A 144,179-nucleotide genomic window follows, 5' to 3' on the forward strand; every position below is an offset into this window, starting at 1 on the left:
AGGGTACAGAGAGTTATGCCTTCTAGTTTCATCCATCTCATGCTCATCAAAAGGAATCCACTAACAAGGTTGATCAAGTCTTGTTAACGAACTCATTCCGAATAACATGGAACCGGAGAAATTTCGAATAACACTATGTTACCTCAACGAGGTATGCACATCCCCAATAATAAGAATATCATATTTCTTTTTGAAAGTAGGTAGAGGAAATTCAAAACCTCCAATAATAATCGATGGAATTTTTCCGATAGAGTTGATACTATGAACTTGAGGTTGTTTCCTCGGAAAGTGTACCGTATGCTCATTACCATTGACATGAAAAGTGACATTGCCTTTGTTGTAATCAATAACAGCCCCTACAATATTCAAAAAGGGTCTTCCAAGGATAATAGACATACTATCATCCTCGGGAATATCAAGAATAACAAAGTTCGTTAAAATAGTAACGTTTGCAACTATGATGTCTACTACACAAGCTTCTTCTTGTAGATGTTGTTGGGCCTCCAAGTGCAGAGCTTTGTAGGACAGTAGCAAATTTCCCTCAAGTGGATGACCTAAGGTTTATCAATCCGTAGGAGGCGTAGGATGAAGATGGTCTCTCTCAAGCAACCCTGCAACCAAATAACAAAGAGTCTCTTGTGTCCCCAACACACCCAATACAATGGTAAATTGTATAGGTGCACTAGTTCGGTGAAGAGATGGTGATACAAGTGGTATATGGATGGTAGATAAAGGTTTTTGTAATCTGAAAATATAAAAACAGCAAGGTAACTAATGATAAAAGTGAGCACAAACGGTATTGCAATGCTAGGAAACAAGGCCTAGGGTTCATACTTTCACTAGTGCAAGTTCTCTCAACAATAATATCATAATTGGATCACATAACTAGCCCTCAACATGCAACAAAGAGTCACTCCAAAGTCACTAATAGCAGAGAACAAACGAAGAGATTATGGTAGGGTACGAAACCACCTCAAAGTTATTCTTTCCAATCAATATGTTGGGCTATTCCTATAAGTGTCACAAACATCCCTAGAGTTCGTACTAGAATAACACCTTAAGAAACAAATCAACCAAAACCCTAATGTCACCTAGATACTCCAATGTCACCTCAAGTATCCGTGGGTATGATTATGCGATATGCATCACACAATCTCAGATTCATCTATTCAACCAACACATAAAACCTCAAAGAGTGCCCCAAAGTTTCTACCAGAGAATCAAGATGAAAACGTGTACCAACCCCTATGCATAGGTTCATGGGCGGAACCCGCAAGTTGATCACCAAAACATACATCAAGTGAATCAATAGAATAACCCATTGTCACCACGGTTATCCCACGCAAGACATACATCAAGTGTTCTCAAATCCTTAAAGACTAAATCCGATAAGATAACTTCAAAGGGAAAACTCAATCCATTACAAGAGAGTAGAGGGGGATAACAATCATAAGATCCAACTATAATAGCAAAGCTCGCGATACATCAAGATCGTACCACCTCAAGAACACGAGAGAGAGAGAGATCAAACACATAGCTACTCGTACATACCCTTAGCCCCGAGGGTGGACTACTCCCTCCTCGTCATGGAGAGCGCTGGGATGATGAAGATGGCCGCCGAAGAGGGCCCCCTCCGGCAGGGTGCCGAAATGGGTCTAGATTGGTTTTTGGTGGTCACGGAGGCTTCTGGCGGCGGAACTCCCGATCTATCACTACAAAAATAATACACTTCCGTGATGATACGTGTTTGTCACAGTAGGTCGCGTTTTTTGTCTTGCATGTACATCCATGACAAATTTATGACAGAATCAAGATAGTCATACCTGTGCTGTCGTAGAAGTGTTCCATGACATTACCAAAATTATCATCACGGAAGTGTCCACTTCCATGACGATAAATCGCGCGTCACAGAATTGCTTTCATCAAGGGTGACCGACACGTGGCATCCACCATAATGGAACACCGTTAAGCTATCGGTTCGGATTTTGGATCCGATAACCCGTTAACAGCCCCGACCAATGGGGTTTTCCACGTGTAAAATCATCATTGGTTGGAGGAGACACATGTCAGGTCCACGTTGGCATAGGTGTCACTCATCCAATGGGCGAGACGCGCCTATGATATGTTGACACGTGGACCGACCCATCATTTAAATGGGCCGGCCCAACTGAAGGCCCACAAGATTTTGCAGAACCTAATGGGCCGGCCCAGCTAAAGGCCCACGAGATTTTGCGGATCATAATGGGCTGGCCCAGCTAAAGGCCCACAAGATTTTTCGGGCCATAACGGGTCGGCCCAGGTAAAGGCCCACAAGATTCTTGCGGATCATAATGGGCCGGCCCAGCTAAAGGCACACGGGATTTCACCGGCATTAATGGGCCGGCCCAGCTGTAGGCCCACAAGATTTTGAGGACCCTAGTAGGCCGGCCCATTAACTGGCTGCCATGTTTTGGGCCAAATGCCGGCCCATATTTAATCCAGTCCATCAATGGTCTGCTACGCTCCGGGCCTAATAGTGGCCCATATGAGATCCGGCCCATTAAAATCCTACCATGTTCTGGGCCAAGTTACGGCCCAGATAAGGTCCGGCCCTTTTACAGGCTTTGGGCTCAATTATGGCCCATATCAGATTCGGCCCGTCAACTCGACACTATGCTTTTGGGCCCACTTGCTAAAGGCCCACTTGGTAATTTGGCCTGATATTAGTTTTGGCCTGTTAAGGGCCCGTTTAACATTTCGGCCCTATATTAATTTTGGCATGTTAAAAGCCCGTCATATAGTTGGGCCTAACTACGGCCCGGTTTGCATCCGGCCTACTCGCAGCGGATATCTGATTGGGCCAAACAAGGACCGGGACAATTTCGGCCTGTTAAAAGGCCGTGATTTGATTCGCACAATCATGGGACGGGGTTCATTTCGGGCTGCTGCCGGCCCGTGAGCTGTTCGGCACGTTTCAAGCCCAACCTACACCGTGATTGCATTACGGCCTGATTATGTACCGTAATTTTACGGTTTGGCCTGTTTACTGCAAAGACAGGATATATATACAGTAAAATAACCACAGCATCATGAATAAGAAAAAACCTAGACTATACAATAAAGAAATTACGGCATATTACATCCAATGGGCATCAAAGTTCGCCACTATGATAATAAAGCACAAGCAGACAGCAGATTACATACACTGGGCATCAAAGATCGCCACCAGTGCAAATAAGCACGCCGACAAAATAATATACAAAACCGACAGCACTTCTATAGAGTTTAAGAAAGGTTAGCCCTGCTGGGGAGCTGCAGCGCAAGCAGCTGAGCAAGATGATGAGACTGCGCTTGTTCAACACTTATATCTTCCTCACTCTGAAAGATAAACAAGCAGACAGATGACAGGTTTTGCACATAAAAGTATCAGTGCTAACAATTCATCACATTTCTTACTGACGAATAAAGTGACATAGTTTCAAATTGCATTAACACAATATGGTATTGTTCAGGTCAAGACATGGCAGGAAATGACGTTGTGAAGGAGTTGGCAGCTTCACGACACCACTGGATTACAGATCAAGAACTCATAAGTATCAATGGTTAGTGTGCTGTCAATTTATACCATTTCAGATTGGCAAAGAAAGAGACGGTTTAAATAATAGTAGAATGATATGACATTGTTCATAGTTAAGACATTGCAGAATATGACATTGTGCTGTAGTGGGTAGGTTCACCACACCACTGGATTATGGATGAAGAATAGAAGCATACATGCAGTGCAAAAGAAGATCACTTGCTCTGTATAGTTTAATTTACATGGTATGAAGAAGGAACTTGGTTGTACAACTGAAAACTTAAATTGAGAAAGGACAAATTTTTGTTTATGAACTACATAATAAACTTTAAACAAGCAATTTGATGCAAACACCAAAAATAAACAGATGTTGCAGTCATGCCTAACCTAATATATACAACAAAGTTTGAAGGCTTGAGATGGACAAACTTACATTATTGGTGAAGACAGGCTCTATAAAGGCCTTGTCCCTGCTGATGGGGGGGGGGCAATTCAAGAAGTTTACCACAGAATCTTCTTCAAAAGCATTGCCTTTATTCTACATTTTGTTAAGAGTAAATATAAATGTGATAATATACGAAAAAATGGAGAATATTTAAGATAAGATGAAGAGTGATGCTACCTAACCAAGTAGCTATAAATGTAAGTGCAGCGATACAGGCAAAAGGTACAGCCAAGAGCAATGCACATCTAAACTTCTTCAGTACCAACCTTATGGTAAGAGTAAATATAGATCTGATGTGTAGAAAATGGAGGGCAAAGGAAAATAAGCTGCAGAGTGATGGTACATGAACAACTACCTATCATTATAAGTACACTGATAAAGGACAGCATGTACTTACAAGGACAATGCAGAGCTAAAAAAACATTGGCATTGGATATATTCTACACTAATGTAACCATTCATACAGATCAGATAATTTGGAGCGAACAATTGATAAGCAAGCTATCATGCATACTACTATCACATAATGAACCAGGTATGTATGCAAGTACAGTGACCAAAGCAGCGGGCAGCATATTTGTGATATCATGTCGTTCTTGTCAAACCAGAATTCTTCTTCGAGCAGATTTCCTGCAAAAAAGATCCGTAAGGCACATGCGGAAAAGTAGAAGTTCAAATTGTCATGTGATTTCATAGACAGTACCTCATCCTGGGAACGAGACTAGTGCATAACAAGGTTTTTCCATTCAATGTCTTCTAAATTTAGCACAGGAGACTTCACCAGAAATTCGTTTATAGACTTGCCATCAAAGTGTGATTTCCTCAGGTAACACCGATACTACTGCAATGCTTCCTTGAAAAGCACAAGCAAGCTTTGCTCGTCATGACTATCCAGATTGACCCTTGCCTAGTTACAATAATGTAATGTAAATCATTGATGTGTTCAATCAGCAGAAAACAGGAAAATAATAACCATGAATAATAGTGCTTACACGTAAGTTGGACAGGAAGATGTGAAAATGGTGTTTGTCTTCACAATAATCTTCCGATGATGGGAATATATGCACTAGTCCCTAACAACATTGAAAGCATTGTCTTTTAAACTGGGAATAAATGGAATGGGTCCAATCTGCAGGAATTGGCCGTCTCAGCAGTTGGGATAGGTCTTCGGCCGGTGGACTTGCTGTACTTTTTTCTGGAGTGGGATTTTTCTGTGGTACAACTGGTGCTATGGCAAATGAAATCGGTATACCTTTTGCTGGAGTGCAGGTCCTGTGTGGTGGGGCTAGTGGCATGGTCAGTGAAGTATGGGTACAGTCTGATGGAGTCGGTCCAACATTTTGTGTCACTGGTTGTACAACCAATATAAGTGGGGTTGAGGGAGTCCTGGATTAGGGGGTCTCCGGACAGCCGGACTATATCCTTTGGCCGGACTCTTGGACTATGAAGATACAAGATTGAAGACTTCGTCCCGTGTCCAGATGGGACTCTACTTGGCGTGGAAGGCAAGCTAGGTAGTACGGATATGGATATCTCCTCCTTTGTAACCGACTTGGTGTAACCCTAGCCCCCTCCGGTGTCTATATAAACCGGAGAGTTTTAGTCCGTAGGACAACATACAATCATACCATAGGCTAGCTTCTAGGGTTTAGCCTCTCCGATCTCGTGGTAGATCAACTCTTGTAATACCCATATCATCAAGAATAAATCGAGCAGGACGTAGGGTTTTACCTCCATCAAGAGGGCCCGAACCTGGGCAAAACATCATGTCCCCTGCCTCCTGTTACCATCCGCCTTAGACGCACAGTTCGGGACCCCCTACCCAAGATCCGCCGGTTTTGACACCGACATTGGTGCTTTCATTGAGAGTTCCTCTGTGTCATCGCCGTTAGGCTTGATGGCTCCTTCTATCATCAATAGCGATGCAGTACAGGGTGAGACTTTTCTCCCCGGACAGATTTTTGTGTTCGGCGGCTTCGCATTGCGGGCCAACTCGCTTGGCCATCTGGAGTAGATCGAAAGCTACGCCCCTGGCCATCAGGTCAGGTTTGGAAGCTTAAATTACACGGCCGATATCCGCGGAGACTTGATCTTCGATGGATTCGAGCCCCTGCCTTGTGCGCCACGCGGTCACGATGAGTACGATTTAGCTCTACCATCGGACCGTATTCAGGAGATCGCACCCGCAGCCGCTCCGAGCCTCAAGTCGGAGCCAGTTGCGCCATCCATGGACGGGTGGATAGACCCCGTCACGGAGGCCGTATCCTCAGCGGCGATCGAGCCGAATATCGACCTTACCCTTCACGGGAGCCGTGTTGTCAAACTGTTGGATCCTTCCCCGGCCAATGACTCCGAACCGCCTGCGCCCGTGCCTATCAAATCCGACTGGCGCCAATCATGGAGTTCACCTCCACGGATATCTTTCAGCACTCGCCCTTCTGTGACATACTAAATTCATTGAAGTCTCTCTCCTTGTCAAGAGTGTCCTGGCCGAACTATGTCCGGCAGGATTGGGATGCGGATGACGAAGAAATTCGCCACCCACCCACCACCCACTTAGTAGCCACTGTCGATGACTTAACCGACATGCTCGACTTCGACTCCGAAGACATCGACGGTATGGATGACGATGGTGGAGACGAACAGGAATCACTGCCCACAGGGTACTGGACGCCCACTTCATCACATGACGTATACATGGTGGACACACCAAAAGAAAACGACGACGAGGAACGAAAGGACGCAACGAAGGGTTGTCCCCTCGACAAGCAGTCAAAGCGGAGGCGTAAGCGCTGCTCCAAATCCCACCTCGGCAGAAACAACGATCATATAGACCCAGCGTTAGAGCAGGGTGAACCATCGTCGGACCATAGCAACACGGAGAATCAAACCGAACAACCAGACTCTATCAAAGATAATAGTCCGGACGACATCACACCGGACAGACACCTGGAGCAACAGAATGCCCGTCAAAGGCTTGTTGCCACCGCGAGGAGTCTAAATAAGCAGAAGCAAAGGCTCAAGGCTGCGCAAGACACACTCAGAATCAGATGGAGTAAAGTACTCAACACAGTAGCGAAGTACGGCGGTAATCGCCCCACCAAGAGCTACCCGATGCAGAAGTTGCTACCTGAATTCAATGAGGAGGCCTTAGATCCCCCGCAACCAAAAATTAAAACGGCCATCTGGCCGGATAGACGACCTCACGACCAACATAGAGCGGCAAACAACGCCGCACATAAGCCAATACGCGATCCACGCGAGGGCTCGCATCAAAAGGACGGCGCGACCAGATCCATCTATGGACCACGCAAGCGCGCTCCAGCATACGATGCAACACAACAAACATCCGAACAACGTGGTACACCTAGATACAGGGGTGCCGCACACCCCCTATGTTTCACCGACGAGGTGCCGGGCCATGAATTTCCAGAGGGATTCAAACCCGTAAACAGAGAGGCATACGATGGAACAACAGACCCTGGGGTCTGGATTGAGGACTATATCCTCCATATCCATATGGCTCGAGGATATGATCTCCACGCCATTAAGTATTTACCCTTCAAACTCAAAGGGCCAGCTCGGCACTGGCTTAAAAGCCTCCCCAAAAGCTCCATTGGAAGCTGGGAAGATCTCGAAGACGCTTTTCGGGCAAATTTTCAAGGGACTTATGCCCGACCTCCAGATGCGGATGATTTAAGTCATATAACTCAACAGCCCGGGGAGTCAGCCCGAAAGCTTTGGAACATGTTTCTTACCAAAAAGAACCAAATAGTCGACTGTCCGGACGCCGAAGCCTTGGCAGCTTTTAAACACAGCGTCCGAGAAGAATGGCTTGCCAGACACCTCGGCCAAGAAAAGCCGAGAACATTGGCAGCATTAACAAGCCTCATGACCCACTTTTGCGCGGGCGAGGACAGCTGGCTAGCCTGATGCAACACCAGCGACCCAAGTACATCTGAAGTTAGAGATGGAAATGGGAAATCACAACGCAGCAAAAATAATAAGCGCTGGAATAAAGAAGACAGAACGAAGAGCACGGCGGTAAACACCGGATTCAGAAGCTCTCGGCCAAGTCAGCAAAAGCCGCCCTCTAAAGGCGCCAGAGATGAACTATCCAGCCTAAACAAAATTCTAGACCAAATATGTCAGATCCATAGCACCCCTGATAAACCTGCCAATCATACCCACAGAGAATGTTGGGTCTTCAAGCAGACCGGCAAGCTCAACGCCGAACATAAGGGGCGGGATACACCAAGCGAAGACGAGGATGAGCCTCGCAAGCAAAGCACTGGGGAACAGAAGAAATTTCCATCAGAAGTCAAAACAGTAAACGTGTTACACATGATAAAGGGGAGAAACAAAGCGGCACTCCTAGATAAATATGCCCAAGGCCTATCACCGCGGAGTTCTGCCACTGGCCGTCTCAACCGATCACCTTCGACCATCAGGATTACTCGGCAAGTATCCGGCGCGCAGGATGGGCTGCCTTGGTATTAGATCCAATAATTGACGAATACCACTTCACACGAGTCCTGATGGACGGCGGCAGCAGTCTAAACCTGATATATCAGGACACAATCCACAAAATGGAGATAGACCCAACGAAAATTTGCCACAGCAATACTACCTTTAAAGGAGTAACACCAGGCCTAGGGGCTCATTGCACGGGCTCCCTGCAACTAGAGGTTATATTCGGCTTCCCCGATAACTTCCGTAGAGAAAATTTAACCTTCCACATTGCTCCGTTCCAAAGTGGCTATCAAGCACTACTTGGACGCGAAGCTTTCGCTCGCTTTAATGCAATACCGCATTATGCTTCCCTCATGCTTAAGATGCCCGGTCCACGTGGCATCATTACAGTAAGTGGAAATATTGAGCGATCCCAGCGCACTGAAGAGAGTGCGGCGGCCTTGGCAGCCGCACACTAAAACGGCCTCACCAACTAAAGCATTCGATAGGTTGTCAAGACCACGGACACGGTTAGATGAGTTCGGCGCAGCTATATGTAATTCATACAGGTTTGATGGCCACACCCCTATTACAAATACAAGGGGCTCAACGCGCGTAGACAAGTGGCAATTTTTGCTCATCTTGAATTGTACATGGTTTCTTTAAACCTACCTTTTTGCACAACAACTTTTCACCTAAGTTCCTCTCTTTTACAGATGACCATCATGCTACACCCGTCCAGAATACGGCACAACGGAGACACAAGCGCAGACATGCAGCAGGGACCCATTCCAAGGATTCTTTTTAGATTAAGACCCTTCGTAAACCTTTCTTACTGTCTCTTGTTGATACACATCCCTCGGATTCTCAGTACTATTGAGAAGGATGCTGGCGTCTTGGCATGTGGCCACGTCAGAATAATGCACGTACCTGAACACCAGGGGCTTCTTACAAAGGGCACTGTTTAGGCCCGGTTTATACCATAAAGACCGAATACCTTAGGGAGTGTTCGGCGTCACGAGTGTGGCCTTATATGCATCAGCTCCGAATCATGTCGTTGGTCAAATGTTCGGTTTGCCAGGCTCCTGTGTTTTGTTGCCTTATGTTCCGCTCTATCGACTAAGGCAGCACCAGGAGAACTACTACGATTGTGCCCCTGTTCATCCGGACGAGCACCTCAGTAGAGAAAGCCGAAAACTGACTGTCATGATATAGCGTGAGACTAGTCAACCACTCGATGACCTATCAGAATGTTAGAATTCCTCCGCCTTAACGAAGGGCCATTTCCCGGCCAGGCATGTACACACCCCGAATTCGGGAGAGTGTGGAGCCACCAGGGGCTATATAGTAGCCCCACCATCAAACTCCTATGGCTAAGTGAAAGTGTTAAAGCATTATAGTCCGGTTACCTCGTTCGCTGCGCTATCACCTCCTTAATAGGACCAAGACGTTGGATTAAGTGTGAACACATGTCTTCTGCGAACACCTCCGCATTATATGTGTGGGGGTTGAAGCCGACGACTGCAATCTTTCAGGTTATATACATATATACATAAACGGCCGCACATGAGGCATCATATTACTTTCAGGCAAAAGTATAAATACAACCTTAATAAATTTCATAAACATTGTTTTTACAATGGGAATACATGTCACTCAAACATAATATTCTTCGAGCACTGGGCCTCTATCAAACAAGCACCCTCGAGAACTTCTTAGAAATAGTGCTCGGCAGCCACTCGGCCTATGGCCAAACCCTGTGCCGCAACAGTAGCGGCATCCATCTCCGCCCAGTATGCTTTGACACGGGCAAGGGCCATCCGCGAGCCTTCTATGCACACCGACCTCTTCATCGCATTAATACGCGGCACCGCACCAAGGAACTGCTGCACCAAGCTGAAATAGCTGTTCGGCTTCGGCCTTTCCGGCCACAGATAATCTACGACGGACCGCATGGCGAGTCCGGACAATCTATTGAGTTCGGCCCATTTGGCAAGCTGATCAGTCAATGAGAGCGGACGCTCTGGAACGTTGAATTGCGACCAGAGCAGCTTGTCCACTTCATGATCCGTCTAATCTCGGAAGTATTCGGCCGCATCGACAACGCTCGCCGCCAAGTCCAGATATGCGTCTGCCGAACTCCACAGCCGATCCAGAGGGGCATACCGCGGATCTCCGAACTTCCTCCGTAGCATAAAAGTCTTTCCAGCCACAATATTCCCGGCTTCACGCAGCTCTTCCTTCCTCGCTCTCATGGCAGAGCGGGTGTCTTTGGTTGCCATCATGGCCTTTTCAAGGTCCGTCGCCTTCGCCTGGTTTTCTTCTTCAAGGAAATGGCAACGGTCGGCCGTGTCTTTTAAATTTACATCCATTTCGGCCATCTTCTCTTTGGTCTCTCCATGCGTGACCTTCTCGGCTATTAAGTCATCGGCCGCCTTTAAAGCGGCAGCATTACTAATTCTTGCTTGTTCCTTGGCTCGGGCAACTTCCGCCCGAAGGGTCTCCATGGTGGCAGCTCCATCTGCAGTCACAACATATTAAAGATACTGGCGTTACGCTGCTCTTACTATGTGACATTCACCAGAAAATATCACTTACCATGTGCCTCGTCAAGCTGCTTATTAACAAGCTCGATGTCGGCATCCGCCGCATCCAATTGCCGCTTTAGTTTGGCAATCTCATGAGTCCGGCCAGCCACCGGAGCTCCAGCCACCTGTACATAAAGGCGGTTTGGTTATTACCTGGGACTACGATCCTCTGTTTGCCACCGTTCTCGACGACAACCAGAGTCTCAGGGGCTACTATCTACACAGGGCACACCTAAAAATGTGCGGTACTATCAAAAAGTATATCATTTCACATACCTCAAAGCCCGTCAGTAGACTCATAAAGGCCTCATGCAATCCGCTTAAGGCGGATGAAATTCTTTCCATCACTGTACCCATCAACATACGGTGTTCTTCTGAGATGGCCGCTCGCTCCAACAGCTCCCTCAGTACGTCCGACCGCATACCAGACGGTGCCGGACTCTTCTGTTTGCTCTCTTCAAGAGCCGGATACTGGGGACTTCGGGTGACCATAGGATTATCTTCTGGCCTCACCAGATCCGGCGAGGCCCTCCGAGACGACACTTCAAGGTCGCTCGCTTCTTGAGCCGAGGAGTCCGGGGGAGGCGTTTCGCTCTCCATCATCTCTGGAAGAAGATCCCCCGAAGAGTAGCTTTGCTGAGAAGGGCTGAGATCCGAACTGCAAGATAAATGCTTCGGTTATTTTCCTTGGAAGAAAGGTAGAATATCTTTACTATCAAGTATTTTTCGATAACTTACAGCTTGTTAGAGGGCTGATCTCCACATGGACTTTGTGTGACAAGAGCACCCTCCGGGGCCGGACCCTCTGGTGGAGATTTCTTCTCCCGTTTGGAAGCCTTGGCTTTCGGATCTTCAGAGGCGGTCCTCTTCCTTCCCCAGGGCAAGAGAATGTCGGGTTCTTCCCCTTTGTTATCCTCCCTCGCGGAGGCTCTCATTCCCTCGGTTGGAATTGGTAGCGGTGGGGGCCCGCTTTCGCCCTCATTATTCCCCCCTTTATCTTCCTTTGAGGGATCCAGGCAAGGTGCTAGCTCGAGCATCTTTTCCAGTACCGGATTTTCCAAACCCTCAGGAAGGGGGGCCGAACACCGAATCATCTTCGCCTTTGTTAGCCAGTCCTGGTCAAAGAGCAATTTCTCAGAATGACGTCATGATAAATGAAATACGGTGTGTTCGGCTAGAGGATTACTTACTTGGTCGGCGGTGCAGTTGCTGCTCAGGCCCACGTCCTCGGTAGTATCCGGAATCTCTATTTGGGGTCCAAAGAATGATTTATATATCTCCTCATGCGTTAGGCCGAGGAAATTCTGAATAGTGCGCGATCCTTCTGGACTGAACTCCCACATGCGGAGGGGCCGGCGTTTGCAAGGCTGGACACGACGAACCAGCATGACTTGCACCACTGTAACCAGACTGAAATCTCCTTCGAAGAGATCTTGAATGCGGCGCTGCAGTATAGGCATGTCCTTGGCTGGACCCCAGCTCAACCCTCTGCCAATCCATGACATCAGTTGTGGTGGAGGGCTCGAGCGGAAAGCAGGGGCAGCCACCCACTTGGCACTTCTGGGAGCTGTGATGTAAAACCACTCCCATTGCCATAATCCGGACACCTCTAGAAAGGAACCCTTTGGCCATGGAGCTCCATCAATCTTGCTTATTAATGCGCCTCTGCACGCTGCATGCTGCCCCTCGACCATCTTCGGATTGACGTCAAAGGACTTGAGCCACAGGCCGAAGTGAGGGGTAATGCAGAGGAAGGCCTCACATACGACAATAAATGCCGAGATGTGGAGAAAGGAATCCGGGGCTAGATCGTGGAAATCTAGCCCGTAATAGAACATCAAAACCCTAACGAAGGGATCCAGAGTGAGGCCTAGACCTCGGAGGAAGTGGGAGATGAACACAACGTTCTCGTTGGGTTCAGGAGTAGGGACGACCTGCCCTCGGACAGGCAGCCGATGCGAAACCTCGGCGGTCAGGTATCTGGCCTCCCTCAACTTCTTGATATCCTCTTTCGTAACAGAGGAGGGCACCCACCGGCCTTGAAGGCTAGATCCGGACATGATTGAAGGTCCGAAGCACCTGACTTGGGCTTTGGGTGTTAGAACTCGAGGCGGGGGAAGGATTCGATTGAGCACGGGAGGGAAAAAAGTAAAATCCTTGTCCCTTTATAAAGAGGATGAATATCAAGCGTCCTCCTAGTGGGCGTTTGGGACTTCCCTAAAATCTAGGAGTCCTAGGCACGGTTGGGTTACCAACGACCGTATTGATGAGAATCCCGTAATTAGGGGAACACGATCTCTGCTTTGACAAGACGTGCCAAGAAACCGCCTCGTGTTATGTCTGGAGCTGGTTGAAGAAAAACGGTTCGAATAATCACGAAGCCATGGCCTGATGTCATGTTGCCAAAGCGTGTCAGCAGATTAAGATTTGTGGAAATATTATTCTCTCTACGGTGGTATGTGGAATTTATTTTGCAGGGTCGGACACTATCCTGGTATTCAAACTCTTCTGTGATGTGTTCGGAGGAGGAACCGGCCTTGCAATGTCGAAGACAACAATGCGCGCCGGACTCATCGTCATTGAAGCCTGGTTCAGGGGCTACTGAGGGAGTCCTGGATTAGGGGGTCTCCGGACAGCCGGACTATATCCTTTGGCCAGACTCTTGGACTATGAAGATACAAGATTGAAGACTTCGTCCCGTGTCCGGATGGGACTCTACTTGGTGTGGAAGGCAAGCTAGGCTGTACGGATATGGATATCTCCTCCTTTGTAACCGACATGGTGTAACCCTAGCCCCCTCCGGTGTCTATATAAACCAGAAGGTTTTAGTCCGTAGGACAACATACAATCATACCATAGGCTAGCTTCTAGGGTTTAGCCTCTCCGATCTCGTGGTAGATCAACTCTTGTAATACCCATATCATCAAAAATAAATCAAGCAGGACGTAGGGTTTTACCTCCATCAAGAGGGCCCGAACTTGGGTAAAACATCGTGTCCCCTGCCTCTTGTTACCATCCGCCTTTGACGCACAGTTCGGGACCCCTACCCGTGATCCGCCGGTTTTGACACCGATAGGGGTGCTGTCTGATTTCTCCGGCACCACCACGTTTTTCAAGGACTTTGCTGGTGCTCCTTCAGGTTCAGCAATCACCCTCTTCCTTTTTGATGCCTGATGCACAAGAACAGCATTTGAGTGGAAAAACATGGTATGATGACAGATGGAATATGTATTGATAATGGATGGGCATGGCATCTCAACATATATGATGAGTAAACTAAGCAGATGGAGGTGCAACAAAGTAGAAGAAATGCAAGACAACATATGCAAGATACCCACAATCAATAAAACATTGCCAAATTAGAACAGGCACCTTGATGGGTGAACAGGACAGGCCATCTGCCTTTGACTCCTCGAGGTTAGAATAGTCATTAGGATCATATTCTGAACAAGAATCAACAGGTGGGGAGCGTATGAGTTTCATTGCATCCAGAATGGCACTCAATGCCTTGGTGCCAATTTTGTAAGTCATTGCAGTGTTTAGCTTCAAGAGTGGACTGCTGCTAGTGCGACACAAAGCAACTACACAGATCATAGTGTAGATATAACGGGAAAACATTAAGCATCAGAGTAAAACCAGCATAGTGGAACTTGCTGGAATATATGTGCTAGTATTGCCGGTACGGCTAGAAAGGCTTCGGATACCAACTCTCTTCAAGTGAAGGTGCGGTACTGTTAATATCAGTGTAACTCTCGAAGGCGACACAGCTCCTCGCATTTCCTTGCTATTCTTATAGGATTCAAGTGGGCAGGCCACTACAAATCCTATTCCTATGTTTACAAGATCCTACGAATCAAAGAGGCTCAAAGTGTCCATCACAACCGACCGTATAGACCTCTATGCTGCAAATGTCCCTGCTCATCTTCAGTACAAGGAACATACTGTACTACTATCATACTCCCTCCATTCCAAAATATAAGTCTTGGTAGAGATTTCCACTATGGATCACATACAGATGTATCCAGATACATTTTAGAGTGTAGATTCACTCATTTTTCTCCATATGTAGTCCATGGTGGAATATATACAAAGACTTGTATTTAGGAATGGAGAGAGTACATATTAAAGAAGAACGGAAGAGGAACATGGTAAAGAAGAGCAAGCAGATTTTGGATAATAAAATGTTGGTTGCGCAGTGCCCACACATGATGAACCGGAGCGCATTAAGAATGCAACTCCCAGCTATCTCTCGACCATTTCAGGCAATTGAATGAAGATCCTACGTCCCCTAACCCTTCTTCTTCCTCGTCTCTGATTCTTCCCATATAGAACACCACACGGGCCGCCGGCCGGACCACCGGCCCCCACTGCCTGTGTTCCTCCACCACCCCCACCCCCACCCGCGTCGAGTTTTCTTCGTTCGGCAAGGCCCCACAACCACCCGAGCCCCTTCGATCGCACCGGTGAACTCTGGCGAGCTCTGAAAAATCTACTGACCCAATTTTGAAATTTAGTCTATTGTGATTTAACTAGTGTGGAATATAAAAGGGGAAAACCATAAGCATTGGGAGTATAGTGTTGAGCGTGCCATGGCGGATCTAAAGGTGCAAACCGGACAAAGGCAACTTCGCAACCAAGACAAAAATCAGAGTAAAGCAGTGGCGATCTATTTTCTTGCTGCGATAAATAAGTTGAGCAGATACGAAAGAGTACCGCCTCTGGTGCGGTGCCATGTACGCATCTGCTGAGAATTTGACGGTGCTGCGGTAGCGATGGCTGTCGGCGGCGTGGAAGCAAATCTAGGAGGGTAGACGGTGGCGGCAGGGCGCGGTGGATGTCACATCCCTAGTTCTGGTATGGTCCTAGGCTTGCTTTGTGCATCATGTTTAAATTTCAAATGAAGTTGAAATGGGGATGTTGCAAACCCTAGCACCAAAGTTTTTTCCCAATAGGTTCAACTTTAAAATGGATTTTCAATGAACCCAAAATGCTATTCAAAAATGTTCATGCTCTTTGGATAATGTTGGGAACAACAACCAGAGGTGATGCACATTTTTGCTACTCATTTTGGATTTTTGAATCAATGCATAAATATTTGATTTGGAGCTGTTTAAATTATATAAATATTTTAATGGCTACAAAAATGTTGGGAATTGGTGAGGGCCTCTGGAATATTATATCTAGATGCCACAAATATTTTCAGCATTTATGAAAGTGTTTTAACATTTCTTTTTGATAAAAAACAAATGTCAGAAATAGAAAAAGAAAACAGGAAATAAGAAAAACACCTACCCTTGCCACTTACCTGGCAGCCCAGCTGGCCAGCCCACCTGGCGGCCCAGCCTACCAGGGGCAGCCCCGTCTTCTACCTCTTGCCAGTAGGCAGAGGAGAAGCCGGGCACGACGCACGCGCGCGGCCACGCGCCTCGCCAGCTCCTGCTTGCCGCTCGCCGTCGACGCCCTGGCCTTCTATGGAGACGCCACGCAGGCCCCGACCCCCTGCCTCTCTCTCTCGCTCTCTCTCCTCCCCATCCTCTCCCCTGGTTCTCTCCCTCGCACGCATCGAACGCAGCCGCCGCTGCTGCTCACTGTTGCCGCACCCAGAGCCTCCCCCTCGACCCCTCGACGTGCCCAGTAGCTCCGCTACCTCGTTCTCGACCTCCTCGCCAAGCCAAGCGACGCCGGACGCCGCCGGACGCCCTCACCGCCGTCTTCTTCAACCTCGGGCCACCGAGATCGCCGGCGACCGTGCGCCCGCTCCGACGCTTCCTCGAGCTCTCTAAGGCCACCGAACGAACCATTGTGAGCTCCTGCGCGGATCCCCTCCTTCCTCCCCTTCGATTTCGAGCCGTAGATGTCGCCCCCTTGACGACCGTAGCCGCCGCCGCTTGAGCTTGTCGTCGGCGCAGCTCCGGCGACCAAATGGTCACCCCGGCGAGTCCAACTTGCTCCCCGCAATGCGTAGCGCCCCGCCAGACCTTCGCCTCGCTCGTTAGCACACCGCAGCACTAACCCGCACCAGCCCCGACTCCGGCAGCCGCCGCGAGCTCCATTCCGGTGAGCTCCGGCCTCCCCAGCTCATCCCACATGCTCCACTGGATGCGGACGACGACGGGCTACACCCTGGTGGTCTCCGCGCGCTGTTCCGCCGCCTGTAGCGCGTTCCGGTGAAGCACCGCCGCACAGTTTGGTCGTCGCCAAGCGAACTCCGGCGAGGCTGACGTGGCGGCTTAATTAGCGCTAATCCCCACCATTAGCCACCCCACCAGCCGCTGACAGTGGGCCCCAAAGCCAAGTCAAACCCTGGTCAGTGCGGGTTTGACCGGGGTTAACCCCAGTGTCACTAACATGTGGTCCCCACACATCAGGTTTGACCTGGTCAGCCCTGCTGATGCCTCTGTGACGTCACGCTGACGTAATAAACTATTTTCTGGATTTAAAATAAATTAGGAAATTTCAAAAAATAGTTAAAACTTCTAAAATTCATAGTAATTCAACCGTAACTCCAAATCAAATAAATTATATATGAAAAATTATCAGAAAAATGCAAGGAATCCATTTATGCCAGTTTCTTGCATGAAAAACCAACTTATACTTGCTGTATAAGTGAAAATGTAATAATGGCATGTTATATACTTAAATTGGGGTTTGCATATGAACCCTTGGTTCATATGGACTTCAACCAAATTGATGCTAGATGCATTAGGGCAAATCATAGCATCTTTGAAATGTCATATTCATGCATCATATTGTTGCATATGGTTGTTTATTGATTGCCGGCACCGTCCCCTCTCGATAGGTTCTACTCCAGAAGGTTTCCCGAGTACCTGTCTGAGGAGCAGTGCTTCTTCGTGGATCTATCAGGTAAGCAAACCCCCTTGAGCATCTCGATAAATCCCACTCTCTCGCTCCTGCTCCTTTTACTGCATTAGGACAACAACGATTCAAACTGCTACTTTCTACTGCGGTAGCTGAACCCATTCCTCTGCATTACCTGTCATTGCCACAGTAAATAGTTGAAACCCACTAGCATGAGTAGGAGTTGCTTGAGCCTTGATGTGCCTGCTCATCCATGCTTGTTTTTCTTTATGCCAGCTATGCTTAGAGTTGTGTCAGGTCTGATTCATCGGGAATGAATCGGAGTGGTGAACATGTCCTACCGGTAAAGGCTAAGTGTGTGAACACGTTTTGGTAAAGGTAGCGATGAGAGGCCATGTAGGAGTACATGGTGGGTTGTCTCATTGGAACCGTCCTTAAGCACTGAGTTCTGTGTATGTTATCCAAGTCCAGTTACTACCACACATTGGGTTCCGGTTATCCGGCCCCTCTCGGCTTATTAATCCACTTGATCTCTGTCCAGGAGTTGCAACTAGTTTCTGGCGTTTGTAGGTAGTGCTACTTGTCTACCAGGTGGTGTCCGACGGGACGGGCTTGGGACAGACTAGGCACCGTGGCACGGTGTACCAAGTGGCACCCGGATGGTGGGCTTGGGAACCCTGCACACATCGTTTGGGGCCGTGAGCGACACCCCGGCCGGATCTCCTTGCGGATGGAACCCGAATAGGCGATAAACCTGGACGAGAGACTTGTGTGGTTAGTCAGGTCGTGGCCGACACCCTCGCCCGGCTTCCGCTTGAAGGTTGCCGAGGTACATGACGTGTACAGGGCTATAAGTGGCGAGAGCATGTGTGAAGAAGTACACCCCTACAGGGTCAATATTATCTATTCGAATAGCCGTTTTCCTCGGATATGGAAACTTGGAGGACTTATGTAGTACATAGATAACTTGAAGTGGATACTCTAAAATCCGCAAGATAAGCGTGAGTGCTATGGATGGCCTTCTGGTAGGGAGACGGGAACGGATCCATAGTGGAGTATTGATATGGTGAATATGTGGACTCGTGTGCGTCTTCTCACCTCAAAGAAGTTTCTGATACTCGTAGTATAGGCTAGCCACTGAGTCAAAGCTGGCTTGCTGCTGTTAAACTCCACCACCCCCTTTGTTGATAATGTTGCATATGTAGTTAGTTCTGATGTAAGACTTGCTGAGTACCTTTGTACTCACGTTTGCTTATTTATGTTTTGCAGTTGGTTACACTAGTGACTTCGACGAGTAGCTTGTATCCCAGCTACGATCTTGTACCCTTGGGAGGGTCGTGTTTAGTCAGGCTTCTTAGTCTTTGCCTTTTGTAGTTGTCTGTACTCAGACATGTAATGCTTCCGTTGCTTGTATGCTCTGAATGATGGGTCATGAGACCCCTGTTTGTATTGATGCTATGTGGCTCTTCTGGGCCTTTATCTATATGAGTTTGAGTTATGTTGTGATGCCATGTTGTACAGCACATACTTGCATGTTATGCGTACGTGTAACGTGTATTGCTATGTGTGGGATCCGTCAACCTAGTTATTTACCTCTGGTAGCCTCTCTTATGGGGAAATGTAGTCTTGTGCTTCCATGTGCCATAGTAGTCCGCTACAGCCCGGTTCACCGGAGTCCTGCTAGCCCAGCACTACTGCTCCGGAACACTTGACTGGCCGGCATGTGATTCACTTCGTTCCTGTGTCTGTCCCTTCGGGGAAATGTCACGCGGTGACATCCGGAGTCCTGCCTAGCCTGCTACAGCCCGGGTTCCCGGAGTCCTGTTAGCCCAGTGCTACAACCCGGATTCATACGTTGTTGACCGACATGCTCGAGGTTGATTCACGTATGCCTGTCCCTGTAAGTTAGTGCTATTTTGGGTTCACGACTAGTCATGTCGGCCCGGGTTCTCTGTCATATGGATGGTAGAGACTCTATCATATACGTGAGCCAAAAGGCGCAAACGGTCCCGGGCCAGGTAAGGTGGCACCCGTGGGAATACCGTGCGTGAGGCCGCAAAGTGATATGATGTGTTACATGCTAGATCGGTGTGACTTAGGATCGGGGTCCCGACAGTTTGGTATCAGAGCCTGACTGACTGGTTACATAAGCCAAACTGGTCGAAGTTGAGTCTAGAAATGCTTTAGTTATATAAGGGAATTGATTGTGGAAGGGAACATAAGGCTCTTTTTACTCCTTTACCTCATGTCATTCTTTTTGAGTCAGCCTCTTCTTTTCTACGAGGGTTAAGGCCTAGGCCTCTCCTGTATCTCTCAGGATGACGTGTTACTAAACCGTAAAGTCTTAGGATTGTTGAGTTGTGTCTCTGTACAGTTCTACTACTTCCGTGTGTCCTCAGTTTGACCCAGAACCTTGATATTATGATGCTGATTGATTATGCTATTCCTTTGATGAATGTCTCAAAAATCCTTTTGAGCATTTACAGTAGTTATGCTGCCGAAATTGTCCCAGGATTTCAAGAGTTTCCAATTCTTTTGCATTACATTTCGCATCCTTATGTCGATGCTAATTCCATCCTTGTTTCCTTGGATCCTGTGCCAGGATATCGTCTGCTAACCGAGCTTCAGTTGCTCATAGCAAGAATCACGGAGATGGTAGGGATGAGGATCCTCCTGACCAGCCTTTGATGGTAGAGTTCTTGTTAGCATCCGAGAGGAACAAGCGTGAGACTAACCGCTTGCTGGCACAGATTGAGCAGAACACTGCACATCAGCGTAAGAAGTTGGTTTCCATCACTGACTTCATTGGTCTGAAACCACCCACCTTCCATCATTCCATTGAGCCACTTGATGCAGATGACTGGCTCCGAAGCATCACTCACAAGTTGCTTTCTGCGAACGTGGCTGAAGGTGACAAGGTCACCTATGCTACCTATCACCTGGAAGGTCCTACTAGTATTTGGTGGCAGAGCTATGAGGCTATGCTTCCAGCTGGTCAGATTCCTACCTGGAAGGATTTCACCAAGGCTTTTCATGAGGACCACATTCCTCAGGCTCTCATTGACCGCAAGAGTGAAGAGTTCTGTAGTTTTACCCAGGGTAAGCTGCCTGTTGATGCTTACAGTAGAGAGTTTGGAAACCTCGCCCGCTATGCTACAGAAGAAGTGTCCACAGACGCTAAGAAGCAGGCTAGGTTCCGGAAGGGTCTCAACCCTAAGTTGCATCGTGATCTCCACCTGCATCATTGTGATACTTTCTAGGCTCTTGTGAACAAGGCCATTAATGCAGAGACAGCTCAACTCACTTACAAGGAGTCTCGAAAGCACAACCGTGATCTGGGTTCTTCCTCCCGCTCTGGCTCTCAGAAGCGACGGATTTGGATTCCGAACTCAGCTCTTCCACCTCGATATGCACCGAGGCCATCCTATGTGGCGCCTCACCCAACCCAGCAACGTGCTCCACCCAGGCCTATTAGTGGACCACTTGCCAATGTAGGTCCACGTCCTACCTCAGGAACTTGCTTCACCTGCAGAGAACCAGGGCACTATCCACGTGACTGCCCTCAGTCCAGTTATACTCCACCCTAGTCTGAGAGGTCTGTTGGCCGTGAAAAGCCATCAGGCAAGATGATCAGTACCAAGCCAGCCTCCATTGAACGAGCATGTGTGCACCATGTCTCAGCTACAGAAGCTCAAGATGATCCCGACGTCGTACTGGGTATGCTTCTTGTCAATTGTCACCTAGCTTCAGTTCTGTTCGATACTAGAGCATCCCACTCCTTCATATCCGAAGGATACGCTCGGTTGCATGACATGTCATTTTGTGATATGCCAACTCCACTAATAATCCAGACTCCTGGTTCCAAATGGCAAACCTCCAAGGTAAGCCATGGTAATGAAATCCTTGTTGACAGACTGGTATTCCTTGCTTCTTTGATATCTCTCAACTCCGCAGATATTAACATCATCTTGGGTATGGATTGGATGACAGCTCATCATGCCAAGATCGGTTGTTACACCAGATCTGTTCAACTTACACATCCATCTGGCAAAATAGTCACTGTCTCCACTAGAGTTGCAAGGAGTCAACTCTATTCTCTTAATGCCAGCCCCCTTCTAGACCTTGAAGATATTCCGATAGTCCGTGACTTCCCGGATGTTTTTCCAGAAGAACTGCCAGGTGTCCCACCTGACAGAGATGTAGAGTTTGTCATAGAACTTATCCCAGGAACTGTTCCAATCTCTAGGAGACCATACAAGATGGCACCTTTGGAGTTAGCCGAGCTTAAGAAACAACTTGATGAGTCCTTGCAAAAGGGTTTCATCCGTCCCAGTTCTTATCCTTGGGCTTGTCCTGTCCTCTTCGTCAAGAAGAAGGATGGTACGGATTGGATGGTTGTAGATTATCGTCCTGTTAATTTGGTCACGATAAAGAACAAGTATCCGCTCCCCAGGATCAACGAAATGTATGATCAGCTCGCTGGATCCTCTGTCTTTTCCAAGATGGATTTGAGGTTAGGCTACCACCAAATCAAGATCAAAAATAGGGACATCCCCAAAATGGCCTTTGTCACTCGTTATGGTCAATACGAGTACACCGTGATGTCTTTCGGCCTAACCAATGCTCCAGCTACTTTCTCCCGCTTGATGAACTCGATCTTTATGGAGTACTTAGATAAGTTCGTCATGGTTTATCTCGATGATATTCTTATTTACTCGAAGAACGAGGAAGAGCATGCCGAACATCTTAGGCTTGTGTTAGAAAAACTCAGAGTGCATCGCCTTTATGCCAAGTTCTCCAAGTGTGAATTTTGGTTGCCAGAAGTGACCTATCTGGGCCACGTGATCTCTGGTAAGGGCATAGCTATCAATCCCGAGAGAGTCAAAGCCGTTCTCGATTGGACTCCACCCGAAACGGTCAAACAAGTTAGGAGTTTCCTTGGTCTAGCCAGTTATTGTCGTCGCTTCGTTGAAAACTTCTCCAAAGTGGCCAAACCCCTCACGGAGCTTCTCAAGAAAGATAAAAGGTTTGAGTGGACCCCACGGTGTGAGCACAATTTTCAGGAACTGAAAAGACGCCTGAGTTCTGCGCCCATACTCGTGCCACCGGATTTCACTAAAGACTTTGTTATCTATTGTGACGCTTCGCGTCAAGGACTAGGTTGCATTCTTATGCAGGATCGTCATGTGATTGCCTATGCATCTCGACAGTTGCATCCACATGAGGAAAATTATCCTACACATGATCTAGAGCTTGCAGCCATAGTCTATGCACTTAAGACTTGGCGACATTACCTTCTTGGTAACCGTTGCGAAATCTACACTGACCATCAGAGTCTCAAGTATATCTTCACCCAACCGGATCTGAATCTCAGACAGAGACGTTGGTTGGAGTTGATCTCGGATTACGACTTAGGAATCACCTACACCCCAGGCAAAGCCAATGTCATGGTTGATGCTTTAAGTCGTAAATCCTATTGCAACAACCTCATGTTGCAACAATGTCAACCACCCCTCCATGAGGAATTCTGTAAGATTAACCTTCACATAGCTCCTCATGGTTCCCTTTCTACCTTGGTAGCGAAACCTACCCTTACGGATCAGATCATAGAGGCTCAGAAGCATGATACGGGAATCTCCCGGATCAAGAAGAATATTTCCAAGGGAGTTGCCAACTGTTTCTCTATGGGTGAACGAGGTGTTGTTTACTTTGGAAACCGTTTGGTGGTTCCCAAATGTCAACAGATGCAGCAACTGATCCTTAAGGAGGCTCATGAATCCCCTCTCACGATTCATCCCGGTAGTACAAAGATGTATCAGGACCTACGCCAGAGGTTCTGGTGGACTAGGATGAAGAGAGAAATCGCTCAGTTTATTGCCAACAGTGACGTTTGTCGTCGCGTTAAGGCGGAGCATCAGAGACCTGCTAGCACCCTTCAACCTTTAGCTATTCCCGAGTGGAAATGGGACAAAGTTGGTATGGACTTCATCACCAGCTTTCCTAGAACCAAGAAAGGAAATAATGCTATCTTCGTAGTCATTGACCGTCTCTCCAAAGTGGTTCACTTCCTACCTGTTCGAGAGAGTATCACTGCTAGTCAGCTCGCTGACTTATATATCTCCCGAATAGTGTCACTCCATGGTGTTCCACTAGAGATCAATTCAGACCGTGGCAGTCTTTTCACCTCTCATTTCTGGGAAAGTTTCCAGAATGCCATGGGCACCCATCTTTCTTTCAGTACCGCTTTCCACCCTCAGTCAAGTGGTCAGGTGGAAAGGGTCAACCAAATTCTCGAAGACATGCTTAGAGCTTGAGTTATCTCATTCGGTATGGATTGGGAGAAATGTCTTCCTTTCGCCGAGTTTGCTTATAACAATAGCTATCAATCCAGTCTTAAGAAAGCACCCTTCGAGATTCTGTATGGACGAAGATGTCGAACACCTTTGAACTGGTCAGAAACTGGTGAAAGACAATTCTTTGGACCGGATATGATCCAGGAGGCAGAAGAGCAAGTTCGCATCATTCGTGAGAATTTGAAAATAGCCCAATCTCGTCAAAAGAGCCAGTATGACCGCTGACATAAGGAAGTGGCTTATGAAGTTGGCGACAAGGCTTACCTTCGGGTTACTCCTTTGAAGGGTACCCATCGTTTCGGTATCAAGGGCAAGTTGGCTCTGCTACATTGGTCCTTTTCGCATTCTCGCTAAACGAGGAGAGGTTGCCTACCAGTTGGAACTACCCCCACATCTTTCTCGAGTTCATGATGTCTTCCACGTCTCTCAACTCAGGCGTTGCTTCTCGGATCCCATCCACGGAGTGGACCACGAAACTCTTGATCTCCAAGATAACCTTACTTATCGAGAGTACCCCGTTCGCATTCTGGATCAAGCAGAGCGTGTCACTCGACGTCATAACATCAAGTTTCTCAAGGTTCAATGGTCTCATCATGCCGAGAGAGAAGCTACTTGGGAGCGAGAAGATCGTCGTCGACTTGAGTACCCTACTTTCTTTCTGCCAACTCCTGAATCTCGGGGCGAGATTTTTTTGAGTGGGGCGAGTTGTCACATCCCTAGTTCTGGTATGGTCCTAGGCTTGCTTTGTGCATCATGTTTAAATTTCAAATGAAGTTGAAATGGGGATGTTGCAAACCCTAGCACCAAAGTTTTTTCCCAATAGGTTCAACTTTAAAATGGATTTTCAATGAACCGAAAATGCTATTCAAAAATGTTCATGCTCTTTGGATAATGTTGGGAACAACAACCAGAGGTGATGCACATTTTTGCTACTCATTTTGGATTTTTGAATCAATGCATAAATATTTGATTTGGAGCTGTTTAAATTATATAAATATTTTAATGGCTACAAAAATGTTGGGAATTGGTGAGGGCCTCTGGAATATTATATCTAGATGCCACAAATATTTTCAGCATTTATGAAAGTGTTTTAACATTTCTTTTTGATACAAAACAAATGTCAGAAATAGAAAAAGAAAACAGGAAATAAGAAAAACACCTACCCTTGCCACTTACCTGGCGGCCCAGCTGGCTAGCCCACCTGGCGGCCCAGCCCACCAGGGGCAGCCCCGTCTTCTACCTCTTGCCAGTAGGTAGAGGAGAAGCCGGGCATGACACACGCGCAAGGCCACGCGCCTCACCAGCTCCTGCTTGCCGCTCTCCGTCGACGCCCTGGCCTTCTATGGAGACGCCACGCAGGCCCTGACCCCCTGCCTCTCTCTCTCGCTCTCTCTCGTCCCCATCCTCTCCTCTGGTTCTCTCCCTCGCACGCATTGAACGCAGCCGCCGCTGCCGCTCACCGTTGCCGCACCCAGAGCCTCCCCCTCGACCCCTCGACGTGCCCAGTAGCTCCGCTACCTCGTTCTCGACCTCCTCGCCAAGCCAAGCGACGCCGGACACCGCCAGACGCCCACACCACCGTCTTCTTTAACCTCGAGCCACCGAGATCGCCGGCGACCGTGCGCCCGCTCCGACGCTTCCCCGAACTCTCTGAGGCCACCGAACGAACCGTTGTGAGCTCTTGCGCGGATCCCGACCGTAGTCGCCGCCGCTTGAGCTCATCGTCGGCGCAGCTCCGGCGACCAAATGGTCACCCCGGCGAGTCCAACTTGCTCCCCGCAACGCGTAGCGCCCCGCCAGACCTTTGCCTCGCTTGTTAGCACACCGCAGCGCTAGCCCGCACCAGCCCCGAACTCCGGCAGCCGCCCCGAGCTCCATTCCGGTGAGCTCCGGCCTCCCCAGCTCATCCCACATGCTCCACTGGATGCGGATGACGACGGACTACGCCCCGGTGGTCTCCGCGCGCTCTTCCGCTGCCTGTAGCGTGTTCCGGCGAAGCACCGCCGCGCAGTTTGGTCGTCGCCGGCCGAACTTCGGCGAGGCTGACGTGGCGGCTTAATTAGCGATAATCCCCACCATTAGCCACCCCACCAGCCGCTGATAGTGGGCCCCAAAGCCAAGTCAAACCCTGGTCAGTGCGGGTTTGACCCGGGGTTAACCCCAGTGTCACTGACGTGTGGTCCCCACACGTTAGGTTTGACATGGTCAGCCCTACTGACGCCTCTGTGATGTCACGCTGACGCAATAAACTATTTTCTGGATTTAAAATAAATTAGGAAATTTCAGAAAATAGTTAAAACTTCTAAAATTCATAGTAATTCAACCGTAACTCCATATCAAATAAATTATATATGAAAAATTATTAGAAAAATGCAAGGAATCCATTTATGCCAGTTTCATGCATGAAAAACCAACTTATACTTGCTGTATAAGTGAAAATGTAATAATGGCATGTTATATACTTAAATTGGGGTTTGCATATGAACCCTTGGTTCATATGGACTTCAACAAAATTGATGCTAGATGCATTAGGGAAAATCATAGCATCTTTGAAATGTCATCTTCATGAATCATATTGTTGCATATGGTTGTTTATTGATTGCCGGCACCGTCCCCTCTCGATAGGTTCTACTCCGGAAGGTTTCCCGAGTACCTGTCTGAGGAGCAGTGCTTCTTCGTGGATCTATCAGGTAATCAAACCCCCTTGAGCATCTCGATAAATCCCACTCTCTCGCTCCTGCTCCTTTTACTGCATTAGGACAACAACGATTCAAACTGCTACTTTCTGCTGCGGTAGCTGAACCCATTCCTCTGCATTACCTGTCATTGCCACAGTAAATAGTTGAAACCCACTAGCATGAGTAGGAGTTGCTTGAGCCTTGATGTGCCTGCTCATCCATGCTTGTTTTTCTTTATGCCAGCTATGCTTAGAGTTGTGTCAGGTCTGATTCATCGGGAATGAATCGGAGTGGTGAACATGTCCTACCGGTAAAGGCCAAGTGTGTGAACACGTTTTGGTAAAGGTAGCGATGAGAGGCCATGTAGGAGTACATGGTGGGTTGTCTCATTGGAACCGTCCTTAAGCACTGAGTTCTATGTATGTTATCCAAGTCCAGTTACTACCACACATTGGGTTCCGGTTATCCGGCCCCTCTCGGCTTATTAATCTGCTTGATCTCTGTCCAGGAGTTGCAACTAGTTTCTGGCGTTTGTAGGTAGTGCTACTTGTCTACCAGGTAGTGTCCGACGGGACGGGCTTGGGACAGACTAGGCACCGTGGCACGGTGTACCAAGTGGCACCCGGATGGTGGGCTTGGGAACCCTGCACACATCATTTGGGGCCATGAGCGACACCCCGGCCGGATATCCTTGCGGATGGAACCCGAATAGGCGATAAACCTGGACGAGAGACTTGTGTGGTTAGTCAGGTCATGGCCGACATCCTTGCCCGGCTTCCGCTTGAAGGTTGCCGAGGTACATGACGTGTACAGGGCTATAAGTGGAGAGAGCATGTGTGAAGAAGTACACCCCTGCAGGGTCAATATTATCTATTCGAATAGTCGTTTTCCTCGGATATGGAAACTTGGAGAACTTATGTAGTACATAGACAACTTGAAGTGGATACTCTAAAATCCGCAAGATAAGGGTGAGTGCTATGAATGGCCTTCTCGTAGGGTGACGGGAACGGATCCATAGTGGAGTATTGATATGGTGAATATGTGGACTCGTGTGCGTCTTCTCACCTCAAAGAAGTTTCTGATACTCGTAGTATAGTCTAGCCACTATGTCAAAGCTGGCTTGCTACTGTTAACTCCACCACCCCCTTTGTTGATAATGTTGCATATGTAGATAGTTCTGATGTAAGACTTCCTGAGTACCTTTGTACTCACGTTTGCTTATTTATGTTTTGCAGTTGGTTACGCTAGTGACTTCGACGAGTAGCTTGTATCCCAACTACGATCTTGTACCCTTGGGAGGGTCGTGTATAGTCAGGCTTCTTAGTCTTTTCCTTTTGTAGTTGTCTGTACTCAGACTTGTAATGCTTCCGTTGCTTGTATGCTCTGAATGATGGGTCATGAGACTCCTGTTTGTATTGATGCTATGTGGCTCTTCTGGGCCTTTATCTATATGAGTTTGAGTTATGTTGTGATGCCATGTTGTACAGCACATACTTGCATGTTATGCGTACGTGTAACGTGTATTGCTATGTGTGGGATCCGTCAACCTAGTTGTTTACCTCTTGTAGCCTCTCTTATGGGGAAATGTAGTCTTGTGCTTCCATGTGCCATAGTAGTCCGCTACAGCCCGGTTCACCGGAGTCCTGCTAGCCCAGCACTACTGCTCCGGAACGCTTGACTGGCCGGCATGTGATTCACTTCGTTCCTGTGTCTGTCCCTTCGGGGAAATGTCACGCAGTGACATCCGGAGTCCTGCCTAGCCTGCTACAGCGCGGGTTCCCGGAGTCCTGTTAGCCCAGTGCTACAGCCCGGATTCATACGTTGTTAACCGACATGCTCGAGGTTGATTCATGTATGCCTGTCCCTATAAGTTAGTGCTATTTGGGTTCACGACTAGTCATGTCGGCCCGGGTTCTCTGTCATATGGATGCTAGCGACTCTATCATATACGTGAGCCAAACGGCGCAAACGGTCCCGGGCCAGGTAAGGTGGCACCCGTGGGAATACCGTGCGTGAGGCCGCAAAGTGATATGAAGTGTTACATGCTAGATCGGTGTGACTTAGGATCAGGGTCCCGACAGTGGACGAGACGGTCGTAGGAGCGGCGCCGGCAAGGTGGACGACGGCGGGGATGTAGCGAGAGGACGGGATGCAAGGATCCCGGTCTGAAGCCGTGGATGAGAGAGGTCGATCTCTCGTAATGGACGGCGGTGTCGGGGTATCAGCTTCGGCATGGTGGAGGAGGATGGCGGTGGATGGGGTGGCAGATGGCGGCGGACGGAGGAGGGTGGGGTGGAGAGGGTGTTTTGGCGCCCACGGAGTACGAATGGGGAAAAGGGAGGTAGAGAGGAAGGGGGAACCATGTATTCAGGGCGCGCTTGTCTCAAATGCAAGGAAATTTACAAACTTAGCCCCCATTTCAAATCTCTACTACATCACAGCAACATTAGTCGGTTGGGGATAGGATGGTAATCTCGCATACACCGAATATTTGCCGACGAGAGTTAGTTTTTGGCGCCCATCGTGTATGAATATGAATCGGGGAGGGAGTCGATTTCGGCCGAGGACACACTGTGTTTTGGCGCCCACCGTGTATGAATCCAGGTGAAACGGTTACATCCTGTTTGGGTGAAATTACAAACCTACCCCTATCGAAACCTATAGAAATCCAGCAGATAGGCTTTGCGTGGCAGGGGTAGGCAGTAGTGATTTCCATCTCGCAGATTTTGGTTTCGGGCAGTTACTGCGACTTTCCCTGCTTCGTTCAAATTTTGCAGAGTGCACGGTTACCATGCCAACTCAATTCGAATCCCGTTTGTATTCTATTTTTTCGGGCAGGATCCATTTTCAATTGGAATTACATTCTATATACATCATTTTTATATATACTTTCAAAATCGCAACACATTTTTATACATAAATATGGTTTACAAATGGCATGATCTCAGATTCATAAGGTTGTATCCATAAATTTGGATTTTCAAATATTTGAAACCACTTTATGTTGAAATCCAATGTATGCATTCCTCGCTAACTGTCTCCAATTAATGTGTGTTTCATGCGGGTTTTTTTTACTTCTCAAACATGTATAATGTGTTTCACACACGCAACATATAGTGTAGTCCCGTTTAGACATTAATTGCATATAAACCATGCATTGTTTGTAATTGAAGAATCTATGGATCACCAATATTGATAAACTACATAACATTACACGTGTGCCCAAATTCAAATGAATATGCATGTTTGATACACCAATTTGCGTTATGATATTATCGATGTCGTGATCTCCAGTTTAAATATTTGAATCCCCTTTAATCCAGATATTCGTCTCATATAGCTATCACTCATGCTTATATAGGACTATCTCTCTGGACCTATACGCGTTCATCGTCTCTTAGGTATCTCTCGTGCTACCTGTATGTTGACAATGATCTTTTATCTTCGTAGCACACTGACGGTACTCTCTCCCTCGACCTTCATCACTCTATCTCTCTCTAAGTATCTCTCGCTCCCTGCTATGTGTCTCTAACTATGATTCTCCATGTGGAATCTCTTTCTCTCACACAAACACAAAACTTTGTCTCCCGGGGTCTCATTTCTCTCTACTATTCTCATGTGTGCCACTCGCACACCCCTCATACAGAGATGTCTTTCGCTCCTTAGATATGAGAACCTAAGACTCTTCCTCTTCAATATCTCTTTCTCACACACAAACACAAACTCTGTCTCCCAAGGTCTCATATTTCTCCATTGTTCTCTTGTATGTCGCTCACACACACCCTCTCTCCCTAGAGATATCTTGCGTTCCCTCGTATGTCTCACTAGCTATCACTCTCGTTGTGAAATATCTTTCTCTCTCGTAGACACAAAACTCCGTCTCTCTGGATCTCATTTCTCTCTGATATATGTTTGTATGTGACTCACATGCACCCTCTCTCTATCTCTCTCACACCCACACACATAACCCAGCCTTCTGATCCACTCGACTCCTATCTCTAACACACACTAGCTAGCATCTTTATCTTTCTATTTATCTGTTTCTCCATCAACCTTCTTTCTCGCCCTCACTCTTGATTCCTATCATGCACACTACATATGTTTCTCTCTACATGCAGTCAAGTGCCCTCTCACACACACATATAACTTCACCATTTGAACCACCTGACGGTCATCTCCAACACCCAAACTAGCGGATGTCCCTCTAGCTAGCATATCCATCTTTGTATCTATCTGTAGTTTCTCCGTCAACATTTCTTTCTCACACGGAGTCTTGCTTCCTATCACCCACACTATATATGTCTCTGCATACATATGCATTTATAGGTTGGTCGCTTTTGCACAATCGTTGCGCATCACTCCCTCTGCTCGCCATAGATGCATGCTCCAGCCCACGCCACTATCTCTTAAAGACAAAAACACATGCTCAATTGTCGGGCCTTCTTCCCTGCATTCTCACATGCATGCATATTGTCATACCGATCCGTCTCTACCATGTTGTTGATCTTATGACTTATGTCTTCTTTCTTTTATCTTGATCATGCGCGTGCGCAGACACACACATCCCACGTATACATGTATACCTCTCACACATGCACGTTCAAGGTCTCTATGTCTCCATACGTAGTTAATTACCCTCAATCCTAACGCCACATCGAATCGTTCTCCTCTTTTGTGCACATAACTTCCGCCTGGATGGGTAAAACACACACTCACACTTAACAATCTCCTTCTAGCTACCCCCCCCCCCCCGCCCTCCTCTCACTCTTCCCCTATATCCCCGAAACCAATAAGACCATCCCTTTGTTTAATTCCCGCCTACATGCACCATCGATATATAGTAGTCTTCCTCTGTGTCTCTCGAACAAACACGTTCTCTCGATGTTGACTCCTCTCACGCACACACACCTTCTCTTTCCTCTCTATGGGCATTTTCTCTCTCGCACCCCATCGTTGGTGGCCTCTGCCATACACATCACCTCTCTATGATGAAGCCATGCACACTTAAATTACATCCGCCACAGAGGACCCCGCGACACACACACACACACACACGCACACACACACAGACACACACACACACACACACGCACCCCCCCACACACACTAAGACTACTTCTCTCTCTCACACACACAAACACACACACACACACACACGCACGCATGCACGCACCCCCCCCCACACACACACACACTAAGACTCCATCTCTCTCTCTCACACACAAACTAAGACTCCATCTCTCTCTCTCTCACACACACACACTAAGACTCCATTTCACACACACATGCTCTAGGCGGAGCATTTGTTCCTACCCCCCCCCATCCAACCTTACCCGTATGATAAACAATCACCTTTATTTACTTGCATAACATGGACAAATTCCACTTTACTTAAGTAGTCAGCAAACTTATCATCTGTACCCTTATAAAAAATGAGTTGGCAGTGATGGTGTGCCTGCCATCTTGTAATACAGACCGCATGATCTATATCTGAGGATAGAAAGCAAACTGTGATAATTTTACAAAAGATACCCGCACCTCTCTCCACATCATTATCTCCCGCAACCCCATTGCTCAGCAATTAAAAAAGGAATAAGTCTCTGGAACAATCTAGCATGCATGGTGGCCACTGCCGCCTGCCGGCGCCGTCCATCCCCATGCCTCCGCCCATTCCGACCACCAGTCACCACCACGCTCCACTCCTCCTCACCTTATCTCTCATCTTTCATTTTTTCGATGACATTCTTGAGATACCAGTTTTCTGATAAAATTCTCGAGATATCATTAGTTTTTACACATAGGATTACTCCTGCATGGGTCAATCACAACAGGTGTTTTGTAAAAAATGCATATTGATGTTCCCTGCAATGCACGAGAATCTTGCTTGTAATTATATAACGCAAATCACGAGCAGGAAGTGACATTTTTTTGGCATAACCACGTTAACATGGCCACGTAAATCACTAGATAAAGTAAATACCATTGTACTTATATCCCGATGCAAAAGGTTGACTACATGTCCGAAGAGTAGAGTCGCACACACGCTCTCTGTCTCTCAGAATCTCTCTCACACACACCAGTCACGTGACGCCCACTTAAGCAGACACGTATGTTACAATTTGTGCACCCGCGGGTACACGTGATGCTACGCATTTATTTAAGCCGAAAGGCGAACCCAAACAGTAGCTGCATTCATTCCCCTCCTGCCGCCTCTTCTCTGGTCACCGTCGCCCGGTAGCCATGGGCCGGCCGAAGGTAACAACATACGCCATACTCCCGCCAGAGCGGCGTTTTAATATGGAAATTTTAGTGGTCATGCATGCATCTTTTTGTGCTAGCACTCCTATATAAGGGTTGACCGGTCGCTTCCCGCGGACGTGCGCGGGCGGTGGAAGAGGAAGGAGAAGGGAAGCGGGCTGTGGAGTAACGTTTTTTACCACAATTTCTTAGGAAACTGAGTGCAATAATTGAGTAGTTTTGCAAACTACCAGTACTACACCTGAAACGGTTCAAAACCTATACTCCCTTGCCAGCGCGTGCTTCCCACGTGAAACGGTCAGTGTCGCCCTGGAGCGTCAGTGCCGCATTAATGCCCGGCCAGAGCGGAGGCGATCTCTCACTAGCGTCGGCTTTGAAGTGGCACGACGGCCGAGAGAGCGCCGCTTCCCGGTGCACGCGACTGCTCCACGTCGAGACTGGCCATAGGCCCTGTTTGGTTCCAAGGATACTATAACACAGTTAGAGTTAGAGTTATTTTCTAGCCCACTCTAACCCAAATAAGCATCTCTCCATCGAGATAGTTGGGTTAGTTGAAACTAACCCACTCTAACCCTCCTTGTTTGGATACTTTTGGGTTATTTGAGCCTCCAACTAACCCAAACTAGCTCTAACCCCATGATCCAAACAGGGCCCATGGGTTAGAGTTAGTTTGAGCTAGTTGGGGCTCAAATATCCCTAAAGTATCCAAGCATGAGGGTTTAAATTGGAGCAAGTTGCACCGAACCCACCAAGAAAAACTATCCCACCTAAGAGGTGCTAACTGGAGATAGTTCTCATTGGGACCACTGAAAAATCACTTTTCTCTCTCCGTGAAGTACATTTATTGTCAATCTAACCCTGTCACCCAAACACCTCTTTGGCTATAGTTAGTCCAGGGTTAGTCATGACTTAGTCTAACCTCTAGCTAAGTTAGAGTATCAAACAGGAGCAGTACAGGACATGCAAGTTTCTCAAAGCACACAGGCGAATTCGTACATGAAAGGATTTTTTCTTTTTGAAAACGGAACGTGAAAGGAATTTTTTTAGAATGCTCTTGGCATGTCGCTAACATGTGATAGTTAACTGACCTCAATAGACAGCAGAAACGCCAGCCCGCCGCACTTTGATAGAGACGAGGAGGGAGAAGGGATACAGGCTGCTGGATTACTAGAGATAGTGTCGCACGGAAGCCAAGAAATATTGTGATAGTGCGGGTTAGCCATGTACTAGTATGATGTAACTACACTGGGCTGCCGTGTTTCGTACTCTTCCAGTCCACCGTGGAGATGATTGGTTAATTTTATATCGCCGAATAATATTAAATATTATGAGTGCAGACGCTCCACCACGAGGTTCCTTGCTCCTTCTCGGTCGTCCGGAATCTATGTTCTTCCACTCTAATTTTTTTATGTGAGCTTTGTTCATCCTTTTGCCAACACGCGAGACATCTAGCATCAAGGTGCACGTATTATGCAAGGATCGTTCCATCTATATGAAGAACATGTGGGACTGGAACTACGAGACGGACATGTACCCAGGAGTGGACGTACGAACCTGAGTAATGTAGCGCAGTAAGTGAAGTAGAAAGACACAAATGGTATGAACATGTGTGGCATATAGGGTGTGTTTGGTTGTGTTCTCGTCTCAGCATAGTTGTTCCCTCTTCATGCATGCTCAACTCAACACCCCTCTTCATGCATGCTCTCTTCATGCATGCTTCTAGTGTATTTGTGCTAAACTAGTGTGGACTCATGCACCCTCCATACACTCTACCAAACACCCAAAAGTAGGTCGAGAAGGGAACTCTTGGGCGGCATTTGTCTCTTACTACGTACTACCACTAAATGTTGTACGTGCAATGCACGGTGATGTTATGGAGTATGTGCCTAAGTTCTCTACTACTACTATATTAGTTGGAGGCACATATTAACTTTTATATTTGTTTACGTGTATGCCCCGAGACCTTCCAACTAGACGTGTCTTTCTCTCCAGGTCGCACTTTGTATCGTTCATACCACTAACTACTACTACGTGTGGTCTCCGACCCAGAAGTGGAAGAAGTGGAGACACTCTACCATGATGTTTTTTACGCTGGGCTCTACCACGCTGTTCATGTCCCACTCCTTTCGCTGACGTGTGGGACCTCCAGCACGTGTCGTGTTTGGCACCCTTCGTCGTAAGAGTTGAAACGCTAGCATTCATCAGAAATAAAAAATACTAATTATAAATTGGCAGTGATACTATTTTTTGCGAACCAATCAGCAGTGATACTATACCATGCGTTTTCCTTGCTCCTCGATACCGGAAAGAATACTTCCGTTCGCCAACATGTGGGACGTCGACCATCCTGGTCCACTTTCCATGCACGCAGAACTCCAAGGGAGAGTCACCCAGGTCGTCGCGCCGCAGTAACAATGACTAATGAGCCGTCAAATCACAGTCCCACTTCCCACTTTGAAGTTGTTCGGACGAAGGAACCATCATGACTTCGCTGAATTCTGCTTCTTCAAGAAAACTTACTGTACCCGCAATACTGCTACTGAAAGTGCTAGTGATCGACTAGAGGGGGGGTGAATAGGCAATTTTTATGAAAGTCTTCAAAACATGGAAGTTTCAAAGACAAACGATAGAAATAAACCTATTACCATGCAATGGAAGGTAGACTACACTAAGCAAGCCATAGTCAAGTATTCAATGAAATGAAAGCACAAAGACTAATAGCAGCTAGGCAGTATAGATCAGGATGGAAGATAGTATGAAGCCAATCAGAACAAGCAGTCACACAGTGAAGACAAATAGATAATGCAAACAGGCAATGACTTCACAAGGACCAATCTGCAAATAAAGAGATGGGAAGGATAGAACCAGTGGCTCGTTGAAGACAATGATTTGTTGGACCAGTTCCAGTTGCTGTGACAACTGTACGTCTGGTTAGGGAGGCTGAGATTCAACTCAGAAGACCGCGTCTTCACCTTATTCCCCTTGAGCTAAGGACACCCAGTCCTCACCCAATTTTTTTGACTATATACTGCAAGGCAACAAGGCATGGTCCTTTATTAAAACCAAGAGGTAAAGAATACAAAGTTACAAGATAGAAACAAATAAAGAGAAGAGGCTACTTACAAAGAGAGATTAGGGTAAGGAGGCTACCCAAGAAGTTAGGCTATCTCGATATTTACACTTGATTCTATGAGCTAAAAGAGAAATATCATGAATAAAATTCCTCCTCCAAGATCTGAAAGTGGGCAACTCATTTCTGAAGATCCTTCCATTCCTTTGAGGCCAAATATTCCAAGTAGCCGCAAAGACTACCTCAGTGAAAAAAGGATAACCAAAATCCCTCCTGGCCGTGCAAGCCATTTCAAAAGTAGTCCTCGCCCAATTACTCTGGTATGTCTTCAAGGTAGACTTCCAAACCTTCACAGACTTCGTTCACCGGCGATCCACAAAGACTCTTGGATGCTCAGAACGTGACGCCTAACCGGCTGGAGGATTCACAGTCCTCAAGTGTAATAAGTCTTCAGATCACACAGACAGGAAGACTTCAGTGATGCCTAACACTCTTTGGCTCTGGGTGTTTAGGGCTTTGTCCTCGCAAGTATTTCTCTCTCAAAGGCTTCGAGGTGGGTTGCTCTCAAATGACAAAAGCCATGCACTAACTCTGAGCAGCCAACCAATTTATGGTGTAGGGGGTGGGATATTTATAGCCACTAGGCAACCCGACCTGATTTGTCCGAAATGACCCTGGGTCACTAAGGAACTGACACGTGTTCCAATGTCAGATTTCAAACACACACGGCAACTTTACTTGAGCTACAAGCAAAGCTGACTTATCCGGCTCTGGATAAGATTTGCTCTCATTGTCTTCACTCAAAGCCATAGGATTTTGGTTAAGCATCACTTCAGTCATTCTGACTGGTTCACTTGGACCCCACTTAATAGTACAGTGGTTCCTATGACTCAACAAAGAAGAAAAAGAACGACAAAACAACTAAGTCTTCGCGCTCCATAGTCTTCACGCGATGTCTTCTCTTGTCATAGTCTTCAATGTGAATGTCTTCACATACCACCTTTGACTTCAATGTCTTCATACATTTTTAGGGGTCATCTCTGGTAGGAAAACCGAATCAATGAGGGCCTTCTACCTGTCTTATCCTGCAATTCTCACAAACACATTAGTCCCTCAACCAGGTTTGTCGTCAATATTCCAAAACCAACTAGGGGTGGCACTAGATGCACTTACAATCTCCCCCTTTTTGGTGATTGATGACAAACTGGTTGAAGTTTTCAACGGTGATAGAAATATGTGAAATTGTAAAGGATTTAAGTATTGTCTTCATAAGTAGCAGAAAGGCTCCCCTAAAGATGTGCATATAAGTATTTTGCTTTTGAATGCAAATGCACATGGCAGGTTGTACTTGCGGAGCTCCTCTTCTACTTATGAAGACAATTCATCATGCATGAAATGATATGATAAAGATAATGACATGCATAATGAAAAATGGACGTCTGCAAAATGACTTCGTGCGGAATTTATCGTCGCACATGCGGAATTTATCATCGCATCACATAGTGTCGAAAAAGGTAGCAGACGACCATCAAGTTTAAGTGTTACAACTCAAAACGAACCAAATGTTTCAAAAGCTAGAGTTGTAAGCACTTGGCAAAAGTAGCAAAAAGTAAAGCAACCACCCATATGGACCCGCTTGAAGACTATCAACTCATATGCTTCTCCCCCTTTTGTCAGTAATGACCAAAAAGGTTTGAAGACATAGAGCTTCTACTCATTCCCATGAGGTGCAGACGAAGCAGCAGGGTCGTCGTTGAGGTTCGGTGGTTCAGAAGAACTTGGTGTAGTGTCGAGACGCGCTGAAGGTGGAGGTGGTGAAGTGGCATCATCTTGATCATCGATAACTCTGGCATTCACCGAGGCAGCTGAGGAAGAATATTTAGAGTCTTCAAGGGAGGGAGTCCGACGCAAGTGAGCATTCCTTGGAGGAGTGGAGTCAAACTTGAATCTTTCTGTGAAGCCATTGTCTTGAAGATCTTCTTCAGCAGTGAGGAAAGTCAAACTCTTCCAAGACCTCCGACAGGTTTCATGTGTGACAAAGGCATTCTTGGTGGCAAGATTGCGAATGCGATTGATGTCCACCAAGAGGCTTTGCATCTGACGCTTAAGCCAGTCATGATGCTTATCATGTTTCTAATGTAGCGCGACAAGAAGCTCTCGGTCATTGAGAACACGAGATCGCTTCCGATGCCTTTGGGCAATGGTGCTACCAGTGGCGTCAGTTTGGGCGCGAGGGGCGCGTGTGTTACCAGCCAAGGGATAAACACGAGAGACTGCCTGAACTCCTTCAATGGGCTGGGTGAAGCTTTGATGATCAATGTTGTGACGATAGATTGGATCCTTAGCAGGCTCTGGGTAAATAGCTTCAACAGACAGATCAACCTCTGGCAAGGATACAAGATGATTGCACGCAGACGGCTAAGAGTTGAAGGCAGAGTGAAGCTTGATAAGGCGCATTACCCATGGAGCATAGAAGTTCAGACCAAAAATGTCGGAGCCAGATGCAGCCAACTACCTGATGAAGAAGTCCTGAGCATTGAAGCTTATGCCATTGAAGATATAGAAAACCAAAGTCTTCATTGCTCCTTCAAGCTTTGCTGTAGATGAATGTCCTTTGATAGGCCAGAGAGTTTTTCTGATGATATGGTAAATGGTGCGGGGCAGATACTCTAGGTCTTCAACAAAGAATTCGGTTGGGTATTCAGCATCGTGAGGCAAAGGCTTCATCATGCTCAGCATTTGGCTCATGTTGGGTTCTGGCTTCTGGAAAATGCTCTCCAAAGCATTCTGGTGTTGTTGACAACCTGGTTCATAGTATTCACCAGGAGTGGGCAGGGCTGTGAGCTCAATGATGTCTTGAGCTTTAGCTTCATGATGAACATCTCCTGTCATCCACTCAAGGATCCAAGTCTTCGGATCCCTGTTGTATCCACGAATGTGGAGGGTAGCATAGAATTGAAGCAGAAGTTCTTCATTCCAGTGTTCCTTGGCAGTCACAAAATTAAGCAGACCCGCATCACGGAAGCAGTCAAGGGCTTCTTCAAGGCATGGCAGTCCAGCAATGGCTTCACAATCAAGATGCATGTGAGGGAAGATGCGTCCCTGATTGTACAACATGCATGAACAATAGCTTCGTTGTTGATAACTCCAGAATCGGTCCGAAGAGATTCTTGGCCTTTTGTAGGGGTTCTTGGCACTGTTGAAGAATGTGTTGTGTGCCTTGAATCCATTCAGATTAAATGATCCTGGTGAAGTTGCAGTACCTGGAAACCGTGGTAGCCTTGGCTTTGGCTTCTGGACCTGAGGCATGTGCTCCACATGATAGGCAAACTGAGGTCCGGGAGCAGGCGGAGGAACCAGGATTGGCCAGCGGACGGTAACAAGCTATCCATGATCATATGCTTGCTCGATGGTGTGTGGCCTTGGAGGAGGTACAGGAGCAGAGGCATTGGCTTTAGGAAGCGGATTTGCTTCGGGTGCTGCATTGGCTTCAGGTGCATTCACTTCTGGCACCACATTAGCTTCAGGCGCCACATTAGCTTCAGCCATGACAACGTCATTGGCTTTAGTGTTGATGTTGGTGGCCACCTCAGTATTAGTAACCTCCACTTCAGGAGCTGGAGGGTCAGACACGTTCTCCTCGAGAACAACTTCAGGGTTGGACGGGGGTGTAGCAACTCTTTCTTCATGACGTGGTTCTTCTTCTTCATCGACTGATGCAGCCGGAATATCTTCAGCCACTTTGGCTTCAGATTCAGGGATGTTAACAGTAGGAGAGGCTTCAGGAAAGACTTCGCATGAGACAGATTGGCACTCTTCTCCTTCGGGAACACTTGACAATGTGACCTATGACCTAGGTCTTTTGCGAAGCCTGCGAAATGCTGGCAACGCCTCTAGAGATGGAGTTGGTTGGACCTCAAAGTCTTCACTGTCAATCACCGGAGTGGTGACCTGTGGTGGGGGAGTGACTGGCGTTTCTTCAACACGAGGGGATTCTTGAGGGTGATCAGCACATGAGTCATCCTGAGCAATTGGCGTCAATGGACGACCGATGCTGATGAGTTCGCTGTTCGTGAGAACAGGCGATGATACCAAATTGTGCTCGATCTGAGGAAGGACTTCATCATCTTCAACATTGTCGTGAGGACCAATGTCTTCAGCTGTGGTGGGGTCAAAAGCTGGATTCTCTTTAGATTCAGGAGCCTCTGTGGAAGAAGGTCATGAACTACCAGACGACGTTCACGATGTTCAGACGCAGGACAAGCAACAGAAATTGGCTCGACAACAAGGGGCTCTGTGGAAGCAGCCCAGTCTCTCTTCTTTGTTTTCCTTTTCTTGGTTGGGGGAGCATCATCAGTGGTGGCTTTGGTCTTGCGCTTTCTAGCTTCGGCTTCAGCTGCTCTAGTCTTCTTGAATTCTGAAGCCACTGTGGGGACCTTAGGCTTCGAGCCTGTCATACTGGCTGGGAAGACAATGCGAGGTTCTTCCTGCCTTGATGCTTTTGGTTCTGCCACAGCTGGCTTCTTCTTCTTCTTGGCAGCCATTCTGGGGTCGATGTCTGGTCGCCCCAAAGCCTTGTGCTTTTCAGCTTCATTGTAGCCTTGAACACATTTGGCAGCAAGATTCTTCATGCGCTCACGAGAACCTTTTGCTTCTTATCGTTTCTTGTGGAATGCCTCCTTGAGCCCATGCATCATGACCTTGAAGTTTTGAATGTCTTCAACATTGAGCTTGGCCATGTGCCTCTTGAACCGAGCCTTTTCATAATCGATCTTATGCTTTAGCTCAACAATTTTCTGAGCAAGAGCCAGCTCAGTAGCATTGGCTCTATGGAAGGTCAAAGAGGGGAAGATCATTGAAGATTTCCGCCTCTTGCTTGCTCTTTATCAACTGCTCAAGAGCGTCATCGCCAAGATCGTCATCGCTGGACAGATTAATGGAGTCATTCTTGTTTCTCAAAAGAGCAGCTGGAGTCGGTGCTTGACTAGTGGGTTGCATGGGCTTTTTCATCTTGTTTGACTTGGAGATGCGTGAGAGATCTTCAGACTGCACACTGACTTCAGGAGGTGCAGTGGCCAGAGGCTTCGCCCGTGAGACCTTTGGTGCAGAAGAGGGCTTTGAAGCCTTTGGTTTCTGTTGCTTCACAGGCTTCGGAGGCGCAGGCGCTTCACCAGAATCAGAGTCATCTGCAGAGTGGTCCACGGCTGCCCCTTGAACCTGAATGTGAGTGATGAGACCTTCTAAGTTGTAGAAGGGCCCAATAAGATTGGGTTCAGCTTCGCGTGTGCCGTCAGCTCGTGGTGCAGAGGGGCCTGGGTTGAAGTCTAATCCCAAAGACTTCTTGTTTTCCTTGGCCGAGTTCTTTGCAGCCTGATAGTTGCGCTTGAACAGATTATCTTCACGACACCATAATAGAGAGGATGGGTCGGCATTAGCAGGCTGAGGCCCACGAATCATGTAGGGGTAGAAGCCTTGAGCAATAGCTTCGGACTTCGACTTGGGCTGAAGACCTTTGTAAATCATATCTCCCCAGGGGCCCTTTAAGGCATTCTTATCAGCATACTCCTTGGTGATGAATCTGTACTTGAACCATTCCTTTGCCCATTGTCGTCGAATCCATTGGATTCGGTTCTTGTGTTCTCCATAGGTTTCTTATGGATCTGACTTGTATAACTCATAGAGATCCGGTGGCAGGTCCTTAGCAGTTTTTCCACGGCGTTGTCTGCCGCCCTTCCTGACTGATTTTTGAGTTGTCACGAAGTTTAGACTGAAAGGCTTCAACATTGTCGAAGTCTTCCGTCTACTGGTCAGACAAGAACTGGCTTCAGGAGAATTTATGTGACGCTGTAAGAACTCTGCAAATGAATGCAGACTATGAGAACCAAGGGATTCTCCCACGGACATGTACCTGTGACAACATTAGAGATGCGAGGGAAGGGGAAAAGGTCATATGCATTCTCAGAAGATTTTGAAGATAAATCAGTTTAGAAGACATTGACCTCATAGTGCGAAGACATTCACTCATATGTAGAGAGTTGGTTCCAGATTTGTACGAATCCACGAATAACTACAAGTGAGGAATCTAACTACTTTGTGAAGCATAAGTGAACATACTAGGCATGCTATGAGATGCAGAATGAGATAGATCCAACTTATAGGAATAGAAACCACTTGTGGTTGAAAATGGATGAATCTATCGGATCAAAAAGACTGAAAAAAGGTTTTATTTACCACACGAGGAACTGCTAGACGGAGTGGGAGAGGAGGCCGAGTAGTTCGATCTTCCGTGCCCTAACTTGGCGACGGAGGACACCTACGGCGACGGCGAAGAAGACGATGTCCGCGGCCGGCGTGAGGACGGCGTTGGTGAGGTCGCGGCAGCTAAGCGCTTCGTCGCCGGCGTCGTCGAGGGCTAGCGGTGGCACTAGGGTTTGTGCGAGAGTGGAAGAAGAGATAACGACTGGGGTGAGGCGTGTATTTATAGGGACAGGGACGGCACAGTGTTATTACACAGGTGCCCCTGGCAGTTCACATCTGAAGGACACGTGGCGATCATACAACACATTGGAGGTTGTTCGATGTTCCCAGCATGCCTGGATTGTCGGGTGGTCGTTCCCACTTCTCCGGGTTTCAGGTAAAAAGGATTGAGCATTGAAAACAGATTAATGTTTGTCTCTGTGTCTTCTGCTGACAAGGACGCAGAGAAGACGTTTTGACAGTTTCAATAGAATGCATATGATTTGGATAGATAGACTTAAGACGGGAGCATAGAAAGGTCAGGGTCCGATCACATTCACTTAGTTCAAAAGATTCAACTTGAAGACATAGCTATAAGTGAATGTTGTAGAGGACAGAAACCAAATCAATACATTGAAGATAAACATGAAGCCATGTTAATAATGAAGACAAACAAAATGCGAAGACTTTGCAAATGTAACGCCAACAGAAAGTATTCCAAACAAAAGTTTGGTGGTGGCGTTACCCACCGTATAGGAAATATTAGACCCAGACACGACGCATAATTATCGTGGTGCTCCGAAGTCAAGTTCCGCGTTAATGTATTCACACCTAGTGTGTAAGTCTTCATTTGTTGAAGATATATGTTGCTTCGTGTGTTTGCACATCTAAGTCATCAACATGCATAAGTGTTAGGATGTGTGCATGATCACAGGACATTTGAGGATTCCAAGATATTTAGCTCACACCGCAACTTGCAAAACCTTTTCACATCCAAGGGCTTTGTGAATATATCTGCCAGTTGCTCTTCAGTGCTGACGTGAATGATATCAATATCTTCCTGCATGACATGATCTCTAAGAAAGTGATGACGGATCTGAATGTGCTTTGTCTTCGAGTGCTGAACTGGGTTGTTGGCGATCTTGATGGCACTTTCATTGTCGCAGTAGAGTGGCACTTGCTTCAGATGAATGCCATAGTCTTTGAGTGTTTGCTTCATACATAGAAGCTGAGCGCAGCAAGATCCAGCAGTAATGTATTCAAATTCAGCAGTGGAGAGAGATACACAGTTCTGCTTCTTTGAAGACCAACACACAAGTGATCGTCCCAGAAAGTGACATGTGCCTGATGTAGACTTGTGATCCACCTTGTCACCACCACAATCAGCATCCGAGAATCCAACTAGATCAAACTCTGAGCCCTTTGGATACCATAATCCTAGTGTTGGGGTGTGAGCCAAATATCGAAGAATTCGCTTCACAGCTAAGTGATGCGATTCCTTTGGTGCCGCTTGGAATCGGGCAGACATGCAAACACTAAGCATGATATCTGGCCTAGATAAACATAAATAAAGCAAAGAAACAATCATGGAGAGGTATACCTTTTGATCGAACTCTTTACCATTGGCGTCAGAATCTAGATGACTCTTGGTAGGCATTGGCGTCGTGTAACCTTTGCAGTCTTGCATTCCAAACTTCTTCAGGCAATCCTTGAGGTATTTCTCTTGAGATATGAAGATGTCGTTGCGTTGCTATCGTATTTGAAGACCAAGGAAGAACTTCAGCTCACCCATCATGGACATCTGATATTGCTCTTGCATCATGTATCCAAACTCATCACTGTATTTTTGATTAGTGCAGCCAAAGATAATGTCATCCACATATATTTGGCACACAAAAAGTTCACCATCATATGTCTTCGTGAAGAGCGTGGGATCCAGGGAGCCAGGTTTGAAGCCTTTTCTCTTCAGGAAGTCCTTGAGTGTGTCATACCAAGCACGAGGGGCTTGTTTGAGGCCACACAGTGCCTTGTTGAGCTTGTAAACCATGTCAGGATGTTTTGGATCTTCAAACCCAGGCAGTTGTGCAACATACACTTCTTCTTCAATATTGACATTGAGAAAGGCACTCTTCACATCCATTTGATACAGAACAATGTTATGATGATTTGCATAGGCCAGCAGCATGCATATAGCTTCAAGCCTAGCCACAGGAGCAAATGTTTCATCGAAGTCAATTCCTTCAACTTGAGTGTATCCTTGAGCAACGAGACGAGCCTTGTTTCTAACAACTTGACCATGCTCATCTTGCTTGTTGCGATATATCCATTTAGTGCCTATGATATTGTGCTTACGAGGATCAGGACGCTTGACCAGTTCCCATACATTATTCAACTCAAACTGTTGAAGCTCTTCTTGCATAGCTTGAATCCATTCAGGTTCCATGAAGGCTTCATCATCTTTCTTGGGTTTAGATATTGAGACGAATGCGAAGTGCCCACAGAAATTTGCTAGTTGTGTTGCCCTTGAACGAGTCAGTGGACCAGGTGCATTGATGCTATCAATTATTTTCTCAATCCGTACTTCATTTGCAACACGAGGATGAATAGGACAAAGATTTTGCTCTTGCTGATCATTGTCATCGTTAGAAGGATTGTCTTTAGGCTGGGTATTGTCTTCAGGTTGATCAGGTGCAGAGATGATGAGTTCCTCTTCGGACTGTGCTTCAGACGGTATGATTTCTCCAGTTCCCATAAGCTTGATCGATTCACTGGATGGAACTTCATCTAGCACATTTTGCAGGTGCTCTCTTTGCGAGCCGTTAGTCTCATCGAACCGCACATCCACAGTTTCAACCACTTTATAGTGAAATAGGTTGAAGACTCTGTAGGAGTGCGAATCCTTTCCATATCCAAGCATAAAACCTTCATGTGCTTTAGGTGCAAATTTTGAAGTGTGATGTGGATCCTTGATCCAGCACATGACACCAAATACTCTGAAGTAACTGACATTTGGCTTCTTACTAGTGAGGAGCTCATAGGATGTTTTGTTCAGAAGCTTGTGAAGATAAACACGGTTGATGACATAGCATGCAGTATCAATGGCTTCAGGCCAGAACTTTCTTGGAGACTTGTATTCATCGAGCATCGTCCGGGCCATCTCAACGAGTGTTCTGTTCTTGCATTCCACGATGCCATTCTGCGTGTACGGAGCTGAGAACTCATGAGTGATGCCCAAAGTATCAAGATAAGTGTGGAGGCCGGTGTTCTTGAATTCAGTGCCATTGTCACTTCTGATGTGCTTGATCTTGACGCCATAGTTGTTCATGGCTCGATTGGCGAAGCGTTTGAAGACATCCTGCACTTCAGTCTTGTAGAGGATTATATGCACCCATGTATATCTTGAATAATCATCAACAATGACGAAGCCATAGAGACAAGCAGTAGTAGTAAGATTTGAGTAGTGAGTGGGACCGAAGAGGTCCATGTGTAGAAGTTCGAAGGGTTTAGTCGTTGTCATCATTGTCTTCGAGGGATGCTTGGCCCTCGTCATCTTTCAGCTTCACAGGCACCGCATAAGTGATCCTTCTTGAACTTGACGCCATCGATGCCTATGATATGCTTCTTCTTTGCAAGAGTGTGCAAATTCCTCATGCCAGCATGCCCTAGCCTCCGATGCTAGAGCCAGCATTCTGAAGCTTTTGCAAGAAGACATACGACAAGTTTTGGTCCTGCTGAGAAATCTACCATGTACAAATCATCTTTCCGATACCCTTCAAAGACTAGAGACTTGTCATATTCCACTAGAACAAGGCAACAATATTTTCCAAACATCACAATCATGTTTAAGTTGCAAAGCATTGAGACAGACATTAAGTTGAAACCAAGGGATTCAACAAGCATCAATTTATCCATGTGCTGATCCCTTGAGATTGCAACTCTACCTAGACCCAATACCTTGCTTTTACCAGTATTAGCAAATGTGATGTGACTCTTGTCAGATGGACGTAAGGTTGAGTCCATGAGAATACTTCGCTTGCCAGTCATGTGATTAGTACATCCACTATCAATAATCCATTCTGAAGCAGCTGGTGTCATATCCTACCCTGCAGTTAGGGGGATAGGCTTCAGGAAGAGAATTGTGAAGCATAAACATTTGACGAGCAAGTGGATTATGAAAGCTTAGATCGAGGTTAGGATTGATAGGTCAAGTAGCAAGCGACTCAGGAACAAAATACATAATAAGACCATTTGGGCATTTGATCTTGCGCCCTACAAGTGGTTTAAGGTCCCCAGCAATAGCTTCAGACGCATTTGATTTTCGGCTGGAGAACCTTCCTTGCAAAAGAGAGTTACGCTTTCTTAGCCACCCACATCTTCAAGGGTGGCTTCGAAGCAATGAGTCTAAGTGCAGCATCTGAGAACTTTGGCTTTGGAGTCCTAGCAAATAGTCTTGCAGGTGGACAATAGTACTCATAAGAATAAGCAGAGTAGTTCTTGGTCTTATGAACATGGCGGTTTCATGAAACGCGCTCATATACATAGGCCTGAGTATGGTTTCCCTGCAACACATTTGTGTTAGTGCGACTTAGGTGAGTCCTCTGTCTGTATGAAGCCTTTGGACCATATGAAGCCCGTGGTCTGGGGTTTGTCTTCTTCACTTGTGGTGTCATGACGACATACACAGGAAGATTTTCCAGACACTTTTTTGGCACCCAGACTTTCTTCATAGGTGGCCCATTCCTGCAGTTAGTACCAATATACCTGGCAAACACTTCAACATTCTGATTCTTAAACAGTTTATAGTTTGCATCAAAGGATTCATCAATAACAATAGGATTAGCACAAGTGAAGCCAGATAGGGTGGATGGATCCACTGAAGGTTCCTTTGCGGCAACCCATGTGGTTTTGGGGTACTGCTCAGGTTTCCAGTAAGAGCCATCAAAATTCATTTTCCTTTCGAACCCAACACCCTCTTTCCTAGGGTTTCGGTTCGGGATCTGCCTTTTGAGGACATCACATAGTGTCTGATGCCCTTTGAGACTTTTGTACATCCCTGTTTCAAGCAATGTCTTCAACCTAGCATTTTCATCAGCAATAGCAGTGGCATCCTCAGCATAGGGGTTAGTTACCACATCAACAGTTGAAGATATTGCAACAATAGCAGCAGTAGAACATCCAACAACAGAAGTAGCGTAGTCACACTCAATGCATTTAAGACATGGTGGTTCAAATCCTTCCTGAGCGGAACTGATCTGTTTGGCGCAAAGTGACTCGTTTTCCTTTTGAAGATCTTCATGAGCCGCTCTTTAGCAAGTGTTTTGTAGCTGGGTTTGGAACCACAATCAGAGTCATCTTCACTGGATGTTTGATAGTGAGTAGTGCATGAGTTTACCTTGGCATCGCATGCCATGAAGCAGTAGGTGGGAGCGGAGTTGTCCTTGTCATTAGCATCGGCGTCGGTGATGAAGTCATTGTCTTCATGTTGAAGATGGACTTGGCAACGTAGGCTGTAGCCAGACTTGCAACGCCATAATCGGACTCCTCCTCAGACTCCACCTCCGCCTCCTCAGAAGCAGACTCCTCCTCTAAATCCATTTCCTTGCCAACAAACGCACGAGCCTTGCTAGATGAGCTCTTCTTGTGTGATGAAGACTTTGATGAAGACTTGGAAGAATACTTTGAGTATTTCTTCTTCTTCTTGTCGTCAAAATCATATTACTTGCTCTTCTTCTTGTTGTTGTTCTCATTGTCCCACTGCGGACACTCAGAGATGTAGTGACCAGGTTTCTTGCACTTGTGGCATGTTCTCTTCTTGTAGTCATGAGCAGAAGCTTCATCATTCCTTGAGCTGGATCGTGAGGACTTTCTAAAGCCTTTCTTTTTGGTGAATTTCTGGAACTTCTTCACAAGCATAGCAAGCTCCTTTCCAATGTCTTCAGGATCATTAGAACTACAATCAGATTCTTCTTCAGATGAGGAAATAGATTTTGCCTTCAAAGCACGAGTTCGCCCATAGTTGGGACCGTAGATGTCTCATTTCTCAGAAAGCTGAAACTCATGTGTGTTGAGCCTTTCAAGTATGTCAGACGGATCGAGTGTCTTGAAGTCAGGGCATTCTTGAATCATCAAGGCTAGGGTGTCAAACGAGCTGTCAAGTGATCTCAGGAGTGTCTTGACGACTTCATGCTTGGTGATCTCAGTAGCGCCGAGAGCTTGAAGCTCATTTTTGATGTCAGTGAGTCGATCAAATGTGAGCTGAACATTCTCATTGTCGTTTCTCTTGAAGCGGTTGAAGAGGCTGCGAAGGACACTGATTCTTTGATCTCTCTGGGTTGAGACGCCTTCGTTGACCTTGGAGAGCCAGTCCCAGACTAGCTTGGATGTTTCCAGAGCACTCACATGGCCATACTATCCTTTGGTCAGATGACAACAGATGATGTTCTTGGCAGTGGAATCCAATTGAACGAACTTCTTGACATCAGCAGCGGTGACACCTTCACCAGCCTTGGGGATGCCATTCTTGATGACATACCAGAGGTTAACATCAATGGCTTCCATATGCATGCTCATCTTATTCTTCCAGTAGGGATATTCAGTACCATCGAAGACTGGGCACGCAGCGGAGACTTTGATTATCCCTGCAGTCGAGATAGCTAAAACTCCATGTGGTTAAACCGAATCACACAGAACAAGGGAGTACCTTGCTCAGATACCAATTGAAAGTGCTAGTGATCGACTAGAGGGGGGGTGAATAGGCGATTTTTATGAAAGTCTTCAAAACATCGAAGTTTTGAAGACAAACGATAGAAATAAACCTATTACCATTCATCGGAAGGTAGACTACACTAAGAAAGCCATAGTCAAGTATTCGATGAAATGAAAGCACAAAGACTAATAGCAGGTAGGCAGTATAGATCAGGATGGAGGATAGTATGAAGCCAATCAGAACAAGCAGTCACGCAGTGAAGACAAATAGATAATGCAAACAGGCAATGACTTCACAAGGACCAATCTGCAAATAAAGAGATGGGAAGGATAGAACCAGTGGCTTGTTGAAGACAATGATTTGTTGGACCAGTTCCAGTTGCCGTGACAACTGTACGTCTGGTTAGGGAGGCTGAGATTCAACTTAGAAGACCGCGTCTTCACCTTATTCCCCTTGAGCTAAGGACACCCAGTCCTCGCCCAATTACTCTGGCAAGTCTTCAAGGTAGACTTCCAAACCTTCACAGACTTCGTTCACCGGCGATCCACAATGACTCTTCGATGCTCAGAATGTGACGCCTAACCGGCTAGAGGATTCACAGTCCTCAAGTGTAATAAGTCTTCAGATCACACAGATAGGAAGACTTCAGTGATGCCTAACACTCTTTGGCTCTGGGTGTTTAGGGCTTTGTCCTCGCAAGGATTTCTCTCTCAAAGGCTTCGAGGTGGGTTGCTCTCAAACGACAAAAGCCGTGCACTAACTCTGAGTAGCCAACCAATTTATGGTGTAGGGGGTGGGCTATTTATAGCCACTAGGCAACCCGACCTCATTTTTCTGAAATGACCCTGGGTCACTAAGGAACTGACATGTGTTCCAACGGTCAAATTTCAAACACACACGACAACTTTACTTGAGCTACAAGCAAAGCTGACTTATCCAGCTCTGGATAAGATTTGCTCTCATTGTCTTCGCTCGAAGACATAGGATTTTGGTTAAGCATCACTTCAATCATTCTAACTGGTTCACTTGGACCCCACTTAATAGTACGGTGGTTCCTATGACTCAACAAAGAAGAAAAAGAACGACGAAACAACTAAGTCTTCGCGCTCCATAGTCTTCACGTGATGTCTTCTCTTGTCATAGTCTTCAATGTGAATGTCTTCACATACCACCTTTGACTTCAATGTCTTCATACATTTTTAGGGGTCATCTCCGGTAGGAAAACCGAATCAATGAGGGATACCTGTGTTATCCTGCAATTCTCACAAACACATTAGTCCCTCAACCAGGTTTGTCATCAATACTCCAAAACCAACTAGGGGTGGCACTAGATGCACTTACAGCTACCACACACCAAGACTGGACGGCACTGTACGACGTCATATCACTGAAACCCTGTAGGCCAAACTAGCCCACCTAGGTCATCTATTTTGGAACGGAGGGAGTACGTCTCTGCACTGCTATGATTTTGTGTTGCACGTTCTTTGTACTTTTGCTACAATTTTTCTACCCTATGAACCAAATGAGGCCTGAATGTATGTCGGCGATTGTCTGATCAATCGCTAAGCCTACAATTTTAGGAGCTAGGGCTATTGGTCGATCGACGAGGGATAAGTATAAGCATACCACGAGCTCATCAGCCCCAACGTTTCTCTTCGGTGAGTGTTTTGCAAGTACTATAGCTCGCACAGTAGCTAGCCTACTAACACCAAGAATCATGAAACAAGCCTTGCTGATATGATAAATAGTTCAAACTTACATCTAAGCATGCCATATATTACACCAAAAGCTGGTGAGGATACATCTGTTTCCATAACTCAGAGAGGGTTCGCATGATTCATCGCATGATTCACTATCAAACAAAAGTAGCAAGATCCGCCCACACAAGACAATGCACTAGCATCGATTTCTGGGGCGATGTCCATAGGACTGACCGCGACATCGGAATCGATCTCTGGGGTGATGTCCACAGGATGGACAGCGGCATCCGAATCGATCTCCGGGGCGATGCCAACAGGACGGGCCACGACATCGGAATCATCAAGGACGTCCACCGGCACCTGCACAGCCCTAACATATTAGCAAGCACATTACAAATAATCAAAAACCACAACTATGGTAATAAGCCATTATTTTTTACCTTGTGCAGCTCACCGGGGGATCTCATCCCTCTGAGGGCCATCTCCTCTTCCTCGATGGGGGCCATCACCTTGCCAGGGGAATACTGCTTCTCAACGGCGACTATCTCCTCAAACTCGGTCTTGAGCCTCACATAGGTGGCAATCAGAGTTCCTGGGGTAGGCACGGTGGGGCCCTTGTTGTTCTTCCAACTTCCTTTGAGGAGTTCGTCCGCCAACGTCATCAATTCTTTGGTCAGTGCTTGTTTCTTGGAGTTCTTCGTCTCCATGGGTTGGCCCGCCAACATGGTCAACTCGTTGGTCGGTGCTCACTTCCTGGAGATCGATGTCTCCAGTGGGTTGTCTGTCGGCAACTCTTTGCCTAGTGCTCCAGGATCCATCAATGAACTGACAAACAAAAAGCAATCGAAAGGAAACCACAATCGCAATGAAAACGAGAAAAGAATAGGATGTGAGAATCGGTCGGTGCTTCGCAAAAAGAAGATTCTTGGAATGAAAATACAGCAGCATAACTGATTCGCCCACCTTTCCTTCGTCGGTACAGAAGCAAAATGGCAGAAGTGAGTAGCCTGGAGTGAGTTTTTCTTCAAGAAAGGGAAGAAAGGGCTTGAACGAGCGTTCCAGTGAAATGATGGTTACTTCGTCCAGTCCAACTTGGAGGCCACCTTACCACTGCTAGTAAAGGTGTGGGTTTTGTGATATGACGGGTCATGATGGCCACACCGGGGTTACAGGTGAGTCTCGACTGTAGCACCTCGCTGTGATTTGGTGGATGGCACGCAGGCCCGGATGCTTTGAAATGTCCTGCATGTAGATAGAGCGGCTAGTCATATAGGAGTGCTCAATATTGTGCACCGCAACCAAGGCGGAGAGAAAAATGAGAGAACTATGTAATTAATGCATGAGTTTAATTAGGGTAGCTTTGTAAAGTACGAGATACATTCCTCCAATCGCAAAATGCCTTGGTTCATGAGATTTGAGATTTGAGCCCTATAAACCGAAAGGGAGGGAGTACTACACACGGTGTAGTCTAGTCACTTGTGAAATCTCTAGAAAGGCAAATATTCCTTTCCGGTTTATAGGGCTATACTACTCCCTCCGTCTAGGTGTGTAAGTCATCTTACGAAAACCAAATAGTCCCAAAACACTTAGGCACGGTGCATTAACTTCTACCTTGTTTCTTGTTTCTTGACATATCAACCAATAAGAGGTGACAGGTGTGCATGCTTTTAATGACTTGCAATGGCTAGTTCATTGCATGCAATGCTATTAATTAGCAAATAAACATTGGTGACCCCAGGAGGAAATGGTGCTAAGCACGTGGACCTATGCAGAATGAGTATCAACCAATGGATAATGGAGTTTAATTGTTAAACAATAGCAATTTTGTCTCATGCAAGAGCCTGGCTAGTACTCCAAGGAACCGCACCACGCGAGCGTTCACAACTGCCACGTTCGGGTTACGCTCGGCTCTTTGCCTCTTCAAGAAGACGAACAATGATGTTACTCCTACTTCTACAGTATCGAATCCACTGTTGCACGTCTGTCCACCTCGTGCGGGAGGGATAGCATGTAGCGAAAGCTTCTACTTACTACTCCCGCCTTTGCGTCTATGACAGGTGGGCCCAACAGGTGGTTGGCCCTCCTATCATGCAGACAAAGACTGTTTTGATGGAGTGAAAAAGGAAAACTACCCCACTACATATATATAGGTCGGAGCCTCCGTGCTTGCTTGCTAGGGTTGCTCTATTCTCATCCTTTCTAGATCTAAACAAGATAGGGGTAGTAACACTGTCTTTCTCCCTTCAAAAAACACTGGCTTTCTATCCTCACCGTTGGTTACAGATCCAGATGTATCCCCCTCCGCAGGTGAAGGGGAGGAGGGGCAGCGTTTAGGCCGTCGTCGACAGCGAGGGAGGAAACCCATTGCCGGCTGCACCGTTATCTCTGGCCGAGCGCCGGCGTGGGAGGTCCTCAGATCCCTTCGTCGTTGCCTGTGGGCAGATCCGGCCTCCCGCCGCCCACCTATCCACATCCCGATGACCTTCAGGTATATCTTCGTTCGAAACCGCCTTAGCTCTACTTCCCCAGCTCGCTACATCACTGCATGTGCATCATTTTCTACCTCTCAGCCCCTCTCGATCGGATGGTCCAACGTCACACATTTTTCTTCTTCTATTGTTAGAGGTAAAGCTACTTCATGGAGTCGAATCTTGTAGTACTTGGTTCAAACAAGAAATGAAGTGGGGGTGGGGGAATTTAGTATGTACATTGGACTTGGTACAAACAGGAAGGAAAGGGGTGAAAGTAGTACAGACTGGTCATCTAATCGGTCTCTTGGTCGAAAAGGGAAATATAGGGTTAACGCTGTACAAAGTGGTATGACCAGGACTAGATTTGCTATCCACACATAGGAGTAGGTGGCTAGAGTGAACAAAAATGGGACCAACCCGGATATGTTTCTTGGATGTTTGTTTCTCGGGGCAACAAACTATGAATCACCACTTTATGCCCCTGTTTACGTACATGGTGCTGGACTGCTGGTGCACCCACTGTTCTTAATCTAATGTCCCTGGTAAAAATGAAGCCATGCCACTGTTATAAGCCATGACAAGTTTAGTCAAATGTTTTTGCCTGTAATTGTTTGAGACTCTGACTGTTTCGTTTGTGCCTTTTTGTGCAAACAGGGATATCCAATTCACCTGGTTGCTGTTGTGACCTTTTGGTGCACTGCACAAAACTCTTCTTAAAAGAAGTGACTTTTTTATTGTTTAACTGGAATGTCAGAATGAAATAGTTGGTTCATTTTGGTGGAACTGCACAAAGGGAGATCTGTGTTCCAATCCTCATCATCCATATTTGCGCCATAACCTTCCTTTAGGTAAGAATGATATTTAATGCATGTGTTCATCTCTATTTTCCGACTGCCATGACAAAATAATGCTATTTTTTACTAGTACACTTGTAGTCCCTCACTGACAAAACCAATTCTGAATTAGAAGGCCAATCATGTACTTGGTTTTACCAACTGGTGAGGAGAAAGAGAAACAGAGCATGAAGAGGAAGAATAAGAAGAATAAACAGTGCCAAGGCGATCTTGCTGAAGCCTGAGGTCTCAGTCGAGGCCATTCAAGGGCTCAGGTAACGACTACCTTACATGTGAGACGATCCTCACACAGGTTGGTACTGGTCTTTATCCTGATTATTGTGCCTGTCATATGTATTGGTAATTTGGTATTGTGCTACTGTTTGCCGATTTCATAAAGGAGTAATTTGGATCCTGAACTCGTAGGCAAATCATTACATCAGGTGATTTCAGTATAACTACACAAAATGATCAGATGGACAGGTACTTCTGCTACTGCTATGTACTCCAAAGTTCACTCAGACAAGCATCGATGTTGACAAGAAGTGCCTATATTCATTCGAGTATCAACCGGCGTCAACCAATTGTCAAACTCCAAGTATTAGGAGAGTGAATGCCAAAAATATTGCTTGATGCATAGCCCAGAAAAACGCAGTCCAGTCTTTGGTCCCAACTTGTGCCTTTGGTTATCGGCACATATGGTAGCGAACTATATGGCATGGAGTCTAAAGATTCCAGACAAGTTGGTTGATGCGTATATTCATCTGGCACTTAATCAGTCTACACACCAAGGATGCTCCATTTCAGTTGAACTGCACAAAAAATTTGGGTGGTTCATTTTCTCAACCGCCTCCTTTCTCGTCTGCAATGTAGAATTTTGGCGAGATACAGGACCAAGATGAGCCAGTAAACTAGTTGGATGAAAGTAGTGGCCAAGTTGCTCAAACCTCCCTCGGCACGAGGCCACTATTTGAGGATAAACCTACAAGCAAAGCTCAGATTGTCTGTGCTGCCTCTTATGTACTCGAAAGTTTACTCGTACAAGAACTAATTTTAGCAAGAAGTACCTCCGATTGAACACCATTTACCAGTCTGTACCCTAGGTAATTAAAGTTCATCCATGGATCATATTGGCTGTGATCTCAATCATTTGGATGCATAAACATACTGAACATGTGTATATCTGAATCTTTTTGTGAATTATGTATGAATATTGTCGTGTGATCTATCAATCATTTGGATGCATAGATATGCTGAGCTTGTGTATATATGAATCTTTTGAGTTGTTGATAGTGAATGTTGGCTATCAATATGAACGTGTCCTGTGAACCTGAGTTTGATATGAATGTTTACCTTTTCTGTTGTATTTGTGTGTGAACTTGTTAGTATGCCTACTGTGGGGTATAAAATGCAGGTCTCTTATAAAAGTAATGTTGTGTCCAATTTATGTTTTCCCTTCTAACCACATTATATATACTTGCAAAAGGGCCCGCGCATTGCAACGGGAAAAAGTATGGCACACACTTACGTTCTATTCTTCTTTACCGGGTCTGTCATTACATGTGCTCTGGTGTAATAACATCATAAATTACCAAACTGCCTTAGGAATTTTTGTCTCAGGCACCACAGTGAGAATGATTGACAATATGAGCATCACCAGCCTGAACAAAGTTGTTGCTGTTATGACCGGCATGGCCAAGATTATATATGATGCGCACTGACATCCAACAACAACATTTCTCATGGTTTCGGTTTTTTTCTTGAACCAGTGCTATATTTGATTATTTGGCACAAAAAAGTTGTAATTCTTTCAGTCCAACTACGGCCAACATGGCTCGTCATTCTTCCAAAAGATGTCCCTTATGATATTTTTTTAGAAAAAGGAGTGCATTATCTCCTTGCTGTCGTCTAACTGAAGGAAACTGAATGTGAAAATTTAAGTGTATATAGACTGACCCACTCGGAGTGCATACAAAAATATTTTTATCCAAGTCGCCAGTGCCAACATTGTACCTCCAATGTCCATCTGCATCTACACGGCTAGGTCTAATCTTAAGCTAGAATGAAACTACCAAGAAAACTGAGATAACAGTAGCCGACCCCGGGCAGCAGGTGGTTAGGGATCATCAGCAGAGAAACACGAAGTCGGCTGATGACCGCCGAGCATGGCCAGGCCCATCTCGCTCTCGTGGCTGTCGTGGTGGCTCCCGGGCCTCTCTGTGGCTCCTCCACTCCGAGTCCACAGCCCGACCTTGGTATTCCGCCTCCATCCTCCTCCGATCTCTGTCCCGCATGCTCCTCCACACCCCCCTCTCCAAGCCGACGGATCCGACCTTCCCCTCACTGGATCCGGTCCACCACGAGCCTCAAGCTACCCTGCCGCCGCGCTCGTGTCCATGTCGTGCGTGGTGTAGAGGTGGCCAGCGTGTGGAACAGGCTGCGTCGCAGGCATCTGCGCGTTGCGCCTCCGCCGGACTGCCTTTTTGTTGTAAAATTTCCCTTCGTTCTCATTCTGTGTTTGTTGATTCAAGAGGCTCGTTGTTGATATGCAATTTTCCTAGGTATATAAACTGGTAGACTTTCATGTAAGCAATGAAGGTGGGATTACTCTGAGTACATGTGTGAAAATTAGGTAAGGTACAGATACAGAAGCGTGCATGCAGGTCAAAACATGCATGCAGGCCCAATAAGAGAATGTGGACGTGGACCAATTGGATGGACAAAGTTTTTAGTACCGCCTCGCAGCAATTGGATGGACTATCGATCAAAACTAACGGAAAAAAACTGAAAGCGTAAATTCGCGGAAAGAAGCGTATTGTGACGCTGAACCCAAAGAGTCAATCTGTGCTTTATTATTAGGGAAAGATTTATATTATTACTATTATCGTATATTTTATAGACACTTATATATACATTAGAAAAACATCCCACGTGTTATTAACTTATAAAGGTAAATGTTTAACGGAAGTTGGCAAGGAAAATCCTGGTTGTTTTTGACTCACTGGCAAGGAAAATCCTGGTGATTGCGTACAAAAGCTTGCGAAAATTTTAAGGACCAATTTAATAATAACACGCTCATTTTTATTTTGAGCAATAACTCGCTAATTTCTTAATTATATATATATATATATATATATATATATATATATATATAATGTGCCTCTCCGGTTTATTGTTTGATATTAATTGCTCCTTCTAACATAACATTATATATATAATGAGCCCACCTAATACGTGTATTTCAAGGAAGTGCAAATGGGCTGGGATTTCTTAGAAAATATAAATGGGCCTGATTGACGTGAAATTATTTGTTCACCCAGCCCAGCAAATGGACTGTACATTCTAGAAAACATGGGTTAAATATATGCCAAATTTTTGCAGGCTGACATGTGGGCCAATAGGTCGAAGCCTACGCAGGGTGTTGTCAACTTGGTCAACAAATGATTTTGTCATCCACAGCCATTGGATTTATATCCAACGACCGGCATGCACCTTCAATCTCTTGTCTTCTTCCTCCAGCGTCGCCGGGACCGCCTGGTCCGGCCTCCGGCGGCTAGCAGCTCTGCTTAGCATGCATCGCTGCGAAGCGCTACCCCACCGCCGGCCAGGCTATCCCTCCACCCCTCGACACCTCCTGTTATTCTCCACAGATTACATCCCCACGCCGCAACAGAACCAGTTATAACCCTTCTCCTCCTCTCAATCTGCGACTCCACTGTCGCGTTTTCCCATCTCCGAGTCGTTCCCGTCCGGGGCCTCGCCGTCGTCCACCGCCTTGCTGCGTTCGATGCAGCGTGGTAAACAAACAAGAGTCGTTAGAAGAGGACTGTACATGGAGAGCCTGACGGCTGGGACCCACGAGGTCCATGGTCGCATGCAAGGAAAGTTCCTCCTATTAAGCTGAAAAAATGTTTCCTCCACCTGACAGCTGGGACCCACCGGCTATATCTTCGCAGGGAAGGAAGTGCCTCCTTGTTTTGTGAAAAAAAATTATTCATCCCGTTGATAGCTGGGACCCGTCAGATTTGGTGACTGACTTGTGGGCCTACTAAGGGGACGTGTACGCACGGCTTTGTCAACTTAATCAACAAATGATTCTAGCAGCTGGACCGTTGGATGTTAGTCCAACAACCGTGCTCCTTCTTCAACCTCTGTTCTTGCTCCTATCTCCCGTGGGCGGCATCGTGGCTGTGCTGCCGCGCACCCGAACCAGTTAAGTTTCCCACTCCTCTCCATCTGTGACTCCACTGCCCCGTCTTCCCCATCTCCGGGTTGTTCCAGTCTGGGTGCGCTCGGCACGGTGTGGTCAACAACCGAGAGTCATCGGAAGATGACTGTATGTGAGAGGCTGACAGTGGGTACGCACCACGCCCATGGACGCATGCATGCAACGGAACGTGGCGAGGTCAATGTGGTCAAGGAACGACTTCCATCGGAAGTATACTGTACGTGGAGAGTCTTAGCTAGGGCCACGGCCGCAGCAAGTAAGTGCCTCCTTATTACACGGAAAATAATGATTCCTCCAACTGACAGCAGGGACCCACTGGACGGGCCACCATATTTTGCAAAAAAAACGTTTGCCCCCTGACTGCTGGGACCCACCTGACGAGCCACCGTATTTCGCGAAAAAATGTCCCCCCCCCCCCGCTGTCAGCTCGGACCCACCGGAAGTGCCTCCTTATTACGCACAAAAAATGAATACTCCCCTAGCTACCTGGGACCCACCTTGGTGGGAGGCTGACTTGTGGGCCTACTAAGTTGACAGGGACGAATGACTTTGTCAACTTAGTCAATATGAACGATTCTAGCTCCAGTGACCGACGATGTCCATCCAACGGCCGTAGTGCTTCTTCAACCTCTGGTCTGCTTGCTCCAGTCCCCCAAAGAAGCGCCGGTCATGCCGCATGCTCCTGCCTCCCATAGTCGGTTGTGCTGCCGCGGAGGCCTCACCACCCCCTACTTTTCCCATCGCTGGCCAGGCCCTGCGGCGACGACAGCCTCACACCGTAGCCGAACCAGTGAACCCTCGTACTCCTCTCCGCGCGGGCTTCCACTATCGTGTCTTCCCCGGCTCCGCGTCGTCCCTTCCTAGGCCTCGCCGTCGTCCACCACCGTGGTGCTCTCCGCGCGGCGTGGTCAACGTGGTCAAGGAACGACTTCCATGAGAAGAGTACTGTATGTGGAGAGGCTGACAGCTGGGTCCACGGCCACAACCCTAGTTTTTTTTGTGATTTGCCAAGTAGTCGCTTTGTCAGGCCTGTTGGGCTGCAAATCTTTCAAGACAAGGAGAGCTTTCATTCAGCTGGCCGAGAAAATGGCCCATCAGTAATGAGAAATGGGTTGTACATTTTTAAAACACATCAAACTGGCAATTAGTTTCCAATATATTTTTTTCATTTCAAGATTTTAAATTACATTAATTTTTATGCATGGAGAATTTGTTGGATTTTCTATTGATATACATTTATTTTAAAAATCAGTTTGAATGTGAGTCGAAATTTCGGGATTAAAAACAGTTCGGACCGCACCGAAATATGCAAAATTTCATATACTTTTTTAACCGTGGCCACAATATGGGTTGTAATGCTAACAAAAATAATATGGGCTCCAAAAAAACCTTAAGAATTAGCAAATGGGTTGTAAATTATTAGAAATAATGGCAGATGGGATGTATGATGTTTTCCACAGATTTGAGGCTTTCCTAAAAAAAGGTTGACGCACAAGCACTGACTGTTGGATGTCCATCCAACGGCCGTCGTGCTTCTTCAATCTCTGCTCTTCCTGCTCCAGCCGCTCCAACAAGCACAGGTGGGACTGCCTGCTCCCTCCTCCCGCGGCCGGCTATGCTGCCGCGCAGGCCTCACCGCCCACCATACTCCCATCGCTGGCCTAGCCATCCCACTACTCACCCACACCTGCTGTTATTCTCCAGCGATGGCAGACGAACCAGTAAACCCTCGTACAGTCGTACTCCCCTCCGCGTGGGAAACTACTGCCGAGTCTTCCCTGCCTCCGTATCGTCCCCTTCCTAGGCCTCGCCGTCGTCCACCACCATGGTGCTCTCGGCGCGGCATGGTCAATGTGGTCAACGACCGACTTCCATCGGAAGAGTACTGTGCGTGGAGACGCTGACAGCTGGGTCCACGGCCGCAGCAAGGAACTGCCTCCTTATTACGTGCAAAATAATTATTCCTCCACCTGACAGCGGGGACCCACCGAACGGGCCACCGTATTTCGCGAAAAAATGTTTCCCCCTGACTGCTGGGACCCACCAGCTACACCTTCGCACGCAAGGAAGTGCGTCCGGGCAAAAACAAAACAAAACAATTCGCCCCCCTGGCTGTTGGGACCCACCAGCTACATCTTCGCACGCAAGGAAGTGCCTGACAGTCGGGACCCACCTGGTCGAAGCGTATGTAGCGTTGTCATTCTGGTCGCGAATGTGTACGTACATATATACTGGTGGATATAGAGGCACGCACGTGTCGTAGTAGAGGCGCGTACGTGTCATAGCATGTACACGTACGTACAGCGGCCAGGGTGCAAGAATGAAAATACGGCCACGTATGTGTACATACGGGCGGGGTCTCGAACGCCTACTCGCGCATACATACGGCCTGGGCTCGTGTACATGGCTGGGTCGGAACGGAGAAACAGCATCGTCGTCGTGTTCATGGGGAGGCAACGGAATGCGGCGTGTTCATGGGGAGGCAACGAAATGCGTCGTGTTCATCGGGAGGCAACGGAACGCGTGGGAGCCAACCGACTGGGTCAGAACGGAATGCGTGGTCGTGTTCATCGGGAGGTATTGGACGGAACAGGCGATGGAAACGAGGCCTGGCGTACCGCAAAATGGAGGAAACGACCTTGTGTTCGACCGGCCACGTTTGGAATGGGATCCTGTTCATCGAGAGGGGTCTGGCGTACCGCAAAACGGAGGAAACGGACCTCCTACGGTCGAAACGGGGGTCCTGTCGATCAGGAGGGGTGTGGCGTACCGCAAAACGGAGGAAAGGACCTCCTACGGTCGAAACAGGGGTCCTGTTCATCGGGAGGGGTGTGGGGTACCGCAAAACGGGACTCCACGAGATACTGTTCATCTCCACCGTCGACCTCCTCCAGCCTCCACGGGCTCCTGTTCATCCAGCCTCCACCGCGTGCTACTCCACCAGCTACTATTCAACCACCCCTCCACCGTCTACTGTTCATCCAGCCCTCCACACCACGGGGTCCTGTTCAACCACCCCTCCACGGGCACCCCTCCACCGTCTACTGTTCATCCAGCCCTCCACCACACCAAGGGGTCCTGTTCATCCAGAGGCAACACCACCGCTCACTGTTCATCCACCCCCCGCCCGCAATGCTCACTATTCATCCTAGAGGCAGCATCGATCGGCTTCAGTTAGCAGCAGTAGCGAAGGAATCGCTCGATCGGGTTCAGTTAACATCCATCGATCGATCGCTCAAGTTCAGTAACGCGTAGCCTGTAGTGCAATCGCTCGGGTTCAGTTAGAGCCCAATGCCTCGCACTCACGCACGTACGTGTACAAGAGAAACGCGCATCGCTCGGCCCCGACCTCCCACCGTAACTGGGAAATCCCCGAAATTTTCCTCCCCCTCGCTTCTACCATGGTTTTTTCCGTCATGGACGGCCCAAAGAATGTCATGCAGCTGTGTCTCCGGCCCGCCCAGGACGAAAAGCCCATTTTCTGTCATGATTTTTTGTCATAGAAGTAGGAGCCCACCACATCTATGATGATACCGGGTTTTGTCACAATTATCGTCATGGAAGTGTCATATGTATGACAAAAAAAAATTTCGTTCGGCCCAAAATGTCACGAATGTGTCTTTTTTTGTAGTGTATTGTGCTCCTCGAAGTTTTTGGGTATATGGGTATATATGGGAGGAATAAGTACGTCGATGGATCTACGGGCTGTCCACGAGGCAGGGGGCGCGCCCAGGGGGTGGGGGCGCCCCCCACCCACGTGGGCAGCCCGGGAGTCTCCTGGTCCAACTCCGATACTTCGTGGGCTTCTTCTGGTCCAAAAATAAGTTCCGTGAAGTTTCAGGTCAATTGGACTCCGTTTGATTTTCCTTTTCTGTGATACTCTAAGGAAAAAATAGAAACTGGCACTGGGCTCTGGGTTAATAGGTTAGTCCCAAAAAATAATATAAAAGTGCATAATAAAGCCCATAAACATCCAAACTAGATAATATAATAGCATGGAACAATAAAAAATTATATATACATTGGAGACTATCAGCATCCCCAAGCTTAATTCCCACTCGTCCTTGAGTAGGTAAATGATAAAAACAGAATTTTTGATGTGGAATGCTACCTAACATATTTGTCGTGGAATTGTCATGGCAGATGTCCTAGAGCAAGGACTTAGTCTTAGGGCCATCGCACTAGGAATCTTAAAGGGGTTAATCGGGACAAAGGACATGAGAGAGTTTTATACTAGTTCGGCCCCTTACGATGAAGGTAAAAGCCTACGTCTAGTTGGGTTTGGTATTGCTGGGGTTTCGATCACCAAGAGGCTTAACTCGCCGGCTTGGTTATCGACTTATTGTTTCTTACCCTAAACCGCCACCGGGCCGTCCCCTTATATACACAGGTCGACGCCATGTGGCCTACAGAGTCCCGGCCGGCTCATAATCGTGTCCGGCTCGGTGACTTTCTTTATATGTCTTTCTGTACAAGTATTTCCTCACATGTGGCGTTTTACAATATCGGGCTTTAAGCCGGCCCCTGACCTTTGGGCCTTCTATAAGACTTAATAAACTACAAACTTGGACGTTTACTGAACTTCTTGTGTAACCCGCCATTGAAGCTGACCCGGCCCCTCCTGGGCGGGTCTCAGCTGATAGTAATATCCCCAACATTAGGCCCCAGGTTGACTCTAAACTTTGTTCTTTGTCAATCTTCAACACTTAGTCAGAATCCATCCTCTGTCTAAAAACTTCTGTAACCCATCGTGACGTCATCTTTTGAAAACACAAAAAACCTTCATGACGTCATCTTACAATGGATCTTTCAGTTTTTAATGCCTTCTGAGAATCGAGGCGTCTGTTTAGTTGGACAATTATTATTGGGTCTCCTTGATTTTCGCGCCCGCCTGTTCGCATCTGCCCTTATAAATAGGCACGCGGCCGGTCCTTCCCATTCTCCTTTCTTCCTCATCTTCTTCCTCTCGCAACCTCCGTCACTGCTCGAGCTCCGCCGCCGCTGCGACTCTCATTGTCGTCATCAAGCTTGGCCACTACATCACCCTGAGTTCATCCAGAGAACGTGTCGACTTTTCGCGGTAGGCCTGCTTCTTGTAAGCTTTCCTCTCTCTCCCGTACCTAGATCCGTTTCTAGGTTTCACGAGTTCTTCAGTGTTCTTCATCTGTTCATCACGGGCCATCTTGTAGATCTCCTCCGCAACTTATTTTGATCCAGAAAAGAGATATAAGTCGCGCGGTAGCTGTTTGGCATTCATTTTTGATATCAGTAGATCCCTTTTACCTGAACAGATGCTTCGTTATAGTCGACAAACTTCTCTGTACTAAGTTTTTTAGGTCTGGAATATTTCCCTTTTTGAAACTGCCCTTTGATCCAAAATGATAATAAGAACTTGGCGAAACTTGTTTATACCAACACTTAACTGAATTCTGCCTTCTGAGAAAATATGTAGTCATGGCGGCTTACCACTCCGGCTTTGTTGTCCTTATATACCATTAGCCCTTAGTTAAACTGCCATTACTTGCTTTATAATTGACCATAGACTGAACCACCATATTGTTATTTATTTTTCAGTTCATTACTCATCATGCTGTCGAAGTCACCGACTGTCTGTAACTGGGTCCCTTCTTCCATAACTGAGGAACGGTTAAAAGAATTCTTCATCATTGGGTTTCTGCCTTCAAAGAATGTCATGTCTTATCGTGCTCCTGACCCGGAGGAAGAACGTCCCAATCCGAAAGATGGAGAAGTGATTATCATTACTGACCACATGAACCGGGGATTTTCACCACCCGGTTCAAAATTCTTCAGAGAGGTCCTTCATTTTTTCAAACTCCATGCTCAAGACCTTGGACCCAACTCTGTTTCCAATATTTGTAACTTCCAAGTGCTCTGTGAGGTGTATCTTCAGCAAGAGCCCACTATAGAATTGTTTAGAGAGTACTTTTATTTGAATCGCCAGAATCAATGCACCAACGGTTCTAGCTTAGAACTTGGAGGCATTTCAATTCAGCACCGTCAGGGTGCTGTTTTTCCTCTCATCGTCTTACCGAGCCACCCAAAAGATTGGAACCAAACTTGGTTTTATTGTCAGGATACTTCTCCAGCAAACGAGAAGCCTTTGCCGGGTTATCGCCCTAACCGTCTTGACTCCAAGTTCACCCTTTTGTATAAGCTTACTGTCGCTAAACATAGGAAGCTTTTTCCCTCCATTAGAAGAATGAATGGCTTATTGGGTAATGGTCTAACCGGAGTAGATCTGACCCGTTGTTGGATCTCATGGCGGGTTATCCCATTAAGTCGTTGATCTCAACTGATGTATGAATATGACGGTAGCCCAGACCACCCTCTTCATCACAGCCAAGTTGAACTCACCGAAGAAGACATTGTTTCGATGTCGACCCTTTTGGTAAATGTGTAACGCCCCGAGACCGATGTGCCAGGTGTCGTCCAGTTATTCGCTGTTGTTGCATTGTCATTGCTTGTGTGTCATGCATTGCATATCATGTCATCATGCGCATTTCATTTGCATACGTGTTCGTCTCATGCATCCGAGCATTTTCCCCGTTGTCCGTTTTGCAATCCGGCGCTCCGTTCTCCTCCGGTGGTCATTTCTACCTTCTTCTCGTGTGTGGGGATTAAACATTTCCGGATTGGACCGAGACTTGCCAAGCGGCCTTGGTTTACTACCGGTAGACCGCCTGTCAAGTTTCGTACCATTTGGACTTCGTTTGATGCCCCAACGGTTAACCGAGGGACCGAACAGGCCTCGTGTGTGTTGCAGCCCAACACCCTTCCAAAGTGGCCCAAAACCCACCAAAACTATCTCCATCATCTAGAGCATTCGATCACGATCGCGTGGCCGAAAACCGCACCTCATTTGGACTCTCCTAGCTCCCTCTACCTATAAATATGTGCACCCCGTCAAAATTCACGGTCGAAACCCTAGCGTCTTCCTCCTTGCGCCACCGGACATGTCTGACCGAGCCGGACATGTCCAGCCTCCACGTCGCCCCGGCCAATCACGGCTTGACACGTCGTCACTGCCGCCTCCTGCGCCAACCCCGCCGTGCCACGTGTCCGCGCCGCCCTGTCCGCACCGCGCCTCCCAGCCGCGCGGCCCACCTAGGCCCGGGGCGAGCCCGCGGGGCCCATCCAGCGCCGCCCCGAGTGCCCGAGCCTCGCCGCCTCTTCTCCGCCGGCGGCAGCCTCTGTTCATCATCTTCACTGCGCCCCACCGCCACCGGCCATCGCCGAGCACCGCCGCCTGCGCCCACCGGCCGCCGCCTCCGCCCTGCTCCTCCGCCGGCGCTGGCCCGCCTCCCCTCACCGGCGCAGGTGCTCCGGCCACCGCGGCCCTGCGCCGCCTCGCCGTCCCGGAGCTCCGCCATCTCCGGCCGCCGCCGTCATCGTTCCTCCGGCGAGCTCCGCCACTGTTCCGGCGAACTCCGTCCGTGCCTCGGTTCGCGTGCATGAACCCTAGGTCTGAGATTTGAGAGAGGTTGACTTTTTCCCTAAGTCCTTGAGTTTTCCATGTTTCATATGCCCACGTTCATCATGTCGTAACTTTGCATCCGTAGTCCGATTCATGCGTGTAGCATATCAAAATGTTCGTCTCAGAGAGCACATCATTTCATCTCATTGCATCATTTTTCTCAATATGCCATATGTTCATGTTGTTTCCTAGTGATCCGTGCCTCTTTTAAGGATGATCAGTAAGGATGATTTGTTAATCTTGTCGTGCTCTATCCATCCATGTCTTTGTTTGCAATTATGGAGCACCCTAGCTTGAGTCAATCGAGCTCTACTTTTGCTATTTCGTGAATCTGGGCAGATTGTGTACTTGTTAGCGATTTTGCCGAGGATGTTGTAGTTGATCCGTGCATGCTATGCTATTGTTCTTGCCATGTCTAGCTTGTATAATGTGTATTCTAGATGGGTGCATGCTTAGATTGTCATGACTTGCTCTGTAGTGAGTGCATCGAGCTCGTAAACATGCCTACTTGATATCTGTTTTCAGCATGCTCCAGTTTTCACTAAGTCTGAGAACTGATTATGTTTTTGCCATGTTCACATGCCTGCAATTGTATTTTCTGATCCGTTTTGGCTCAAGGTCACTAAGGGACTTTTGTTAAGCTCTTTGAGTAGCTCCATGCCATGCTTTACTTTGCCATATTCAGATCATGTAGCATATAGTTTTCATGCTACAAAGAGTGCTATATGATCTGAAATTCCAGACAAGTGTTAATTTCACTAAGTCTAAAATCTGTTTACCAAATGCATTTTTGCCATGCTTGTTTGAACCTGTTAATGGATGAATTGGCCGTAGCTCAGTGCTAGTCTTTTGTTAATTATCTTAAATGGATCCCTGCCATGTATTTTGATGCCATGTTTGGGTGCTGTAGCATGTTCATCTTGTCGCATTTAGATGGCTACTTGCTGTAATTGCAGACCGGTGCCATATTTGAATTGCTTGCCATTTCCAAACCGTAGCTCCGATTCTGGCGTTCTTCATATCGTTTTCAAGCGTTTTCATCCCATCTTTCCAGTGGCACACTTGGATTTCCAAGTTGAGGCCGGGTTCATTCATTCCTTTGCAATCATGCATATGCATCGCATACCGCATCCCGCATATCATACCATGTTCATGTGTTGGTTGTTTACTATGTTGTGTGCTTCTTTTCTGGTGTTTGCTTCTTCGGGTTGGTTCCGATAATGTGGCGTTGTGAGGACCTGTTCGTCTACGTTCCATTTGTCTTCTTCATGGACTCGTTCTTCTTCCTTGCGGGATTTCAGGCAAGATGACCATACCCTCGAAATCACTTCTATCTTTGCTTGCTAGATGCTCGCTCTTTTGCTATGCCTATGCTATGATGCCTACCACTTGCTTATCATGCCTCCCAAATTGCCATGTTCAACCTCTAACCCACCATGTCCTGGCAAACCGTTGATTGGCTATGTTACCACTTTGCTCAGCCCCTCTTATAGCGTTGCTAGTTGCACGTGAAGATTGGAGGCCTTTCCTTGTTGGAACATTATTTACTTGTTGGGATATTAGTATATTGCCATGTTATCTTAAAGCATCTATATACTTGATAAAGGCTGGAAGGCTCGGCCTTATGCCTAGTGTTTTGTTCCACTCTTGCCTCCCTAGTATTCGTCATATCGGTGTTATGTTCCCGGATTTTGCGTTCTTACGCGGTTGGGTAATAATGGGAACCCCTTGACAGTTCGCGTTGAGTGAAACTCTTCCAGCAATGCCCAACATTGGTTTTACCATTCGCCACCTAGCCTTTTCTTTTCCCTTGGGGGTCGCGCGCCCAAGGGTCGTCATTATTTTAAACCCCCGGGCCAGTGCTCCTCTGAGTGTTGGTCCAACTTGTCAGCCGCTGGTGGCCACCAGGGGCAACTCTGGGCTGGCCTACCAGAAGTTTAGACAATCCGGTGTGCCCTGAGAAAGAGATATGTGCAGCTCCTATCGGGATTTGTTGGCACATTCGGGCGGTGTTGCTGGTTTAGTTTTACCCTGTCGAAATGTCTTGTAGAACTGGGATACCGAGTCTGATCGGAGTGTCTCGGGAGGAGGTCTATTCCTTTGTTGACCGTGAGAGCTTGTCATGGGCTAAGTTGGGACACCCCTGCAGGGATTTGAACTTTCGAAAGCCGTGCCCGCGGTTATGGGCAGATGGGAATTTGTTAACGTTCGGTTGTAGAAAACCTGAAGTTGACCTTAATTAAAATATATCAACAGCGTGTGTTACCGTGATGGTCTCTTTCCGGCGGAGTCCGGGAAGTGAACACGGTGTTGGAGTTATGCTTGACGTAGGTTGTTTTAGGATCACTTCTTGATCATAGATTTCTCGAACGTGCTTTGCCTTCTCTTCTCGCTCTCTTTTGCGTATATTAGCCACCATATATGCTAGTCGCTTGCTGCAGCTCCGCCTCATACCTTTACCTTACCCATAAGCTTAAATAGTCTTAATCGTGAGGGTGTGAGATTGCTGAGTCCCCGTGACTCACAGATACTTCCAAAACCAGCTTGCAGGTGCCGATGAGTCCGTGCAGATGACGCAACCAAGCTCAGGAGGAGCTCGATGAAGATCTTGTCCTTTGTGTTGTTTCGTTCTAGTTGATCAGTAGTGGAGCCCAGTTGGGGTCGATCGGGGACCTTGTCGCATTTGGGGTTCTTCTTTTGTTTTGGTTCCGTAGTCGGACCTTGATTGTATCTGTTTGATGTAATGCTTTATTTATGTAATTGTGTGAAGTGGCGATTGTAAGCCAACTGTGTATCTCTTTCCATTATGTATTACTTGGGTTGTGTGAAGATTACCTCACTTGCGACATTGCTTTCAATGCGGTTATGCCTCTAAGTCGTGCTTCGACACGTGGGAGATATAGCCGCATCGAGGGCGTTACAAAATGGGAAGTACAAAGATTGCAGTATTGTTGGGTTAAGTCCCTTCTGCAAGATTAATCCGATGCCAGAAGTAAGTACATTCTGATCTCTTTTTTTCTGTGTTTTGCCCGGCTATTAGTACTTAATACTGATCTTTCTTCTTGTCTTTACAGGCCAATTTTGACGTCTGGGAGGTGAAATATGATCACGAAGCTACCAAGAAGGCGAAACTCGCCGCCATGAATGCCAAGAAAACAGCCTGGAAATCCAAGAAGAAGAAGAAGAAAACCACTGCTGAAGATTTAATGAAGCTTGATGACTCGTCTGACTCGGAGGTAGCCCTTGACTCCCTTGGCCAATTTTTTAACACTCTTATTGACACTGATCCTTACCAGGATGACACTGGGGCCAGTCAGGCTGAGGAAGTAGAGGTAACTATTATTTCCTCCAACTCAGAGCCCTTACCAAGACACAAAGTTCGTCGAGTGATTCGTAAAGTAAGGTTTTCTAACCCTTTAGCTCACTTGGATCCCAACTTTCATTTGAAGAAACAGCAACATGAAAGCCGCCGTGAAGTTGGAATTGAGGATGAACCGGCTATTGTCCTTCAACAGACTCCTCAGAAACGCCTGAACGAGGTTTAATTGTTACTGTCTTTAACCCGTTTTGATGAATCCTGCTCCTTGTATTTTCTTTAACTCCTTTCATTTACCTTTACAGGAGGTGTCTCGTTCTTCGGGCGACTCTTCACAAACACAATTTCCGGCTTTCAAGACTGCTCCTGGGTAATTAAAAACCCTCTTTTCTTCCGAGTTTGATCAATTGTTATCTTAATGTTGATTATTCTAAGATATTTTTCTTCAGTGGTCAAGCTAAGTCCAAAAAAGCGAAGGCAACAAAACCAATGGAAGATACGCCAGTACTAGCCTCTGGGCCAGCTAGGCCACCTTCTCCATTGACTGTCGCCCTAGAAGACTCGCCTATTGTTCATGAAGCAAATCCTCAAGAGCCATCCCTTGTCAAGAACACTATTAACTCTTCTGCAGCTGGTCCATCAAGCTCAACCAGCCCACCATATCCCCGTGTTCAAGATGTTCAAATTACTGGGAGAAGCTATGTTGAGCCGGGGAACCCGACGGTTTTGGCACAGTGCATCGCTAAGCAAGAAGCTTTGGAGAGGCGGAAGGTTCGTCTTGATGTTGCCAATTATGACTGTCTTAACGCCAGTGATATCTTATCCGGCTATCTTAGTCATGTACACTCCAGTCGTGATTCTGAGATTGAGATGGTCAAGCAGCTTCAATTGAAGTATGAGGTATGTAATTTCCGGTTTATCAACATTCCTTCAGCCCCCAAGTCTGTAGATTATGAGAGAAACAGAATAACCTAGAGACTTACAATATAGACTGATACTTTTACCTCTGAATCTTTGCTTGATATTAGTAGAACAAGACTTCACCCGTAGTCCCCAAGGACCGGTTTATTTAATCATTAATGAATCGGTACTTCAGAATTGAACGCCATCTGTAAAATACTTAATATTCCGGTTTAAACTTGAAAAACTTGCTGAACTGCGTGCATTAGCCCCCAAGTGCCAAGTGATGTTACTTCGTAAAGGACTTGGGACTTCAAATATGTTGGTAGAGTCATAAAAATTTGATTTTACATACATTAGCCCCCAAGTGTCAAGTGGTTTATTCATAAAGTATTTGAGACTTGAATCTTTGAAATTGGATACTGGAATTTGAAGCCAAGTCTTGATTTATCTGAATGTGTTCACAGAATGCATTGTCTGAACTGAACTCCCAATTGACTGATACAAAGACTCGGCTAGCGAACCAGGAATCAGAAATTAAATCTTCCACCTCCCAACTGCAAATAAGTCTTTCTGAAACGGAGAAGTTGAAGACTGACTTTGCTGTCAAAGAGAAAACATGGGCAGATGAGAAGATACTTCTGACCCGGCGAGCTGAGACAGCCGAAACAGCTCTGAAGGAAATTTCAACCGAACTGAATAGTTTAAAAGGCCGGGTGTCTCAGATGGTCACTGCTATCTTTGGTAAGCTTCCTGATTTGATCTTTCATATGTGTTTCTTATCAAGCCAGAATATGATCCGTTAACCGACTCTGTGAAAAATGCGTGTAGGTCCGCGAAGTAAGAATCTAGACCAAGACCCGTTGATTAAGATGAAAGCCGTATATACTTTAACTGCACAATTGTATATCGGCGTGCAACGAGCTCTGGCAGCCATCTCTCCTACTAATCAAGGGTCTAACTGGATCAGTGACGTCCTGAAGAGGATGTCCATTCTCCCTGCCAGATTCCAAGAGGTGAAACGCTCCTGCACGCGAGCCGGAGCTTTGACTGGCCTAAGCCACTCCAAGGCTTGGGTACCAGATCTAGACCCGGCAGACGTGGCAAGGGGTTATCCTACCATGAAGGAGGACGGGTCTCCTTTTGATCAGGATGACTTTATAGCCTGCATCCGTGAAGTCCGGCCTCAGCCGACTAGCCTTGGAGATGACACCAATGTGGACAAGTATCAACCGGGTTTTGACAGTGAAAATAAGAAGATGGCCCCTCCTTCCTATAAAGTAACCGACTTGACCCACCGGTGAGAGAAGACACATTTGCCCCGGAGGTTGATCCGGTCGGCTTGATTGATGATGAAGCTGAATTTGTCGCCATGAATGGCTATGACTGGTCAAAACCCAACTTCCAGCAGATTCAAGATGTTGAGCCGGTGAGGGAAGGACAATGATCATCTTCATGGGCTTTAGAAAGCCTTGTAATAGCTTTAGCTGTTAAAAACACCGCATGTTTGCTTATGCCATCGCGCATAAAATGCTTCTATGTGAATCTGTGCTTCCGGGTGCCAATGTTTTAATGCTTTTCTTATGCCTTGTTTAACACTTGTCTCTGCAATGTTTAAACTCTGTTCCTCTGAACACAAGGAAAAAGGAAATACCTGGCAAGGCGGTTTAGAAACAACTAGGTTTAAACACCTCTTTTACAGCCCATATTTCCACCTCAAAAAATAGAGACAAATATAAATAAAGGATAAGGTTTAATACCAACTCTGAAGTTAACGCATCCGATAAGCGCGTGTAAGTAAAAACCATACCTTGTCCTTGGTGATCCTTAGATCGCCGGTTTAAATAAATCGGGTGATGAATTTGAGAATTCAATATAAAAGTTGTGACTCTTTGAACATTCAATAATCATCATATCTCAGTAGCTCGTACCTTCGGATCCTTAGACCACCGGCTTGGATAACCCGGGCAGCTGTGTTGTCCGATAATTTAGCCGGCGAAGAGAGTAAGGCCATCTCATTTGTAATATTGAAGCAACAAAAACTCAAAGGCAAGCAACAGATAACAAACATAATTTTAACTCTGTATTTAAAAGATTGGGGGTTTCTGATTCGAATACGATCAGTAAACCGGACCAAAGGGGTTAAGCTAAGGGAATACGACCATATAGCCCCCAGTGGCTTTGGCGTTGCGCCGATCAAGAGGTTACCGACAACTATGTTCTCTTTGGTTCGAATACGACCTATGTTTGAACAGGAAGCCCCCAAATGACCTTGAGAGGTTTTTAACGACCCTGATTCGAATATGATCCAAGTCGGCTCAAAAGGGGTTAAGCTATGATTCGGATACGATCAAGAAGCCCCCAAGTGAGTTTGGCCTTGAGCCGATCAAAAGGGTTACGACAGCTATGTTCTCTTTGGTTCGAGTACGACCTATGTTTGAACAGGAAGCCCCCAAGTGACCATGATATTTACAGCTAGATTCGAATACGATCATAAGCCGGACTAGAAAAAGGTTAAACTTGATTCAAATATGATCAGCTCCTTAATAGTCATTTGTGCAAAAGTAATAAAGATACATAATCTTTGAAAAGAAAAGAGACCGATGGTCTTACTTTATTGCTTATCATCGTATATACAGGATGAACGTATGTACAGGATGAGAGCCGGTGGCTCAGGTATAGTACGGCCGAAGTTGAGCAATGTTCCACAGCCGGCGGGTCTCCTCTTCCGACTTACGTGAGTGTAACACCCTCGATGCGACTATAGCTCCCACGTGTCGAGGCACGACTTAGAGACATAATCGCATTGAAGGCATATGTCGCAAGTTAGGCAATCTTCACAACATCCCATGTAATAATAATAAAAGGGGAGATAACATAGTTGGCTTACACTTGCCACGTCAATCAAGTACATAAATAACATTACATCATCCAAACACTCATGGCCCGACTACGGCGCCAAAATGAAAGAGAACCCAACATGCGACATGGTCCCAATCACCCCCAACTGGGCACCACTACTGATCATCAGGAAAGGAAACATAGTATCGTTGAGAGTCTTCGTCGAACTCCCACTTGAGCTCATACGTGTCTCCTGGAGCGGAAACATCGGGCCCTGCATCTGGTGTAATAGTAATCTATGAGCCACAGGGACTCAGCAATCTCGCACCCTCGCGATCAAGACTATTTGAGCTTATAGGTAAGGCGAGGTAAAATAAGAGTGGAGCTGCAGCAAGTGACTAGCAAGTATGGTGGCTAACTTATTCGCAAAAGAGGGCGAGAAGAGGAGGCAAGCGCGAGCGAGAAGCTAGAGAACAACCTGCGCAAACATTACTCCAACACCGTGTCCACTTCCTGGACTCCGGCGAGAAGAGTCCATCACGGCAACACACCTAGTTGATTCCTTTTAATTAAATTAAGGTTCAAGTTATCTACAACCGGACATTAACAAATTCCCGTCTGCCCATAACCGCGGGCACGGCTTTCGAAAGTTCAATCCCTGCAGGGGAGTCCCAACTTAGCCCATGACAAGCTCTCACGGTCAACGAAGGAATAGACCTCCTCCCAAGACGTTCCAATCAGACTCGGTATCTCGGTAACTCAAGACACTTCGACAGGTTAAAACAAGACCAGCAACACCGCCCGAATGTGCCGACAAATCCCGATAGGAGCTGCACATATCTCTTTCTCAGGGCACACTCAGATTGTCTTAGGTACGGGTAGGCCAGCCCAGAGTTGCCCCTAGTGGCCACTGGCAGCTGACAGGTGGACCAACACTCAGAGGAGCACTAGCCTGGGGGGGTTAAAATAAGATGACCCTTGAGTCTGCAGAACCCAAGGGAAAGAAAAGGGGTAGGTGGCAAATGGTAAAACCAAGGTTGGGCATTGCTGGACAAGCTTTAATCAAGGCGAAATATCAAGGGGTTCCCATTATAACCCAACCACGTAAGGAACGCAAAATCCGGGAACATAACACCGATATGACGGAAACTAGGGCAGCAAGTGTGGAACAAAACACTAGGCGAGAGGCCGAGCCTTCCATCCTTTACCAAGTATATAGATGCATTAAGATAACATGGCAATATAATGATATCCCAACAAGTAAATAAATGTTCCAACAAGGAACGGCCTCCAATCTTCACCTGCAACTAGCAACGCTATAAGAGGGGGCTGAGCAAAGCGGTAACATAGCCAATCAATGGTTTGCTAGGACAATGGTGGGTTAGAGGTTGACATGGCAATTTAGGAGGCTTGCAAGCAAGTGGTAGGCATCGTAGCAATGGCATAGCAAAAGAGCGAGCAAACTAGCATAGCAAAGATAGTAGTTATTTCGAGGGTATGATCATCTTGCATGCACAGTTGTCAGAGTTGACTGGATCCTCAAAAGCAAACTCAACGGGCTCCTCGTTAGCGAACTCGTCTCCTGGCTCTACCCAAATAAGACAAACAAGCAACAAGGATACAATCAACCACGTGCAAGAACAAGCAATATGATGAAATGATGATATGCTATGCGGCATGCGATGCGGGATGCAAAATGCAAGATATGACAGGAAATGCATGAATCTGGCCTCAACATGGAATTCCAAGAGTGCCACTGGAAAGATGAGATGAAATCGCTTGAAAACGATATAAAGAACGCTGGAATCGGAGTTACGGTTTGGAAATGGCAAGCGATTCGAAAATGACACCGGTTTGCGATTTATAGCAAGTAGGCATCTAAATGCAATGAGATGAACATGCTACAGCAATCAAACATGACAACAAAATACATGGCAGAGATTCACACAAGATGCTTAACAAAAGTCTAGCACTGAGCTACGGCCAATTCATCCATTAGGAGGTTCAAACAAGCATGGCAAAAATGCAAATGGTAAAACAGATCTCAGACTTAGTGAAATTAACACTTGTCTGGAATTTCAGACCATATAGCCCTCTTCGAAGCAACAAAACAACATGCTAAAGGACCTGAAACATGACAAAGAAAGACATGGCATGGAGATACTCAACAAGCACACGGACATAAGCCAAAAGGGATCACAAAATATACTAACAAGCACACGAACATAGCAAAAACATAATCAGTTTTCAGACTTAGTGAAAACTGGGACATGCTGAAACATAACTCACGAAGGCATGTTTACGAGCTCGATGCACTCACCACGGTGCAAGTCATGGCAAGAAAAGCATACACCCATCAATAAGGCACAAAATACAAGCTAGACATGGCAAGAACAATAGCATAGCATGCACGGATCAACTACAATAACATCGGCAAAATCGCAAACAAGTTGATGATCTGCCCAGATTCACAACAAAGCAAAAGTAGAGCTTGATTGACTCAAGCTAGGGTGCTCCATAATTGCAAACAAAGACATGGATGGATAGAGCACTATAATATTAACAAAACTCCCTTACTGATCATCCTCAAAAGAGGCACGGATCACTAGGAAACAACAAGAACATATGGCATCATGAACTAAACAATCCCAGGACTTAGAGAAATCACTAAGTCCCTGAAAACAGAATTAGCAAGTGCACCACTTTGCAAACTTGCACAAGTCACCACACACATCCTAAAAATACATGGGTTGCACCTCTGGAAAGAGGGCAAAACCCTTAACAAAACATATGAAGAACTCACGGGCATATCATGCACACATTAATCATGGCAAAAATGACAAAAGTGCTAAACGGAGTAACAGATCTGGCAATTAACTCAAGTAGCCCTCTTCTAACAGCATTTCGGGCATCAAGATGAACTCAAATGAAAATTATGCAATGGAATGAAATGATGTACTCTCTGAGGTGAACATTTTGATATGCTATATGCCCAAATCGGAGCTACGGATGCAAAGTTACGGGGCCGCGAACAGGGGCATATGGACTGAAAATTTAAGGACTTGGAGAAAAAAACAACCCCAGATCTAGGGTTTGCACGGAAACCGAGGCGGTGGTGGCACTGTAGCTGTTTGTCAGGGAAGAAGCAAGCAGCAGCCGGCGAGTGGAGGGAGGAGGCGGCGGCCGGCGTCGCCTGGGCCGGCGATGGCCGGGGTGGCGGGGCCGGACGAAGGGCGGCGGGGCCGGCGTGGAGGCGGCGGCCGGCTCCGGCGAGCTTGGCCTTGGCGGCGGGCGGCAGAGGCGCGAGGTGCGAGGCCGGGAGGCTGGCGAGGCGGAGGACAGGCGGCGGCCTGCTCCGGTCGCCGGAGTTGGTTGCCGGCGACGGCGAAGATCCGGCAAGGCGAGCGGAGCTGGGCGGCTCGGGCAGCTCGGCCGGGCGGCGGCGGATCTGGGCCCGCGGGGGCCTGCCTCGGGCCCCGTAGGCCGGCGCGGTGGGGAGGAGAAAGAGGAGGCGGCTGGGATGAGGTGGCGGTGTCCGATTGGGCCGGAACGGTGGCGCGGCTGATGTGGTGGACCCTGATTCGTCGGGGTGATGTGGCGGCGGCGGTGGACACGTCCAGCGGCGGGATGGACACGTCCGGTGGCGCGAGGAGGAAGATGGCTAGGGTTCATCCGCGAATTTCGGGAGGGGAGCACATATTTATAGGTGGAGGGGGCTAGGAGAGTCCAAATGAGGTGCGATTTTTGGCCACGCGATCGTGATCGAACGCTTTAGGACATGGAGCAGAGTTTGGTGAGTTTCAAGCCAAATTGGAGGGGTGTTGGGCTGCAACACACACGAGGCCTTTTCGGTCCCTCGGCTAACCGTTGGGGTACCAAATGAAGTCCAAATGGTACGAAACTTGACAGGCGGTCTACCGGTAGTAAACCAAGGCCGCTTGGCAAGTCTCGGTCCAATCCGGAAATGTTTAATCCCCACACACGAAAGAAAGCTAGAAATGACCACCGGAGGAGAACGAAGCGCCGGAATGCAAAATGGACAACGGGGAAAACGCTCGAATGCATGAGACAAACATGTATGCAAATGCAATGCACATGATGACATGATATGAGATGCATGACAAAGACAACAACACACGGAGACAAAGACCCGAACCCGAGGAAAAGAATATAACTTAACGCCGGAAACGGCAAGAGTTGGAGTACAAATTGGGAAAGTTACATCCGGGGTGTTACAACACTCCACCACTACGAAAGGATCTCGTCCTGAGATCTAGGACTGAAATAACACCGGGTACTCAAAACGGAGGTGATCCTCGCGTTCCCAGGTAGCTTCACAGTCGGAATGGTGTGACCACTTGACTTTGAGAAATTTGGTTGACTTGTTGCGAGTCTTGCGTTCAGTCTCTTCAAGAATAGCAACTGGGTGCTCACGTTAAGAGAGATCTTCTTGGAGCTCAATGTCCTCGAAGTTGCAGATTAAGTTTGCGGAAAGCTTCACAAAGCTCGGGTTGATAAGGCTTGAGAATCAGACTGTTGCAGTAAGCTTTCCTGCTCAAAGCGTCAACAATCACATTGGCCTTGCCTGGAGTATACTCAATACTCGGATTATACTCTTGAATCATTTCGACCCATCGAGTTTGCCTGAGGTTGAGATTAGGCTGAGTGAAGATGTACTTGAGACTCTTATGATCAGTGAAAATGTCCACTTTTCTCCCCAATAGAAGATGTCTCCAAGTCAAAAGAGCATGCACAACTACCGCCAACTCGAGATCATGAGTGGGGTAGTTCTTCTCATTAGGCTTCAACTGGCAAGATGTATAAGCAACAACTTTCTTCTCTTGCATCAATACTGCGCCAAGACCTTGGAGAGAGGCATCACAAAAGACCTCGTACGGCTTGGATTCATCAGGTGGAGTCAGTACTGGAGCAGTGATCAATTTCTCTTTCAAAGTGTTGAAAGCAATATCACACTCCGGAGACCAAACGTACTTGATGTGCTTCTGAAGAAGATTTGAGAGAGGCTTCGCGATCTTAGAAAAGTTTTCAACGAATCTTCGGCAATAGCTTGCGAGACCGAGAAAACTGCGGAGTTGCTTCACGTTCTGAGGAGGTTCCCAATTCACAATTGCAGACACCTTCTTAGGATTCACGGCAATGCCCTTGGTAGAGATGATATGACCAAGATAAAGAACCTCATCGAGCCAAAATTCACACTTGGAGAACTTGGCGTAGAACTGATGTTCTCTGAGCTTATCAAGAAGCAAACGCAAGTGCTTGGCATGATCTTCCTTGTTCTTCGAGAAAACCAGAATGTCGTCGAGATAGACCAAAACGAAGTCATTGGTGTAGGCGTTGAAGATGAAGTTCATCATGCGAGAGAACGTCGGAGGAGCGTTGGCGAGGCCAAAAGACATGACAGTGTATTAATAAGAACCAAAGCTTGTTCTGAATGTTGTCTTGGGAATATCTTCTTCACGAATGCGAATCTGGTGATAACCCATACGGAGATCAAGCTTGGAGAATACTTGGGCACCTTTGAGTTGTTCGAACAGCTCATTGATGTTGGGAAGTGGGTATTTGTTCTTGATGGTCTTCTTGTTCACTGGACGGTAATCGACACAAAGTCGGTCCATTCCATCTTTCTTCTTCACAAAAAGAACACCACAACCCCACGGAGAAGAACTAGGCCGGATGAGACCCATTTTCTTTTGCATATTGATCTGCTTCTTCAGCTCCTTCAACTCTTCAGGTCCGAGCTTGTAAGGACGCTTGCAAACAGGTTCCGTACCAGGCTCAAGATCAATAACGAATTCAACTGGCCGGTGCGGAGGCATTCCTGGGAGCTCTTCTAGAAAGATGTCTTGATATTCGCAAACGACTGGAATTTGAGAGATGGCATCCAATTCACCCTTCTCATTGAGAGAAAACAGACGGATAGTATTATCCCGAGCGGCAAAGATAATAACATCCTCAGACGAATGAGTCAATTGAATCTGCCTGGCTGCACAATCAAGCTGAGCCTTGTGCTTAGAAAGCCAATCCACCCCGAGAATAAGATCAATATCCGAGTCACCGAGAACCGTTGGAGAAGATAGAAACTTATAGTCACCCAAAGTGATAGTAACATCCGGAGCAATGGAGTTAGCATGCATGCGCTTACTGGGAGAGACAACTGCTAAAGGACCAGGCAAAATTTGCAAAGGCAAACCATGCTTAGATGAAAACGGTCTCGAGATGAAACAATGCGATGCACCCGTGTCAAAAAGAACTTTTGCAGGAATATCATTAATAGGAAGGTTACCCATGATCACATCTGACGAGTCCTCTGCCTGAGCTGCATTCATTAAATTGACCTTGGCATGCTTGGGGTTATGCTTGACCACAGCTGTACTTGCCGATCTGACGGGAGGAGGAGGGGGAAGACGCCTTTGGTTGAAACACTTGTTGGCATAGTGACCCTTCTGTTGGCACTTGTTGCACGTGACCTCTGAAAGCAGCCGGTGATACGGAGCACTCGATCTTGGAGCTTGAGACGAAGTCTTGTCCTGAAAGCCAGGGTTGGGTGGGTGGGAAGAACCACTGCCACTTTTGCTCTTCTGCTGATACGGCTGACGGAACGGAGGAGGAGGAAGCCAAAACTTCTGCTGCTTGGCCACTTGAGTAGAGGAAGAATGAGTAACATCTCTGACTCGCTTCTTGGAAGCATCACACCTCAACTGAGCAGCCTCTTGCTTCAGTGCCATGTTGTAGAACTCATCGTATCTCAAGGGTTCGAAGAGAACAAGAGCTAGCTGAATTTATTCTCTGAGACCACCCCTGAACTGGTATATCATGCTCTTCTCATCAGGGACGTCCTGCTTGGCAAAGCGGGCGAGCTTCTGAAACAACTTGTTGTAGTCATAGACAGACAAAGAGCCTTGCTTCAGATTGCGGAATTCCTCACGCTTGCTTTGAACCACGCTCTGCGGAATATGATGAGCTCGGAAATCTCGATGGAAATCATCCCAAGTGATAACACGTCCACCTCTGGAGTCCTTGTACTGCTGGAACCATTCTGCAGCATGATCTTTGAGTTGGAAGGAAGTGAACTTAACAAAGTCCTCAGGCCTGACGTTACTGCACTCGAAATGTTTGCACAGATCCACAAGCCAATCGTCAGCATCGGTTGCCTCAACACAATTGCTGAAAGTCTTTGGCCTGTTAGCAAGGAACTGGTTGAGTGTAGCAAAGTGACTCCGATTGCTGCCTTGATTCCCATGACTGCCTTGATTGCGCTCTTGAAGAATTTGCATGATCAGCTGTGTGTTTGCATTGGTTGCGGCCATCACAGCTTGCCATGCCTCCGGAGGAGGAGCAGGTGGTGGCGGATCAGGATTCGGAGTCGTGTGCGTTGGAGGAGCCATCCTAAAGTGGTTGACCACCATTAGCACAAAGATAAATATTGAAGCTGAATCCAACGGAATGAAAATTGCAACATATAGTCTTCACATCCGAACAAAATGAACGAATGCATTCCTCTTGAAATGATCACATATCCATAAATTGAGAAGCCACGTAGAATTAAGGTAGAGAAATAAATCAACAAGGTACGGATCAAGAACGAATAATCGGTAAGAAATCCCAATCTCAAACCAATATCCGTGGAAGAAAAACTAAAGCTACTAGAATTCCCACCTATGAAACTTCCGAACCTTTCCGGTTATGCAATCAGGTGTTGGGGATACAGGGGAAGCATAATATCTCACCCAAACTAGCAAATCCTACATCCATATGTATCCATCCTTGAACACATAACCAAGAAACCTTCGGAAACCATCTACCTCAACCTTCGAGAAGCATCCGTTATACAAGTTATGGCGATACTCCCGAACTCCCGCCCTAGTACTGGGTGGCGTCGAGGTTATCTCACCAACGAACTGCATAAAAGAGATTCTCGATGTCGGCGTACTAGACTCAGGTATTCCAAAACTGTAACGATAAAATTATGATGACAACACCTCAGAGCTCAACTCCTCGGGACACTTCCACTAAACCCCTGACAGGAGGCACCAAGACAATGTTCTCATCATAAAACCATCGGAACGATTCCAAGATACCCGCGTGATCCTAAATTTTTTTTAGTGAAATTTGAGAAGAGAAGAGTCAAAACTCTACGTCAGGAAGCCTTACCAGAGCGATGAGGAGACTGGGAAGTAAAAAGAATTCCTAAACTCTCCGATATATAATTCCTAAATGACTCAAAACATTTTTCTATACACAACTCGGCTGCTAAAAACGATCAAGCAATGGGGCTCCTAAGGTCGGGGAAGGCTCTGATTACCAACTTGTAACACCCTCGATGCGACTATAGCTCCCACGTGTCGAGGCACGACTTAGAGACATAATCGCATTGAAGGCATATGTCGCAAGTTAGGCAATCTTCACAACATCCCATGTAATAATAATAAAAGGGGAGATAACATAGTTGGCTTACACTCGCCACGTCAATCAAGTACATAAATAACATTACATCATCCAAACACTCATGGCCCGACTACGGTGCCAAAATGAAAGAGAACCCAACATGCGACACGGTCCCAATCACCCCCAACTAGGCACCACTACTGATCATTGGGAAAGGAAACATAGTATCGTTGAGAGTCTTCGTCGAACTCCCACTTGAGCTCATACGCGTCTCCTGGAGCGGAAACATCGGGCCCTGCATCTGGTGTAATAGTAATCTGTGAGCCACAGGGACTCAACAATCTCGCACCCTCGTGATCAAGACTATTTGAGCTTATAGGTAAGGCGAGGTAAAATAAGAGTGGAGCTGCAGCAAGCGACTAGCAAGTATGGTGGCTAACTTATTCGCAAAAGAGGGCGAGAAGAGGAGGCAAGCGCGAGCGAGAAGCTAGAGAACAACCTGCACAAACATTACTCCAACACCGTGTCCACTTCCCGGACTCCGCCGAGAAGAGGCCATCACGGCAACACACCTAGTTGATTCCTTTTAATTAAATTAAGGTTCAAGTTATCTACAACCGAACATTAACAAATTCCCGTATGCCCATAACTGTGGGCACGGCTTTCGAGAGTTCAATCCCTGCAGGGGAGTCCCAACTTAGCCCATGACAAGCTCTCACGGTCAACGAAGGAATAGACCTCCTCCCAAGACGTTCCGATCAGACTCGGTATCTCGGTAACTCAAGACACTTCGACAGGTTAAAACAAGACCAGCAACACCGCTCGAATGTGCCGACAAATCCCGATAGGAGCTGCACATATCTCTTTCTTAGGGCACACTCAGATTGTCTTAGGTACGGGTAGGCCAGCCCAGAGTTGCCCCTGGTGGCCACCGGCAGCTGACAGGTGGACCAACACTCAGAGGAGCACTGGCCCGGGGGGTTAAAATAAGATGACCCTTGAGTCTGCAGAACCCAAGGGAAAGAAAAGGGGTAGGTGGCAAATGGTAAAACCAAGGTTGGGCATTGCTAGACAAGCTTTAATCAAGGCGAAATATCAAGGGGTTCCCATTATAACCCAACCGCGTAAGGAACGCAAAATCCGGGAACATAACACCGATATGACGGAAACTAGGGCGGCAAGAGTGGACCAAAACACTAGGCGAGAGGCCGTGCCTTCCACCCTTTACCAAGTATATAGATGCATTAAGATAACATGGCAATATAATGATATCCCAACAAGTAAATAAATGTTCCAACAAGGAACGGCCTCCAATCTTCACCTGCAACTAGCAACGCTATAAGAGGGGGCTGAGCAAAGCGGTAACATAGCCAATCAACGGTTTGCTAGGACAATGGTGGGTTAGAGGTTGACATGGAAATTTAGGAGGCTTGCAAGCAAGTGGTAGGCATCGTAGCAATGGCATAGCAAAAGAGCGAGCAAACTAGCATAGCAAAGATAATAGTGATTTCGAGGGTATGATCATCTTGCCTGCACAGTTGTCAGAGTTGACTGGATCCTCAAAAGCAAACTCAACAGGCTCCTCGTTAGCGAACTCGTCTCCCGGCTCTACCCAAATAAGACAAACAAGCAACAAGGATACAATCAACCACGTGCAAGAACAAGCAATATGATGAAATGATGATATGCTATGCGGCATGCGATGCGAGATGCAAAATGCAAGATATGACAGGAAATGCATGAACATGGCCTCAACTTGGAATTCCAAGAGTGCCACTGGAAAGATGAGATGAAATCGCTTGAAAACGATATAAAGAACGCCGGAATCGGAGTTACGGTTTGGAAATGGCAAGCGATTCAAAAATGACACCGGTCTGCGATTTATAGCAAGTAGGCATCTAAATGCAATGAGATGAACATGCTACAGCAATCAAACATGACACCAAAATACATGGCAGGGATTCACACAAGATGCTTAACAAAAGTCTAGCACTGAGCTACGGCCAATTCATCCATTAGGAGGTTCAAACAAGCATGGAAAAAATGCAAATGGTAAAACAAATCTCAGACTTAGTAAAATTAACACTTGTCTGGAATTTCAGACCATATAGCCCTCTTCGGAGCAACAAAACAACATGCTACAGGACCTGAACATGACAAAGAAAGACATGGCATGGAGCTACACAACAAGCTTAACAAAAGTCCCTTAGTGACCTTGAGCCAAAAGGGATCACAAAATATACTAACAAGCACACGAACATAGCAAAAACATAATCAGTTTTCAGACTTAGTGAAAACTGGGACATGCTGAAACATAACTCACGAAGACATGTTTACGAGCTCGATGCACTCACCACGTTGCAAGTCATGGCAAGACAAGCATACACCCATCAAGAAGGCACAAAATACAAGCTAGACATGGCAAGAACAATAGCATAGCATGCACGGATCAACTACAATAACATCGGCAAAATAGCAAACAAGTTGACGATCTGCCCAGATTCACAACGAAGCAAAAGTAGAGCTTGATTGACTCAAGCTAGGTTGCTCCATAATTGCAAACAAAGACATGGATGGATAGAGCACTATAATATTAACAAAACTCCCTTACTGATAATCCTCAAAAGAGGCACGGATCGCTAGGAAACAACAAGAACATATGGCATCATGAACTAAACAATCCCAGGACTTAGAGAAATCACTAAGTCCCTGAAAACAGAATTAGCAAGTGCACCACTTTGCAAGCTTGCACAAGTTACCACACACATCCTAAAAATACATGGGTTGCACCTCTGGAAAGATGGCAAAACCCTTAACAAAACATATGAAGAACTCACGGGCATATCATGCACACATTAATCATGGCAAAAATGACAAAAGTGCTAAACGGAGTAACAGATTTGGCAATTAACTCAAGTAGCCCTCTTCTAACAGCATTTCGGGCATCAAAATGAACTCAAATGAAAATTATGCAATGGAATGAAATGATGTACTCTCTGAGATGAACATTTTGATATGCTATATGCCCAAATCGGAGCTACGGATGCAAAGTTACGGGGCCGCGAACAGGGGCATATGGACTGAAAATTTAAGGACTTAGAGAAAAAACAACCCCAGATCTACGATTTGCACGGAAACCGAGGCGGCGGCGGCACTGTAGCTGTTCGTCGGGGAAGAAGCAAGCAGCAGCCGGCGAGTGGAAGGAGGAGGTGGCGGCCGGCGTCACCTGGGGCCGGCGATGGCCGAGGCGGCGTGGCCGGACGAAGGGCGGCGGGGCCGGCGTGGAGGCGGCGGCCGGCTCCGGTGAGCTTGGCCTTGGCGGCGGGCGGCGGAGGTGCAAGGCCGGGAGGCTGGCGAGGCGGAGGACGGGCGGCGGCGTGCTCCGGTCGCCGGAGTTGGTTGCCGGCGACGGCGAAGATCCGGCAAGGCGAGCGGAGCTGGGCGGCTCGGGCAGCTCGGTCGGGCGGCGGCGGATCTGGGCCCGCGCGGGCCTGTCTCGGGCCCCGTGGGCCGGCGCGATGGGGAGAAGAGAGAGGAGGCGGCTGGGATGAGGTGGCGGCGTCCGATTGAGCCGGAGCGGTGGCGCGGCTGATGTGGCGGACCCTGATTCGTCGGGGTGATGTGGCGGCGGCGGTGGACACGTCTAGCGGCGGGATGGACACGTCCGGTGGCGCGAGGAGGAAGATGGCTAGGGTTTATCCGCGAATTTCGGGAGGGGAGCACATATTTATAGGTAGAGGGGGCTAGGAGAGTCCAAATGAGGTGCGATTTTCGGCCACGCGATCGTGATCGAATGCTCTAGGACATGGAGCGGAGTTTGGTGGGTTTCGAGCCAAATTGGAGGGGTGTTGGGCTGCAACACACACGAGGCCTTTTCGGTCCCTCGACTAACCGTTGGGGTACCAAATGAAGTCCAAATGGTACGAAACTTGACAGGCGGTCTACCGGTAGTAAACCAAGGCTGCTTGGCAAGTCTCAGTCCAATCCGGAAATGTTTAATCCCCACGCACGAAAGAAAGCTAGAAATGACCACCGAAGGAGAACGAAGCGCCGCAATGCAAAACGGACAACAGGGAAAACGCTCGAATGCATGAGACGAACACGTATGCAAATGCAATGCACATGATGACATGATATGAGATGCATGACAAAGACAACAACACACGGAGACTAAGACCCGAACCCGAGGAAAAGAATATAACTTAACGCCGGAAACGGCAAGAGTTGGAGTACAAATTGGGAAAGTTACATCCGGGGTGTTACAGTGAGTCTGCATGCTCTCGAACATCAATGAGGTAATAAGACCCGTTGTTTAAATTTTTACTGACCACAAAGGGTCCTTCCCAAGGTGGGGATAACTTGTATGCATCTGAAAGATCTTGGATGAGCCGGAGCACCAAGTCGCCTTCCTGAAAAGTCCTGGTCTTAACCCGGCGGCTGTGATAACGACGCAGGTTCTATTGATAGATTGCTGATCGTGCTGCTGCTAAGTCTCTTTCTTCATCCAACAAGTCAAGCGCATCCTGTCTGGCTTTTTCATTGTTAGCTTCAACATAAGCCGCCACACGGGGCGAGTCATGATGGATGTCACTGGGCAATACCGCTTCTGCCCCATAAACCATGAAGAAGGGTGCGTAACCCGTAGACCTGTTGGGTGTAGTATTGATGCTCCATAACATTGAAGGCAACTCCTCTACCCAACAACCCGGCGTTCGCTGTAAAGGAACCATAAGCAGGGGTTTTAGCCCTTTCAGAATTTCCTGATTGGCTCTCTTAGCTTGACCATTGGATTGAGGATGAGCTACAGAAGAAACATGAAGCCGGATGTGCTCCCGCTGACAAAACTCTTCCATAGCCCCTTGGGATAGATTGGTGCCATTGTCCGTGATAATACTGTGTGGAAAACCGAAATGGAAGATTATTTTCTTCATGAACTGAACCGCCGTGGCTGCATAACACTTACTCACAGGCTCTGCCTCAACCCATTTAATGAACTTATCAACAGCCACCAGGAGATGTGTCTTCTTGTCCTTAGACCTTTTGAAAGGTCCCACCATGTCAAGCCCCCAGACTGCAAACGGCCAAGTGATTGGAATCATCCGGAGCTCTTGAGCCGGCACATGCGCCCGTCGTGCGAATTTCTGACATTTGTCACATCTACTAACTAGATCCTCTGCATCAGCGTCAGCCGTCAGCCAGTAAAAACCATGACGAAATGCCTTGGCCACCATAGATTTTGACCCGGCGTGATGACCACAATCACCTTCATGGATCTCACGAAGGATTTCTTGACCTTCTTCAGGGGAAACACGCCGTTGAAACGCTCCAGAAACACTGCGATGAAATAACTCTCCATCTGAAATCATCATGGACTTAGACCGCCGGGTTATTTGTCGAGCCAGGGTCTCATCTGCTGGCAATTCTCCCGGGTCATGTAAGCCAAGAACGGCACCGTCCAATCTGGGATGACATGAAGAGCCGCCACCAACTGCACCTCTGGGTCAGGAACAGCTAAATCTTCTTCTGTGGGCAATTTGACAAAGGGGTTATGCAAAACATCTAAAAAGGTGTTGGGTGGTACCGGCTTACGTTGAGACCCCAGCCAGCTCAAAGCATCAGCTGCTTCATTCTTTCGACGGTCAATGTGTTCCACCTGATAGCCTTTAAAATATCCTGCAACAGCATCGACCTCTCGGCGATAAGCCGCCATGAGAGCGTCTTTGGAATCCCACTTGCCAGACACCTGCTGAACCACTAGATCCGAATCACCAAGACATCTGACCCGCTCAAGCTCATCTCCTTTGCCACTCAAAGACCATGGAGCAATGCTTCATACTCTACTACGTTGTTAGTGCACGGAAACATCAATCGTAACACATAACAAAATTTATCACCTCGTGAGGAAGTTAATACAACTCCAGCCCCCGAGCCCTCCAATTGCCTGGACCCATCAAAATGAATAGTCCAATATGTGATGTCCGGCTTTTCTTCTGGCATCTGCATCTCTGTCCAGTCATTGATGTAGTCAACCAGGGCTTGAGACTTAATTGTAGTGCGTGGAACATACTTCAGCCCATGAGACCCAAGCTCAATTGGCCACTTGGCAACTCGCCCTGTAGCTTCTCTATTTTGAATAATGTCTCCCAAAGGAGCAGAGCTAACCATAGTGATTGGATGTCCCTGAAAGTAATGCTTAAGCTTCCGGCTTGCCATGAACACCCCATAAACAAGCTTCTGCCAATGTGGATATCGTTGCTTAGACTCAATTAGCACTTCACTGACATAATAAACCGGCCATTGAACCGGATGCGCTTTGCCAACCTCCGTGCGCTCTACCACCATAGCCACGCTAACAGCCCGTGAGTTGGCAGCTACAAATAACAATAGCGGCTCTTTCTCAATTGGAGCAGCTAGGACCGGCGGCTCAGCTAGTTGTTCCTTCAGATCTTTAAAAGAGGTGTTCGCGGCATCACTCCAAACAAACACATTTGTTTTCTTCATCAAATGATACAGAGGCATAGCCTTTTCCCCTAACCGGCTTATGGACCGGCTCAAAGCAGCCACACGACCCGCCGGTCATTGAACATCATTGACGCATGTTGGTTTGGCCAGGGATGTAATTGCTTTGATCTTCTCCGGGTTAGCTTCAATGCCTCGGTTAGACACCAGAAAACTCAAAAGCTTGCCGGCTGGCACTCCAAAAACACATTTGGCCGGGTTAAGCATCATCTTGTACACCCGAAGATTATCAAAAGTCTCTTTCAAGTCTGTGACCAAGGTTTCCTCTTCCCTGGATTTCACTACTATATCATCTACATAGGCATGAACATTGCGCCCAATTTGATCATGAAGACAATTCTGCACACACCGTTGGTAAGTCGCCTGAGCACTCTTGAGCCCAAAAGGCATAGACACATAGCAGAAATCCCCAAAAGGTGTTATGAACGTTGTTTTCTCTTGATCCTTGACTGACATCTTAATCTGATGATACCCGGAGTAAGCATCTAAAAAACTCAACCGTGCACAACCCACCGTAGCATCAATAATCTGATCAATACGGGGAAGAGCAAAAGGATCAGTCGGACAGGCCTTGTTTAAATCTGTGTAATCCACACACATACGCTAGGTGCCATTCTTTTTTAGCACGAGCACCGGGTTAGCTAACCATTCTGGGTGAAAGACCTCCACAATGAACCCGGCCGCCAAGAGCCGGGCCACCTCTTCTCCAATGGCCTTACGCCTTTCTTCATTGAACCGCCGAAGAAACTGTCTGACAGGCTTGAACTTTGGATCGATATTAAGAGTGTGCTCAGCGAGTTGCCTCGGGGCACCCGGCATGTCTGAAGGTTTCAATGCAAAGATGTCCCAGTACTCACGGATGAACTCGATGAGTGCACTTTCCTATTTCGGATCCAAGTTTGCGCTGATGATGAACTGTTTGGATGAGTCGCCAGGCACAAAGTCAACCATCTTAGTGTCATCGGCTGACTTGAACTTCAACTCCGGCTCATGCTCTATGGTTGGTTTCTTTAATGACGTCATGTCCGCCGGGTCAAGATGATCCTTATAGAATTTCAACTCCTTTGTCGCACAAATGGATTCAGCATAGGCAGCATCCCCCTCTTCACATTCCAAGGCGATCTTCCGGCTCCCATGGACTGTAATGGTGCCCTTGTGACCTGGCATCTTGAGCTGTAAATACATGTAACACGGCCGAGCCATGAACTTGGCATAAGTCGGTCGCCCAAACAGAGCATGATATGGGCTTTTGATCTTAACCACTTCAATGGTTAATTTTTCTGCCCTGGAGTCATACTCATCCCCAAAGGCTACCTCCAGCTCGATCTTACCAACGGGGTAAGCCGACTTACCGGGTACTACACCATGAAAAATAGTGTTGGATTGTTTAAGATTTTTATCCGTCAATCCCATCCGGCGGAACGTCTCATAGTAAAGGATGTTGATGTTGCTGCCTCCATCCATGAGTACCTTAGTAAACTTGTACCCACCAACCTGAGGTGCCACTACCAATGCCAAGTGACTTGGATTATCAACCAGGGGCGGGTGATCCTCTCTGCTCCACACAATAGGCTGCTCCGACCAACGTAGATAACGTGGGATTGCCGGTTCAACAGCATTGACGGCCCTCTTGTGGAGTTTCTGGTCTCTCTTACATAAACTGGTAGTAAAGACATGATATTGTCCGCTACTCAACTGCTTCGGGTTGCTCTGATAGACAGATTGTTGTTGCTATTGATTCCCTTGGTTGTGTTGCTGATTATATCCCCCCTGGTGACCAGGATGACCATGAAAACGTCCTCCGTTTGAACCGGCGCCTGGGCCCTGAAAGCCGCCTGAGCCGCCACCCGAACCATGACCCCCATCAAACGCGTTTGAATTTTTAAATGCCTTCATGATCGTACAATCCTTCCACAAGTGGGTAGCTGGCTTCTCCCTGGTATCGTGTCTAGGACAAGGTTCATTCAACAGCTACTCAAGGGTGGGACCTGACCAGCCCGATCGAGGGGGTTGTCTGCCCTTGCGCCGTTGATTACTGCCATGTGCATTAGTATTAGCAACAAACTCGTCAGCCTTACGCTTATTACCTCCTTGATTTGCCGGGTTATACTGGTGACCCTTGCCATTGCCGTTATTCTTTCCCTTTGTTGCTTTTTCCTCATCAGACGCCGGGTCTTTGGTGGTATCAGAATCATCATACTTGAAAAGAGCCGCGATCAACGTTCCCATGTCATTACAGTCTAGTTTAAGCCGCCCCAACTTCTGCTTCAGGGGCTCAAAACGGCAAATCTTCTCCAACATCAAAACTGTTGAACCGACGTCCATTTTATCAGACGAATGTATTATTTCCTTGACCCGGCGCACCCAATGAGTCATAGATTCTCCATCCTCTTGCTTGCAATTGGTCAGGTCCATAATTGACATTGGCTGCTTACACATGTCTTTAAAGTTCTGGATGAACCGTGACTTTAACTCTGCCCATGAGCCGATGGAATTGGGTGGCAATCCTTTCAGCCAGGTCCGAGCCGTTCCATCCAACATCATGGTAAAGTACTTGGCCATTGCAGCATCACTAACCTCCAAGAGCTCCATAGCCATCTCATAACTCTCAATCCAAGCCCCTGGCTGTAAGTCACACGTGTAGTTTGGTACCTTACGAGGCCCCTTGAAATCCTTGGGCAACCGTTCATTGCGTATGGCTGGGACCAGGCAAGGTATGCCTCCGATTCTCGTAACTACACCTGCCTCCACCAAAGTCACTAAGTAAGCCGGAAAAGTCTGGTGAGACGCCTGCTCCGCTGCTATCTGAGCCGCCCATTCCGCCTCTTGACGAATTCTCTCCTGATCCGCCAAGTTGAGGGCTCCAGCCCACACCGGCTCATGCCTATATGGCCGGTTGTGGCGTTGAGCGTTACCTGGCATCTCTGCAGATTCCATGTGCCTACTGTAACTTGGGCTCCGGCTTGGGCGAGGAGTTGAATGAATCATGTCTCGACTGTAGGACTATGCATCTTGCTGGGCCAAAGCTGTCTGAAGCAGTTCTCTTACCCTCCGGGTTTCAATTGCTGCTCGCGAGTCGTCTTCCATCGGGAGAGCTGCTAAACAAGCTGATGCTACAATGAGGTTCTCCATGGGGTTGGAGAAGTGACCCGGGGGTGTTGATATATAACGGGGAGGAGCTGTATTCATGCGCGGCGGCTCCATGGTGCGTGGCTCAACTGGTGCTCCGGGCGTCCCGACCCGGTTTACCTCTGGCGGGTTGCTCCCTCCAGCTCCAGGTATATGGAACAGATTCCTTGGATCCAGTGTTAGAGGCAGACGTGACTGAGTTTTCTGACGCCTTCTCCTCATGACTTCATTTGACGCATTAAGATCCACAGAGAGCCGAAAGGTTTTTGCTTGAAGCTGCTGAGCACGAGCATCCAAGGTTGCTCGTTCTGCTGCCATCTGGGTTTCCTCCGCAGCCAAATTTTCCTTAGCTTGCACCATCTCCTCCCGCACGCGTGCCACTTCCACGTCATGCTGGGCTTTATCCGCCGGCTCTACCGCAGCGGTTAACAAAGTCGTCGGTTTATCCATGAGGTCCATGAGAACCTGAGCCGGGGGGGGGGCGCGCGGGGTCTCCTGACCCGGCAGCTGCTGACCCAATGGCGGCTGCTGTCGCTATGGTGGAGTTCTGCCCGGGCTGCGTCCCTGCCATGAAGACTCCGGCCCAATTTGGCGGCTCAAGGGGGTCCAGAATACTGCTGCCATCGGAACAGCCCCCGAGCATGACGTCTTGCAGTTGGTACAATGAGTCCGTCTCACCCATTGAAGATGCAGTATCAGAGCAGATGGCCGTCTCCCCGCCTTCCATCGATCCTTCGGAGTTTTAACCGCCATGGACGCAGCCTACGAAGGCATGCTTCATGACAGATTGAACACGGGCGGACCCGACACGCTGAGCCGTTTCGATGAGGTCGGTGTGGACATCCGGCTCAAGGCCTGACTCACCGATCCAGCCGATGAAGACGTGGATTATGCCGAAGGGGACTCGGTACCCGTACTCGATTGAGCCGGCCTCGGGACCCCAGCCTTCATCGTCGATGTAGATCTTGCCGCGACGACTCTTGGTCATCCGGCCCACAGCGTATCCCTTGAGCCCTTCGAAGTTGCCCTTCAAGAACTCAAATCCACCATGCGCTGGCCCCACGGTGGGCGCCAACTGTCGTGGAATTGTCACGGCAGATGTCCTAGAGCAAGGACTTAGTCGTAGGGCCATCGCACTAGGAAGCTTAAAGGGGTTAATCAGGATAAAGGACATGAGAGAGTTTTATACTAGTTCGGCCCCTTACGATGAAGGTAAAAGCCTACGTCTAGTTGGGTTTGGTATTGTTGGGGTTTCGATCACCAAGAGGCTTAACTCGCCGGCTTGGTTATCGACTTGTTATTTCTTACCCTAAACCGCCACCGGGTTGTTCCCTTATATACACGGGTTGACGCCAGGTGGCCTACAGAGTCCCGGCCGGCTCATAATCATGTCCGGCTCGGTGACTTTCTTTATATGTCTTTCTGTACAAGTATTTCCTCACATGTGGCGTTTTACAATATCAGGCTTTAAGCCGGCCCCTGACCTTTGGGCCTTCTATAAGACTTAATAAACTGCAAACTTGGACGTTTACTGAACTTCTTGCGTAACACGCCATTGAAGCTGACCTAGCCCCTCCTGGGCGGGTCTCAGCTGATAGTAATATCCCCAACAATATTTCTCTAAGTAATTCTCTTCATTTTGGCATGAATGTTCAGATCCATAAGATTCAAGACAGAAGTTTAATATTGACATAAAAATAATAATACTTCAAGCATACTAACTAAGCAATCATGTCTTCTCAAAATAACATGGACAAAGGAAGTTCATCCCTACAAAATCATATAGTTTGGTCATGCTCCATTTTCCTCACACAAGAATGCTCTCATCATGCACAACCCCGATGACAAGCCAAGCAATTGTTTCATACTTTAGTAATCTCAAACTTTTTTTCAACTTTCACGCAATACATGAGCGTGAGCCATGGATATAGCACTATGGGTGGAATAGAATATAATGAGGGGGTTATGTGGAGAAGACAAAAAGGAGAAAGTCTCACATCAACGCGGCTAATCAATGGGCTAGGGAGATGCCCATCAATTGATGTCAATGCAAGGAGTAGGGATTGCCATGCAATGGATGCACTAGAGCTATAAATGTATGAAAGCTCAACAAAAGAAACTAAGTGGGTGTGCATCCAACTTGCTTGCTCATGAAGACCTAGGGCATTTGAGGAAGCCCATTGTTGGAATATACAAGCCAAGTTCTATAATGAAAAATTCCCACTAGTATATGAAAGTGACAAAACAAGAGACTCTCTATCATAAAGATCATGGTGCTACTTTGAAGCACAAGTGTGGAAAAAAAGACAGTAGCATTGTCCCTTTTATTTTATTTTTTATTTTTTTATTTGGCCTTTTTTTATGGCCTTTCCTTTTTTTGTCCTTTCTCTTTTTTGGGGGGACAATGCTCTATTAAGGATGATCATCACACTTCTATTTATTTACAACTCAAAGATTACAACTCGATACTGGAACAAAGTATGACTCTATATGAATGCCTCCGGCGGTGTACCGGGATATGCAATGAACCAAGAGTGACATGTATGAAAGGATTATGAATGGTGGATTTGCCACAAATACTATGTCAACTACATGATCATGCAAAGCAATATGACAATGATGGATGTGTCATGATAAATGGAACGGTGGAAAGTTGCATGGCAATATATCTCGGAATGGCTATGGGAATGCCATAATAGGTAGGTATGGTGGCTGTTTTGAGGAAGATATAAGGAGGTTTATGTGTGAAAGAGCGTATCATATCACTGGGTTTGGATGCACCGGGAAATTTGCACCAACTCTCAATGTGAGAAAGGGCAATGCACGGTACCGAAGATGCTAGCAATGATGGAAGGGTAAGAGTGCGTATAATCCATGGACTCAACATTAGTCAAAAAGAACTCACATAATTATTGCAAAACTCAACAAGTCGTCAAAAACCAAGCATTACGAGCATGCTCCTAGGGGGTATATTGGTGGGAAAAGACCATCGCTCGTCCCCGACCGCCACTCATAAGACAATCAAATAACACCTCATGTTTCAAATTTGTTACACAATGTTTACCATACGTGCATGCTATGGGACTTGCAAGCTTCAACACAAGTATTCCTCAAATTCACAACTACCCAACTAGCACAACTTTGATATCTGTATCTCCATATCTCAAAACAATCATCAACTATCAAACTTCTCTTAGTATTCAATGCACTTATATGAAAGTTTTTATTATATCCCTCTTGGATGCCCATCATATTAGGACTAATTTCATAACCAAAGCAAATTACCATGCTTTTCTAAAGACTCTCAAAATAATATAAGTGAAGCATGAGAGTTCATCTATTTCTACAAAATAAAACCACCACCGTGCTCTAAAAATATATAAGTGAAGCACTAGAGCAAATGACAAACTACTCCGAAAGATATAAGTGAAGATCAATGAGTAGACAAATAATTATGCAACTATGTGAAGACTCTCTGTCGGTGTCAAAACCGGCGGATCTCGGGTAGGGGGTCCCAAACTGTGCGTCTAGGCCGAATGGTAACAGGAGGCAAGGGACATGAAGTTTTACCCAGGTTCGGGCCCTCTCGATGGAGGTAAAACCCTACGTCCTGCTTGATTAATATTGATGATATGGGTAGTACAAGAGTAGATCTACCACGAGATTAGAGAGGCTAAACCATAGAAGCTAGCCTATGGTATGATTGTTGATGTGTATGTTGTCCTACGGACTAAAACCCTCCGGTTTATATAGACACCGGATAGGGTTAGGGTTACATAGAGTCGGTTACAATGGTAGGAGATCTGAATATCCGTATCACCAAGCTTGCCTTCCACGCCAAGGAAAGTCCCTTCTGGACACGGGACAAAGTCTTCAATCTTGTATCTTCATAGTCCAAGAGTACGGCTGAAGGTATAGTTCGGCTATCCCAACACCCCCTAATCCAGGACTCCCTCAGTAGCCCCTGAACCAGGCTTCAATGACGACGAGTCCGGCGCGCAGATTGTCTTCGGCATTGCAAGGCGGGTTCCTCCTCCAAGTACTTCATAGAAGATTTTGAACACAAAGATAGTGTCCGGCTCTGCAAAATAAGTTTCCACATATTGCCATAGAGAGAATAATATTTACACAAATCTAATCTGCTGATGTATTCCGTAGTGTGACATCACACCATGGCCAAGCTTTTATTCGAACCGTTTTACTGTCCCATCTTAGTGCGTTATGCGAGGCGGTTTCCTTGGCACGTCTTGTTAAAGCAGAGATCGTGTCCCCTTATTCCGGGATTCTCATCAATACGGGCGTGGGTAACCCAACCGCGCCATTGATTACGGCGCTTGGGAGATAAGCGAGTTTTACCAGGCTGTTGGGGACATGTAGTTGCGTCCACCCATATAAGGGGATAAAGATCCACCTTTTCACCTACGCCTTCTTCCTCCTTCGCCTATCCATTCTTGCGCACTCGAGCTCCAGCGCCCAAGTCCGCACTACCACCTCAACCTTCTCCATTCATGTCCGGAGCGGGAGGCAAGTGGATGGTCTCCTCCGTCACGGAGGGACACATCAAAAAGCTGAGGAAGGCCGGATATCTGGCTAGCGACATCGCGCACCGGCTTCCCGAAAAGGGGCAGCTCATCCCCACCCCTAGGCCCCATGAGAGGGTGGTATTCCTCCCCCATTCCCTCCATGGACTGGGTTTCCCTCTGCATCCATTTGTCCGGGGGCTCATGTTCGACTATGGCCTGGATTTCCACGATCTGGCCCCGAATTTTTTCCCCAACATCTCGGCGTTTATCGTTGTGTGCGAGGCTTTCCTCCGCATTCGCCCCCATTTTGGCCTATGGCTCAAGACCTTCAACGTCAAGGGGAAGGTGGTGCACGGCAACCAGGCGGAGTGCGAAGGCGCCATGGTGGGAAAAATGGCCAACGTCGTATGGCTCGAGGGTTCCTTTGTGGGGACCCTGAAGGGGTGGCAATCGGGGTGGTTTTATATCACCGAGCCGCGCGACCCTAAGCGGGTCGCAGCCCCCGAGTTCCGGTCCGGACGCCCAACGTGGCTCATGTCCTGGAAAGAGACGGGCCTGTCGTGGGGCAACCCAAAGGAGGTGACTGAACTGCAAATATCCATCCAATCCCTGGTGAACAAGCAGCTCAAGCTTGTCAACGTAGTCCAGGTTATGCTCATCCGCCTGAGCCTCCCATGTCAACAACGGGCCTTCAATCTATGGGAGTTCAATCCGGCACAGCACCGAACTCTGAACAGGCTCTTCGACACGACGTACGAAGATGCCTGGAAGGTGCTTTTCAAAGGCGCCGAGGCTCCCTCATCCGCTACTGAGGATCGCGGATTCAGCATGCAGCGTCATGCTAGCGCGGTAAGTTTTTTGTACCTTTTACAGGGCACTAGTTTTTCATAGTTTAACTCTGTGTGGGATCTAAACTCCCTTACCTCTGACAGGATTGGCAGGCGAAGTCCGGACGGATCGACTGTCCGGCGCCTTTGCCCGAAGGCCCAACGGACGCTCAATTGGCGAAGCTGCTGGCTCCGGCACCCTATGTGGTGCCGGAGAAGAAGGCCACAAAAAAGGCTGCGGGGACTCGAAAGAGTGCCCGACGCCTGGAGGTATCGAATTCACCATCCGACGAATCCAAGATGCACTCCTCCCAAGAAGACGAGGAGGAGGAAGAAGAGACCCCTCCCCCTCTAGCGGGGGAATGGAAGAAAAGGAAGGCCGCCCCAACTGGGGAGGCCGAAGGGTCCAAGAAGGGGAAAACCCTTTCTCCGGATTACTCCACCGACGTCGACGACGGCGGAGAGAAGTGGGCGCCCAGGGCCAAGCCCCTGGGAAAATCGTAAGTATCCGGATACCAAAGTAATTCATAGTATTCATTTATTGCACAGCTTTCCCTTATGTCGAATGTGTTTATGCAGCCCACCCAAAGACCGGCTCGAGGCGTCGTCGAGCGGCTCACTGGACTCGTCGGACGTGAACTCACTTCCGACGGCTTCCTCCCCCCGCCCTACGGACGACACCGAAGTGTTGTCCCAATAGGTTCCAATCCAGGAGGACGTGGTCCTGGAGGCGCCGCGAGGCGACCTCCCGGACTCCAGGAGTAAGGGGGATGAAACCCCCCAGGGCTCCAAGTCCGGCCCTAGGCCGGACATTACTCCGGAACCTTCAATGGTTCCAGAGTCCGGCGGGGGACCTCCTTCCAAGAGGAGCAAGCCCGCCGTGCCGGTGACCTCCGTCCAACCGAAGGTGCGGGACAATATGTTGGAGGCACTCCAAGGCGCCTCCATCGACGAGGAGCACCGTGCTATTATGAGTGCGGTGGTCCAGAAGGTTCAGTCCACAAAAAACGGACTAACTGAAGCTTGTACTAGCCTTTTGATAGGCTTCGAGGTAAGTAAAGAAAGTGTAAATAATAGTACCGCATAGACAGTAGCCCCTGATGCTCTGTTTGGCGTTCGGGAAGAAAAGCCGAATAGAGGATCAAATAGAATTCGCAGGAGTCTAACAAAAATGAGTCAATATGCATGTGCAGGCTACCCTGCTGGCGTCTGCCGCACTGACTGCGGAAATGGGCACGCTAAAGCTGGACCTCAAAAGGTCCGAGCAAGAGCTCGAGGGTGCCAAGAAGCAGCTCGAGGACAATGAAGGTAAGAAATACCTTGTTAAATATATATATATATATAAGGTGCAATTGCAATAAATGACAGGATTAACATGGCTATTGTAGGGGCCACATCTGAGGTGGCGACCCTTAAGCAAGCGCTGGACGAGGTCGAGAAGAATTCGGCCTCGGAGCGCACCGAGCGGGAGAAGTATGAGGCCGAGGTTGGCAAGGTGCGGCAAGAGCTCCAGGCTCTCATGGAAAAACATGAGAGTTTGGAGCGTGACTCAAAGACGCAAGCGTCCGAGCTTGAGGTGGCTATTGAAAATGCCAAATCTGCCAAGGCCGAAGCCCAGAAGACCCTCCAGGAGTTGGATGAGGTGAAGAAGATTGCAGCGGGTAAGGCATTCTTTACACAAAGCAAACACATAAACGTGAGTTACCTGTTACTTACCCGAATCCGGAGCTCTCTAGGAGCGTTCGCAGATCTTCCCCGAAGTGTATCGGATGCCGCCGCATTCTATCTAGCCGAGGAAGGCAGCCGACAGAGAAGGTGTTCTGGTCTCAGTATGCTGAGGCCAGACACTCCGTGCCCCTGAGCGACCAGTTGAAGCAACTGGTCGAGCTCCACAAGGCGGCCGAACAGGCCATGAAGGGCCTCATAGTTCGGCTGTGGCGTGGAGAGGCTCTGCCTGGGAGCTATTTCGGGCTGGTGCGGCGGCTGGTGGAGGCCTGTCCGAGGCTTGAAGACATCAAGCGCTCCGTCTGCATTGAAGGTGCCCGTAGGGCCCTTGCCCGTGCTAAGGTGCACTGGGGCAAGCTAGATGCGGAGAAGCTTGTGAAGGACGGGCCACCGTCGGGGAAAGAGCATCGCAAGCTCGAGAATTATTATAAGGATGTTCTGAAGGGTGCCCGCGTTGTGGAGGATGAATGTACCAAGGATGTATTTTTTGAGTAAAACCCACTCGTGTTATCCTGTGCGCTGAAAACTTGTTCATATGCGCTAAGCAATGCTGCTTGAATTTAAAATATTACCTTCTGTGCGGCTGTTTATCAATACTGAGAGATGGCGAGTCGTCGGCTTCTGCCCCCTTGCCGCTAGTGCTGGGGTGTTCGGGGATAAACCTGGGCGCTCTTTTTCCCATATTTGGGTCCTTCGAGGGAGGCGCTCAGCCCAAAGAACGAGGCAATCGGACTATATTGCGTGAACACTCTCACTTAGCCATAGAATTCTATAATTTTAAATTTCGGCGAAGCCCCTAGTATTCAGAAGACCGAGTTCGGGGCGCTATCCACGCCTTGGCCGGACAGAGTTGGCTCCTCGCCCTAAGCGGCATAAGTCTTTAGGGACTCAAAAAACCTCTCGAACAGCGACCAGCTCTCGCTTCATCATGACAGTCGGTTTTAGCTTTCTCCACTGAGGTGCTCGACCCAGCTCAACCGGGGCACAATCGCAGTGGTTCTCCTAGTGCTACCTTAGCCGATATAGCGGAACGTAAGGCACCAAAACATAGGAGCCGGGCAAACCCAACTATTGACCCAAGACATGATTCGAAGCCGATGCATATAGTGCTATAAGTTCGGGGTGCCGCACTTGTGAAAGTGTTCGGACTTCTCACACCATATTGAGGGATGCTAAAATCCCCTGGCGTATTTTGGCCATACCAAGTTGTACGGGTGCAACATGTTGTTAAGGAACATTTATTTATAAAAAGATAATGCAAAAAAATAGACAAAAGCTATGCATTGTTTATTAAAAATAGCTGCGATCAAAGCAGAACGATACAAGTAATGCGATAAACGAAAAGTTGGACTATTTAACATGTCTGCTCCAGGGGCAAGCTGCGGAATAGTATGCGAAACAGGTATACTGCTCGTGATAGAGACCACCTGGGATTTCCGTAATGCGGCATGGCTTGTCTGCTTCCCTGGTTCTTGCATCATTTGTGCGGCAATTGAACTGCCGAACAGGCCTTCCGAAGAGTAAAGTCCTGGAAGTAAGAGAAAAGTAAAAAATCGGCAGCCCCTGGTGCGGTTTAAGCCGTGTTTTGGGCGTGCCGTGATGGTGCCCCTCCCCCTATGCCCATGGTATTTCTAGAGCATAGTTATGGACGCGAAGTACTGGCGTCGCCTTTTTGTGAGGGTTGGGGTTGGGGCCGCATTGCTACGCCTGCTCGGAATATGCCAGGCGGTCTTGTTGTAGGTTACTCCAGGCGCGCTTGACGGTGTCCGGACGTTTAATGGCCGGACTGGAGAACTACCTGGAGAGGCTGCTTTGTACTTCCGCTGCAAGGGCCGCCATGTGATCCTCCATTCGGAGGGAGCGTTCGGTGTTTCCATTGACCGAATTACTCCACGAGGGCCTGGCATCTTGAGCTTAAGGTATGCATAGTGCGGTACCGCATTGAATTTGGCAAATGTGGTTCGTCCGAGCAGTGCATGATAACCACTGCGGAATGGGACTATGTCGAAGATCAATTCCTCGCTTCGGAAATTATCCGAGGATCCGAAGACCACTTGAAGTGTGACTGAGCCTGTACAGTTGGCCTCTACACCTGGTATTACGCCTTTAAAGGTCGTTTTGGTGGGCTTAATCCTTGAGGGATCGATGCCCATTTTTCGCACTATATCCTGGTAAAGCAGGTTCAGGCTGCTGCCGCCGTCCATGAGGACTCTAGTGAGATGAAATCCGTCAATAATTGGGTCTAGAACCAATGCGGCAAATCCGCCATGACGAATGCTAGTGGGATGGTCTCTTCGATCAAAGGTCATCGGGCAGGAGGACCATGGGTTGAACTATGGGGCGAGTGGCTCTACCGCGTATACATCCCTTAACGCGCGCTTCCACTCCCTTTTGAGGATGTGGGTGGCGTATGTCATGTTCACCGTCCACACTTGTGGGGGGAAACCCTTCTGTCCATTGTTGTTCGGCGGCCGGGGCTCCTCGTCGTCATCGCTATGCAGCCCCTTGTCTTCATTGTCTGCGCTTAGCTTGCCTGCCTGCTTGAACACCCAACAATCCCTGTTGGTGTGATTGGCCGGCTTTTCGGGGGTGCCATGTATTTGGCACAAGCGGTCGATTATTCGGTCCAAGCTGGACGGGCCCCTAGGATTCCTTTTGAATGGCTTCTTCCGCTGACCAGATTTAGAGCCTATGAATCCGGCATTAACTGTCGTATCCTCAACATTGTCGCCGTTAATGCGGCGCTTCTGCTTGTTGCGACGCGACCTGCCACTAATGTCCCTGGTGTCCGAACTACCAGGGTTCTTGGTCATATTGTTGCTACGAGCGAGCCAGCTGTCTTCTCCCGCGCAAAAGCGGGTCATGAGTGTCATGAGTGCTGCCATAGATTTCGGCTTTTCCTGTCCGAGGTGCCGGGCCACCCACTCGTCATGGATATTGTGCTTGAAGGCTGCTAGGGCCTCAGCGTCCGGACAGTCGACTATTTGATTTTTCTTTGTTAGGAACCGTGTCCAGAATTTTCTGGCCGATTCCTCTGGCTGCTAGATTACGTGACTTAGGTCATCGGCGTCTGGGTCGCACATAAGTGCCCTGGAAATTGTCGAGGAATGCAGCTTCCAGGTCCTCCCAACAACTGATTGATCCTGTTGGCAAGCTGTTGAGCCAATGCCGAGATGGTCCTGTAAGCTTGAGTGGGAGGTATTTGATGGCATGAAAATCGTCGCCATGGGCCATGTGGATATGAAGGAGATAATCCTCGATCCATACCGCAGGGTCTGTTGTGCCATCATATGATTCAATGTTTACGGGTTTGAAACCCTCGGGGATTTGATGATCCATTATTTCGTCTGTAAAGCACAGTGGGTGTGCGGCGCCTCTGTACTGGGCGATATCATGACGTAGCTCCAATGAGCTTTGTCTACTGTGTTTGGCCCTGCCGAATTTGTGGCCGGCATGACGGTTACCGTCTCGAGCCGTGGGGTGCCCACGCGATCCGTAGATCGATCGTGTTTGCCTTGCCTTGTCCTCCAACATGTCTCGTAAGTCCGGCGCATATTCCCTTGCCTTTGTACGGGGTGCGGCTTGAGTGGAGGGTCGGGAGGCCTCTCTGTCGTGGCCACGAGGTGGCCGGGAGGCCGCATCAAGTGCTTCCTCCTCTAATCGGGGTAACAACTTGCGCTTTGGGTAACTCTTGGAGGGGCATTGGAGTTTATGCTCTTCGGCCGCAAGGACTTTAGTCCATCTGTCAACCAGCAAATCTTGATCAGCTCTGAGTTGTTGCTGTTTTTTCTTGAGGCTTCTTGCCGTGGCCATAAACCTGTGTTGGAAACGCTTTTGCTCAATGGGATCCTCTGGCACGACGAATTCGTCGTCGTCGAGGCTTGCCTCGTCTTCGGAGGGAGGCATATAATTATCGTCCTCAACCTCTCTGTCTGCCGCTCTCTCATGAGGGCTGGTTTCTCCATCCTCCTGTGCTAAACCTTGCTGGAGGGGGTTTTCTTCGGCACTCTCTGAAGTATTATTATCTCCCATGCTGGAATCATCGTTTTTGTGTTGGCGGGATTTTGAGCGGCGCCGCTGACGCCGGCGCTTGGGCTGTTTCTTGGAGGGGTCATCCTCCGCTGTTCCATCGCCCTCTCCCTCTTTTGGGGTGTCCACCATGTATATGTCATATGATGAGGTGGCTTTCCAGGGCCTAGTAGGCGTTGGTTCTTCATCATCTCCTTCATCGGCGTCCATACCGTCGATGTCTTCGGAGTCGAAGTTGAGCATGTCGGTTAAGTCGTCGACAGTGGCTACAAAGTGGGTGGTGGGTGGGTTTTGAATTTCTTCATCGTCCGTACCCCAACCTTGCTGACCGTAGTCCGGCCAGGGCTCTCTGATAAAGAGAGAGACTTCAGTGATTTCAGGATATCGCCGAAAGGCGAGTGCTAAAAGTTGTCTGCGGCAGCGAACTCCATGATCGGCGCCCAATCGGATTCGACTGGCAGGGGCACGGAGGGTTCGGAGTCTGGAGAGGAGTCCGGCTCCTTGGAGTCACGAGCCTCGTAGAGTACGGGGCTGGTGTTCAGCTCAATCGCCGTTTGGATCACAGCCCCCGAGGTGGCGTCCAACCGCCCATCCTCGATCGGCGCAGTTGACTCCGAACTAAGGGTCGGAGCCGGTGCGGGTGCGGCCTCCAGGGCACCGTTCGGCGGCGGAGTTAGATCATGCTCGTCATGACAGTGCGGCACGCTTGGCAGTGGTTCGAATCCGTCGAAGATCAAGTCCCCGCGGATGTCAGCCGTGTAGTTTAAACTTCCGAATCTGACCTGACGGCCAGGGGCGTAGCTTTCGATTTGCTCTAGATGGCCAAGTGAATTGGCCCGCAGTGCGAAGCCGCCAAAGACGAAGATCTGTCCGGGGAGGAAGGTCTCACCCTGGATTGCATCGCAATTGATGATCGTAGGAGCCATCGGGCCTGACGGCGACGGCACAGAGGAACTCTCAATGAAAGCACCAATGTCGGTGTCAAAACCGGTGGATCTCAGGTAGGGGGTCCCGAAATGTGCGTCTAGGCCGAATGGTAACAGGAGGCAAGGGACACAAAGTTTTACCCAGGTTCGGGCCCTCTCGATGGAGGTAAAACCCTACGTCCTGCTTGATTAATATTGATGATATGGGTAGTACAAGAGTAGATCTACCACGAGATCAGAGAGGCTAAACCCTAGAAGTTAGCCTATGGTATGATTGTTGATGTGTATGTTGTCCTACGGACTAAAACCCTCCGGTTTATATAGACACCGAATAGGGTTAGGGTTACATAGAGTCGGTTACAATGGTAGTAGATCTGAATATCCGTATCGCCAAGCTTGCCTTCCACACCAAGGAAAATCCCTTCCGGACACGGGACGAAGTCTTCAATCTTGTATCTTCATAGTCCAAGAGTCCGGCTGAAGGTATAGTTCGGCTATCTGAACACCCCCTAATCCAGGACTCCCTCACTCTCTAACATTTAATAATTTCAGATCTTGGTATTTTATTCAAACAGCAAGCAAAAGAAAAGAAAATAAAATGACGCTCCAAGCAAAACACATATCATGTGGCGAATAAAAATATATCTCCAAGTAAAGTTACCGATGAACGAAGACGAAAGAGGGGATGCCTTCCGGGGCATCCCCAAGCTTAGGCTTTTGGTTGTCCTTGAATATTACCTTGGGGTGCCTTGGGCATCCCCAAGCTTAGGCTCTTGCCACTCCTTATTCCATAGTCCATTGAATCTTTACCCAAAACTTGAAAACTTCACAACACAAAACTTAACAGAAAACTCGTAAGCTCCGTTAGTATAAGAAAATAACTCACCACTTAGGTACTATTGTGAACTCATTATAAATTCGTATTGGTGTAATATCTACTTTATTCCAACTTATCTATGGTTCATACCCTCCGATAATACTCATAGATTCATCAAAAAAGCAAACAACACATCGAAAACAGAATCTGTAAAAAATAGAACAGTCTGTAGTAATCTGAATCAAACATATACTTATGGAACTCATAAAATTCTCAAATAAATTGGTCGACCTGAGTAATTTGTCTACTAATCATCTGCAAAAAGAATTAACTAAATAGAACTCTCCAATAAAAAAATGGCAGCAATTCTCGTGAGTGCTAAAGTTTCTGTTTTTTATAGCATGATCGCAAAGACTTTCCCCAAGTCTTCCCAAAGGTTCTACTTGGCACAAACACTAATTAAAAGCATAAAACGGATACATCTCCATTGTATCTACTTTTCCAAACACTTTTTCCTTTGTTTTGGACTCTAACTTGCATGATTTGAATGGAACTAACCCGGACTGATGCTGTTTTCAGCAGAATTACTATGGTGTTATTTATGTGCAGAAACAAAAGTTCTCAAAATGACCTGAAACTCTACGGAACAACTATTCGGAAATAATAAAATATCCTTGCAAAAGATGAAGGCCAGGGGGCCCACCACCTATCCACGAGGGTGGGGGGTGCGCCCCCTACCTCGTGGGACCCCTGGCGGTCCTTCGACCTCAACTCCAACTCTATATATTTGGTTTCGGGGAGAAAAAAAATCAGACAGAAGAATTCATCGCGTTTTATGATATGGAGCCTCCGCCAAGCCCTAAAACCTCTCGGGAGGGCTGATTTGGAGTCCGTTCGGGGCTCCGGAGAGGGGAATATTTCACCATCGTCATCATCAACCATCCTCCATCACCAATTTCATGATGCTCACCGCCGTGCGTGAGTAATTCCATCGTAGGCTTGCTGGACGGTGATGGGTTGGATGAGATCTATCATGTAATCGAGTTAGTTTTGTTAGGGTTTAATCCCTAGTATCCACTATGTTCTGAGATTGATGTTGCTATGACTTTGCTATGCTTAATGCTTGTCACCAGGGCCCGAGTGCCATGATTTCAGATCTGAACCTATTATGTTTTCATCAATATATGAGAGTTCTTGATCCTATCTTGCAAGTCTATAGTCACCTATTATGTGTTATGATCCGTTGACCCTGAAGTGACAATAATCGGGATACTTACCGGTGATGACCGTAGTTTGAGGAGATCATGTATTCACTATGTGTTAATGCTTTGGTCCGGTACTCCATTAAAAGGAGGCCTTAATATCCCTTAGTTTCCGCTAGGACCCCGCTGCCACGGGAGGGTAGGACAAAAGATGTCATGCAAGTTCTTTTCCGTAAGCACATATGACTATATTCGGAATACATGCCTACATTACATTGTTGAACTGGAGCTAGTTCTGTGCCACCCTAGGTTATGATTGTTACATGATGAACCGCATCCGGCATAATTCTCTGTCACCAATCCATTGCCTACGAGCTTTCCATATATTGTTCTTCGCTTATTTACTTTTCCGTTGCTATTGCTATCATCACTACAAAATACCAAAAACATTACTTTTGCTACTGTTACCTTTTGCTACCATTACCACTACAATCATATTACTTTTCTACTAAATACTTTGTTGCAGATACTAAGTTTCCAGGTGTGATTGAATTGACAACTCAGCTGCTAATACTTGAGAATATTCTTTTGCTCCCCTTGTGTCGAATCAATAAATTTGGGTTGCATACTCTACCCTCGAAAACTGTTCCGATCCCCTATACTTGTGGGTTATCAAGACTATTTTCTGGCACCGTTGCCAGGGAGCATAGCTCTATTCTTTGAGTCACTTGGGATTTATATCTACTTATCATTATGAAGAACTTGAAAGATCCAAGGACCAAGATTTATCCCTCAACTACGAGGGGAGGTAAGGAACTACCATCTAGCTCTGCACTTGATTCACCTTCTGTTTTGAGTAAGCTTGCGACACCTAAACCTGCTTCTGCTATTCGTTTTGATATGTTGCATGTTATTGATGATGCCACTTCTGCTATACATGATACTTATGATGAAACTACTTCTATGCTTGATACTACTGTGCCACTTGGTGAATTTCTTGATGAACAACCTGCTAGGGCTAGAGAGAATGAAAATATTGAATCTGATAATATTGATGAAAGTGATGATGAAGACTCACCTATTATTCCTGAGGGTTATGTTTTTGATAAAGAAGCTTCTTTTAGCTATCTTAGCTTGCAAAGATACATACGAGCTCAAGAGGTTATTAGCTAAATGGAAGCAGCAATCTCTTAATGCTAGAATGAAACCTGACCCTGCTTTTGCTACTTCGCCTATCTTTGTTACTGATAAGGATTATGAATTCTCTGTTGATCCTGAAATAATTACTTTGTTTGAATCTGATCCTTTTCATGGCTATGAATCTAAAACTGTTGTGGCACATCTTACTAAATTAAATGATATAGCCACCCTGTTCACTACTGATGAGAGAACTCGTTACTTTTATATCCTTAAAATATTTCCGTTCTCATTAAAGGGTGATGCTAAGATATGGTTTGATTCTCTTGATCCTGGTTGTGTGCGTAGTCCCCAGGATATGATTTATTACTTGTCTGCTAAATATTTCCCTGCTCATAAGAAACAAGCTGCTTTAAGGGATATATATAATTTTGTGCAAATTGAAGAGGAGATTCTCCCACAAGCTTGGGGGAGGCTTCTCAAGTTACTTAATGCTTTGCCTGATCATCCTCTTAAGAAAAATGAAATACTTGATATCTTTTATAATGGACTAACCGATGCCTCCAGAGATTACCTGGATAGTTGTGTTGGTTCTGTTTTCAGGGAAAGAATACCAGATGAAGCTGAAATTCTATTGAATAATATGTTGACAAACGAAAATAATTGGACACTTCCTGAGCCAGCTCCGGAGCCAATTCCTGAGCCTATTCCTAAACCAACTCCGAAGAAGAGGGGTATTTTATTTCTCAGTCCTGAAGATATGCAAGAGGCAAAGAAATCTATGAAAGAAAAAGGTAATAAAGCTGAAGATGTTAAGAATTTACCTCCTATTGAAGAAATACACGGTCTTAATTTACCGCCTGTTGAAGAAACATATGATCTTAATCCATTACCTATTGAACAAAACACATGATCTTGATAACCCGACACAGGTAGTAAAGGTAAATTCTCTCTATAGATATGATAAAGCTGAAATCCCATTTACTAAGTTTGCTAGCCCATGCTTAGATGAGTTTGATAAATTTATGGTTAAGCAAGAAGACTTTAATGCTTATTTTGGTAGACAATTGAAATACAATTCAAATATGCTTGAACACTTGGGTGATTATATGGCTAATGTCAAAGGTGAACTTAAACTTATTAGTAAACATGCTTCTATGGTTACCACTCAAGTACAACAAGTACTTAAAGCTCAAAATGATTTTCTCAATGAATTGAATAGTAAGAATAATGATAATTTTGTTAGAGTTATGAGTAGAGGTGGTAGAATGACTCAGGAACCTCTATATCCTGAAGGCCATCCTAAGAGAATTGAGCAAGATTCTCAGAGAAATAATATAGATGCACCTAGTCCTTCTAAAAGGAAGAAAAAGAAAAATGATAGGACTTTGCATGCTTCTAGTGAACCTGTTATTGAAACACCTGAGAATCCAAATGATATTTTACCGGATTACCGGGAGGTTACCGGAACCCCCCGGGAGCCATATGGGCCTTCATGGGCCTTAGTGGAAAGGTGAAGGGGCTGCCCACAAGGGCTGCGCGCCTCCCCCCTTCCCCTAGTCCTATTAGGACTAGGAGAGGTGGCCGGCCACCCTTCTTCCCCTTTCCCCCTTGGGAATCCTAGTTGGAATAGGATTGGGGGGGGGAGTCCTACTCCCGGAAGGAGTAGGACTCCTCCTGCGCCTCTCTCCCTGGCCGGCGCCCCCTCCCCCCTTGGCTCCTTTATATACTGAGGTAGAGGCACCCTAGAACACACAAGTTGATCCACGTGATCTGTTCCTTAGCCGTGTGCGGTGCCCCCTGCCACCATATTCCTCGATAATACTGTAGCGGAGTTTAGGCGAAGCCCTGCTGCTGTAGTTCATCAAGATCGTCACCACGCCATCGTGCTGACGGAACTCTTCCCCGACACTTTGCTGGATCGGAGTCCGGGGATCGTCATCGAGCTGAACGTGTGCTCGAACTCGGAGGTGCCGTATTTTCGGTGCTTGATCGGTTGGATCGTGAAGACGTACGACTACTTCCTCTATGTCGTGTCATCGCTTCCGCAGTCGGTCTGCGTTGGGTACGTAGACAATACTCTCCCCCTCGTTGCTATGCATCACATGATCTTGCGTGTGCGTAGGAAATTTTTTGAAATTACTACGTTCCCCAACAGTGGCATCCGAGCCTAGGTTATTTATGTTGATGTTATATGCACGAGTAGAACACAAGTGAGTTGTGCACGATACAAGTCATACTGCCTACCAGCATGTCATACTTTGGTTCGGCGGTATTGTTGGACGAGACGACCCGGACCAACCTTACGCGTACGCTTACGCGAGACCGGTTCCCTCGACGTGCTTTGCACATAGATGGCTTGCGGGCGACTGTCTCTCCAACTTTAGTTGAACCGAGTGTGACTACGCCCGGTCCTTGAGAAGGTTAAAACGGAGTCTATTTGACAAACTATCGTTGTGGTTTTGATGCGTAGGTGAGATTGGTTCTTACTTAAGCCCGTAGCAGCCACGTAAAACATGCAACAACAAAGTAGAGGACGTCTAACTTGTTTTTGCAGGGCATGTTGTGATGTGATATGGTCAAGGCATGATGCTGAATTTTATTGTATGAGATGATCATGTTTTTGTAACCAAGTTATCGGCAACTGGCAGGAGCCATATGGTTGTCGCTTTATTGTATGCAATGCAATCGCGATGTAATGCTTTACTTTATTACTAAGCGGTAGTGATAGTCGTGGAAGCATAAGATTGGCGAGACGACAACGATGCTACGATGAAGATCAAGGTGTCGCGCCGGTGACGATGGTGATCATGACGGTGCTTCGGAGATGGAGATCACAAGCACAAGATGAGTGGCCATATCATATCACTTATATTGATTGCATGTGATGTTTATCCTTTATATGCATCTTATCTTGCTTTGATTGACGGTAGCATTATAAGATGATCTCTCACTAAATTATCAAGAAGTGTTCTCCCTGAGTATGCACCGTTGCGAAAGTTCTTCGTGCTGAGACACCACGTGATGATCGGGTGTGATAGGCTCTACGTTCAAATACAACGGGTGCAAAACAGTTGCACACGCGGAATACTCAGGTTATACTTGACTAGCCAAGCATATACAGATATGGCCTCGGAACACGGAGACCGAAAGGTCGAGCGTGAATCATATAGTAGATATGATCAACATAGTGATGTTCACCAATGAAACTACTCCATCTCACGTGATGATCGGACATGGTTTAGTTGATTTGCATCACGTGATCACTTAGAGGATTAGAGGGATGTCTATCTAAGTGGGAGTTCTTAAGTAATATGATTAAATTGAACTTAAATTTATCATGAACTTAGTCCTGGTAGTATTTTGCAAATTATGTTGTAGATCAATAGCTCGTGTTGTTGCTTCCCTGTGTTTATTTTGATATGTTCCTAGAGAAAATTGTGTTGAAAGATGTTAGTAGCAATGATGCGGATTGGATCCGTGATCTGAGGTTTATCCTCATTGCTGCACAGAAGAATTATGTCCTTGATGCACCGCTAGGTGAAAGACCTATTGCAGGAGCAGATGCAGACGTTATGAACGTTTGGCTAGCTCAATATGACGACTACTTGATAGTTTAGTGCACCATGCTTAATGGCTTAGAATCGGGACTTCAAAGACGTTTTGAACGTCATGGACCATATGAGATGTTCCAGAAGTTGAAGTTAATATTTCAAGCAAATACCCGAGTTGAGAGATATGAAGTCTCCAACAAGTTCTATAGCTAAAAGATGGAGGAGAATCGCTCAACTAGCGAGCATGTGCCCAGATTGTCTGAGTACTACAATCGCTTGAATCAAGTGGGAGTTAATCTTCCAGATAAGATAGTGATTGACAGAATTCTCTAGTCACCATCACCAAGTTAGTAGAACTTCGTGATGAACTATAATATGCAAGGGATAACGGATACAACTCCCAAGCTCTTCGTGATGATGAAATCAACGAAGGTAGAAATCAAGAAAAACATCAAGTGTTGATGGTTGACAAGACCACTAGTTTCAAGAAAAGGGCAAAGGGAAGAAGGGGAACTTCAAGAAAAACGGCAAGCAAGTTGCTGCTCAAGTGAAGAAGCCCAAGTCTGATCCTAAGCCTGAGACTAAGTGCTTCTACTGCAAAGGGACTGGTCACTGGAAGCGGAACTACCCCAAGTCATTGGCGGATAAGGAGGATGGCAAAGTGAACATAAGTATATTTGATATACATGTTATTGATGTGTACTTTACTAGTGTTTATAGCAACCCCTCAGTATTTGATGCTAGTTCAGTTGCTAAGAATAGTAACTCGAAACGGGAGTTGCAGAATGAACAGAGACTAGTTAAGGGTGAAGTGACAATGTGTGTTGGAAGTGGTTCCAAGATTGATATGATCATCATCGCACACTCCCTATACTTTCGGGATTAGTGTTGAACCTAAATAAGTGTTATTTGGTGTTTGCGTTGAGCATGAATATGATTTGATCATGTTTATTGTAATACGGTTATTCATTTAAGTAAAAGAATAAATTGTTGTTCTGTTTACATGAATAAAACCTTATATGGTTACACACCCAATGAAAATATTTCATTGGATCTCGATCTTAATGATACACATATTCATAATATTGAAACCAAAAGATGCGATGTTAATAATGATAGTGCAACTTATTTGTGGCACTGCCGTTTAGGTCATATTGGTGTAAAGCGCATGAAGAAACTCCATGTTGATGGGATTTTGGAATCACTTGATTATGAATCACTTGATGCTTGCGAACCATGCCTCATGGGCAAGATGACTAAAACGCCGTTCTCCAGAACAATGAAGCAAACAACAGATTTGTTGGAAATCATACATACTGATGTATGTGGTCCGATGAATATTAAGGCTTACAGCAGGTATCATTATCTTCTGACCTTCACAAGATGATTTGAGCAGATATGGGGATATCTACTTGATGAAACATAAGTCTGAAACACTTGAACAGTACAAAGAATTTCAGAGTGAAGTGGAAAATCATCGTGACAAGAAAATAAAAGTTTCTACGATATGATCGCAGAGGTAAAATATTTGAGTTACGAGTTTGGTCTTCAGTTAAAACAATGTGAAATAGTTTCACTACTCATGCCACGTGGAACACCATAGTGTAATGGTGTGTCCGAACGTCATAACTGTACTTTATTAGATATAGTGCGATCTATGATGTCTCTTAGCGATTTACCACTATCGTTTTGGGGTTATGCATTAGAGACAACTGCATTCACGTTAAAAAAGGGGCACCATCTATATCCGTCGAGACGACGCCTTATGAACTATGGTTTGGCAAGAAACCAAAGTTGTCGTTTCTTGAAGTTTGGGGTTGCGATGCTTATGAGAAAAAGTTTCATCCTGATAAGCTCAAACCCAAATCGGAGAAATATGTCTTCATAGGATACCCAAAGGAGACTGTTGGGTACACCTTCTATCACAGATCCTAAGGCAAGACATTCGTTGCTTATAATGGATCCTTTCTAGAGAAGGAGTTTCTCTCGAAAGAAGTGAGTGGGAGGAAAGTAGAAAACTTGATAAGGTAATTGTACCTTCTACCTTATTGGAAAGTAAATCATCACAAAAATCTGTTCTTGTGACTACTACACCAATTAGTGAGGAAGCTAATGATGATGATCATGTAACTTCAGATCAAGTTACTACCGAATCTCGTAGGTAAAACAGAGTGAGATCCGCACCAGAGTGGTACGGTAATCCTGTTCTGGAAGTCATGCTACTAGATCATGATGAACCTACGAACTATGAGGAAGCGATGATGAGCCCAGATTCCGTGAAATGGTTTGAGGCCATGAAATCTGAGATATGATCCATGTATGAGAACAAAGTTTGGACTTTGGTTAACTTGCCCGATGATCGGCAAGCAATTGAGAATAAATGGATCTTCAAGAGGAAGACGGACGCTGATAGTAGTGTTACTATCTACAAAGCTAGAATTGTCGCAAAAGGTTTTCGACAAGTTCAAGGTGTTGACTACGATGAGAGCTTCTCACTCGTATCTATGCTTGAGTCTGTCCGAATCATGTTAGTAATTGCCGCATTTTATGAAATCTGGCAAATGGATAAACAAAACTGCATTCCTTAATGGATTTATTAAAGAAGAGTTGTATATGATGCAACAGAAGGTTTTGTCAATCCGAAAGGTGCTAACAAAATGTGCAAGCTCCAGCGATCCATCTATGGACTGGTGCAAGAATCTCGGAGTTGGAATATACGTTTTGATAAGTTGATCAAAGCATATAGTTTTATACAGACTTGCAGCGAAGCCTATATTTACAAGAAAGTGAGTGGGAGCACTACAGCATTACTGATAAGTATATCTGAATGACATATTGTTGATCAGAAATAATGTAGAATTATTCTGTAAAGCATAAAGGAGTGTTTGAAAGGAGTGTTTGAAAGGACTTTGTTGCTAGGAAACACGGTAAAGAAAGAGAACCATGGGTTCAGAAACCCGTGCCTTTTCCTCCCAAACCATCCAAGAAAAAGGATGATGAGGATTTTGAGCGCTTTGCTGAAATGATTAGACCTATGTTTTTGCGTATGCGATTAACTGATATGCTTAACATGAATCCTTATGCTAAGTACATGAAAGAAATTGTTACTAATAAAAGAAAGATACCAGAAGCTGAAATTTCCACCATGCTTGCTAATTATACTTTTAAGGGTGGAATACCTAAGAAACTAGGAGATCCAGGAGTACCCACTATACCATGCTCCATTGAAAGAAACTATGTTAAACCTGCTTTATGTGATCTTGGAGCCGGTGTTAGTGTTATGCCTCTCTCTTTATATCGTAGACTTGATTTGAATAAGTAGACACCTACTGAAATATCTTTGCAAATGGCTGATAAATCAACTGCTATACCTGTCGGTATTTGTGAGGATGTGCCTGTTGTAGTTGCAAACGTTACTATTTTAACGGACTTCGTTATTCTTGATATTCCCGAAGACGATAGTATGTCTATTATTCTTGGAAGACCTTTTTTGAACACTGCAGGGGCTGTTATTGATTGCACTAAAGGCAATGTCACTTTTCATGTTAATGGTCATGAGCATACGGTACACTTTCCGAGGAAACAACCTCAAGTTCATAGTATCAACTCTATTGGAAAAATCCCATCGATTATATTTATTGGTTTTAAATTTCCTCTTCCTACTGTCAAGAAGAAATATGATATTCTTATTATTGGGGATGTGCATATCCCCGTTGAGGTAACATAGTGTTATTCGAAACTTCTCCGGTTCCATGTTATTCAGAATGAGTTCGTTAACAAGACTTGATCAACCTTGTTAGTGGATTCCTTTTGATGAGCATGAGATGGATGAATCTAGAAGGCACAACCTTCTGTACCCCACTTTTACTTTCTGTTATTTATATTAAATAAAATAAAAATAGTATTTTTCTGTCTGTTATCTGATTATCCATGCAATATAAAAATACCCCGAACATAAAAGTTCTCCAAATGCCTTGAAATTTAAATATGATTTTTCTGAAGTATTTGAGAATATTTGGCACTGAGAACACAGCAGGGGGGTCATCCACCTGGCCATGAGGGTGGAGGGCGCGCCCTACCCCCCTGGGCGCGCCCCCCTGCCTCGTGGGCCCATGGTGGCCCTCCTCCACTTATCCTTTCACCCACACACTCCTTCTTGCTGAAGGAAATATGCCCTAGAGGCAATAATAAAGTTATTATTTATTTCCTTATTTCATGATAAATGTTTATTATTCATGCTAGAATTGTATTAACCGGAAACATAATACATGTGTGAATACATAGACAAACAGAGTGTCACTAGTATGCCTCTACTAGACTAGCTCGTTAATCAAAGATGGTTATGTTTCCTAAACCATGAACAAAGAGTTGTTATTTGATTAACGAGGTCACATCATTAGTTGAATGATCTGATTGACATGACCCATTCCATTAGCTTAGCACCCGATCGTTTAGTATGTTGCTATTGCTTTCTTCATGACTTATACATGTTCCTATGACTATGAGATTATGCAACTCCCGTTTGCCGGAGGAACACTTTGGGTGCTACCAAACGTCACAACGTAACTGGGTGATTATAAAGGAGCATTACAGGTGTCTCCAAAGGTAGATGTTGGGTTGACGTATTTCGAGATTAGGATTTGTCACTCCGATTGTCGGAGAGGTATCTCTGGGCCCTCTCGGTAATGCACATCACATAAGCCTTGCAAGCACTGCAACTAATATGTTAGTTGTGAGATGATGTATTACGGAACGAGTAAAGAGACTTGCCGGTAACGAGATTGAACTAGGTATTGGATACCGACGATCGAATCTCGGGCAAGTAACATACCGATGACAAAGGGAACAACGTATGTTGTTATGCGGTCTGACCGATAAAGATCTTCGTAGAATATGTAGGAGCCAATATGGGCATCCAGGTCCCGCTATTGGTTATTGACCGGAGACGTGTCTCGGTCATGTCTACATTGTTCTCGAACCCGTAGGGTCCGCACACTTAAGGTTTTGATGACAGTTATATTATGAGTTTATGAGTTTTGATGTACTGAAGGTTGTTCAGAGTCCCGGATGTGATCACGGACATGACGAGGAGTCTCGAAATGGTCGAGACATAAAGATTGATATATTGGAAGCCTATGTTTGGACATCGGAAGTGTTCCGGGTGAAATCGGGATTTTACCGGATTACCGGGAGGTTACCGGAACCCCCCGGGAGCCATATGGGCCTTCATGGGCCTTAGTGGAAAGGTGAAGGGGCTGCCCACAAGGGCTGCGCGCCTCCCCCCTTCCCCTAGTCCTATTAGGACTAGGAGAGGTGGCCGGCCACCCTTCTTCCCCTTCCCCCCTTGGGAATCCTAGTTGGAATAGGATTGGGGGGGGAGTCCTACTCCCGGAAGGAGTAGGACTCCTCCTGCACCTCTCTCCCTGGCCGGCACCCCCCTCCCCCCTTGGCTCCTTTATATACTGAGGTAGAGGCACCCTAGAACACACAAGTTGATCCACGTGATCTGTTCCTTAGCCATGTGCGGTGCCCCCTGCCACCATATTCCTCGATAATACTGTAGCGGAGTTTAGGCGAAGCCCTGCTGCTGTAGTTCATCAAGATCGTCACCACGCCGTCGTGCTGACGGAACTCTTCCCCGACACTTTACTGGATCGGAGTCCGGGGATCTTCATCGAGCTGAACGTGTGCTCGAACTCGGAGGTGCCGTAGTTTCGGTGCTTGATCGGTTGGATCGTGAAGACGTACGACTACTTCCTCTACGTCGTGTCATCGCTTCCGCAGTCGGTCTGCGTTGGGTACATAGACAATACTCTCCCCCTCGTTGCTATGCATCACATGATCTTGCGTGTGCGTAGGAAATTTTTTGAAATTACTATGTTCCCCAACAGTGGCATCCGAGCCTAGGTTATTTATGTTGATGTTATATGCACGAGTAGAACACAAGTGAGTTGTGCACGATACAAGTCATACTGCCTACCAGCATGTCATACTTTGGTTCGGCGGTATTGTTGGACGAGACGACCCGGACCAACCTTACGCGTACGCTTACGCGAGACCGGTTCCCTCGACGTGCTTTGCACATAGATGGCTTGCGGGTGACTGTCTCTCCAACTTTAGTTGAACCGAGTGTGACTACGCCCGGTCCTTGAGAAGGTTAAAACGGAGTCTATTTGACAAACTATCGTTGTGGTTTTGATGCGTAGGCGAGATTGGTTCTTACTTAAGCCCGTAGCAGCCACGTAAAACATGCAACAACAAAGTAGAGGACGTCTAACTTGTTTTTGCAGGGCATGTTGTGATGTGATATGGTCAAGGCATGATGCTGAATTTTATTGTATGAGATGATCATGTTTTTGTAACCAAGTTATCGGCAACTGGCAGGAGCCATATGGTTGTCGCTTTATTGTATGCAATGCAATCGCGATGTAATGCTTTACTTTATTACTAAGCGGTAGTGATAGTCGTGGAAGCATAAGATTGGCGAGACGACAACGATGCTACGATGAAGATCAAGGTGTCGCGCCGGTGACGATGGTGATCATGACGGTGCTTCGGAGATGGAGATCACAAGCACAAGATGAGTGGCCATATCATATCACTTATATTGATTGCATGTGATGTTTATCCTTTATATGCATCTTATCTTGCTTTGATTGACGGTAGCATTATAAGATGATCTCTCACTAAATTATCAAGAAGTGTTCTCCCTGAGTATGCACTGTTGCGAAAGTTCTTCGTGCTGAGACACCACGTGATGATCGGGTGTGATAGGCTCTACGTTCAAATACAACGGGTGCAAAACAGTTGCACACGCGGAATACTCAGGTTATACTTGACTAGCCAAGCATATACAGATATGGCCTCGGAACGCGGAGACCGAAAGGTCGAGCGTGAATCATATAGTAGATATGATCAACATAGTGATGTTCACCAATGAAACTACTCCATCTCACGTGATGATCGGACATGGTTTAGTTGATTTGGATCACGTGATTACTTAGAGGATTAGAGGGATGTCTATCTAAGTGGGAGTTCTTAAGTAATATGATTAAATTGAACTTAAGTTTATCATGAACTTAGTCCTGGTAGTATTTTGCAAATTATGTTGTAGATCAATAGCTCGTGTTGTTGCTTCCCTGTGTTTATTTTGATATGTTCCTAGAGAAAATTGTGTTGAAAGATGTTAGTAGCAATGATGCGGATTGGATCCGTGATCTGAGGTTTATCCTCATTGCTGCACAGAAGAATTATGTCCTTGATGCACCGCTAGGTGAAAGACCTATTGCAGGAGCAGATGCAGACGTTATGAACATTTGGCTAGCTCAATATGACGACTACTTGATAGTTTAGTGCACCATGCTTAATGTCTTAGAATCGGGACTTCAAAGACGTTTTGAACGTCATGGACCATATGAGATGTTCCAGAAGTTGAAGTTAATATTTCAAGCAAATACCCGAGTTGAGAGATATGAAGTCTCCAACAAGTTCTATAGCTAAAAGATGGAGGAGAATCTATCAACTAGTGAGCATGTGCCCAGATTGTCTGAGTACTACAATCGCTTGAATCAAGTGGGAGTTAATCTTCCAGATAAGATAGTGATTGACAGAATTCTCTAGTCACCATCACCAAGTTAATAGAACTTCGTGATGAACTATAATATGCAAGGGATAACGGATACAACTCCCAAGCTCTTCGTGATGATGAAATCAACGAAGGTAGAAATCAAGAAAAACATCAAGTGTTGATGGTTGACAAGACCACTAGTTTCAAGAAAAGGGCAAAGGGAAGAAGGGGAACTTCAAGAAAAACGGCAAGCAAGTTGCTGCTCAAGTGAAGAAGCCCAAGTCTGATCCTAAGCCTGAGACTAAGTGCTTCTACTGCAAAGGGACTGGTCACTGGAAGCGGAACTACCCCAAGTGATTGGCGGATAAGGAGGATGGCAAAGTGAACATAAGTATATTTGATATACATGTTATTGATGTGTACTTTACTAGTGTTTATAGCAAGCCCTCAGTATTTGATGCTAGTTCAGTTGCTAAGAATAGTAACTCGAAACGGGAGTTGCAGAATGAACAGAGACTAGTTAAGGGTGAAGTGACAATGTGTGTTGGAAGTGGTTCCAAGATCGATATGATCATCATCGCACACTCCCTATACTTTCGGGATTAGTGTTGAACCTAAATAAGTGTTATTTGGTGTTTGCGTTGAGCATGAATATGATTTGATCATGTTTATTGTAATACGGTTATTCATTTAAGTAAAAGAATAAATTGTTGTTCTGTTTACATGAATAAAACCTTATATGGTTACACACCCAATGAAAATATTTCATTGGATCTCGATCTTAATGATACACATATTCATAATATTGAAACCAAAAGATGCGATGTTAATAATGATAGTGCAACTTATTTGTGGCACTGCCGTTTAGGTCATATTGGTGTAAAGCGCATGAAGAAACTCCATGTTGATGGGATTCTGGAATCACTTGATTATGAATCACTTGATGCTTGCGAACCATGCCTCATGGGCAAGATGACTAAAACGCCGTTCTCCGGAACAATGAAGCAAACAACAGATTTGTTGGAAATCATACATACTGATGTATGTGGTCCGATGAATATTAAGGCTTACAGCAGGTATCATTATCTTCTGACCTTCACAAGATGATTTGAGCAGATATGGGGATATCTACTTGATGAAACATAAGTCTGAAACACTTGAACAGTACAAAGAATTTCAGAATGAAGTGGAAAATCATCGTGACAAGAAAATAAAAGTTTCTACGATATGATCGCAGAGGTAAAATATTTGAGTTACGAGTTTGGTCTTCAGTTAAAACAATGTGAAATAGTTTCACTACTCATGCCACCTGGAACACCATAGTGTAATGGTGTGTCCGAACGTCATAACTGTACTTTATTAGATATAGTGCGATCTATGATGTCTCTTAGCAATTTACCACTATCGTTTTGGGGTTATGCATTAGTGACAGCTGCATTCACGTTAAAAAAGGGGCACCATCTATATCCGTCGAGACGACGCCTTATGAACTATGGTTTGGCAAGAAACCAAAGTTGTCGTTTCTTGAAGTTTGGGGTTGCGATGCTTATGAGAAAAAGTTTCATCCTGATAAGCTCAAACCCAAATCGGAGAAATATGTCTTCATAGGATACCCAAAGGAGACTGTTGGGTACACCTTCTATCACAGATCCTAAGGCAAGACATTCGTTGCTTATAATGGATCCTTTCTAGAGAAGGAGTTTCTCTCAAAAGAAGTGAGTGGGAGGAAAGTAGAAAACTTGATAAGGTAATTGTACCTTCTACCTTATTGGAAAGTAAATCATCACAAAAATCTGTTCTTGTGACTACTACACCAATTAGTGAGGAAGCTAATGATGATGATCATGTAACTTCAGATCAAGTTACTACCGAATCTCGTAGGTAAAACAGAGTGAGATCCGCACCAGAGTGGTACGGTAATCCTGTTCTGGAAGTCATGCTACTAGATCATGATGAACCTACGAACTATGAGGAAGCGATGATGAGCCCAGATTCCGTGAAATGGTTTGAGGCCATGAAATCTGAGATATGATCCATGTATGAGAACAAAGTTTGGACTTTGGTTAACTTGCCCGATGATCGGCAAGCAATTGAGAATAAATGGATCTTCAAGAGGAAGACGGACGCTGATAGTAGTGTTACTATCTACAAAGCTAGAATTGTCGCAAAAGGTTTTCGACAAGTTCAAGGTGTTGACTACGATGAGAGCTTCTCACTCGTATCTATGCTTGAGTCTGTCCGAATCATGTTAGTAATTGCCGCATTTTATGAAATCTGGCAAATGGATAAACAAAACTGCATTCCTTAATGGATTTATTAAAGAAGAGTTGTATATGATGCAACAGAAGGTTTTGTCAATCCGAAAGGTGCTAACAAAATGTGCAAGCTCCAGCGATCCATCTATGGACTGGTGCAAGAATCTCGGAGTTGGAATATACGTTTTGATGAGTTGATCAAAGCATATAGTTTTATACAGACTTGCAGCGAAGCCTATATTTACAAGAAAGTGAGTGGGAGCACTACAGCATTACTGATAAGTATATCTGAATGACATATTGTTGATCAGAAATAATGTAGAATTATTCTGTAAAGCATAAAGGAGTGTTTGAAAGGAGTGTTTGAAAGGACTTTGTTGCTAGGAAACACGGTAAAGAAAGAGAACCATGGGTTCAGAAACCCGTGCCTTTTCCTCCCAAACCATCCAAGAAAAAGGATGATGAGGATTTTGAGCACTTTGCTGAAATGATTAGACCTATGTTTTTGCGTATGCGATTAACTGATATGCTTAACATGAATCCTTATGCTAAGTACATGAAAGAAATTGTTACTAATAAAAGAAAGATACCAGAAGCTGAAATTTCCACCATGCTTGCTAATTATACTTTTAAGGGTGGAATACCTAAGAAACTAGGAGATCCAGGAGTACCCACTATACCATGCTCCATTGAAAGAAACTATGTTAAACCTGCTTTATGTGATCTTGGAGCCGGTGTTAGTGTTATGCCTCTCTCTTTATATCGTAGACTTGATTTGAATAAGTAGACACCTAGTGAAATATCTTTGCAAATGGTTGATAAATCAACTGCTATACCTGTCGGTATTTGTGAGGATGTGCCTGTTGTAGTTGCAAACGTTACTATTTTAACGGACTTCGTTATTCTTGATATTCCCGAAGACGATAGTATGTCTATTATTCTTGGAAGACCTTTTTTGAACACTGCAGGGGCTGTTATTGATTGCACTAAAGGCAATGTCACTTTTCATGTTAATGGTCATGAGCATACGGTACACTTTCCGAGGAAACAACCTCAAGTTCATAGTATCAACTCTATTGGAAAAATCCCATCGATTATATTTATTGGTTTTAAATTTCCTCTTCCTACTGTCAAGAAGAAATATGATATTCTTATTATTGGGGATGTGCATATCCCCGTTGAGGTAACATAGTGTTATTCGAAACTTCTCCGGTTCCATGTTATTCAGAATGAGTTCGTTAACAAGACTTGATCAACCTTGTTAGTGGATTCCTTTTGATGAGCATGAGATGGATGAAACTAGAAGGCACAACCTTCTGTACCCCACTTTTACTTTTTGTTATTTATATTAAATAAAATAAAAATAGTATTTTTCTGTCTGTTATCTAATTATCCATGCAATATAAAAATACCCCGAACATAAAAGTTCTCCAAATGCCTTGAAATTTAAATATGATTTTTCTGAAGTATTTGAGAATATTTGGCACTGAGAACACAGCAGGGGGGTCATCCACCTGGCCATGAGGGTGGAGGGCGCGCCCTACCCCCCTGGGCGCGCCCCCCTGCCTCGTGGGCCCATGGTGGCCCTCCTCCACTTATCCTTTCACCCACACACTCCTTCTTGCTGAAGGAAATATGCCCTAGAGGCAATAATAAAGTTATTATTTATTTCCTTATTTCATGATAAATGTTTATTATTCATGCTAGAATTGTATTAACCGGAAACATAATACATGTGTGAATACATAGACAAACAGAGTGTCACTAGTATGCCTCTACTAGACTAGCTCGTTAATCAAAGATGGTTATGTTTCCTAAACCATGAACAAAGAGTTGTTATTTGATTAACGAGGTCACATCATTAGTTGAATGATCTGATTGACATGACCCATTCCATTAGCTTAGCACCCGATCGTTTAGTATGTTGCTATTGCTTTCTTCATGACTTATACATGTTCCTATGACTATGAGATTATGCAACTCCCGTTTGCCGGAGGAACACTTTGGGTGCTACCAAACGTCACAACGTAACTGTGTGATTATAAAGGAGCATTACAGGTGTCTCCAAAGGTAGATGTTGGGTTGACGTATTTCGAGATTAGGATTTGTCACTTCGATTGTCGGAGAGGTATCTCTGGGCCCTCTCGGTAATGCACATCACATAAGCCTTGCAAGCACTGCAACTAATATGTTAGTTGTGAGATGATGTATTACGGAACGAGTAAAGAGACTTGCCGGTAACGAGATTGAACTAGGTATTGGATACCGACGATCGAATCTCGGGCAAGTAACATACCGATGACAAAGGGAACAACGTATGTTGTTATGCGGTCTGACCGATAAAGATCTTCGTAGAATATGTAGGAGCCAATATGGGCATCCAGGTCCCGCTATTGGTTATTGACCGGAGACGTGTCTCGGTCATGTCTACATTGTTCTCGAACCCGTAGGGTCCGCACACTTAAGGTTTCGATGACAGTTATATTATGAGTTTATGAGTTTTGATGTACCGAAGGTTGTTCGGAGTCCCGGATGTGATCACGGACATGACGAGGAGTCTCGAAATGGTCGAGACGTAAATATTGATATATTGGAAGCCTATGTTTGGACATCGGAAGTGTTCCGGGTGAAATCGGGATTTTACCGGATTACCGGGAGGTTACCGGAACCCCCCGGGAGCCATATGGGCCTTCATGGGCCTTAGTGGAAAGGTGAAGGGGCTGCCCACAAGGGCTGCGCGCCTCCCCCCTTCCCCTAGTCCTATTAGGACTAGGAGAGGTGGCCGGCCACCCTTCTTCCCCTTTCCCCCTTGGGAATCCTAGTTGGAATAGGATTGGGGGGGGGGAGTCCTACTCCCGGAAGTTGTAGGACTCCTCCTGCGCCTCTCTCCCTGGCCGGCGCCCCCCTCCCCCCTTGGCTCCTTTATATACTGAGGTAGAGGCACCCTAGAACACACAAGTTGATCCACGTGATCTGTTCCTTAGCCGTGTGCGGTGCCCCCTGCCACCATATTCCTCGATAATACTGTAGCGGAGTTTAGGCGAAGCCCTGCTGCTGTAGTTCATCAAGATCGTCACCACGCCGTCTTGCTGACGGAACTCTTCCCCGACACTTTGCTGGATCGGAGTCCGGGGATCATCATCGAGCTGAGCGTGTGCTCGAACTCGGAGGTGCCGTAGTTTCGGTGCTTGATCGGTTGGATCGTGAAGACGTACGACTACTTCCTCTACGTCGTGTCATCGCTTCCGTAGTCGGTCTGTGTTGGGTACGTAGACAATACTCTCCCCCTCGTTGCTATGCATCACATGATCTTGCGTGTGCGTAGGAAATTTTTTGAAATTACTACGTTCCCCAACACTTACTCCCCCAAACACGAATATCCAGCTCAAACCTGAGTCCAAGCTCATTTTGCTGCCATTTTCGATCTCCTTGCTCAAAGCACCTCTCACAAAACCGCGTGGGGAGATTGTTCCTTGGTATGTGACTCCTCCATTGGTCCAATTAGTTTTTGTTCTAGTGCTTTATTCATTGCAAATTTTTGCTGCTTAGGTGACCCTGTTCTTGACCTTGCATGTCAAATTTATATGGTCAAAAGTAGTTTTGATGCATGATATAGGCCCTAGGCACTTGTAGGAGTAGTTGCTATCAATATTATTGAGTTTGGTTTACTTTTATTTTGAAGTTACTAAAAATTTCAGAATTTTTCAGAAAATAATGAAGAGACTTTTGAGGGGCTCATCGAGCCGAAGCTCGAAGGAAAAGGCACAGAAGCCCAAGTATAATCTGCCTCGCACCACGGAGGTTCGGTCATGTGAATGGCCTTCCGATGATTTCTTGAGAGCAGTCGGGATTTACGAAGATTTTTATGAATTGGCTGGGAATGCAGGCCATACCGCTTTCCTCCACGACCAACGCGATCAGTATCTCTTACTCATAAATATCTTTGTGCAAAACTTCCATTTCCTTTCTAGGAGCTCACCACCTACGGTGGAGTTTTATTTATATGATGAGCATAAGGAGATGTCACTTTATGATTTTTTGTCGGGTTTGTTTGGTCCCTTTCGAGGGCACGACAGAGGAACCACATCGCAGCGATGTGGATGGGTTTATTGATACCATCACTGGAGGGGAAATGAGGAAGGTTTCCAATGCACAAATCACTAGCATACATTTTCCTGTTTTATGCTATTTTGCAATATTTGCTAGTCGTTGCTTAATTGGTCGCGGAAACTATGGAAACATTAGTGTTCCTAATATTATTATTTTGCTCCACGGTTTATTCAGTCATAACTCTGTTAGTATGGGCGGCATTATTGCTAAATGGTTAAGTCTGAACCGTACAAAGGGCCCCATCTTTGGAGGCATCGATGTTTCGCGCCTAGCTGCACATCTTAACATACCTATTAGGCATTATGAGAAGGAAGAAAAAGTGCTGCCTCGTGTTTATTTAGATTATAAGAGTATGGTGGCACATGATTTTATTGTTAAGAATAGGGAAGGAGAGCTTAAATACAAATTGTTCTTTGATAAACATCATCCTAAGACTATTACCCTGCCTGCTCCTTCCTTGTTTGATTTATCTGCAGGCCAGTACCTTGTTCCGTTAGAGTCTATTCATGCCTATCGGAACCCAACAACAGCCACAGAGCCAGAGCCGGAACCATAAGTTGATCCTCCACGACAGTCTAATTACCAGTGGGATCCGGAGATGATTGCCAACCAGTGGCAATCGGAGTCTTCTTCTTCAAAGTACGACCCCAACTATTATTATGGATATCCGCCAAGCCAACCGTGGCCATAGACCAACTTAGGCCAAAAGCTAAGCTTGGGGGAGTACGTATTTCTAACCGACATTATATTTATGTTCACACACTCATTGCTAGATGTCGGTGCTCATACTTTTCATTGTATCATCCATGCTAGTTTATTTCCATTTTTATGCTTTCTTCTTGTGTGTTTGATAAACCTTAAGAAAAACCAAAAAAAATAGTTGTAGCTTTCAATTAGTTTACTTTCCATGCTTGTAGTAGTAATTAAAAAGAAAACCCAAAAAGATTTCTTGTTCTTCTTTTACTTGTTGGGAGCTTTCCTGTGTAAATAGTTGTATTTCTTTTCTTTGGGGGTCGATAGGAGAAGACCAAAATTAAATTGTTGAAGTGGCTCTGATATGCATTATTGTTGATCTGACAAAAGAGCCCATATTGCCTTGTCTTCTCCTGTTTATTGAATGCTTGTAGATTCCAGCTTAGTCCAATGCACGTGCACTATTATTATTATCCACATCGTTCAGTTGTGCAAGTGAAAGGCAATAATGATGATTATATGATGAACTTATTGAGATGAGAAAAGCTGGTATGAACTCGACCTCTCTTATTTTTGTAAATATGATTAGTTTATCGTTCCTGATTCAGCCTATTGTGAATAAACATGTTTGCAATGACAACTAGAGATCATAGTTTCTTGTGACATGCTTGATTAGCTTGGAGATTATAATGGTTTACCTTGCCTGCCAACATGCTATTAAAATGGTTGTGATGTGGTATGATAGGTTGGTATCCTCCTCTGAATGATTTAAGTGACTTGACTTGGCGCATGTTCACACATGTAGTTGAAACAAAATCAACATAGCCTTCACGATATTTATGTTCATGGTGAATTATATCCTACTCATGCTTGCATTCGGTGTTGATTAATTTTAATGCATGTTCATGACTGTTGTCGCTCTCTAGTTGGTCGCTTCCCAGTCTTTTGCTAGCCTTCACCTGTACTAAGCAGGAATACTGCTTGTGCATCCAACATCATAAACCCCAAAGTTATTCCATATGAGTCCACCATACCTACCTATATACGGTATCTACCTGCCGTTCCAAGTAAATTTGTATGTGCCAAACTCTAAACCTTCAAATAAATATCCTGTTTTGTATGCTTGAATAGCTCATGTATCAACTAGGTTTGTCCGTATCTTCCATGTTAGGCGGGTTATTCTCAAGAGGAGTGGACTCCGCTCCTCACTCACGAGAAAATGGTTGGTCACCTGGAAACCCAGTCCCATGCTTTATGCAAATCAAATCAAAATAATTGCAAACAAAACTCTCCCTAGGACTCTTGTTAGTTGGAGGCACTCGTTGTTTCGAGCAAGCCATGGATTGATGCTTGTTGGTGGAAGGGGAGTATAAACTTTACCATTCTGTTTGGGAACCGCCTATAATGTGTGTAGCATGAAAGATATCGCCATATCTTGGTTGTTATGTTGACAATGAAAGTATACCGCTCAAAATATTATTCAACTCTATTTCAAAACCGAGCTTTGGCACCTCTACAAATCCCTGCTTCCCTCTGCGAAGGGCCTATCTATTTACTTTCATGCTGAGTCATCATCTTCTTATTAAAAAGCACCAGTTGGAGAGCACTGCTGTCATTTGCATTCATTACTGTTAGTTTACATTGAGTATGACTTGGCTGGATCTATTTTACCATGAATTACAATGTCTAATCAGTCCTTTATCTTTAAAGGTGCTCTACATTTATGTTTTGCGGTCTCAGAAAGGGCTAGCGGGATACCATCTTGTTATATCATATTATGATTGTTTTGAGAAAGTGTTGTCATCCGGGATTTATTATTATTGCTCGCTAGTTGATTATGCCATTGATATGAGTAAACATGAGACCTAAGCGTTATTGTGAATGTGGTAGTCATAATCTTTGCTGAAAACTTGAATGCTGGCTTTACATATTTACAACAACAAGAGCAAACAGAGTTTGTAAAAGTTTTTCTTTATCACTTTCAGTTTATCAACTGATTTGCTTGAGGACAAGCAAAGGTTTAAGCTTGGGGGAGTTGATACGTCTCCGTCGTATCTACTTTTCCTAACACTTTTGCCCTTGTTTTGGACTCTAACTTGCATGATTTGAATGGAACTAACCCGGACTGACGTTGTTTTCAGCAGAATTACTATGGTGTTATTTATGTGCAGAAACAAATGTTCTCGAAATGACCTGAAACTCCACAGGACAACTTTTCGGAAATAATAAAAAATCCTTGCAAAAGATGAAGGCCAAGGGGCCCACCACCTGTCCACGAGGGTTGGGGCACGCATACCCCCTAGGGGCGCCCGACCCCCTACATCATGGGCCCCCTGGAGCTCCTCCGACCTCAACACCAACTCTATATATTTGGTTTCAGGGAGAAAAAAATCAAAGAGAAGAATTCATCACGTTTTACGATACGGAGCCGCCGCCAAGCACTAAAACCTCTCGGGAGGGCTGATCTGGAGTCCGTTTGGGGCTCCAGAGAGGGGAATCCGTCCCCATCGTCATCATCAACCATCCTCCATCAACAATTTCATGATGCTCACTGACGTGCGTGAGTAATTCCATCGTAGGCTTGCTACACGGTGATGGGTTGGATGAGATCTATCATGTAATCGAGTTAGTTTTGTTAGGGTTTGATCCCTAGTATCCACTATGTTCTGCGATTGATGTTGCTATGACTTTGCTATGCTTAATGCTTGTCACTAGTGCCCGAGTGCCATGATTTCAGATCTGAACCTATTATGTTTTCATCAATATATGAGAGTTCTTGATCCTATCTTGCAAGTCTATAGTCACCTATTATGTGTTATGATCCGTTAACCCCGAAGTGACAATAATCGGGATACTTACCGGTGATGACCGTAGTTTGAGGAGTTCATGTATTCACTAAGTGTTAATTCTTTGGTCCGGTACTCTATTAAAAGGAGGCCTTAATATCCCTTAGTTTCCGCTAGGACCCCGCTGCCACGGGAGGGTAGGACAAAAGATATCATGCAAGTTCTTTTCCATAAGCACGTATGACTATATTCGGAATACATGCCTACATTACATTGATGAACTGGAGCTAGTTCTGTGTCACCCTAGGTTATGATTGTTACATGATGAAACGCATCCGGCATAATTATCCATCGCCGATCCATTGCCTACGAGCTTTGCATATATTTTTCTTCGCTTATTTACTTTTTCGTTGCTATTGCTATCATCACTACAAAATACCAAAAACATTACTTTTGCTACCGTTACCACTACTATCATATTACTTTGCTACTAAATACTTTGCTGCAGATACTTAGTTTCCAGGTGTGGTTGAATTGACAACTCAGCTGCTAATACTTGAGAATATTCTTTGGCTCCCCTTGTGTCGAATCAATAAATTTGGGTTGAATACTCTACCCTTGAAAACTGTTGCGATCCCCTATACTTGTGGGTTATGAAAAACCACATCTAAACAGAGGCTAGATGAATTATTTATTACTAAACAGGAGCAAAAAGCAAGGAACAAAAATAAAATTGGGTTGCCTCCCAACAAGCGCTATCGTTTAACGCCCCTAGCTAGGCATGATGATTTCAATGATGCTCACATAAAAGATAAAAATTGAAACATAAAGAGAGCATCAGGAAGAATATGAATAGCACATTTAAGTCTAACCCACTTCCTATGCATAGGGATTTTGTGAGCAAACAACTTATGAGAACAAGAATCAACTTGCATAGGAAGGTAAAACAAGCATAACTTCAAAATTTTAAGCTCATAGAGAGGGAACTTGATATTATTAAATTTCCTACAAGCATATGTTCCTCCCTCATAATAATTTTCAGTAGCATCATGAATAAATTCAACAATATAACTAGAACCTAAAGCATTCTTTTCATGATCTACAAGCATATAAAATTTACTACTCTCCATATATGCAAAATTCTTTTCATTCAGAATAGTGGGAGTATCATAAGAGACTTGAATACTATAAATTGTTTCCACATTAAAAGAGTATTGTTCAGAAAAATGGTAATCATAATCATGACAAGTTTTATAAATATAATCATCACTACTTTTTATAGCATAAGTATCATCACAATAATTATCATCAGTAGCAACTTTGTTCTCATCATAATCGTTTGAAACCTCTTCCAAGATAGTGGAATCATTACTAAATAAAGTCATGACCTCTCCAAATACACTTTCATAATTATCACAATAATATTCAACATCATCCAAAATAGTGGAATAATTACTTCCTAAAGTTGACACTCTTCCAAACCCACTTTCATCAATATAATCATCATAAGTAGGAGGCATGATATCATCATAATAAATTTGCATATCAAAACTTGGGAGACTACAAATATCATCTTCATTAAACATAGCTTCCCCAAGCTTGGGACAAACATTAACTGCAGCAAATATATTCTCAAAAACATCATCTTCATCAAACATAGCATCCCCAAGCTTGGGCCTTTTCATATCAGAAGCATAATCACTCTCATCATTAATAGTATGGATAGCACCAATAGTATAGAAATTATCATATTCTTCCAAGAAAGTGCCAAAAAGATTTTCAAGATCATAAGAAGTATCATTATCTTCCACAATTATATTTTCATGAGGCACATCAGTAATAGGAGCAGGATTACTTGGGAGAGATATATTTTTACCTCTCTTCCTTTTTCTTTTCTTCTTCTTCACCACATCATGTGTGGGTTCAATCCTCCTTTTGGGGCTCCTTATTAATGAGATTGGTTGAATAGAAGGCTCCTCCTCGTTACCTGATTCATCATAAGAAATAATAGGAGGATATTGGGAAGTCTCTTCCCTTTCATTAGTATTATCTTCATCTTCTATTTGTTTTGTTTTCTTTATGTAATTGGCAATATAAGGATGTTTAATACAATTCACCGCACAATACATATAAATTTCCTCTAGATCAAAGTCAAGAAGTTTACCACGGGAAAATACTGGAAGATAGTTAATTATACGTTTCATTTCTTCGTAACCAATAAGCAAACTAAGTTCATTATGATGTGCAAGAGAAATAAAGTCATCACAATTTTTGGAAACGATTAGATCATGAAACAATTGCATCGGATGGTTAAATGACCACGTTCATTGCAAAGCTCACAAGTATGGCCAAGAAAATTTTAATTTTCAGCACAAACATCTAGCCTTTCTTGCAACAATTTATTTTCTAAGTACTTATGCCTCTTGCAAAATCTATCTTCCCTAATTGGTGTGTACTTGCAAACCCAATGCACTCCACAAAAATTTACATGTTTATAGGAGACATTTTCATCATAACTAGTGCAATCATCATTAGTACTATGGATATTCAAGGAGTTCATACTAACAACATTGCAATCATGCTCATCATTTAGTGCCAAACATTTTAATGCATTCTTCTTCTAACACTTTGGCACAATTTTCCTTTCCATCATACTCACGAAAGATATTAAAAAGATGAAGCGTATGAGGCAAACTCAATTCCATATTTTTTTGTAGTTTTCTATTATAAACTAAACTAGTGCTAAAACAAGAAACAAGAAGATTCGATTGCAAGATCTAAAGATATACCTTCAAGCACTCACCTCCCTGGCAACGGCGCGAGAAAAGAGCTTGATGTCTACTACACAACCTTCTTCTTGTAGACGTTGTTGGGCCTCCAAGTGCAGAGGTTTGTAGGGCAGTAGCAAATTTCCCTCAAGTGGATGACCTAAGGTTTATCAATCCGTAGGAGGGGTAGGATGAAGATGGTCTCTCTCAAGCAACCCTGCAACCAAATAACAAAGAGTCTCTTGTGTCCCCAACACACCCAATACAATGGTAAATTGTATAGGTGCACTAGTTCGGCGAAGAGATGGTGATACAAGTGGTATATGGATGGTAGATAAAGGTTTTTGTAATCTGAAAATATAAAAATAGCAAGGTAACTAAAGATAAAAGTGAGCACAAACGGTATTGCAATGCTAGGAAACAAGGCCTAGCTAGGGTTCATACTTTCACTAGTGCAAGTTCTCTCAACAATAATAACATAATTGGATCACATAACTAGCCCTCAACATGCAACAAAGAGTCACTCCAAAGTCACTAATAGCGGAGAACAAACGAAGAGATTATGGTAGGGTACGAAACCACCTCAAAGTTATTCTTTCCAATCAATGTGTTGGGCTATTCCTATAAGTGTCACAAACAGCCCTAGAGTTCGTACTAGAATAACACCTTAAGACACAAATCAACCAAAACCCTAATGTCACCTAGATACTCCAATGTCACCTCAAGTATCCGTGGGTATGATTATACGATATGCATCACACAAACTCAGATTCATCTATTCAACCAACACATAGAACCTCAAAGTGTGCCCCAAATTTTCTACCAGAGAGTCAAGACGAAAATGTGTGTCAACCCCTATGCATAGGTTCATGGGCGGAACCCGCAAGTTGATCACCAAAACATACATCAAGTGAATCAATAGAATAACCCATTGTCACCACGGATATCCCACGCAAGACATACATCAAGTGTTCTCAAATCCTTAAAGACTCAATCCGATAAGATAACTTCAAAGGGAAAACTCAATCCATTACAAGAGAGTAGAGGGGGAGAAACATCATAAGATCCAACTATAATAGCAAAGCTCGCGATACATCAAGATCGTACCACCTCAAGAACACGAGAGAGAGAGAGATCAAACACACAGCTACTGGTACATACCCTCAGCCCTGAGGGTGGACTACTCCCTCCTCGTCATGGAGAGCGCTGGGATGATGAAGATGGCCACCGGAGAGGGATTCCCCCCCTCCGGAAGGGTGCCGGAATGGGTCTAGATTGCTTTTCGGTGGTACGGAGGCTTCTGGCGGTGGAACTCCCGATCTATTGTGCTCCTCGAAGTTTTTAGGGTATATGGGTATATATGGGAGGAAGAAGTACGTCGGTGGAACTCCGTGCTGTCCACGAGGCAGGAGGGAGCGCCCCCACCCTCGTGGGCAGCCCGGGAATCTCGTGGTCCAACTCTGATACTCCGTGGGCTTCTTCTGGTCCAAAAATAAGTTCTGTGAAGTTTCAGGTCAATTGGACTCCGTTTGATTTTCCTTTTCTGCGATACTCTAAAACAAGGAAAAAACAAAAACTGGCACTGGGCTCTGGGTTAATAGGTTAGTCCCAAAAATAATATAAAAGTGCATAATAAAGCCCATAAACATCCAAAACAGATAATATAATAGCATGGAACAATAAAAAATTATAGATACGTTGGAGACGTATCAAACTACAACAGGCACATCCTCACAAATACCGACAGGTATAGCAGTTGATTTATCATCCATTTGCAAAGATATTTCAGTAGGTGTCAACTTATTCAAATCAAGTCTACGATATAAAGAGAGAGGCATAACACTAACACCGGTCCAAGATCACATAACGCAGTTTTAGCATAGTTTCTTTTAATGGAGCATGGTATAGTGGGTACTCCTAGATCTCCAAGTTTCTTTGGTATTCCACCCTTAAAAGTATAATTAGCAAGCATGGTGGAAATTTCAGCTTCCGGTATCTTTCTTTTATTAGTGACAATTTCTTTCATGTACTTAGCATAAGGATTCATTTTAAGCATATCAGTTAATCGCATACGCAAAAAGATAGGTCTAATCATTTCAGCAAAGTGCTCAAAATCCTCATCATCCTTTTTCTTCGATGGTTTGGGAGGAAAAGGCATGGGTTTTTGAACCCAAGGCTCTCTTTCCTTTCTGTGTTTCCTAGCAACAAAGTCTTCCTTATCATAATGTTGATTCTTTGATTGTGGGTTATCAAGATCAATAGCAGGTTCAATTTCTATATCATTATCATTACTAGGTTGAGCATCATCATGAACATTATCATTAACATTATCACTAGTTTCAGGATCATTACCAGATTGTGTTTCAGCATCAGAAATATAAATATCATTTGGATTCTCAGGTGTTTCAGCAATAGGTTCACTAGAAGCATGCAAAGTCCTATCATTTTTCTTTTTCTTCCTTTTAGAAGGACTGGGTGTAGCTATATTATTTCTCTAAGAATCTTTCTCAATTCTCTTAGGGTGGCCTTCAGGATACAAAGGTTCCTGATTCATTCTACTAGTTCTAGTAGCAACTCTAACAGCATAATCATTATTCTTACTATTCAATTCACTGAGCAAATCATTTTGAGCCTTAAGTTCTTATTCTACTTGAGTGGTAACCATAGAATCATGTTTACTAATATGTTTAAGTTCACCTTTGACATTAGCCATATAATCACCCAAGTGTTCAAGCATATTTAAATTGTATTTCAATTGTCTACCAAAATAAGCATTAAAATCTTCTTGCTTCACCATAAAATTATCAAACTCATCTAAGCATTGGCTAGCAAACTTAGTAAGAGGGATTTCAGCTTTATCATATCTATAGAGAGAATTTACCTTTACTACCTGTGTGGGGTTATCAAGACCATGTATTTCTTCATAGGTAATGGATTAAGATCATATGTTTCTTCAACAGGCGTTAAATTAAGACCGTGTATTTCTTCAATAGGAGGTAAATTCTTAACATCTTCAGCTTTAATACCTTTTTCTTTCATAGGTTTCTTTGCCTCTTGCATATCTTCAGGATTGAGAAATAGAACACCTCTTTTCTTTGGAGTTGGTTTAGGAATAGGCTCAGGAGGTGGCTCTGGAAGCTTCCAATTATTTTCATTTGTCAACATATTATTCAATAGAATTTCAGCTTCATCCGGTGTTCTTTCCCTGAAAACATAACCAGCACAACTATCCAGGTAATCTTTGGAAGCATTGGTTGATCCATTATAAAAGATATCAAGTATTTCATTTTTCTTAAGAGGATGATCAGGCAAAGCATTAAGTAATTGGAGAAGCCTCCCCCAAGCTTGTGGGAGACTCTCGTCTTCAATTTGCACAAAATTATATATATATATATCCCTCAAAGCAGCTTGTTTCTTATGAGCAGGGAAATATTTAGTAGCAAAGTAATAGATCATATCCTGGGGACTACGCACACAACCAGGATCCAGAGAATTAAACCATATCTTAGCATCACCCTTTAATGAGAATGGAAATATTTTAAGGATATAAAGGTAGCGAGATTTCTCATCATTAGTGAACAGGGTGGCTATATCATTTAATTTAGTAAGATGTGACACAATAGTTTTAGATTCATAGCCATGAAAAGGATCAGATTCAACCAAAGTAATTATATCAGGATCAACAGGGAATTCATAACCCTTATCAGTAACACAGATAGGTGAAGTAGCAAAAGCAGGGTCAGGTTTCATTATAGCATTAAGAGATTGCTGCTTCCATTTAGCTAATAACCTCTTGAGCTCATATCTATCTTTGCAAGCTAAAATAGCTATAGCAGCTTGTTTTTCCAAAACATAACCCTCAGGAACAACACGCGATTCATATTTATTAGGGGGGAGTCTTCATCATCACTTTCGTCAATATTATCAGTTTCAATAATTTCACTCTCTCTAACCCTAGCAAGTTGTTCATCAAGAAATTCACCAAGTGGCACAGTGATACGTCTCCAACTATCTATAATTTTTGATTGATCCATGCTATATAATCTACTATTTTGGACTATATTGGGCTTTATTTTCCACTTTTATATTATTTTTGGGACTAACTTATTAACCGGAGGCCCAGCCCAGAATTGATGTTTTTTGCCTATTTCAGTGTTTCAAAGAAAAGGAATATCAAACGGAATAAAACCTTCGGGAACTTGATCTTCTCACCGAACGTGATCCAGGAGACTTGGACCCTGCTCCAAGGAACAAAAGAGGCGGTCACGAGGGTGGGGGCGCCCCCCCTAGGGCACACCCCCTGCCTTGTGGACCCCTCGGTGCTCCTCCGGCGTACTCCTTCCTCCTATATATACACACGTACCCCCAAACGATCAGAACAGGAGCCAAAAACCTAATTCCACCGCCGCAACTTTCTGTATCCACGAGATCCCATCTTGGGGCCTATTCCGGAGCTCCGCCGGAAGAGGGCCGTCATCACAGAGGGCTTCTACATCATCCTAGCCCCTCCGATGAAGTGTGAGTAGTTTACCTTAGACCTTCGGGTCCATAGTTAGTAGCTAGATGGCTTCTTCTCCTCTCTTTGAATCTCAATACAAAGTTCTCCCCCTCCCTTGTGGAGATCTGTTCGATGTAATCTTCTTTTTGCGATGTGTTTGTTGAGACCGATGAATTGTGGGTTTATGATCAAGTCTATCTATGAATAATATTTGAATCTTCTCTGAATTCTTTTATGTATGATTGGTTATCTTTGCAAGTCTCTTCGAATTATCCGTTTGGTTTGGCCAACTAGATTGGTAGTTCTTGCCATGGGAGAAGTGCTTAGCTTTGGGTTCGATCTTGCGGTGTCCTTACCCAGTGACAGAAGGGGCAGCAAGGCACGTATTGTATCGTTGCCATCGAGGATAACAAGATGGGGTTTATTTCATATTGCATGAATTTATCTCTCTACATCATGTCATCTTGCTTAAGGCGTTACTTTGCTTTTAACTCAATACTCTAGATGCATGCTGGATAGCGGTCGATGAGTGGAGTAATAGTAGTAGATGCAGAATCGTTTCGGTCTACTTGTCACGGACGTGATTCCTATATACATGATCATGCCTAGATATTCTCATAACTATGCTCAATTCTGTCAATTGCTCAACAGTAATTTGTTCACCCACCGTAGAATACTTATGCTCTTGAGAGAAGCCACTAGTGAAACCTATGGCCCCCGGGTCTATTCTCATCATCTCAATCTCCATCACTTTAATCTTGCTTTGCTTTTTACTTTGCTTTTACTTTTTACTTTGCATCTTTATACCAAAAATACCAAAAATATTATACCTATCAGATCTCACTCTCGTAAGTGACCGTGAAGGGATTGGCAACCCCTAATCGCGTTGGTTGCGAGTAGCTATCGCTTTGTGCAGGTACCATGGACTTGAGCGTGGCCTCCTACTGGATTGATACCTTGGTTCTCAAAAACTGAGGGAAATACTTACGCTACTCTGCTGCATCATCCCTTCCTCTTCGGGGGAAACCAACGCAAGCTCAAGACGTAGCAAGAAGGATTTCTAGCGCCGTTGCCGGGGAGTCTACGCAAAAAGTCAACATACCAAGTACCCATCACAATCCCTATCTCTCGCATTACATTATTTGCCATTTGCCTCTCGTTTTCCTCTCCCCCCACTTCACCCTTGCATTTTTATTCTCCCTCTCTCTCTCTCTATCCTCCCTCTCTATTTGCCTCTTTTTGCCCGCTTGCTTTTTGTTTGCTCGTGTGTTAGATTGCTTGTTTGTCACGATGGCTCAAGATACTACCAAATTGTGTGACTTCACCAATACCAATAATAATGATTTCCTTAGCACTCCAATTGCTCCTCTTACCGATGTTGAACCTTGTGAAATTAATACTGCTTTGTTGAATCTTGTTATGAAAGATCAATTCGCCGGCCTTCCTAGTGAAGATGCCACTACTCATCTGAATAGCTTCGTTGATTTATGTGATATGCAAAAGAAAAAAGATTTCAATAATGATGTCGTTAAATTGAAGCTATTTCCTTTTTCGCTTAGAGATCGTGCTAAAGCTTGGTTTTTGTCTTTGCCTAAAAATAGTATTGATTCGTGGAACAAGTGCAAAGATGCTTTTATCTCTAAGTATTTTCCTCCCGCTAAGATCATCTCTCTTAGAAACGATATTATGAACTTTAAACAACTTGATCATTAACATGTTGCACAAGCTTGGGAGAGAATGAAATTAATGATACGTAATTGCCCTACTCATGGTTTGAATTTGTGGATGATCATACAAATTTTTTATGCCGGATTAAATTTTGCTTCTAGAAATCTTTTAGATTCGGCCGCGGGAGGCACTTTTATGGAAATCACTTTAGGAGATGCTACTAAACTCTTAGATAATATTATGGTTAATTATTCTCAATGGCATATTGAAAGATCTTCTAATAAAAAAGTGCATGCGATAGAAGAAATCAATGTGTTGAGTGGAAAGATGAATGAACTTATGAAATTATTTGCTACTAAGAGTGTTTCTTCTGATCCTAATGATATGACTTTGTCTACTTTGATTGAGAATAACAATGAATCTATGGATGTGAATTTTGTTGGTAGGAATAATTTTGGTAACAACGCGTATAGAGGGAATTTTAATCCTAGGCCATATCCTAGTAATCCTTCTAATAATTATGGGAATTCCTACAACAACTCTTATGGAAATTATTATAAGATGCCCTCTGAATTTGATAGTAGTGTTAAAGAGTTTATGAATTCACAAAAGAATTTTAATGCTTTGCTTGAAGAGAAATTGCTTAAAGTTGATGAATTGGCTAGAAACATTGATAGAATTTCTCTTGAGGTTGATTCTTTAAAGCTTAGATCTATTCCTCCTAAGCATGATATCAATGAGTCTCTCAAAGCCATGAGAATTTTCATTGATAAGTGCAAGGAAAGAACTGCTAGGATGTGTGCTTCCAAAGATGCCTTTATTAAAGCGTGTTCCTCCAATTCCTATGAAAATCAAGATGAAGATCTATAAGTTATTGATGTGTCCCCTATTAAATATTTGTTTTTCAATATGAATCTTGATGAAACTGAATATGATCTTCCTTTACCTAGAAGGTGTTCTAAAAATTCGGAGGATTTAGATCTTAATGATGAAATTGACGAAAGTGGGATTGAAAGAAATAAAAATCTAGATGTTGCTAAACCCACTATATTGTATTTCAAGGAATTTAATTATGAAAGTTTCTCTTTAATTGATTGTATTTCCTTGTTGCAATCCATGCTAAATTCTCCACATGCTTATAGTCAAAATAAAGCCTTCACCGAACATATTGTTGATGCCTTGATGCAATCTTATGAAGAAAAACTTGAGTTGCAAGTTTATATCCCTAGAAAACTCTATGATGAGTGGGAACCAACTATTAAAATTAAAATTAAAGATCATGAGTTTTATGCTTTGTGTGATTTGGGTGCTAGTGTCTCTACTATTCCCAAGACTTTGTGTGATTTGCTAGATTTCCGTAATTTTGATGATTGCTCTCTAAACTTGCATCTTGCGGATTCCACTATTAAGAAACATATGGGAAGGATTAATGATGTTCTTATTGTTGAAAATAGGAATTTTGTTCCCGTAGATTTCATTGTTCTTGATATAGATTGCAATCCTTCTTGCCCTATTATTCTTGGTAGACCTTTCCTTAGAACGGTTGGTGCGATTATTGATATGAAGGAAGGGAATATTAGATTTCAATTTCCACTAAAAAAGGGCATGGAACACTTTCCTAGAAATAAAATAAAATTACCATATGAAACTATCATGAGAGCCACTTATGGATTGCCTACCAAAGATGGCAATACCTAGATCTATCCTCGCTTTTATGCCTAGCTAGGGGCGTTAAACGATAGCGCTTGTTGGGAGGCAACCCAATTTTATTTTTATTCCTTGATTTTTGCTCCTGATTAGTAATAAATAAATTATTTATACTCTGTTTTGATTGTGTTTTTTGTGTTTAATTAGTGTTTGTGCCAAGTAGAACCGTTGGGAAGACTTGGGGAAAGTCTTGTTGAACTTGCCGTAAAAAACAGAAACTTTAGCGCTCACGAGAACTGCTGTAATTTTTATTTGGAGAGTGATATTTAGTTAATTCTTTTTCAGATGATTAATATATAAATTAATCACGTCCAGCAATTTATTTTAGAATTTTTGGGGTTCCAGATCTTGCGCTAGCTACAGATTACTACAGACTGTTCTGTTTTTGACAGATTCTGTTTTTCGTGTGTTGTTTGCTTATTTTGATGAATCTATGGCTAGTAAAATAGTTTATAATCCATAGAGAAGTTGGAATACAGTAGGTTTAACACCAATATAAATAAATAATTATTTCATTACAGTACCTTGAAGTGGTCTTTTGCTTTCTTTCGCTAACGGAGCTCACGAGTTTTCTATTTTGAGTTTTGTGTTGTGAAGTTTTCAAGTTTTGGGTGAATTCTTTTGATGGATCATGGAACAAGGAGTGGCAAGAGCCTAAGCTTGGGGATGCCCATGGAACCCCCAAGATAATCCAAGGACACAAAGAAGTCAAAGCTTGTGGATGCCCTGGAAGGCATCCCCTCTTTCGTCCACTTCCATCGGTAATTTACTTGGAGCTATATTTTTATTCACCAACATGATATGTGTTTTGCTTGGAGCGTCTTGTATTATTTGTGTCTTTGTGTCTTAGTATGCCACAATCATCATTGCTGTACACACCTTTTGAGAGATCCATACATGAATTAAAATTTGATAGAATACTCTATGTGCTTCACTTATATCTTTTGAGCTAAGTAATTTTGCTCTATGTGCTTCACTTATATCTTTTGAGCGTTATAATTTTGCTCTATGTGCTTCACTTAGATCTTTTAGAGCATGGTGGTGGATTTGTTTTAAAGAAACTATTGACCTCTCATGCTTCACTTAAATTATTTTGAGAGTCTTAATAGCATGGTAATTTTCTTAATAATAATATGCTTGGTATTCAAGATTTATGAAAAATTCTTTTGAGTGTGTTGAATACTAAGAAAAGATTGAAACATGATAATTGTTTTGAGATATGGAGGTGATAATATTAAAGTCATGCTAGTTGAGTAGTTGTGAATTTAAAGAATACTTGTGTTAAAGTTTGTGATTCCCGTAGCATGCACGTATGGTGAACCGTTATGTGATGAAGTCGGAGCATGATTTATTTATTGATTGTCTTCCTGATGAGTGGCGGTCGGGGACGAGCGATGGTCTTTTCCTACCAATCTATCCCCCTAGGAGCATGCGCGTAATACTTTGCTTTGATAACTTCTATATTTTTGCAATAAGTATATGAGTTCTTTATGACTAATGTGGAGTCCATGGATTATACGCACTCTCACCCTTCCACCTTTGCTAGCCTCTCTAATACCGCGCACTTTTCGCCGGTATCATACACCTACCATATACCTTCCTCAAAACAGCCACCATACCTACCTATTATGGCATTTCCATAGCCATTCCGAGATATATTGCCATGCAACTTTCCACCATTCGTTTATCATGACACACTCCATCATTGTCATATTGCATATCCCGGTACACCACCGGAGGCATTCATATAGAGTCATATTTTGTTCTAAGTATGGAGTTGTAAGAAAAATAAAAGTGTGATGATCATCATTATTAGAGCATTGTCCCAGTGAGGAAAGAATGATGGAGACTATGATTCCCCCATAAGTCGGGATGAGACTCCGGACGAGAAAAAGAGGCCAAAGAAGCCCAAATAAAAAGAGGCCATAAAAAAGAGAGAAAAGGCCCAAACAAAAAATATATAAATAAAAAAATGAGAGAAAAAGAGAGAAGGGACAATGTTACTATTCTTTTTACCACACTTGTGCTTCAAAGTAGCACCATGATCTTCATAGTAGAGAGTCTCTCATGTTATCACTTTCATATACTAGTGGGAATTTTTCATTATAGAACTTGGCTTGTATATTCCAATGATGGGCTTCCTCAAATTGCCCTAGGTCTTCATGAGCAAGCAAGTTGGATGCACACCCACTTAGTTTCTTTGTGAGCTTTCATATACTTATAGCTCTAGTGCATCTGTTGCATGGCAATCCCTACTCACTCACATTGATATCTATTGATGGGCATCTCCATAGTCCGTTGATACGCCTAGTTGATGTGAGACTATCTTCTCCTTTTTGCCTTCTCCACAACCACCATTCTATTCCACCTATAGTGCTATATCCATGGCTCACGCTCATGTATTACGTGAAGATTGAAAAAGTTAGAGTATGAAACAATTGCTTGGCTTGTCATCGGGGTTGTGCATGATTTAAATATTTTGTGTGGTGAAGATAGAGCATAGCCAGACTATATGATTTTGTAGGGATAACTTTCTTTGGCCATGTTATTTTGAGAAGACATAATTGCTTTATTAGTATGCTTGAAGTATTATTATTTTTTATGTCAATATAAAATTATGTCTTGAATCTTTCTAATCTGAATATTCATACCACACTTAAGAAGATTTGCAATGAAATTATGCCAAGTAGCACTCCGCATCAAAAAATCTCTTTTTATCATTTACCTACTCGAGGACGAGTAGGAATTAAGCTTGGGGATGCCTGATACATCTCCAACGTATCTATAATTTTTGATTGCTCCATGCTATATTATCTACTGTTTTGGACTATATTGGGCTTTATTTTCCACTTTTATATTATTTTTGGGACTAACCTATTAACCGGAGGCCTAGCCCAGAATTGTTGTTTTTTGCCTATTTCAGTGTTTCGAAGAAACGGAATATCAAACGGAGTCCAAACGGAATAAAACCTTCGGGAACGTGATTTTCTCACCGAACGTGATCCAGGAGACTTGGACCCTGCTCCAAGGAACAAAAGAGGCGGTCACGAGGGTGGGGGCGCCCCCCCCCCTAGGGCACGCCCCCCTGCCTCATGGGCCCCTCGGTGCTCCTCTAGCGTACTCCTTCCTCCTATATATACGCATACCCCCAAACGATCAGAACAAGAGCCAAAAACCTAATTCCACTGCTGCAACTTTCTGTATCCACGAGATCCCATCTTGGGGCCTGTTCTGGAGCTCTGACAGAAGAGGGCCGTCATCACGGAGGGCTTCTACATCATCCTAGCCCCTCCGATGAAGTGTGAGTAGTTTACCTCAGACCTTTGGGTCCATAGTTAGTAGCTAGATGGCTTCTTCTCTCTCTTTGAATCTCAATACAAAGTTCTCCCCCTCTCTTGTGGAGATCTATTCGACGTAATCTTCTTTTTGCGGTGTGTTTGTTGAGGCCGATGAATTGTGGGTTTATTATCAAGTCTATCTATGAATAATATTTGAATCTTCTCTGAATTCTTTTATGTATGATTGGTTATCTTTGCAAGTCTCTTCGAATTATCCGTTTGGTTTGGCCAACTAGATTGGTAGTTCTTGCCATGGGAGAAGTGCTTAGCTTTGGGTTCGATCTTGCGGTGTCCTTACCCAGTGACAGAAGGGGCAGCAAGGCACGTATTGTATCGTTGCCATCGAGGATAACAAGATGGGGTTTATTTCATATTGCATGAATTTATCTCTCTACATCATGTCATCTTGCTTAAGGCATTACTCTGTTTTTAAATCAATACTCTAGATGCATGCTGGATAGCGGTCGATGAGTGGAGTAATAGTAGTAGATGCAGAATTGTTTCGGTCTACTTGTCACGGACGTGATGCCTATATACATGATCATGCCTAGATATTCTCATAACTATGCTCAATTCTGTCAATTGCTCAACAGTAATTTGTTCACCCACCGTAGAATACTTATGCTCTTGAGAGAAGCCACTAGTGAAACCTATGGCCCCCGGGTCTATTCTCATCATATCAATCTCCATCACTTTAATCTTGCTTTGCTTTTTACTTTGCTTTTACTTTTTACTTTGCATCTTTATACCAAAAATACCAAAAATATTATATCTATCAGATCTCACTCTCGTAAGTGACCGTGAAGGGATTGACAACCCCTAATCGTGTTGGTTGCGAGTAGCTATCGCTTTGTGTAGGTACGAGGGACTTGAGCATGGCCTCCTACTGGATTGATACCTTGGTTCTCAAAAACTGAGGGAAATACTTACGCTACTCTGCTGCATCATCCCTTCCTCTTCGGGGAAAACCAACGCAAGCTCAAGACGTAGCACACAGTAGTATCAAGCATAGAAGTAGTTTCATCATAAGTATCATGCATAGCAGAAGTGGCATCATCAATAACATGTGACATATTAGAATGAATAGCAGAAGCAGGTTTAGGTGCCACAAGCTTACTCAAAACAGAAGGTGAATCAAGTGCAGAGCTAGATGGAAGTTCCTTACCTCCCCTCGTAGTTGAGGGATAAATCTTGGTTCTTGGATCTCTCAAGTTCTTCATAATGATAAGCAGATATAAATCCCAAGTGACTCAAAGAATAGAGCTATGCTCCCCGGCAACGGCGCCAGAAAATAGTCTTGGTAACCCACAAGTATAGGGGGTCGCAATAGTTTTCGAGGGTAGAGTATTCAACCCAAATTTATTGATTCGACACAAGGGGAGCTAAACAATATTCTCAAGTATTAGCAGCTGAGTTGTCAATTCAACCACACCTTGAAACTTAATATCTGCAGCAAAGTGTTTAGTAGCAAAGTAATATGATAGTAGTGGTAACAGTAGCAAAAGGTAATGATAGCAAAAGTAATGTTTTTGGTATTTTGTAGTGATTGTAACAATAGCAGCGGAAAAGTAAATAAGAGGAGAACAAAATATGGGAAGCTCGTAGGCAATGGATTGGTGATAGAGAATTATGCCGGATGCGGTTCATCATGTAATAGTCATAACATAGGGTGACACGGAACTAGCTCCAATTCATCAATGTAATGTAGGCATTTATTCCAAATATAGTCATACGTGCTTATGGAAAAGAACTTGCATGACATCTTTTGTCCTACCCTCCCGTGGCAGCGGGGTCCTAATGGAAACTAAGGGATATTAAGGCCTCCTTTTAATAGAGTACCGGACCAAAGCATTAACACATAGTGAATACATGAACTCCTCAAACTACGGTCATCACCGGGAGTGGTCCTGATTATTGTCACTTCGGGGTTGCCGGATCATAACACATAGTAGGTGACCATAGACTTGCAAGATAGGATCAAGAACTCTCATATATTGATGAAAACATAATAGGTTCAGATCTGAAATCATGGCACTCGGGCCCTATTGAACAGCATTAAGCATAGCAAAGTCATAGCAACAACAATCTCAGAACATAGTGGATACTAGGGATCAAACCCTAACAAAACTAACTCGATTACATGATAAATCTCATCCAACCCATCACCGTCCAGCAAGCCTATGATGGAATTACTCACGCACAGCGGTGAGCATCATGAAATTGGTGATGGAGGATGGTTGATGATGACGACGGCGACGGATTCCCCTCTCCAGAGCCCCGAACAGACTCCACATCAGCCCTACCGAGAGGTTTTAGGGCTTGGCGGCGGCTCCGTATCGTAAAACATGATGAATCCTTCTCCTTTATTTTTTTTCTCCCCGAAAGCAAATATATAGAGTTGGAGTTGAGGTCGGAGGAGCTCCAGGGGGCCCACGAGGTAGGGGGCGCGCCCAGGGGGGCAGGCGCGCCCCCACCCTCATGGCTAGGGTGTGGGCCCCTGGTCTTGATCTTTTGCCATGATTTTTTATTATTTCCAAGAAGACGTTCCGTGAAGTTTCAGGTCATTCTGAGAACTTTTGTTTGCACATAAATAACACCATGGCAATTCTGCTGAAAACAGCGTCAGTCCGGGTTAGTTCCATTCAAATCATGCAAGTTAGAGTCCAAAACAAGGGCAAAAGTGTTTGGAAAATAAGATACGACGGAGATGTATCAGGGCACCACACACGGTTGGAAACAATCAACTTGTGTGTCTATGGGCTGCCCCTGACCACGTATATAAAGGATGGAGGCAAGAGGAGGCCGGCCCTCATAGGGCGTGCCCAAAGTGTGGAGTCCTACTAGGACTCCCTAGTCCTACTAGGATTCCACCTCGCACATGGAATAGGAAAAAAGGGAAGGGAGAAGGAGAAGGAAGGAAGGGGGTGCCCCCTTTCCCTAGTCCAATTTTGACTAGTCCATGGGGAAGGGGTGCGCCCACCCTTGAGGCCTTTCTCTCCTTTCCCGTATGGCCCATTAAGGCCCAATACGAATTCTCGTAACTCTCTAG

The sequence above is a fragment of the Triticum aestivum genome, chromosome 2A, assembly GCF_018294505.1.
Source record: "Triticum aestivum cultivar Chinese Spring chromosome 2A, IWGSC CS RefSeq v2.1, whole genome shotgun sequence".
NCBI lineage: Eukaryota > Viridiplantae > Streptophyta > Magnoliopsida > Poales > Poaceae > Triticum > Triticum aestivum.